The sequence below is a fragment of the Bubalus bubalis genome, chromosome 19 (genome assembly GCF_019923935.1).
Source record: "Bubalus bubalis isolate 160015118507 breed Murrah chromosome 19, NDDB_SH_1, whole genome shotgun sequence".
Taxonomy (NCBI): domain Eukaryota; kingdom Metazoa; phylum Chordata; class Mammalia; order Artiodactyla; family Bovidae; genus Bubalus; species Bubalus bubalis.
The window spans coordinates 4,190,794-4,334,056 of record NC_059175.1 but is presented as its reverse complement, the minus strand read 5'-3'; the positions used below and the strand labels follow the sequence as shown (position 1 = coordinate 4,334,056).

General features: G+C 50.3%; 1 protein-coding gene across 2 annotated transcripts; it reads right to left on the bottom strand.

Moving 5' to 3' along the window:
- Nucleotides 1–79,282: 79,282 nt before the first annotated feature.
- On the bottom strand, nt 79,283–125,014 carry NEURL1B (neuralized E3 ubiquitin protein ligase 1B). 2 transcript variants are annotated; one of them, XM_006058697.4, is made up of 5 exons: nt 124,799–125,014; nt 102,513–103,058; nt 86,389–87,108; nt 83,959–84,084; nt 79,283–83,656 (listed from the first exon to the last, which is right to left on the bottom strand). In XM_006058697.4, exons 1-5 carry the CDS (start codon nt 124,827–124,829, stop codon nt 83,412–83,414), a joined length of 1,668 nt encoding a protein of 555 aa, XP_006058759.1. In that variant the 5' UTR covers nt 124,830–125,014; the 3' UTR covers nt 79,283–83,411. The 2 variants fall into 2 exon arrangements, with proteins under 2 accessions (XP_006058759.1, XP_044788312.1); XM_044932377.2 differs by lacking the exon at nt 86,389–87,108.
- Between the last annotated feature and the right edge of the window lie 18,249 nt (nt 125,015–143,263).

Genomic DNA, 143,263 nt, shown 5'->3' with positions numbered 1-143,263 from the left:
GAAGGGTTCTGACAAAACGTGGCCCACTGAAGAAGGAGACAGCACCCGCTCCAGTGTTCTCGCCTGGAGAATCCAGGGACTGAATGAAGGCAGAAGGAGAAGGGGGTGGGAGAGGATGAGATGGTTAGATAGCATCGCCAACTCCGTGGACATGAATCTGAGCAAACTTCGGCAGAGTCCACGGGGTCTCGAAGAGTCGGACACGACTGAGCGACTTCACTTTCACTTTTCACTTTCATGCATTGGAGAAGGAAATGGCAACCCACTCCAGTGTTCTTGCCTGGAGAATCCCAGGGACGGGGGAGCCTGGTGGGCTGCCATCTATGGGGTCACACAGAATCAGACACGACTGAAGCGACATAGCAGCAGCAGCAGCAGCCTGGATGGAGACCAGAAATCCTAGTCACTAGTCCACCATGTGGAGAAGGCAATGGCATCCCACTCCAGTACTCTTGCCTGGAGAATCCCAGGGACAGGGGAGCCTGGTGGGCTGCCGACTATAGGGGCGCACAGAGTTGGACACGACTGAAGCAACTTAGCAGCAGCAGCAGCAGTGGTAAACAACCCACCTGCCAGTGCAGGAGACGTCAGAGACACGGGTGTGATCCCTGGGTTGGGACAATTTCTTGGAGGAGAAAATGGCAACCCACTCCAGTATTCTCGCCTGGAGAATCCCTTGAACAGAGGAGCCTGGCAGGCTATGGTCCATAAGGCTGCAAAGAGTCAGACATGACTGAAGTGACTTAGCACACAGCACCAGGAGGCAATGGAGGATAGCGGAGTCTGGTGTGTTACAGTGCACGGAGTCTTAGAGTCAGACACAACTTATCAACTGAACAACAGTAACAACAACAATGTCATTTATGATTATACAGTATGTAGCTCTTTCAAACTGACTTCTTTCACTTACTACTGCTGCTGCTAAGTCGCTTAGGTTGTGTCCGACTCTTAGCGACCCCATGGACTGCAGCCCACCAGGCTCCTCCTTCCATGGGGTGTTCCAGGCAAGAGTACTGGAGTGGGGCGCCATTGCCTTCTCTGTTCACTTACTAATACACATTTAAATTTTCTGCATGTCTTTTCATGGTTTAATAGCTGAATCATATTCCACTGTCTTATGTATGACCATTTATTTATCCTTTCGTCTACTCAAGGACATCTTGGTTGCTTCCAAGTTTTGGCAATTATGAATACATAATTATAGATATAATTCATAAATAAGTATTATAAATAATCATGAATAAAGCTGCTCTGGGTTTCATGGACATAGGCATTCAGCTTCTTTAGGTGTGTAACAAGGAGAATGACTGCTGGATGGTGTTGAAAGAGTGTGTGTAGTTTTCTAAGAAACTGACAAATTGTCTTCCAAAGTGGCTGCACCCATTGCTGTCCCACCAGCAATGAATGAGAGTTCCTGTTGCTTCACATCCTTGCCAGCTTTTGCTATTGTTACTGTTTTGGATTTTGGCCATTTTAATGGGTGTGTAGTGGTACTTTTGTTTTTGTTTTTAATTAACTATGGTTCATGTACAGTATTACATAAGTTACAGGTGTACAATACAGTGAATCACAATTTTTAGAGGTTATACTCCCTTTACGGTTATTTAAAAATATTGACTATATTCCCTGTGTTGTACAATATATCCTTGTATCTTATTTTGATATCTTGTTTTAACTTGTGATTCCCTAGTGACATATGTTGGGTATCTTTCCATATGCTTATTTGCCATACTTATATCTTCTTTGGTAAGCTGTCTGTTCATATCTTTTGCTCATTAAAAAAAAAAAATCAGGTTGTGGGAGTTCCCTGGTGGTTCAGTGGACAGGATCCTACATCTCCACTATAAGGGGGCCCAGGTTCTAACCCTGGTCAGGGAACTAAGATCCCACGTGTCAGGCAGCACGATAAAAAAAAAAAGAAAAAATCAGGTTGTTTTCTTACCATTGAGTTTTAAGATGTTTGTATGTGTATTTTGGATAACAGTCGTTTATCTCCCAGCCTGTGGCTTGTCTTCTCTTTCTCTGAAATCTGGTGGGGTTTTTTGCATGTGAGAAAACTCTATTCTATATTCCTGTTGTTTATAATAGTGGTTATTATACTGGACTTCTCTTGCTGCTGCTGCTGCTGCTAAGTCGCTTCAGTCGCGTCCGACTCTGTGCAACCCCATAGACAGCAGCCCACCAGGCTCCCGTCTCTGGGATTCTCCAGGCGAGAACACTGGAGTGGGTTGCCATTTCCTTCTCCAATGCATGAAAGTGAAAAGTGAAAGTGAAGTTGCTCAGTCGTGTCCAACGCTTAGCAATCCCATGGACTGCAGCCTACCAGGCTCCTCCGTCCATGGGATTTTCCAGGCAAGAGTACTGGAGTGGGGTGCCATTGCCTTCTCTGGGACTTTTCCTGCACCTGACCCTAACTCTGACTAATGCCTGAAGTCATACTTCTGCTTAGAACCTTGCAGTGACTTCCAATCATACCCAGAATAAAAGCCCAGCTCTTTCCCTGGCTTCCATGGACTCAGTTAGCCTGGTGCCTGGCAGAACAGTTAAAAGAGAGGCCCCTGAAGCCAGTGTTCAAACTCTGTCATCTTGGGGAAGTTGTTTACCCTTTTGGTGCCATCTGTATAATGGATTAATAATAGGAATACTTCCTCAAGTTGTGGGGCTCAGCGAGTTCCTATGTAACATGGTGTCTGGCACATGACGAGTGCCCCATACGTATTGCTACTGGCACAGCCCCTCTTCCCCACACCACCTCCACTTTCTTTCTGAATCTCTTCTATTTTCTTTGATTTACGTCAATAAACAGATTGTGTTTTCCCACTGCAGAACATTTGTACCCTTCCCTCTACCTGGAACTCGAACCCGCACACCCAACACACACTCATACCCACACTCACACACCCACACACACACTCACCTGCAGTCACGCACCCACACAGACTCAAACACACACACACATCCACACTCAAATACATATGCTCTCACACACATACTCACACTCACATGCATTCACAAACACTCACACATTCACACACACCACAGCACACTCTCCTTTGTAAGGCTGGTTTCTCCCTTTCTCAGAGAGGTCCTGCCTGAATACCTTCACACCAGAGGCCCCTCCCTCCACTTCCACACCCCTGCACCTTGCTACCTGACTACAGACCACTCCCGGCAATTCATATCAGGCGGCGAGATGCACCAGGCAGGCCCAGGCCTAGCTTCTGGTCTAGAGTGACAGTGTATATTTCTGCTCCTGTCTCTGCACTGTAAACCCTCATCATTCGCTGGGCAGGGCCCTTATCAATCTCTTTCACAGTTGCACTCCCAGCCCTAGACCAGGTCTGGAATATAGTAGGTGCTCAAGAAATATGGGGGAAGTGAATGAATGCACGAGTGGGAAGGACCACAGGTTGTCTGAAACCCCTGTCAGTGGGAGCTGAGTGTGAGTGAGGGGCAAGGACCTGGCCTGGCCAGAGCAGGAATGGGGTGGGGATGCCTGAGTGGAATTCAGCTTCCTTCCTCGGCGTTCACTTGGGGCTTGTCGAATCCTGGCAGGCCGCTCTCTTTCCTCTGCTTTTCCACAGGACGAGGATGTGGCCTCCACTCCATAGAGGGCTGCTTGCGGAACACATTCCTTCTTCTACTTCTGCTTTCCTCCCAGAAAGAAGGCAGACAGGCCAGGGTGGGGTTTGGGCAACAGCACAGACAGCACCCAGAGTGAAAGCCCACCTATTTCCGTGCCTTCCATGGACTCAGTCTGGTCTGCTGAGGTGCTGTGGAGGCCTGGCGTGCTGCGGTCCATGGGGTCGTGAAGAGTTGGACACGACTGGGTGACTGAACAACAACAAACAACAGGGAGCACGGAGACGTCACTTTGCCGACAAAGGCTCATCTAGCCAAAGTCACGGTTTTCCAGTAGTCATGTATGGGTGTGAGAGTTGGACCATAAAGAAGTCTGAGTGCTGAAGAATTGATGCTTTTGAATCGTGGTGCTGGAGAAAACTCTTGAGAGTCTCTTGGACAGCAAGGAGAGCAAATCAGCCCATCCTAAAGGAAATCAATCCTGAATGTTCACTGGAAGGACTGTTGCTGAAGCTGAAGCTCAATACTTTGGCCACCTGATGGGAAGAGCTGACTCACTGGGAAGGACCCTGATGCCAGGAAAGACTGAAGGCAGGAGAAGGCGATGGCAGAGGACAAGATGGTTAGATGGTATCACAGATTCAATGGACATGAGTTTGAGCAAGCCAGGGAGATAATGAAGGACAGGGAAGCCTGGTGTGCTGCAGTCCATGAGGTCGCAAAGAGTCGGACACAACACAGCGACTGAACAACAACACAGGGAGCACAGGCTGTGTCTGCTCCAGCACGCGGCGGTGCCCCAGGAGTGCCGACCCCAGGCCTGGCCCCTCTCCGGGCAGAGCGCCTTTCTGCCCCTCTCCCGCCTCACACCAGGACTGTGAGCCTCAGGCTGGGAGACTCGGCCAGGACCTGCTGCCCCTATAACTGCCCCCAGCCACCCTCTCTCTGTCGGTCTTGGACTTCACTGATGTGAAGGGAGGGAGGGAGGGGGCAGATATGAGATCTTGGGAATTGTAGGTATTGACTAGCTTGAAAATGCATATTCATCCTTTTTTTTATTCTTCTTTTTTTAACCCTGGGTACCAATAGCAAAAAGTGAATATCTTCTTAGCATTTGCAAGGTGAAGGGGTTGCAGAGGAATCGAGGCAAAGGTATTAAAGATTTGGAAACAGAGCTTTAATTAAGAAGGCAGAGACAACTGAGCAATTGGAAACAGATACTAGAAACTAGAAACTAGATACTTGGTGTGTGCGAGCGTGTCACTGTTTTGCAGGTGCTGAACTGCGCATGGGGTAGGTGGTCAGGGAGGGGCCCTGTGTCCTTGCTGTGTCCTTGCTTGTGTGACACCGCGGAGGCCCTTGTGTGGCGGTCCAGGTGTCAACTCGGGCAATGCACCGTCTGTCTGGATGGAGCTGAAGGACACGCCATGGGGTAGAGGAACGATCATCTCTGGGTGGCAGGCCAGAGTGGTCCTGACCTGACAGCTGGCCTGGGGAAGCTGAGGGGGAGCCAGGCTTTTCTGTGTCCGCTGCCCTTGGTCGGCAGGACTAGCAGAGCTCATGGTCATTTAAGGTGCTGGCTGGGTCAGACAGCTGGCTGGGTGGCAGGCCACCCGGGGCCAAGATGGTGCAAGCCTTCCAGGGGGCCATGGGAGCTATTTTTAGTGGCCTGGGCTGATTCCCAAAGGCTGCTGACTATTTCTGGCATCAGAAGATTGCCCTGAAGGATGTGGAAAATTTTTATGTTGAGAATGTCTGGTTTCCCTTTGGCTATGCAAGGGCAGAGGATGGAGACCAGGACAAAGGGCTTGAGGCCTGAGGGCTTCTGGGAAAATTCACCTGCAGCGAGAGCACGGAACGGCTGTCCTCCACCTTTTGGAGACCAGCATGGACTGTTAAAAACGCCAGCGTCATGATGGGTGACCATCCCTGCTGGCTTACCTAAGGTATCCTGGTTTTAGCATTGGCCACTGGGACAGTCAGTCGCCTGAGTTGCATTTCAGCCCCATTTAGCTCCAGAAATGAATTAATACGAATGAAAAGGAACCACCTGTGTCACCTTCCAGAATGTTCACCATTATCCTACCCAGTAGGCACTGCTGTTGTCTCCATTTCACATGGAGAAGGAAATGGCAACCCACTCCAGTATTCTTGCCTGGAAAATCCCATGGACAGAAGAGCCTGGAGGGCTACAGTCCATGGAGTGGCAAAGAGTCGGACACAACTGAGGGCCTGAGCACGGCATTTTACACGAGGAAACTGAGGCACTGAGGGGTGAAGCAAACTTGCCCACTGCAGAACAGCGAGCTGAGTTAATGGTGCCAAGATCTAGATTCTGCTGTTCTGGGGCCACAGTACCCCAGTTATGCCAGGAAAAAGGATGACTTTGGACATAAGAAAACCCAGGTTCAGTCACTTCCTAGCCAAACACTCAACCTGGGAAAAAGAGTATCTATTTGGTAAGGCTGTCACGAGGATCGAGGAGCGCCACTGCAGGAAGCCTGACCTCTGTAGGGGCTCAGGACGTGACGGCTCCTTTCCCCACTGCTTGTCCCTTTTGAGGTGGCAAGACCTGGTCACGTAAATCCGCTGTCTCAGTGGTCCCACGGACGCCGCTGCTGGCTGCACCGCGGGGCACCTGGGCACCGAGGCCTCCTGCCAGGCCCTCCTCTCTCCTGCTCCCTCCTCAGCAGTGAAGTGGGGAAAACGTGCCCTGTAGGTAAAAAAACACGGAGGCCAGCCCTGAGCCCTGGTTCTGCCCTTTTGCCCTGGGCATCCTAGCTGCCTCTGGCCTCCACTTTGCTCAGCTGTTCAATGGGTGACTGAGCCCACCGCCGTGGGGGCAGGAAGTTTCAGGGAGATCGCGGGCATCTGGTCCCCGATCCCCAGACTTCCCAGAAGCCCCCTCCCAGGGCAGGTGGGGAGCAGGGCAGCGGCCGCAGGGCGCTGGGACGCGGCTGGAGGTGCGGACGTGCGTGCAGCCGGGCCGGGTGGGGCAGCAAAGGAATGCGGGGGCCCGAGACGTGCTGTTCCTTCCGCAGGCCTCACGTCAGCGCCGGCAGGAAGGGCCCCACAGGCCACCCTCTCCCGGCTGGGGAAGTGGTTGAACAATAGGGCCTCCCGGAGGGATAGTGCTGGGAGTGTGTGTGTGTGTGTGCACACTGGGGTGTATGTGTACACTGGGGTGTGTGTGTATGTGTGTGTATCCTGAAGGGGGAAAGCTGGGAGAACAGGGCCTTGTGTGTGTATGTGTGTGTGTGTGTGTGTGCACACTGGGTTGTGTGTGTACACCAGGCTGTGTGTGTACCTGTGTGTTTCCTGAAGGGGGAATGCTGGGAGAAAGACCAGGGACCCGTACTGGGTTTCTCTGGAGATCAGACCCCTGCTGTACTATCTCAGGGAATTCCCACAGCAGGCATGCAGAGGGTCATCCACCGCAAACCGGGTTTGTGCATGGCTAAAGGAAGGCCGTGCACAAATGCATTGCATGTGCACATGGGCTTCCCTGGTGGCTCAGACAGTAAAGAATTTGCCTGCAATGTGGGAGACCTGGGTTCAATCCCTGGGTTGGGAAGATCCCCTGGAGGAGGGAAAGGCAACCTACTCCAGCATTCTTGCCTGGAGAATTCCAAGGACACTACAGTCCATCAGGTCGCAAAGAGTCAGACAGGACTGAGTGACACATTTTCACTTTCGAGGGAAGGCCTGCTGGCTTCTGCCATCTTCCAGCAGTGGGGTTTGGGATGGAGGCTGGGTGAGGGGTGGGAGGAGGCCGAAAAATCCTGCTGCATGCCTGGTTCTGCAGTTCATGGAAAGTTGGCCTTAACGGGAGGGCTGAGCACACAGGCCAGGACAGGTCTGTAGTAGACCAGCACCCCATTTTATAGGTGGGACATCAGAGGTTCAGAGAGATGTGCCTGCCAGCACACATTTATTGTACCAAAAGGGATTTAAGCTGCTAAAGAAAGAGAAAGCACCTTTCTGTTTAGAGAAATAGAAACTTGCTTTAAGCTTTAAACTGGCTATGCCTGCTTTAAAATGTAGCAAAAATGATCAAATTAGACACTCATCACCGTGTCACCCCGAATGGATGAATTGGCAGCTACGGCTGCTCACAGCACAAAAAGGCAGTGTGACCTCCTGATGCAAAACACGCGGCACCCAGGAAGTAGTCTCGCCCTGAACTCAAACCTGAATTTGATCAGATCCCTAGATCTGAACAATTTACAGGAACTACAAGGGACAGACGGAGAAGGCAGTGGCACCCCACTCCCGTACTCTTGCCTGGAAAATCCCATGGATGGAGCCTGGTAGGCTGCAGTCCATGGGGTCTCAAAGAGTCGGACACGATTGAGTGACTTCACTTTCACTTTCATGCATTGGAGAAGGAAATGGCAACCCACTTCCGTGTTCTTGCCTGGAGAATCCCAGGGACGGGGGAGCCTGGTGGGCTGCCGTCTATGGGTTCACACAGAATCAGACACCACTGAAGCGACTTAGCAGCAGCAGCAACAGGGGACAGAGGAACATGATAAGTGGCACCTTGAAGATGCAGTCAGCCAACTTCAGATGTGGGCAGCTCTGTAGATACACAGATGGTTTCTTCTGTAGATAAATTGCAAGGAGAGAGACGGAGGGAGGGAGAGGAATAATAAGCATGAAAGTAGTAATAAATGGAGAGGAAATCAGTAGAGTACAGGAGATTTGGAACCATAGCAACCAATCGTCAGGTGCACATATCATTTGGGATTCTGACCTGAACAAATTATAAAACAAACAAACAAAACCCCCAAACAGATGAGAGCCATTTGAGAAATAAGAAACCTGACTGGAGGCTAGTGATCTGTTTTGAACCAATGACCCTAGATGGCATTGTTGAGATCAAGCAGCTTTGAGATCCCTGACTCAGGGTGAAATGGGAACTGCCCTGGGTCACTGCTTCCCCGCTGGGCACCCCTGGCAGATAGGCACTCACTGGAGTTTGCAGAAGGAGGGAGAGAGGAAGGAGTAGGGAGAGATCATTTCCTCTCTCCTGTCCTTGGCACTCAGGGTCATCTTTTTAAAGGGCATGCATCTTGGAGGTAACCAGGATCTGACCTTTCTGTTCTGTCTGCCCAGAACCCAGAGTTTAAAATTAGACCCTTTGAGCCAGAGGCTACTGTGATCCTGCTCCCTGGGATCTGGTGTAAGCAACAAGCTCCAATTGCTAGGACCTAGAACTCATGCCCAAATTAGGGGTGGCCCTCAATGGTGACATCCCACACCTGGGAGGACAGCCCTGCTGAAATCCAGCAGTGGCCCTCAGTCCTGGAGCACAGCAGTAGGCCCTGGGACGTGAGAACAGAAATCCGGTCTCTTCCCCTGATCGTCCTTCCATTTTAAAGATGGGGAAATGGGGTCACTATGAGCCTTGCACAAGGTCGAAGAACATCATTATTATTATTATTAATTCATACATATCAGCCTCAAAACCTTATTTAAATTGGTTTGCTTTCATTTTAAAAGTTCATGTCCATGGCAAAATATTATAAGTATCCACTAATCTGATTAGTAATAAGTGACTTCTTTACGCACCTACCCGTGGTCTCCTGATTCCCCATTTCAGGAATTGCATTGTCAGTTTCTCAGAGACCATCTGGTTGGCGTTTCTCAGTGGGGTTTCCTTAATGGCTCACAGGATCATTGTGCGTAAGGAATTAGTTTTTTTCCTCTGCATCCTGAGTGGTACTAGTGATGAACAATCCTAGAGTGAACCGAGGATGTTTCCTCATGTCATTTTCCATGTTCTGTGTCAGATCCTGAGCCCCGGCTGAGTCATTAAACATACTGTTCCATACCTTTCTTTTTCCCTTGCTTTATCTCAGAAATGGCATATTGTTAGTAAGCAGAGAGCTGCCTCTTTGCTATGGCTATGTGGCACCCATGGTATAGATGCATGTAACTCACTAATCTATCTCTTCTGATGGGCATGGAGTTCAGTTCCGGCCTTTTGCCCCTATACGTGAAGCGTTGGTGTATAGTCTAATGCACACATATGAGGGAATCTGTGAAAGAAATTCCCAGAGGAACAAGGCCTTACTGATTTGTTTAAAACTGGTCCTAGTGACCAGTTTGGAACAGAAAGGCTTTATATTCAGTCTGGGAGGAACTCGGCCTGGACGTGCAAACAGTCTGGAAGTTTGAGGAGCAGGGCAAGAATTCCAGATGTCCAAGGAAGGGAAGGAACGGCAGTCCCGTGAAGTGGGTATTTCTGTTTCACTGCAGAAGCTCAAAGAGGTTGGGTCATTTGCCCAGGGGCACACGGTGAATAAGTGGCAAAACTGGGATTTGAACTCAAGTGAGTGAATCCAAAGCCTGTGCCCTTTCTGTTCCACTATCTGATGGGCTGCCCCTGTTTCCAGGACGGCTAGGAGCCCGGCTGGCATGTTGCCTGCCTTGGAGGGTATCACTCACATCATGTCTGCTTGCTTGGCATCCCTGGCCTGGGGCAGTGCACACTCTGTGAGACTGGGATGCCCGTGCTCTCTCTACTTTCAACAGCATCACTAAACACAATTGCTGCCTTCAAGAATGTGGGATGGCAAGCCAGCTGATTCATAAATTCTTTCACGTGTTCATTTAGCTATTGGTAGACACTAATGACATCAAAGCTGAGAGGAGAGGCTGTTTTCTACCTTCAGGAGCTCTCAGTCATTGCGATTTAGAAGCACCTTATGATGAAAGAGGAGGAATGGACTGAACCTGTTGGGCTGAGGATCAGGGAAGCTTTCTTGGAGGAGAAGGAGGCAGTTGACTGGGCCCTGAAGTATGAGTAGGAGTTTGCTAGGTGGGAAAGGAGTAAAGGAGGCATCAAGGGTAGAGGAAGGGGATTTCAGCCAAGGGAACAGTCAGCAGAAGGCCCAGGTTTGAGATAAGCAGGCCAGTCAGGAACTGCAAGTTCTTGGGTACAGGGAGTGTCAGAGGAAGTGGGGAGCAGGTTGGGGGCCCTTGAAGGGGATTGAAACCCACAGACAAACACACATGTTTGTGCAGTGGACAAAGAAGGGACCCTGGAGTCCCTGACTTGGCTTTAACTCCTGATCCTCACTGTATGACCTTGGGCAAACCCCTTCCCAACTCGGCGCCCGGTCTGCTTGTTGAGGGAGCGGAAGGCTTGAGGGAAGGTTCATCAAGGGGGTCCTGGTTAGGGCTGTGTGCCGAGCCCTGAGCACACGGGTCACTAAGCCATTCCTCTGCACTGTGTATGCATTTCATTTACCGTGACCTTCCCTCCTGGGGTCAGTCCCAGCCAGTCAACCTGGGAACTCCTGGGGTGTGGATTGGGGCATGGTGGGGCAAGAGAAAGATAGGCTTGCTCAGCTGGTCTGGGTACTGGCTGGGCTGGGCTGGGCATGCAGACAGCTGGGAAACTCCTTCTGACCATCCTTGGGATAGTTCAGCTAGATACTGTTTGTTTGGCCTATACTGTGTGAAACAGTATTCTAAGTACTTCTTACATATGTAGTTCTCATAACAACCTCATGAGGTTGGGTTGTTATTATCCCCACTTCACTGAAGAGGAAACTGAGGCTCAGAGAGGGTAAGTAACCAGCTCAAGACCACAGAGCCAACAAGCAGAGTAGACAGGGCCTGTTGAATGTTTGAGTCTCCAGTCCTAACTTACATGACACTGTTTCTCAAACCAGCATGAGATGATTTGAGCTAGTACTTGGATTAGCTTTTTAATTCAGTAACCAAGTATTTATTTTAGAGTGTGTTAGAAAAGAAATAACTAGTGTATCAAACTCATATGTTTCTGGTGAACTATTAGTCTTGTAATTTCACTAATCATCGTTAGTTTTAAGACTATATTCACTTGTTCATTTCAAACCATTTAATGGTTGTGTTTTTGTGTTAATTATGTTAATGGGTATTAGAAAGAAAAATGGAAGTCATGCATTAGACTCGTGATTTTTGGAAGTGATATTACTTCCTTTTAAAAAACAAGTAAAGATAGCAATTAATTTAAAGGAAATTTTCAAGTAAAAACAGGAAAGGTATAGGAAAAAAACTACCGCAGTGATACTAGAATAAGAGTGGGATGGGGCCCTGGTGGCTTCCTGGAGACAGTGGACGAAGTCGAGGGCAGAGGGAGCCTGACCCCTAAGGTACTGAAGCCTGGCCCCAGGTTTCCCCTTACCCACCGCCTGTCTGGTCCTCTCTTGTGAATCCCTCCAATGGCTTCCCGTTGCATTTAAAGATAACAAACTCTTCCCCAAGGTGCAGAAGGCCCTATATAATCCAGCCTGTACCAACCTATTTTCTGCCCTTCCTCACTGGCTGAGAGTTCTGATCATGGTGGACTCATTGCCATTACTGCCTCAGGGCCTTTGCACGTCCGTCCTTCCAGTGAATATTCTGGGTTGACTTCCTTTAGGACTGACTGGTTTGCTCTCCGAGCAATCCAAGGGACTCTCAAGAATCTTCTCTAGCACCACAATTTGAAGGCATCAGTTCTTCGATGCTCAGCCTTCTTTATGGTCCAACTCTCATATCCGTACATGACTCCTGGAAAAACCATAGCTTTGACTATATGGATCTCTGTAGGCAAAGTGATATCTCTGCTTTTTAATACACTGTCTAGGTCTGTCATGGCTTTTCATCCAAGGAGCAAACATCTTTAAATTTCATGATTGCTTTCCTCTGCTTAGACCAGTCTTTTTCTAGATCTTCATATACACACTTCTTTATCACACTTCTCCCCAGAGAAGCTGCTTGCTACCACTCCCCCCACAACTAGATGTAGTGACTTCTAAGTTCCACCATCACCTCATGCTGGCTTATGAACAGCACTTCTAACACCATCTAGATTTTTTTTTCTTAAAAAAAAAAAACACTGTATTTTGTGTTGTTTCACTAGAGCAAGAGTTCTGTCTTGTCATCGATGAGTCCCCAGATTCGTGTCTGGCACATAGTAGGTGCTCAGGAAATACTTGCTGGGCACATACATGTGTGAGTGGTCGCCAAGCGGGCTGGAGAATGGGTTTAATTAAGCTCGTGCTGCCTCATCTGGGAGGCAAGCTTCTCCAGAAACAGCTGAGAGGTTTGAGGTCCTCCAGATGAGCAGTCCAGGCAGCTGAAACCAAAAATACAGATGGGATTAGTCACCCTCAGAGCCTGGTAACGCTGGCCCCAAACTCACTCCTCATCCAAACACATCACAACACTGCGGGCCCCTGCGTCGTCAGGGCCCCAGGTGGCAGTTCTGGCATTTGAGAGCTGGTGGCAGCTGAGCAGTGTGGGCACGGGGGAGGGGGGGCTGGGGAGGGGTGCGGAGCACACTAGGTCAAGGGCCACGGACCGGGTTGCCTGGCCCGGGGACAGAGCGATGGGGGAAGGCAGAGAGCTTCTGAGCACAAAGCTTGAGAAAACACGCCTTGAAAAATGAACTCAAAGCTGTTGAAAAAGAAAAATTCCACTCCTAAACCAAAGCAGACCACTTGGCTGTGAAATCCATCCCCACAACACTTTGCCTGCTTGAAAGAGGAAATTCTCTGCTTTCTTTCTTTTTTTGCTTTTATAACAGCTTTATTGAAATATAATTCACATGTATAATTCACCCATTTAAAATATACAATTCAGCGGATTTGGGTATATTCAGAATTTTTCCAGCCTTACCACAATCTCTTTCAGAACATTTTTATCACTCCCAAAAAGAACCCCTTTTCATGGCCCCATGTCATGGCCAGTACTAAGAACCATGAATCTGCTTCACTAGGCAACCATGATTCTACTTTTGTTTCTATAGATTCATCTCTCTGGACACTTACTATAAATGGAATTATATGGGATCTTCTGTGACTGGCTTCTTTCATGTAGCACAAGTGTTCCCAGGTCCATCCATGTTATAGGATGTATTAGTACTTCATTGTTTTTTATACGGCCAAATAATGTTCCATGGTATGGATAAGCCACGTTTACTTTATTCGCTCGTTGGTTTATGGACATCTGGGGTGTTTCCATTTGGGGAGTATAATGAATGGTGCTGCTGTGCACATTCAACAAGCTTTACGTAGACATATGTTTTCGTTTCCCTTGGGTATCTATCTAGGAGTGGATCTACTTTCTTCTAAAAGGAAAAAATATCCCCCAAGTCAGCATATGTGTAGGGAGAGTGGATTTAAAATATCGCTTGTAGCTGTGACAGAGCACGTGAGCTTCATGAGTGTGGGGGATACAACTGTGCCAGGCACATACTAGAAGCTAGTGAACACTTTGGAATGCATGTTCAAAGACGTACTCATTCTGATATCCTCAGGGACAGCAGGGCCCGGGGTGGAAATGCAGCAAAAATGGATCTCTATCCGTCCGTTCATTCCTTTGTTCTTTCAATGAATACAGTGGGGCAGAGCAGTTCATTCAGCGTCACTTGATTTAATCAACTGTTGAGCGTCTCTTGCACAACGCTGGAGAAGTCCTTACCCCTGTGCGTGAGGAACTCAGTCGAGATGGGAAAACAGACCAGCCACCCACACCGTGACACAGGAAGGGAAACAGGACACTTTCCGACCCCTCTCATTTTTGATGTTTCCTTTTGGAGCCAACAATGCTTCCCCTAAGTTCTTGGGTTGGGGTTCCTCTTGTCCCCAGGGCAGAAGCCGCAGTGGGGAAAGAAGCTGCATCTTGAGGCAGAGCTGCGTCCGCCCTTAAGGATCCATCCTTGGTGCCCTTATACCTTTTGTCTGACATCAAGGACCTACCTTAACTCGTTTACAGAGTCAATCTCATCTTGTCTGTTGCCTTTTTCTGACTGTTGACCTGTTTCTGCTGGACTCCTGAGAGGAGCCTAAGCTGCATGGGCACCCTGGCTTCAGAGCTGTGCAAAGACAGTCCTTGTCTATGGATCTGCAAGACTGATGGGCAGGACACAGGGTCCACAAGCAGCCCAGCAGGACAAGGGGACTTAGATGGGGACACAGGTGTTGGAGCTGCCGCTGGGGATCCTGTCTGAAAACATACAACCTTCTGTGTTTTATTGACTTGTCGGACACATTCTTACATCAGTTCCTGGTACACTTAGAGCTTCCGTGTGTATCTTTTTTTAAAAGGAGATAATGATTTGTTCATTCGTGAACATTTATTGAGTACCTACTATGTACAAGCCCTCAGAGGGACAGAAAGACAAGTAAAACTGTCCCTTGAATCTTGAATGCCTCAGAGTCCAGCAAGAGATAAAGACAAGTAAACCACAGGGAGCCCTGAGTATCTACTATACTGGGAGATATACAGGAGATACAGTATTTTATTCTATCTCACATGTAATTTTCTCATTTAGAATATATTATTGCTACCACATTTATCATATATTATTTTAGTCACATATCTTAAATATATTCTGTTCTTATCTGGTTTATATGTTAATTATTTATATTATCTTTGCTTTAAATGTTATAATTTTGCATCTCTTCTCAAAATATATTTTATAGCTTTTTACTGTATCTCTGGGTTTCATCTTTTTAACAATTTGATCTTTTTAAAAAGATGCTTTCTCCTTGTGATTTTAATGATGATGTATTTTCAATGGAAAAAAATTTAGAAAATATAGAAGAAATAAATACATAAATAAAAATAGCTCAAAAAGGAGGGGATCTTGTATATGTATAGCTGATTCACTTTGCTGTATAGCAGAAACTAGCACAAATTTGTAAAGCCACTATACTCCAATAAAAATTGATTAAAAGAATAGCTCCTAATCTCTTACCATCCAAAGACAGAAATTGACTCCCCCTACTGTCTTTCCTTCTAGTCTTTCTTCTAGGCAGTATGCAATGTTACATATATTCTTATTAAGACTCATGGTATTTAATTTTAATGATACTGGTAGATGATGCAGATGTCTCAGAGGATGAAGCAACTTCCATTCCCAAAGAAGGTCTTGCTTTTCTTCTTCTCTGGATTGCCAGTCACCCTATTCTGGCTACTAAATTGAGCCGCCCCAGGCATAAGCAGCCAGCATGGCAGTTCATGGCAGTGAGGGTTTCTGGAAGGCCTGGGACTAGAGTTCTGAGGCTGTGCTCAAAGCTGGGGAGTCAGCCTGGCTCCAGAGCCCAAGCCCTTGTTTACCTTGGGGTGGGGGTGGAGGTGAGGGGAGAGTGGTTGGGGGAGTGTGTCAGCTCCCCCCCGCCCCCCCCCCCACCCGAACAGCAAAGGTTCTAAATAAGGCCCTGGAATCTGCTGTGTCAAGAGACAGCTGGGAATCCGTGTGGCCCTGTGTCCTCTGCACCAGCCCCAGCGGGACATGTGTTGGGCAGGGGGCACTGGGAAGCCAAGAGCCACCACCCAACATTTGGCCATTCTCAGAGAATGGTGCATGACAGACATGGAATATTGAACCCAGGCTTGGAAGTGGAAGTTCCGGTTCTCTTTGTTGACTGTTGGTAGCCAGTTTTCACAGAGCTAGAAAAGAAAGAACACCCACTGGCGGTTTGGGGCTGTGGACGGCCTCATAGGACCCTTGTGATGGTGCTAGGAGGTGGGTGTCTCTGCCCCCTTTACAGCGAGGTGGAAACTGAGGCTGGGAGAGGTAGGGGAGCTGTTTGAGGTTACCCTAAAACAGGCACTGTCGACGCCTATGCTCCCCTGCCCCTAACCCAGGCATCTGGGGCCATGTCCGGGCTCTATTCTCTCCAGGGGCTGAGCCCTCTGCAGGGCGAATTTCCCGGCCTGGGCCCCCACCTCGCTCCCCTCCTCCCTCCATCCCTGTGCGGGCAGGAAATACAGGCTCCACGTCTCTGCTTCTCAGCAGCCCCCAGCCTCGGCCTTCACATATAAATATTTATCTAGTGAATTAAACACAGAGAGAGGAGCCTGCAGATAAACCCAGACTGGAGAATAATCCTCCACTCAGGTTCTCCTGGAGGTCTCTACGTGCATAGCTGCACAGTGACATGTGTGTGGAGGAGGGGGTGGCGTGGAGTGGGGTGGCGTGGGGAAGTGGTGATAGAAGAGTCAGGTAATGGAGGGCAGTGGCTTCACACCCAGACTCTGGAGCCAGGCTGCCTGCGTCTGAATCCCAGCTGTGTGATCTTGGACAAGCGACCACCCTCTCTGTGCCTATTTCCTCCTCTAAGAAACAGTGCCGTGGCCAATGGTCTGCACCTCCTAATTCATGCAACGGCACGGGCAACAGAGTCAGCACGGTGCCGAACACATAGTAAAAGCTTTTATTTCAGTTTTGAGAATATTTATTTATGTATTTGGCTGCACCGAGTCTTACTTGCGGCATGTGAACTCTTAGTTACAGCATGTGGGATCTAGTTCCCTGACCAGGGATGGGACCCGGGCCGCCTGCACTGGGACCCTGGAGTCTCAGCCACTGGACCACCAAGGAAGTCCCAGTAAAAGCTTTTAGAGTGAAACAAGATATTGGAGAAACTGAGTCAAGATTCCGAAATGAAGTAACTTAACAAGAGAGAGGCTACTTGCACCAGGAAGCTCCCCAGAGGAGATAACATCTAGAATGTTCTGGAATTCTGCCTGAAACCCACTAGTGGCTCCTCTGCTGTCCTCAGGACCAACGCAGAGCGAGTTTGTTTATTGTTTCCATGGCTCCCAAGGCTCCACGCTGTCTGGAACCCAAACTAACCTCCTGATTTTGCCCCCACAAACACACTCCTCTTGCATCTTCCCCATCCCATTCCCCTCCCCTCAGCAGCGGCTCTGCCTGCAGCCCCAGAGCTGTTTTTGACTTGGCCTCCCCTCTCTCATACCCTGTCCCTCTAACAGGTATTCTGAAACTGTTGCAGGAGGGAGGACCCCTTCCAGGGCCTGAGAGTGTGGGTCATCCGAGGAGATGCACGTGCTGACAAAGCAAGAGACTTCATTGCTTTGAAGGGAAGGGGCCTCTCTGGGTGGGGAGAGGGTGAGAGGACCCAGGAGGCCTGCTCTGCCACGTGGCTCAGCCTCGGGTTCTATGTGACGGGCTTAGTTTCTGAGTTGTCTCTGGCCAATCACTCCAACTCGGGGTCCTTCCCGGTGGCAAGTGCATCCTTAAGCCAAGATGGGTCCCAGCAAGGTGGGTTCTGGGAGATTGGTGGGACACATGAACTGGTGTCTCCTTCCGACCTTTGCCGACTCCCTCCGGTTGGTGGTATCTTGTTAGTTCTGCGTTCCTTACCAAGACCTCCTGTCATTAAGATGGCTCATGCCAGTGGCTGCCATCTGGCCTGGCCAGGGCCGTTCAGGCAGTGTTGCCCCTGAGAAAACCAACCACCTCTCCCGAGGGCCACCAGCGCTGGCCCCTCAGGCCTGACCCGGGTCCCGCCCGGATGCAGCAGGAGCCTCCTTCTGCCCGATGTCTGCTTCCACCGTTGACCCATGGGCGGCCAGAAAGCCTTTGAAGGCCCAGCCCCCATGCTGCTGTCTTTGCATTCCGCTCCCTGGAGCTTCTTGGCATGTGGAAGAAAACCCCAGATCCTCCTGCAGCTCAGCAACCCCTGGACCCCAAGGCGCAGCTCTCTGCCTCTGCTCCCGTGCCTCTCACTGTGGAACCACACAGCCTCCTTGCTGTCTCCCTCGCAGCCTGTGGGCTGCCCTTCCCTCCCCTGAGGTGTGTCTTTCTCAGTCTCCTGTGTTCCCCTCCAGGTCTCCGCCCAAATACCACTTCCATGGGGCCTCCCCCGACCCCCGGCTTCAGTGCCCCCAACTCTCTCCACACGTACACCCTTATCTCCTCTTCATCTCTTTCCTGCCTGCATTTTTCTTCAAAGTGCTCATCATCTCTACCTGAAGTTATATTACAGGGTAATTTTATTTATAAAATGTAAAAATCAATTTTACAACCCTCTCTCAAACACACAAAGCCCTGGGAGAGCATGAATGTTTCCCGAGGGAAGGAGGGCAGGGAGAGGGGATGCAGGCAGGCAGGAGGGAGGGAGGAAATAGAGCTTGTCTGATCTGATCCCATCCAGCTGGGAGGACACAGGAAGGAGGGGAGAGGTGAACCCCAGGTGCAAGGGTATTTGGGGGCTGGCTGGTCTGGCTCGCAAGGCACTGTGGAATATGAGGCTAGGGAAGACTTTAGGACAGAATTTATGGAGTTTGAAATACCTGGAAAGGGAACCAAGGAACAGAATTCAGTACTGACCCTAAAATGTCTTCCTTTTCACTGGAAGGCAAGTTACCATCTGGAAAAGACAATGAGGATCGAATCGTATAAAGCATATTCCAGCCTTGGTTTGAGCTGCTCTCCTGACGGTCCCTCGGCTCAGCAGCTGGGGAGGGTGTGGACGCGGGGTCTGGGGCCAAGGAGGAACTCGGGGCGGCGTCACACCCTCTGGAATGCTGTGGCAGCTATGAAGTCGCTCCAGATTTGCACAGTTCCCGTCAGAACATGAAACCAGAGGGAAAAACCCCACGAGGTCCAGACCGATCAGCACAGATCTTAGCAACAGCACAACAAGCTGGAGTCAGCCCACTTCCACAGCCGAGGTGCTTTCCGCCAGGCCCAGGGCTTGGGGACTCGCTGCCTCTGTGGGCCGGGGGCCCAAAGGCTCACTCCGTGGCCATGGGAGGTGGGGGTGTCGTGGAGCTGGGCTGGAGCCGGGATCACGAGGGCTCCAGGAAAGGCTTCAGATCCCGGCATTCCCCGTGCGCTCTGGGGTCTGAGGATGGAATGCGATGGGTGGCCCCTCGGGCACCCTGGTTCACCCTGCTATTTGAGGGGCTCACCCCGTGCACACCCTTGCCAGAAGTTGGCAAGGCGAGAGGGGACTTCAGAGTTTCAGAAACATCCAGAAGATCCCCGCATTTCTCAGTGAGTCACAGCCTCCTGTCTTCACCATCACAGCTGGATGAGGAGGAGCTTGGCCAGCTCCTGACCCAGTTTCTCAGACCTCCTCCTGCCTCCCATGCTACTGTGATTGTATCAGAAAGTAGCTCAAGCATTCGGCAAAGTTCAGAAAACCATATTGCAATCAAGCACCCCCTCACTCCTATTTAACCCTTAACCATCTGCCTTATTTGCTTCATTTTCTCTCCTAAAAAATAAGGTACATAAGGGCAGTGTGAGCATGGCCATGGTAGGCGGTGGTGAGGGGCCCCCAGGCCTGTCTAGGGAGATAAGCAGACCAGCAGATCATCCATCCTGCTGATGAGAGGGTGTCTAGCCGATGCCTGAAGACAGGATGGCACAGAGTGCTCAGGAAATAGTGGTTTTCCTGATAATATGGCATCTTACCCACCTACGGCCTCTGAGGTGGGCAGTCTGTAAATAGGGCTCAGGGTCACTCAGCCAGGAAGGGGACTGAACTGTGAGCCTTGTTGGGAGCTGAGAGAGGACAGCCACTAGTCCCCCAGGGCCATCCCTTCCTGAGGGTGCAGGGTGGAGTCCCTCCAAGAGGGGCTGATGGCAAGAACCTGCCAGAGAACAGGGAAATGAGGGAAGTGCCTGGATTTTCTTGAAGCAGCCATTCGGGGACTTCAAGGCAGGGTCAGGGCTTTCTTCAGGGAAGGGGGTCTCATCAGGAGATGCCCTCTGCAGCAGCTACAGCCCAGCCTGGCTGAACCTGCTCACGGCCTTGATGCCATGGCAAGGAGCTGGGGCAGACTCATTGCAGCTGGGGGTCCACAGGTGGAGTGGGTGAGAGGGTCCGGAGCCCAGGGACACAGCGACACCCACACCTGTTGGCTTGAGTCATGGATTTGGTAACTGTGACATTCACCGAGGACCGAGCACCCTGTCCTGCCCTCCGAGAGCCCATCTCTGGCCCCCTCTCAGAGCCAAGGAGGGGGGGAGGCCACTCGGAAGCCCTGAGCCCCCAGGGTGGGGTTCCTGCCCCAGCACGGAATGGCTGTGTGGGCTGTGCTGGCCATCTCTGCCCACCGAGTCTCAGGGCTTCATCATCTTTGAGCTGCAAGGATCAAGCGACCAGCATGGCAGCCCTTCTTCCAGCAAATACTCAGGCAGTCCACACTGCTGTGCTGTTCTAAAGCAGCAGCTCTCAGCACGGGACGCCGTACCGCCAGCAGCCCCTGGGAACTGGTTGGAAATGAAAATTCCCAGGCCCCACCCCAGACCTAGGAAATCAGAAGCTCGGGGGTGGGGCCCAGTTGTCTAAGAAGCCCTCTGGTGCCCACGCATGCTTGGGCACCACTCTTTCAGGGCATTGACCTGATTGTGTCACTCTCAAGCTCTGCATCTTTCCATGCCTCCCCATGGCCTTCTGGATAAGGTTCAAGGGCTCTAACCAGCATCTGAAGCCCTTCCCTGGTGGCCTGACTGATGTGAGGTGCCAGACCTGTTTCCCCGGTCAGATGAGAGACTGTGGAGGGGCCATGCCTGTGACTCAGGCCTCCATCTGGTGTGCCCTGCCCCAGCCAGGCTGGCTGACCTCGCAGAGGGCAGGAGAGGATGGTGGCATGTGTTGATCGCATGCGTGGCTCTGAGTGGTGGTCTGACGTTCGGAGGTTGGCGGTCATACGTGAACCCGGCCAACTGCTGCACAGTTTGGAGCCTCAGTGACCTCTTCTATCAAATGAACTTAATAATAAAGTGGCTGCATAGGTTACTGTCAGGATCAAATATGGGCAAAGCGCTCAGTCTAGTGCCTGGAAAAATAGCAAAAGCCTTAGGGTATCAGCGGTTCACAATCCCTTATTCCAAATTGCTGGGGTTAGAGGTTTCAGAACTCTGAGCTTTTCAGATTAAAAAAAAGGGAAATATACCTTGTATTTACACAACACATCCAGTGGGAGGGTTCTTCTAGAAACAAACACACTGATGTTTCTACACCAAAATGTATGGATCCGCAAAGAAAGTGCAAATAGTGAAGACAATCTGTAAATAGCCTCCTATCAGTTCAGATCACTCCAAAGCCGTTGGGCTTTCCCAGAAGATGATGGCGAGCCATGGAAGGATTTAGAGCCGAGAGGTGACACAGGTTGATGCTCTGAAACAGCAGTGCCCACACAGGAGTGAGCCTCAGAATCCCCTAAGTGGCTCGGTGAATGCAGATCCCTGGCTCCCCACACACAGTCACGCTGGCTTCGTGGCCGCCGGTGAGGAAGGCATGGTTACTCTCCCATTTTTACAGAACGCTGAGGCCAGGGAGAGGAAATCACTGCCCAGGGCCTCACATGCTGGCCGCAGTGATAGGCCTGTGGCTGGGAGAAGACGCAGGCTCTGGGACTCAGACTGGCTCTGCCATTTCTTGGTTGTGTCACCTGGGCTCGCTGAGCCCAAGTTTCCCCATCTGCAAGTCAGGATTGGCAGTCCTTCTTTGCGGGGTGGAGGGAGGGCGTGCTGAGATAAAGGGGTGCTGGACTCCTGGTGGGCGCTCAGGAGGAGCAGGTCTGCTCTCTGCTGGGGTGTCGGGCTGAGCCCCAGAATCCCCCAGGCCCCACCGCTGGCCCATGCCCCAGCGCACTTGGGCCTGGGCTCCACAATGAGGAGGAGCCCTTCCAGCCCGTGTTACCCAAATATTGCCAAGACCTGGTGGGGTGTCTCCACGGTGACGGCACCCTGAGTGGGATGGAGGTGAGGAAACCACCCGTGTGCCCGGCTCCCAGGTGCTGTCCCTATGCCTAGGGCACTGCAGGAAGCAGGCTGGCTCACACAGGCTGGCACAGCCAGTGCCATCCCAGTGAAACTACAAGGGCAGCTAGGCCTGGGCGATGAGCCTTCTGGGAAATTCAGCAATTTGGGAAGCCCAGATCTGGGTGCTCCAACGCTAGGAAGTGCTGGTCACTCAGTTGTGTCTGACTCTTTACAACCCTATAGACTATTGGCTCCTCTGTCCAAGGAGTTCTCCAGGCAGGAATACTGGAGTGGGTTGCCATTCCCATCTCCAGGGCCAATCCTAGAAGGCATCACATTTCCAACCCAGGCACTGATTATCGATCTCTTTTTTTAGAAAACTCTTTCATCATAAAGTTCAATGTTTGCTGAACACCACAGAAGGTTAGGGAGTGCAGAGTCTCCGAAGCCAGAGGCCAGGATTCAAATTCCAGCCCAGGCCGGGAGCTCAGGAAGGTTACCTCCTCACTGCACCTTCCTTTCCTCATTTTTAAAGGAGTTGGCACGTCCATCCTTCCAGGGGCTCCGATCCAAACTTCAGAGACAGACTTGACTCTTCTCTCCCCCTCACCCCCACATCTGACCATCGGGGAATCCGGTTGACTCTATCTTCAGATTTACTTGGAATCCAATCATATCTCCCTCCCCACCCCAACTCTGCTCAGAGGCAGCACTGTTCGTTGCTTCCCTGCTCTTTCTGCGTCCACACGGGCTCCAGACAGCTTATTTCCAGTGCCCTTCGCATGCTTCCCCGTCTCAATCAGTGGGAAAACTCAAGGTCTCGATGGCCCACTGGCCCTGCCATATGGCCTCCCCACACCTCGAAGGCTTGTCTCTTGCCACCCTCCCTTTGCTCAGTCTGCAGACACCAAGGAATTCCCCCGGCTGTTCTCTCCGGCTAGAATGTTCTTTCCCAGATGCGAGCCTGCCTCGCTTTCTGACCTTCCTCCAGTCCCTGCTTAAATGTCATCTGACTCCAACATTTAAAGGACAGCCCCCATCCACCCAAGCCTTCGCTTTCCCCCTGCTTGCTTTATTTTCCCACGTGGCTCTAATCACTGTTCAATAACCCTGAATTTTACTTTAATATAAGCATGTATGTGCCCAGTTGCTTCAGTTGTGTCTGATTCTGTGCGACCCTATGGACTGCATGCAGCTTGCTGGGCTCCCCCGTCCATGGGGATTCTCCAGGCACGAATACTGGAGTGGGTTCTTGTGCCCTCCTTCAGTATTTAATTAAACATTCATATATTTAACCATATATTATATATAAAACTCTACATTATGTTATATATAAAAATATTTCTTTATTTGGCTCACCAAGTCTGAGTTGCAGCCTGAGACCTCTGGCCCTCGTTGCGGTACACAGGAGATTTATTCGCAGCATGCCAACTCTCGGTTTTGGCATGTGGGATCCAGTTTCTTGACCTAGGATTGAATCCGGGCCCCCTGCATTGGGAGCATGGAGCTTTAGCCACTGGACCATCAGGGAGGTCCCATAATCCTATATTTTATTTTAGTAGCCCAGAATGTAACCTGCAGAGGGCAGGGAATTTTGTGAGATCTGTTCTTTGCTGTGTCCCCAGCACCTAGAACAGCATGGTCCACAATAAATACATAACTATTTCACCTGATGCAAAGAGCTGACTCACTGGAAAAGACCCTGATGCTGGGAAAGATTGAAGGCAGGAGGAGAAGGGGACAACAGAGGATGAGATGGCTGGATGGCATCACCAACTCAATGGACATGAGTTTGAGTGAACTCTGGGAGTTGGTGATGGACAGGGAGGACCAGCATGCTGCAGTCCACAGGGTCTCAAAGAGTCAGACACGACTGAGCAACTGAACAACAAATTCTCTGAATGAATGAATGAATGACTAGTGCCTACTATGAGCTTGTTGTGAGGATTAAATGAGTTAGTGCAAAGCACTCAGAACACACAGAGCTCTTGGGAAGCTCAACATAGGTTTGTTACTGCCATCGGGCTGGGGTGTACAGAGATGTCTGGAGCACAGCGATGGGAGAGGCTGGTTCTGCCCCTGCCAGGAGGATGTCCTGAACAAAACTCAGCTCAGGCAGACCCCTGGGGCTGAGAAACGGCCCGGTACCCTGGGATGCTGAGCAGCCAGGTGAGCTGGGCTGGGGTGGAGGATCAGGAAGCACCTGGAATGCCAGGTGAGGGGCAGTGCTCACTCCGGGGGCAGTGGGGACTTCAGGATGGCTCTGCGTCGGTGTGAGGGTTGGGGCGGGGATTGGGGAAAAGGGTTAATGACTCCGAGAACCAGGGCCTGTGCCTTTCGAGGTCTTAACAGGGAGGATTATGACCTTGAACTGGAAGCTTTGTTGCAGCAGCAGGGGACTGAGGACCTGTCCTAAAGAAACAGTTTCTATTCCAGCCCTGCCATGGCTGAGAGGAGCCCTTCTAGTGAGCAGGAGGGCCCCACAGGGACCCTCCCCATCCTGTGCCGTGCCCAGGGTTGGGGAAGGGCGTTGCCCATCTCTGGCAGTGTCCCAGCAGAATTCCCAGGACAGTGGGGAGAAAGAAAGGGGCAGCCGGACTGTGCGGCCCCCTGATCGGTAAGACGGGCTCAGGTGGATCCTCGGTGAGGGGCAGTGAGGTGGGCTCTGCAGGCTGGAGGCTTCCGGGGAGGGTCTCTTCATTAACCCTCCAGCACGTGCTCAGCAAGCACCCACCGTGGGCCGGGTGCTGGGTGTGCGGTGGGACACAGCCCAGGCAGGGTCCCTGCCCTCCTGGGGCGGACAGTCCAGGGTAGGAGGCAGGAAACTCACCAAGGAGGAAACAATTACAAATATGAGAAGTTCTGTGAACCAAACATGCCTTCCGTGGCAGAGGCCATTGCATCGCGGGGGATCGGGGGAAGGCCTCTCACAGAGGAGGACATTTGAGCCAATATCTGAAGGCTTAGCTGGGGGTCTTCATGCAAACAGTGAGGGGAAGAGCGTGGTGGGCAGAAGCCACAGTGGGAGCCTGGCTCAGAGCCCGCTCCCAGTCTTGAGCTGTTCAGCATGATGCTGGGTTTTCCAGGGCTGGTCACAATCAGCATTTGGGAAATCCACTTAAAAAAAAATTGTTTTACTTTAAAATTTATTTGTTTATTTGGCTATGCCGGGCGTTTGTCGCAGCACATGGAATCTTTAGCTGTGGCGTGTGGAGTCTAGTCCCCTGACCAGAGGGCAAACCTGAGCCCCCTGCACTGGGATCACAGAGTCTTAACTGCTGGGCCACCAGGGAAGTTCTGGGAACCCACCTTTAAGAGCAAAACTATTCTGCGAATTCCCTGGTGCTCCAGTGCTTAGGAATTGCCATTTTCACCGCTGAGCACCTGGGTTTGAGAAGGTAAGGGAATTTCAGAAAAACACGTATCTCTGTTTCATCGACTACGCTAAAGCCGTTGACTGTGTGGATCATGACAAAGTGTGGAAAGCTCTTAAAGCAATGGGAATACCAGACCATCTTGCCTGTCTGCTGAGAAACCTGTATGTGGACCAAGAAGGAAGAGTCAGAACCAAGTATGGAACAACTGACCGGCTCAAGATCAAGAAAGGAGTACAGCAGGGCTGCCTGCCGCCACCCTGTTTGTTTAGCACATACGCTGAGCACATCATGAGAAATGCTGGGCTGGATGAGCTACAAGCTGGACTCAAGACACGCAGGAGATACGCCAACAACCTCAGGTATGCGGATGATACCACTCTAACGGCAGAAAGCGAAGAGGAACTATAGAACCTCTTGATGAGGGTAAAGGAGCAGAGTGAAAGAGCTGGCTTAAGACTAAGTATTAGAAAAACTAAGATCATGGCATCCGGCCCCATTACTCCATGGCAAATAGAAGAGGAAAAGGTGGAAGTAGTGACAGAATTCCTCTTCTTGGGCTCCAAAATCACTGCGGACAGCGACTGCAGCCATGAAATCAGAAAACGATTGTTTCTTGTCAGGAAAGCGATGACAGACCTAGCCAGTGTGTTGAAAGGAGACGTTACTCTTCCAGCAAAGGTCTGTACTGTCAAGGCTGTGGTCTTCCCGCGGTCGCGGTCACGGACAGTTGTGAGAGCTGGACCATAAAGAAGGTACAACGCCAAAGAGCTGATGCCTTTAACTGTGGTGCTGGAGAGACTCCTGAGAGTTGCTTGGCACCCAAGAGATCGAAGCAGCCAATCCTAAGGGAGATCAACCCTGACTATTCACTGGAAGAACTGATGCTGGAGCGCTGGAGAAGACTCCTGAGAGTCCCTTGGCACCCAAGAGATCGAAGCAGTCAATCTTAAGGGAGATCAACCCTGACTATTCACTGGAAGAACTGATGCTGGAGCTGAAACTCCAGTATTTTGGTAATCTGATGTGAACAGATGACTCATTGGAAAAGTCCCTGATGCTGGGAAAGATTGAGGGCAGAAGGAGAAGAGGGCGTCAGAGGATGAGATGGCTGGACAGCCTCAAGGATGCAATGAACATGAACTTGGGCGGACTCTGGGAGATGGTGAGGGGCAGGGAAGACTGGTGTGCTGCAGTCCATGGGGTCGCAAAGAGTCGGACATGACTGGGTGACTGAAAACAGCAGCAGAGAACTGAAAAGTGAAAGTGTGAGTCGCCCAGTGGTGTCCGACTCTACGTGATCCCATGGGCTGTGGCCTGCCACGCCTCTCTGTCCATGGGATTTTCCAGGCAAGAATACTGGAGTAGGTTGCCATTTCCTCCTCCAGGGGGTCTTCCCGACCCAGGGATTGGACCTGAGTCTCCTGAATTGTGGATATATTCTTTACCGTCTGAGCCACCAGGGTCAGGGAACTAAGATTTCACAAACCATGAAGCATAGCCAAGAAAAAAAAAAGCAAAACTTCCCTAAGGGAAGTCAATATCAGCCTTACTATGATCTCCCCTGCTCTTCAAAAATAAAAAAATTTTAAGATCATCTTTCCCACTCTAGGATAAGAAAAAAGAGTTTGGTAAAGTAAAGATTTGAAAGTAAGAGAAGTGGAGTCAGGACTTTTCCTTTTGGAGGTGGGAACAACCCTAACACAGAACAGAAGGGTGATGAATTAAAGTATTTCATTCTTTCAAGTATTTATTGAGTACTTACTGCATGCCAGGCCTTGTTCTAGAGACTGTATAGCTGTGAACAGGATGAAGTCCCCACCTTCACGAAGTTTACTGTCTACCAAGAGAGGCAGTGAACAAGCAAGCAAGTAAAAGTATCATTTCAGAAGTGAAACAGCGCCTGCTATGAAGGAAATAAGGTCCGGGTAGAACAGCTCATGGGCTTCCCTGGTGGCTCAGATGGTAAACAATCTGCCTGCAATGCAGGAGACCCGGGTTCAATCCCTGGGTGGGGAAGATCCCCTGGAGAAGGGAATGGCAGCCCACTCCAGTATTCTTGCCTGGAGAATTCCATGGACAGAGGAGCCTGGCGGGCTACAGTCCATGGACTCCCAAAGAGTCGGACACACCTGAGTGACTAACACTTTCACTTTCGCATTTTAGGACTGGGGTTGGGGTTCAGGAAGGGCCTCCCTCAGAGGATGCAATTGGAGCTGAATCAAGTGAGGAAGGAAGACTGAGAGGATATGAGGTAAAACATACCAGACAGCGCAAAGGTCCTGGGGCTGGGGGACTGTTTTAATTGGCTTGAGGAGCAGCAAGCAGGCCAGCGTGGCTGCAGTGATGTGTGGGAGCTGAGTGGGAGGGGGGTGGTAGGGTAGAGAAGTGCTGAGAGCTGGTTCGGGCAGGGCTGTCAGAGGCCTTGAAATTTGATAATGCCATCTTCAGGCCTCTGGAACTGCCACAGATGGTCCTGAAAGGCTGGATTCAAGTCCATGTTCTCAGACATGGACCACATGAGATGCCAGTTCCGTGCAGCGGCTGTGGTCCCACACCCCACCATCCCTTCCTCTTCTTTCTTGTCCAAGCCTCTCCTTCTGGAATGTTCCATTAGTCCAGTTTGAGGAGGCAATGGGGGCTGCAGGAGTGAAGGGCTGTAGCCAGGGAGTTTGCTGTCTTTAGGGGGTTGCAGCTGGAGGCCTGAGGTCCTCCCTTCTTGGGCATGGCTCTTCTTGCCCCGTTCAATATACTGGCTGCAACAGCTTCCTTTCCCTGCTGCCTGCTCCAGATCCCCCCTTGCCTGGCCCCATCAAAAGTCCTGACACTCCACGCTGGGCCCACTGGCAACTCCAGTCCACGTGCTGGTCCCTGCCCAGCCTTGGCTCAGACAACTTCCTGCTTCTCTGTGAGCACCCCGCCTGCCGCCGACCCTCCGTGCTTAGGGTCTGGGCTTCCATGCTCTGCTTCACCTCAGCTGACTCTTGGCTCTGGCCTCCTTAGCTGGTGGCACGCATGCCCAATCTGATGGCCAATCAATGGATTCCCAAACAGAAGATGGTGTTGTGAATTTGCCCAGGTTGACACATGATCACTGTGGCTAGGTCCTCTGTGGGGCAGTGAAGATGAAAGAGATACCTGCCACCAAGGAGCTCACAAGCAACAGGGACCATGGAGCTCTAACAACTCGGCCAGAGGAGTAAATGCCCCTCCCTCTACACCCCCCCGAGCCCCCGTGGCTCACCTGGTAAAGAACCGCCTGCCATGGCAGGAGACACAATAATGTGGGTTCCATCCCTGGCTCAGGAAGATCCCCTGGAGGAGGGCATGGCCACCCACTCCAGTGTTCTTGCCTGGAGAATCCCATGGACAGAGGAGCCAGGCAGGCTACTGTCCAAACGGCCGCAAAGAGTTGGACATGACTGAGGGATTAAGCACACACACTCTACACTGCCCGCAGCCCCCATGGCCACTTTCTTTTACCAAAGACTGTTGTATCCGGCTCTACAAGAATTTAGTCATTCATTCTCCACTTTCACCACACCCTGAAAGGAGTTCTGGGCAGAGATCAGGAATTCTCTGTGCTCTGGAGAAACTGGCAGAACAGGCCTTTACATAGTTAGATATTTTCAGGAGAAAATGTTATGAACCCAATTTCTTGCATCTCTCCATACTTAGGAAAGTACTAAAATCATTAACTGGGCTATCTATTCCTTGAGACTAGCAGCACCCCTACTGAGAGATTTGCATGATTACATGTATCCCTTCTCCAAAATCGAATACCTGCTCACCTGCCCCTGCCTCCCTCACCTTGGAGCAGGTCCTCAGAACTATCTGAAAGTTGGTCTCCTGGACTATGGTCCACAGTGAGTCTCCAGCATTGTTCATTTTTATTTCAGCCAACACTTTGACATGTGGTCTGTTGCTTTAAACATTTTTATTTGGGAAATGTTCAAATCCGTAAAGTGGTAAGAATGGATCAATAAACGCCTCTCGGCTCTTCACCTGGAGCAGCGGTTCTCAGTCGGGGGTGGTTTTGCCTTTCAGGGAACAGGTCTAGAAGCACTATCTGGAGATATTTTTGCTTGTTACTGGCACCCAGTGGGTAAAGGCCAAGGATGCTGCTCAACACTGCTACAATGCTACTACATATGTAGTATGTTATGACTGCCCCTCTCAACAAGGTTTTTATCACAAGGAAAAAAAATTTAACTGTGTGAGGTGACGGAGGGTAAGATGGTTGTCAGCTTCTCTAGTGCCCGTATACATGGTAAAGAATCTGCATGCAATGTGGGAGACCAGTTTTGTTCCCTGGGTCTGGAAGATCTCTTGGAGAAGGGAATGGCTATCCACTCCACTATTCTTATCTGAAAAATCCCATGGACTGAGGAGCCTGGTGGGCTATAGTTCACGGGGTCGCAAGGAGTCAGAGATGACTGAGCGAATGTTTCCGTTTCATACACACACACACACACACACACCAGAGAGACGGAGGGGGTTCCCTCTAGGACAAAGTACTAAATCTCATGGCATTTGGGTGGTTGACCTCTAATCAACCTAGAGATTACATCACTAATGTCCAGCCAACTCTTAAAACCAAATGATGAAATTGCCGTGTGAAACTCTTAAAAAAACAAAAAGAAAGAATTTTCTGGTTGATGATGTCGATAAGGACAAATTTAAGGGCTTCCCCGGTGGTCCAGCTGTTAAGAATCCACCTGCCAATGATCCCACACGCCACAGCTACTGATGCCTGCAGCCCCTAGAGCCCACGCTCCATAAGAGAAACCACCGCAGTGAGAAGCCGGCACACAGCAACAAGACCCAGCACAGCCAAGAGTAAACAGATCTTTAAAAAAATGGTTAAGATGAGAGACTCCCCGTCTACAAAATAAGGACAAGGTTGAGAAATCCTGCTCTAAATCAACCAATTCATGTGCTTTCATCTCTTTTGCTCTATGAATCTGTATACCTTCTCCCCCCACCCCTCCTTCCTCGCTTAACCCTTTCAAAGTACGTTGTAGCCGTCATGACTTTTTACCCCTACACGCTTCCTTACCCCCCGCATAATCACAACAATCATTTGACACACACGATTATCTTATATACAGTTTATATTCAGATGTTGCCAATTGTCCCAGGAATACTCCTGATAGCATTTCTTTTTCCCACCTGCAGCCCAGCCCAGGATGAGGTCTGTATTCTGTATCCTGCCTCTTTTCTGTCCTTCAATCTGAAACATTTAGTCCCTCCGTCCTCTGCGCCTTTCATGGCCTTGACATTTCTGCCAAGCCCAGGGCCATGACTGAGCAGAGCGTCCTTGTCCTGTGGTGTTGGTCTGTCAGCTTGTTTGCTCAGGACCCGGCCCGGGCCCGCACCTTGGCAGGGCTTCCCCAGCATTGCTGCGCAGCCCTCCGCGCGGTACATCAGGAGGCACGTGAGGTCCAATGGTCCCAAATGAGCTCTGGGCTAAGGTGGGCTCTGCCAGATTTCTCTGCAACAAAGGTCCACTTTTCTCTTGTAGGATTAGCAAGTAATACAGAGGCTGAGCTTTGAGACTGTGTATATACCCTGCCCACCCCGCACAAGCTTCCCCCCACTGATGACTCTTACTTAAATCAGTTTATGGATCCAAATGGTTTTCTAATTCCATCATTCCTTGATGATTCTGCCCTGATGACTCTCCAGCATCCACTGATGACAAAGGAATTAGTTTTTTTTTTTTTTACTACAAATGGTTGTCAAATGATGTTATGAACCCATCATTTCCTCTTCATTCATTAGTTGGCATTCTTCTCCAAGGACGAGCTTCCCTCAAACCCCCTCCCTCTGCCCCCATTTCCTTCCTCCCTCTTTCCTTTCCCTTTTCCTTTCTTTCTTTTTTCTTTATTTTATATTTATCAGGGGGAATTTGTGGGTTCTTTTTTTAATTCAGCATGGTACAATCCATTGCCATCATTATTCAATGCTCGATTGTCCCCTCCAAGTCAATACTTAAATTGTTCCACAGTTGGCAACAGGGATCTCCTGGAGCTGGCTCCTGTGTCCTTTTGATGTATCACTCTTTGGTCACTTCCTTATTTTCTGCCAAAACCTGCTGTTTCAGGCTCATCTTGTATTTTTCTTGTTCCCAAACTTGGGATTGTCCATTTTCCCAGATGGCCCTGGTTCCTTGTATTGGGAATGATATTAAAAACCAAGATCTGGTGGGCTCATTTTTATTAGAGTGTCATTGATCCCAATCCTTTGAGCAGACAGAGCTGGAAATCAACATTCATTTGCCTTTAAATACATTTACAGGGGATCAAACCAGTCAATCCTAAAGGAAATCAACCCTGAATATTCACTGGAAAGACTAATGCTGAAGCTGAAGCTCCAATACTTTGGTCACCTGATGCGAAGAGCTGACTCAGTGGAAAAGACCCTGATGCTGGGAAAGACTGAGGGCAGGAGCAGAAGCGGGAGACAGAGGATAAGATGGTTGGATGGCATCACTGACTCAATGGACATGAGTTTGAGCAAACGCTGGGAGACAGTTAAGGACAGGGAAGCCTGGCGTGCTGCAGTGCATGGGGTTGCAAAGAGCTGGACATGACTGAGAGAGAGGAAAACAATAACAACATTTACACCATGAGGTCATACTTTCCCCTCAAATTCCAGTTCAACACCACAGGAATTTTCTCCCTCCCATCTTTGTATGTCCCTTGCTGAAAACCCTGACTTCCAAAAACATCAATGTGTTTGCTCATGGGCTCAGTGCTTCAATAACCACAACGCAGTTTCAGACCTGGTGAGCCACAGCCAACCTATTGTATAAAGCTTGGTCTTTCCTTCCACTTCTGTTGCCTTTAGTTCAAGGGCAGCACGGTGTTTTGGCTGTGTTAAGAGGTGTCTTGGATTTGTTCTTTTTTCCTTCTCTGTGGTCTTAAGATTCCACAATGATAGATCAATTTGCTATACAGTTAGATTAATTTGATTTTATTTGTTTAATTTTAGAATTTCACCCATTCTTCCGCTTCCTCTCTGGCTCTGTCTCCTACAGTTTCAGACAGTCTTCTGAGCTAAAAATGCCAGGGTGGTGCTGGCGATGCTGCTGCGAGCTCCTTCTGCTCCAGGTTCCCGAAGTACGGGCTGCACCCTACCGGCTCGAGCAGAGACCATTTTCCAGACTTGGCATGAAATAACAGTAGACCACACCACGAGAAATCCGTTTTTTTTCCAATTCCCCTTCCATCAGCGGATTATTTCAGAAAGCTTCAGGCTGGTGCTACTGTGGCTTTAATGCCTCTTTAGCGATTGCTGATCTGTGTAACAAAGAAAGAGGCTTCAGGCATAGAACCTGAAGAAGGCGATACTGTCTAGACAGAAGACAAGACATTGTTTTATCTGTTTGTTTCTTAGAGCCAGGTTGCCTGGCTTCCGATGGTAACCTTGCTGCTTCCCAGCTGTGACATTGGGTGGGGTTCTGTGCCTCAGTTCCCCCATCTCTGTACCTGAGACATAATGGGGCCTCATCCTAAGGTTGCCCTGGGGCTGAACGAGTTAACGGGAGTTGACAGCGATGTGCCTAGCAGAGTACCTGGCACATGGTAAGCACCAGTTCTATTCATTTTTGTGAAAACTTTTCGTTGATGGGAAGTGATTCTAGCTTCCGTTCAGGATAGTGATGCAGCATTTCCTTTTAAGATTCATTTGGTTCAGTGAGCCAATTAAAAACAAAGATTAAGGTTAAAAACAATGGTCTGTAGATTTAGCAAAAATCATCAAAGCCCTATGGTATGAGGTGTGGCCCCTTCCCTGCGGGTTTCCTTGCTGCCCAAACTTTTCAATACAATAATGTAGAGGAAAGAACGCCACGGCTCTTCCTCTTGCCCTTCCTCGCCCTCCTTCCCCGTTCTCCGTCTTGCCCTCCTCCCCTCTCTCTCATCCTTACTCCTGCCCTGACTTGCTCCTTCCTGTCCTTCCCTCCCTCCTTCCAGCCAGGAGCTGTGCCAGCTACGGCAGCTCCAGAGGTAAGTCGTGATGCCCATCCTCTTGCAATTCACAGTCTAGTCGGAGAGGCAGACTAGCAAGCAGCTGATTGCTGCTCTACGATAATTGCACTGACATCAGAGCTCAGCATAGCATGTGACTGGAGCGGAGAGCACTGGGCTTGCCTCACCCAGCCTAGCTGTGGGTGGGTGGGTCACAGATGGTGGCTGAAGGCAAAGCTACACCTTAAAGACCATGTAGGAACTAGTGGGGTGAAGAAGACCGGGAAGGTGGCCCTGACACAGAGCTTGGCCTGTGTAAAGGAGTTCATCCTTTGAGAGCGCGCACTGTGTTTGTTCAGGAAAACGTAAACACTCAGGTTGGCGGAGTGCGGGGAGCTGAAGCAGGAAGCTGGAGGGGTCTACACGGGTCAGCGATGAAGGAGCTAGAAGGTCAAGTCCAGAGCTAGGGTTTCATCCTGTAGCACTGGAGAGCTGAGGAGTTCAGAGAATAGCAGGACATGGTCACAGTGCATTTGGGAAGATTATCTGGGTGCTGGGCCAGCTTGGGGGGCAGGCCTGGAGACTGCATGTGGGAACGCTCTTAAGCCTGGCCCCACATCTGAGCTACCTGTGTGTCCGGCTCCCACAAAAGAGAGGCCAGGTGCATTCTCAGCAAGGACCAGACCGCCTTCATCTGGCACCCTGGGCTAACCCAGCTCTGCCATCCTCTGATTGGGCGGTCCTGAACAACTCACTTCCCCTTCAGGAGCCTCAGTGTCTTCATCTGCATGATGGGCAGAATCTCACCTTCTCAGGGACCACAGTGACGCTCAGTCATGGCACCACAAGCGAGAGTCCTTTGTGCCTGTACAAGACTGTGTCCATGCATGGGGTGGGTATTTGTGCTCAGTTTCCAAACTCCCATAGCGCCTGAGTCAAAGCCTGACATGCTTCATTGCTGCCAGCCCCGGTACTCCACCCACTCCTGTCCTTTCCAGGAGATGCTCCAGGTCACGTCTTGGGGTTCACGCATCATAACTCTGTGCACACAAGAGCTTGCCAGCACCCGGTGATGGCCTGCCCCCAGCGCTGACACCTGCTCCTGAATCCAGATGGTCCCATCTGGAGGACCGCTTACTTGGCTCCCTGCTGCCATCTATGCTCTGACCTCCTTCCTGGGAGTCAGGGGTACAACACATGCTCAAATAGTTTTTCATCCACCCATTCATCCATTTGTCCACCCATCCATTCATTCATCCATTTATCCACCTTCATTCAGCCTCATCCATCCATCCGTTTGTTCATCTCCATTCCGCCTCATCCATCCATCCATTTATCCACCTTCATTCAGCCTCCATCCATTCATCCATTTATCCACCTTCATTCAGCCTCCATCCATTCATCCATTTGTTCATCTTCATTCAGCCTCATCCATTCATTCGTTTGTTCATCTCAATTCAGCCTCATCCATCCATCCATTCATCCATTTGTTCATCTCCATTCTGCCTCATCCATCCATTTGTTCATCTCCATTCCGCCTCATCCATCCATCCATTTATCCACCTTCATTCTGCCTCATCCATCTGCCCACTTTCACGGAGCCTGCTCTCTGAGTCAGGTGCAGTGCTAAGCTTTGAGGAAGGAGGGATGAGTGAGATGGACTCGTGTCTGCTTTCACACATGGTGCCTTTGTTCAGGAAAACATGTGTGTCAGGGTGGTGGAGTCCAGAGCACAGGGTTTAGGGGGTTGAGAAATGAGGCTGGAGAGGTCTGACTATTCTTAGGGAATAGTCAGATGGGGGCGATGACTGGACAGAGGTGAACTAGAGCATCTTAGACTGTCACAGTGTTAGGAAGGAAGAAAAGAGGGCCCAGCCATCCAGGGAGAGATGATGGGATGTGCTGGAATACTGGCAGTGGGGGAGAGAGGGGACCTCCTGGTTGTATGGACTGGACAAGCTGATGGGCAGGATCAAAAGATCCTAGAGGAGCGGCAGCCAGGGTACCTGTAGGGTCTGAGGAAGAATGGCCTCCAGGGGGCTCTGAGGCTTCAGGGACACAGGGAATCCCCTGCCTCAATGAGGAAGACCCAGGTTCAAGTCTTGGGTCTGCTACTCCCTGACTATGGCCTCAAGGAAATGACCTCTCCTCTTGGATACTCAGTTTCACCATCTCTAGGATGGGCATCACAATGGTACTGTCCTCTGGAGTAAGGATGACGATGGACTCAACATCAAGCAGCCCAGCAGGGTGTCTGGTACCCAGAGGTGCTAAATACGTGTTAAATTTGCCCTCCTTTCTCTCTTCCTTCTCACCAGTGGCCCCTGAGGTTTCCAGAAGCCCCGAAGACCCTGCCTTGGCGGTGGCTCCTCCTTCAGTTTCCGCATCTGTAAAGTGGCTGAGACCGGGCCTGGCAGCTGGAGACTGCTGTCAGTGTCTGAGGCGGTGGTGGTTGCCGCAGCCTTGCAGACCCCCTTGCAGTCTGGCTGAGCCTGGCATTTTGGGCCCCTTGTCTGTTGCTGACCTCACAGTTACCTGTTGCCTCTTCCCCAATATGTGATGGACTTGAGTGCTTCAGAGCCTTCCCACAGGCTGTTTGCTCTGGCAGGCTCACCCTTCCCCCAGCTGCCCACCGCCCTCCTTACCTCTCTGCTTGGGCGCTGAATCCCATCACTTGGTTTTATTCTTTTCCTGATACTTGCCAGGATCTGGAAGGATCTTTCTTGTTTCTTCAGTTTATCTGTTTATTTTGTGTCTCTCTGTTAGTTTGGAGGTTCCAGAAGGCACAGGCTTCGTCTGGCTCCCTGCTGCATTCTCAGCTCATAGTACAGAGCATGTAGTAGGTACATGGTACGTATTTGTTGAGAGAAGGAAGAAAGGAAGGGAAGGAGGAAGGAATAGAAGAGATGAAGGAGAGAAGAGGGTAGTGGAGGCTGGGGAGCCCCAAACCTCCTCTGCTTCTCTCCACCGTCCTTCAGATTTCAGTGATGGTTTTCACCTGAACTTTCTTTCTTCCTTGTTTTTTTTTTTTTCAAACTATCTTCTTGTGGTATGAACACTTAAGATGACACTTAAGTCAGACCAAGAAAGACAAATAACGTATGATACCACTTATATGTGGAATCTAAAAAAGGATACTAATGAACTTATTTATGAAACAGACATAGACTTGCAAATTTAGAAAGGGGCTGGGGGAGGGGGATGCATTGGGAGTATGGGACCAACACATACAAATGATACACAAAACAGATAATCAGCAAGAACTCACGGTGCAGCACAGGGAGCCTCCTCAATAACCTGTAATAACCTCGAAAGGAAACAGGAGTGAGATGGTTGGATGGCATCACCAACTCAATGGATACGCGTTTGAGCAAACTCCAGGAGCCAGTGAAGGGCAGGGAAGCCTGGTGAGCTGCAGTCCGTGGGTCCCAAAGAGTCAGACATCAGTGGGCAACTGAACAACGCAATATGGGAAAAGACTCTGAAAAAGAAGAGATATATGTATAAGTAATGCATTTTGCTTATACAAGTAATTCATAGAACAACAGACTGGTTCCAAATAGGAAAAGGAGTACGTCAAGGCTGTATATTGTCACCCTGCTTATTTAACTTCTATGCAGAGTACATCATGAGAAACGCTGGGCTGGAAGAAGCACAAGCTGGAATCAAGATTGCCGGGAGAAATATCAATAACCTCAGATATGCAGATGACACCACCCTTATGGCAGAAAGTGAAGAGGAACTTTAAAAGCCTCTTGATGAAAGTGAAAGTGGAGAGTGAAAAAGTTGACTTAAAGCTCAACATTCAGAAAACGAAGATCATGGCATCCGGTCCCACCACTTCATGGGAAATAGATGGGGAAACAGTGGAAACAGTGTCAGACTTTATTTTTTGGGGCTCCAAAATCACTGCAGATGGTGACTGCAGCCATGAAATTAAAAGACACTTACTTCTTGGAAGAAAAGTTATGACCAACCTAGACAGAATATTCAAAGGCAGAGACATTACTTTGCCAACAAAGGTCCATCTAGTCAAGGCTATGGTTTTTCCAGTGGTCATGTATGGATGTGAGAGTTGGACTGTGAAGAAAGCTGAGTGCTGAAGAATTGATGCTTTTGAAGTGTGGTGTTGGAGAAGACTCTTGAGAGTCCCTTGGACTGCAAGGAGATCCAACCAGTCCATTCTGAAGGAGATCAGCCCTGGGATTTCTTTGGGAGGAATGATGCTAAAGCTGAAACTCCAGTACTTTGGCCACCTCATGCGAAGAGTTGACTCATTGGAAAAGACTCTGATGCTGGGAGGGATTGGGGCCAGGAGGAGAAGGGGACAACAGAGGATGAGATGGCTGGATGGCATCACTGACTCGATGGATGTGAGTCTCAGTGAACTCTGGGAGTTGGTGATGGACAGGGAGGCCTGGCGTGCTGCAATTCATGGGGTTGCAAAGAGTCAGACATGACTGAGCGACTGAACTGAACTGAAAAGAATACACTGTTAATCAACTATACTCCAATATAGAAAAAAATTTGAAACAAAACAAAACAAAACAAAACACTTGAGATCTACTGTCCTCAGAGATTTTGAAGTGCACAATGCACTAAGCAGTGTCAGCTGCACACAAAGGCTGTACACAGACCCCTAGAACTCACTCATCCTGAAACGTGGTATGCTGCTGCTACTGCTAAGTCCCTTCAGTCGTGTCTGACTCTGTGCGACCCCATAGACAGCAGCTCATCAGGGTAGATACCTTGATTAGCAACTCTTCTTGCCCTGGCCCTCAGGCCCTGGCACCCACCCTTCTACTCTCTGTTTCTGAGAATCTGACTCCTCTAAGGACCTCATGAAAGTGGACTCATGCAGTATTTGTCCTCCTGTGGTTGGCTTATTTCACTTGGCACAGTGTCTTCCAGGTTCATCCATGTTGTTGCAAATTGCAAGATTTCCTTCTTCCCCAAGGCTGAGTGAGGCCTCACTGTATGTGCGCACCACATCTTCTTTCTCCACTCTTCTGTCCGTGGACCCCGAGGTTGCTTCCACACCTTGGCTACTGAGAATACTGCTACAGTGATCACCAGACTAAACATTTCTGCAAAGCAAAGGACACAATGAACTGAACGAGAAGGCATCCTACAGAATGGGAGAGAATGTTTACAAACCACTGATCTGATAAAGGATATATCTGAAAGACATAAGAAACTTCTAGAACTCAAAGTAGTAATCCAGTTTAAAAATGGGCTAAGGAATTGAATGCACATTACTCCAAAGAAGACTTACAAATGGCCAACTGGTATAGGAAAAGATGCTCGATATCACTAAATCATCAAAACCTCACACCTGTCAGGAAGGCTATTATTAACAAAACAAACCAAATGAAAAAAGAAAACACGTGCTGGTGAGAATGAGCAGAAACGGGAACCTTTGTGCATTGTTTGTAGGAATGCAAAATGGTGTAGCTATTGTTGAAAACCAGACTGAGAAACGCTGGGCTGGATGAAGCACAAGCTGGAATCAAGATTGCCGGGAGAAATATCAACAACCTCAGATATGCAGATGATACCACTCTAATGGCAGAAAGCAAAGAAAAACTAAAGAGTCTCTTGATGAAGGTGAAAGAGCAGAGTGAAAAAGCTTTCAACATTCAAAAAACTAAGATCATGGCATCTGGTCCCATCACTTCATGGGAAATAGATGGGGAAACAGTGGAAACAGTGACAGATTTTATTTTTGGGGGGCTCCAAAATCACTGCAGATGGTGACTGCAGCCATGAAATTAAAAGACACTTGCTCCTTGGAAGAAAAGCTACGACTAACCTAGACAGCATGTTAAAAAGGAGAGACATTACTTTGCCAACAAAGGTCCATCTGATCAAAGTTATGGTTTTTCTAGTGGTCATGTATGGATGTGAGAGTTGGACCATAAAGAAAGCTGAGCACCAAAGAACTGATGCTTTTGAACTGGAGAAGATTCTTGAGAGCCCCTTGGACAGTAAGGAGAACCAACCAGTCCATCCTAAAGGAAATCAGTCCTGAATATTCATTGGAAGGACTGATGCTGAAGCTGAAACCCCAATAATCCTTTGGCCACCTGATGAGAAGAGCTGACTCATTTGAAAAGACCCTGATGCTGGGAGGGATTGAGGGCAGGAGGAGAAGGGGACGACAGAGGATGAGATGGCTGGATGGCATCACCGACTCAATGGACATGAGTTTGAATAAACTCTGGGTGTTGGTGATGGACAAGGAGGCCTGGCGTGCTGCAGTCCATGGGGTTGCAAAGAGGTGGACACGACTAAGCGACTGAACTGAACTAAACTCAACTGTTGAAAACAGTATGAAGAGGCCTCAAGAAATTAAAAATAGGGACTTGCCTGACAGTCCAGACTCCTTGCTTCCGATGCAGGGGGCACGGGTTCAATTTCTGGTCCGGGAACCAAGATCCCACATGCCACAGGCATGGCAAAAAAAAAAAAAGAGAGGGAAGAAATTAAAAATAGAATTACCACATGATCCTACCATCCCACTTTTGGGTATATGTGCAGAATTGAAACCAAGCTTTCTTTCGAAGTGGTCAGTACTCTCCTTCCCAACCTATCCACTGGCCAGAAGTCCCTGCCCTTCCCTCTATTCCCACTGCCCCTGGGCCTGGGTGCTCAGGAATCACCTGCTGATGGGATTAAACAGTCCTGAACAGTCAGAGAGCTGTCGCTCACCAGGGATTTCAATTAATAAGGAGTCTCTGCCGCCACCTACTGGGCATCTGGGGAAAGGGCTTCACAGTCACCCAGTGAGCTCCTCCTGTTGTCTGGACTCTAATGAAAATGTACCAAGAGCAGGATCAACAGCTATGATTTTATCAAATGACCACTCCATGTCAGACATTGCACCAGGTACTTTCAAAACATCATGTCTTAATATCCAACAATCTTTAAATGAGGCTGGTGTTATGTTGATGTATTCATACAGAAAAAGAAAGACTCAGAGAAAGGAAAGGAAAAATGGTCAGCTAGTAACGGCCAAGTCTGGACTCTGTCCCAGGTTCCCTGGCCCTACGGTGGGGCTGAGCAGTGTCCTGGAGAAAGGCAGAGAGGCCGTGTGAGGGTGGGCAGGCAAGGCAGAAGAACAGAGTGGAGGGCGGTAGAAGGTTCTGGAAACTACTCCTTGTGCCCTTCCCAGGGAAGCTCACTCCCTGGTTTCTCATGCTGTCCCAAGACCTTGCTCTGAGCCCTCCTCAGACATCCACCCAGTGCTCCTGGGCATGCAGTCTTTCACTCCCACCACATGGGGGTGGAGAGCCTAAGGCCCTGTGCTCCAGGGAGCGTGGGGCAGGGGTGAGCCAGCTGCTCAGGGAGATATGGGTGATCACCCTGGAGAAGGGTGGGCAGACCTGCACACAGGTTTGGATGGTCCGGGCCACCTCCTCACATTCTGGGGGCCTGCAGGTCGGGCTGTCTGAATGGGTGGGAGACCCTCTGTGGGGCAGATTGCCCAGCGTGCTCTGGGATGATGGCCGTGCCATGGTCAAAGGGGCGTGTTGCTGATGTCGGGGATACACAGCGCTCTTTCTCTGGCTCTGCCACTGTCTAACTCTGTGAACTTGGGCAACTTCTTTCACCTCTCGGAGCCTCACTTTGCTGTGGCTTTTGTTTAGTCAGTAAGTCGTGTCTGACTCTTTGCAACCCCATGGACTATATGTAGCCCCATCAGGCTCCTCTGTCCATGGGATTTCCCAGGCAAGAATACTGCAGTGGGTTGACTTTTCCTTCTCCAGGGGATCTTCCTGACCCAGGATTGAACCCACATCTCCTGCACTGCAGGCAGGAGACCCCAGTTCAGTTCCTGGTTTGGGAAGTTCCCCTGGAGAAGGGATAGGCTACCCACTCCAGTATTCTTGGGCTTCCCTGGTGGCTCAGATGGTCTCCCACAGTGCAGGATACCTGGGTTTGATCCCTAGTTTGGGAAGATCCCCTGGAGGAAGGCATGGCAACCCACTCCAGTATTCTTGTCTGGAGAATCCTCATGGACAGAGGAGCCTGGTCATGGAGTCGTAAAGACTCGGACACGACTGGGCGACTAAGCACAACTCAGCTCCTGAGTTGGCAGGCAGGTTCTTTACCACTGAGCCACCAGGGAAGCTTCAGTTTACCCTTTTGTAAAATGGAAGCAATCCCAGTCTCTATCTCTTAGGACTAAATTTGGAATCGATTGAAAACACATAAATCTCTGAGGGCATGGCAAGTGCTTGATAGATGATATTATGAAGGACCCCCACAGATGGACACATATCAGCCATGCCTCACTGCCTTTGCACGACTGAGAAGAGGTATATTATGCCTCTGCAGAGCTGGGGAAACTGAGTCACTGGGCCAGGAAGTGCCTGGGTCAGGCTTCAGCCTGAGTCACGGCCTGATGCTGGGAAAACTCCCTTGCAGCCACCTCCAGAAATGCTTTGGGCCACAGTCTGCTGGCTTCAAGGCCTCCTTTCCTACCCCCACCATCAGCCAGGTCAGGCTTCAGCCAGGAGACTTCAGTCTCCAAGTCATGTCCAACTCTCTGCAACCCCATGGACTGCAACATGCCAGTCTTCCCTGACCTTCACCATCTCCCCGAGTTTGCTCAAACTCATGTCCAGTGAGTCCATGATGCCATCCAACCATCTCATCCTCTGTCGCCCTCTTCTTCTCCTGCCCTCAATCTTTCCCAGCATCAAGGTCCTTTCCAATGAGTTGGTTCTTCTCATCAGGAGGCCAAAGTACTGGAGCTTCAACTTCAGCATCAATCCTTCCAGGTCAGGCTGGGTCCCCTAATATGTGTCCGAGGAGTGAAAGAGGCTTTGGAATGGACACTTATAGACCCTTATAGCTAGGGAATCTGAGCCTGAGAGGAGGAGGTGATTTCCTTGCACCATGCAGCCGTGTGGGGGTAGGACCCTGACTTGCCTACAGAGGCGTCCATCAGAAAAAACCCTGTTCTTGTGGCTGGACTCCCTCTGGGCTGGCTCACATCTCCAGTGCAGCCATGGGATCAAAGGCGAAGCTGCAGGAAGCCCTTCCCATCCCGACTTCCCTAGAACTAGGACACGCTTTGACGTCAGCACATCCACATTCCTGCCCTCCAGCCCCAGGGTGGGGGCACTGATTTCCTCCCACCAGCCTTGGCATCACAAACAGGAAGCTGGGTCATGTGGGTGGATCGGGCCAGGGCACAGGGAGGAAAGGGGTGGGAGTCCAATCTAGGCATCGGCTCCCAGCCTGGCACCCAAGGAGGGCCAGGGAGGCCTGTCACACTGTGTCCTCCGGGCCACACTGTTCCTCAGGCACTCACAAGGGCCTTCAGTGACTTCGTCCTTTTTGGTCTTCACAAACTCCTGCATTCATTGATTATGACTCTTTCCTTGTTGTTCAGATACTAAGTCATGTTTGATTCATGGTAACCCCATGGTTATGCCAGCCTTCCCTGTCCTTCACCATCTCCCAGAGTTTGCTCAAATTCATGTCCATTGAGTTGGTGATACCATCCAACTATCCCGTCCTCTGTCTTCCCTTTCTCCTCCCACTTTGAGTCTTTCCCAGCATCAGGGTCTTTTCCAAAGAGTCAGGTCTTTGCATCAGGTGGCCAAAGTGTTTGAGCTTCAGTTTCAGCATCAGTCTTTCCAGTGAATATTCAGGGTTGACTTCCTTTAGGATTAACTGGTTGGATCTTGAAGTCCAAGGGCCCAGTGAAGCCACTGACATGAGTGAGGGAGGGCTGTGGAGAACAACTTTCAGTTTTACCTCCTTCAATAAAGTGGCCTTTCTGAACGAAAACATAAAAAGTCTTCTCTGGCACCACAATTTAAAAGCATAAATTTTCCAGCACTGAGCCTTCCTTATGGTCCAACTCTCATATCCATACATGACTACTGGAAAAACCATAGCTTTGACTAGACAGACCTTTGTTGGTAAAGTGATGTCTCTTGTTTTTAATATGCTGTCTAGGCTGGTCATAGTTTCTCTTCCAAGGAGCCAATGTCTTTTAATTCTGTGGCTGCAATGATTTTGGAACCCAAGAAAATAAAATCTGTCACTGTTTCCACTTTTCCCCCATCTATTTGCCATGAAGTGACGGCGTCAGATGCCATGATCTTAGTTTTTTGAATGTTGAGCTTTAAGCCAACTTTTTCACTCTCTCACCTTCATTAAGAGGCTCTTTAGTTTTTCTTCGCTTTCTGCCATCAGAGTGGTATCATCTACATATCTGTGGTTGTTGATATTTCTCCCAAAAACCTTGATTCCAGCTTTTGCTTCATCCAACCCAGCATCTCACATGATATACTCTGCATAAAATGACGGTTTTTACTGATGAAGAGTAATGGCCACCCTGGGTTCAGCACTTACTCTGGCCTTGTACTTTATGTCTCTCACTTAATTCTCATAATCCTCTTATTTTCATTTAACAGATGAGGAAACTAAGGCATTGGCAGGGTGAGTTAAGTGGGTCTGCAGTAGTGGGGAGTGGGCAGGGCAGGCATGTGGACCCTGGGTGTGTGGCCTGGAGCTGGTCCCAGGAGCCCTGGTGGATGCAGCCTCCTCCCTGTCTCAGCCTCTGCCAGCACCACGCTGGAAAATGCAAATCTGATGGTGTGTCTCCTGGGCTAATCCCTTTCATGGCTCCCCTTTACCCCAGGGACAAAAATCCATGCTGGGAGGATGACATGCTGCCGTTGCCTCCTGCTGCCCCGCTGCCCCAGCCAGCTTTGCTGCTTTGAGGTCCGGAGCCACCCTTGGTACACTGAAACTGCTCTCTCATTTTCACCACGACTGCATTTTATACAGGAGGAGTCCGCAGATGGAAGAGGAGATGGAGTGTCGGTCATATCACAGCACCAGTGAGGGGCAGAGGCCTGGCGGGTCCGAAACCTTCCATGCCAGAGGTCCCAGGCCACAGGACAGAGAAATGACCTGGGGCCTCTTCCCAAGGCAGCTTCCTGGGCCCAAGCTGCGAATGCAGGGCAGGGGCAAGGCAGTCGTGCCTAGCGATTTCCCTGGGGCATCTGAGCACCTCCTTCCCAGCCCTCCACAGCCCCCAGGGCTGTCGGAGTGGTCCCAGTGGTCACAGAAGCTGCAAGACCTGCTGCGGGGTGGGGGGGGGGGGGTTTCCAGCTGGTGGGTCCTGCCCCCCCAGGGTTCCTGGCAGCCAGGCGCTGCCTGGACTTCCTGCTCCTCTCTCCTGGGGTCCCAAAGCGGCCCCTCCACGCTTCCTTCCTCAGGGTCCTTCCCTCCCTTCAAAGGAGGGAACAAAACAAGGTAGATAAACAAAGCAGGTTTGTTGCCCACGCCTGAGGCCAGGCTGCTGCAGCCTGGAGGTCTCACCCTGGAGGGCATTCAGACCCTGATTGCCAGGCCCAGCCCCAGTCTCTGATCAGGAGTTCCAGGTGGGACCTCAAAACATGCATTTTTGCTTGTTTATTTTTGGCCTTTTGTGTGTGTGTGTGAAGCCGTCTCATTTTCTCCATAATTCCTTCAACTCAAAGTACAAATTCTCCAGATTCCTAAAAGGGGAACTTTAGGCTTATTGTGTGAGCCCCTAGTGGCTCAGACAGTAAAGAGTCTGCCCACAGTGCGGAAGACCGGGGTTTGATCCCTGTGTCTGGAAGATCCTCTGGAGAAGGAAATGGCAACCCACTCCAGTATTCTTGCCTGGAGAATCCCATGGTCATGGGATCGCAAAGAGTCGGGGGCTTATTGTGTACCTTTAGCCACACCTCATCACTGATTTTATGGAGGAAGAATATTATCCCTATGGCACAGAGGGAAGTCACTGTGGGTCATTCAAGGTTAACCTTAATATAGGACTTTCAGTTCAGTTCAGTCGCTCAGTCGTGTCCAACTCTTTGCAACCCCATGAATCGCAGCACTCCAGGCCTCCCTGTCTATCACCAACTCCCAGAGTTTACCCAAACTCATGTCCATCGAGTTGGTGATGCCATCCAGCCATCTCATCCTCTGTCGTCCCCTTCTCCTCCTGCCCCCAATCCCTCCCAGCATCAGGGTCTTTTCCAATGAGTCAACTCTTCGCATGAGGTGGCCAAAGGATTGGAGTTTCAGCTTCAGCATCTTCCAATGAACACCCAGAACTGATCTCCTTTAGGATGTACTGGTTGGATCTCCTTGCAGTCCAAGGGACTCTCAAGAGTCTTCTCCAACACCACAGTTCAAAAGCATCAATTCTTCAGTGCTCAGCTTTCTTCACAATCCAACTCTCACATCCATACATGACCACTGGAAAAACCATAGCCTTGACTAGACAGACCTTTGTTGGCAAAGTAATGTCTCTGCTTTTTAATATGCTGTCTAGGTTGGTCATAACTTTTCTTCCAAGGAGTAAGGGTCTTTTAATTTCATGGCTGCAATCACCATCTGCAGTGATTTTGGAGCCCCAAAGTAAAGTCTGACACTGTTTCCAATGTTTCCCCATCTATTTCCCATGAAGTGATGGAACCAGATGCCATGATCTTCGTTTTCTGAATGTTGAGTTTTAAGCCAACCTTTTCACTCTTCTCCTTCACTTTCATCAAGAGGCTTTTGAGTTCCTCTTCACTTTCTGCCATAAGGGTGGTGTCATCTGCATATCTGAGGTTATTGATATTTCTCCCGGCAATCTTGATTCCAGCTTGTGCTTCTTTCAGCCCAGCATTTCTCAGGCTAGGTTAAAAATCTCATTTGGGAAAGGGGACAGAGGATCTGAATAGAAATTTTTTTCCAATAAAAACATACAGACAGCCAATAGGCACATGAAAAGATGTTCAACATTACTAATTAGTAGGAAAATGGTAATAAAAAGTACAATGAAGCACCACTTCATGACTATGAACGGCTGTCATCAAAAAGGCAAGCAACAGTAAGTGCTGGAGAGAATGTGAAGAAAAGGAAACCCTCCTATAAGTTGGTGGGAATGAAAATTGGTGCAGCCACCATGGAAAACAGTGTGGAGATTCCTCATAAAGCTAAACATAAAACTACCATATGATCCAGCAATTCCACTTCTGGGTGTCCATCTGAAGAGTAGGAAAACCCTGCTTCAAAAAGATACATGCATTCTCACATTCACAGCAGCATTGTTTCCAATAACCAAATATGGAAATAACCTGAATGCCCATTGATAGATGAATAGTTCAAGAAGTGTGTGTACACAACATAATATTATTTCATCATAAAAAGAGGAAATCTTGCTATTTGGAGTAATGTGGATGGACCTTGTGGGTATTATGCTAAGTAATATGTCAGATGGAGGAACACAAACACAAATACAAATCAAAAGAAATAAAATAAGCAAGCCAAGCCAAACAAAGAGTCCCTTGGACGGCAAGGAGACCAAACCAGTCTCTAAAGGAAATCAGTCCTAAAGGAAATCAATATTCATTGGAAGGACTGATGCTGAAGCTGAAATTCCAATCCTTTGGCCACCTGATGCGAAGAACTGACTCATTTGAAAAGACCCTGATGCTGGGAAAGACTGAAGGCAGGAGGAGAAGGGGATGACAGAGGATGGGATGGTTGGATGGCATCATTGACTCGATGCACATGAGTCTGAGCAAGCTCCAAGAGTTGGTGATGGATGGGGAAGCCTGGCGTGCTGCAGTCCATGGGGTCGCAAGGAGTCGGACACGACTGAGCGACTGAACTGCACTGAACTGAACTGAAACCAAACACCTAGAGAGAACAGAGCAGTAGTTACCAGAGGGGAAGGGGGAGAGGGCTGAGGGCAAAGTGAGTGAATGCTGGAAAGTACATTTTTGGTGACAAGTATGCTGTAGTGTATACAGAAGCTGAACTAGGATGTTGTACACGTGAACCTTATATAATCGTGTCAACTACAAATTGGCACTTACCAAGAGCATCACCAATGACTGATCAACAAAGGTATTTGTCATCTTCCTCTATGGAGAATGAACAGCTGTAGCTGTTGACCTTCAACAGCCCCTGAGGGAGTTCAGGGCGGAGTGAGGCAGTCTGCTCCAGGGAATCTGGTGGGACAGGTCTTTAGATAGTTGGATGTTTTTAGGAACAGATTTTATGATATCCATCCAAAGATCATGGCATCTAGTCCTACCACTTCATGGCAAATAGATGGGGAAACAGTGGAAACAGAGGCAGACTATTTTGGGGGGCTCCAAAATCACTGCAGATGGTGACTGCAGCCATGAAATTAAAAGATGCTTCCTCCTTGGAAGAAAAGTTATGACCAACCTAGACAGCATATTGAAAAGCAGAGACATTACTTTGCCAACAAAGGTCTGTCTAGTCGAGGCTATGGTTTTTCCAGTGGTCATGTATGGATGTGAGAGTTGGACTATAAAGAAAGCTGCGTGCTGAAGAATTGATACTTTTGAACTGTGATGTTAGAGAAGACTCTTGAGAGTCCCTTGGACTGCAAGGAGATCCAGCCAGTCCATTCTAAAGGAGATCAGTCCTGAATGTTCATTGGAAGGACTGATGCTGAAGCTGAAACTCCAATCTTTTGGCCACCTGATGTGAAGAATTGACTCATTTGAAAAGACCCTGATGCTGGGAAAGATTGAAGGCAGGAGGAGAAGGGGATGACAGAGGATGAGATGGCTGGATGGCATCACTGACTCAATGGACATGAGTCTGAGTAAACTCCGGGAGTTGGTGATAGACAGGGAGACCTGGTGTGCTGTGGTCCATGGGGTCCCAAGGAGTCCAACAAGACTGAGCAACTGAACTGAACTGATCCTTGCATCTCCTCATATCTAGAGAAGCACTAAATCCCTTCACAGTGACATCAGATCCTAACAAAAAACCTTTTGTAAAATGAGTACTTCACGGTATTGACCTCCCCTTTCACCAAAACCGTATGACCTTCCCCCACTGCCGCTTTGGAGCAGTCTCTCAGAGCTGAGGTGCTGCCTCCCAGGCAGCAGTCCTCATTTTGCCCCAAATAAAACTTAACTTGCAACTCTCAAGTTATGCATCTTTTTTAGTTGGCAAATGTTATTAACCAATGTTAGAGAAAAAAATAATAATAATTCACTTGGTATCATGCTGTATCTCAGAAGACCTATATGATTGCTATTTGTTGACTTAAAAAATATTCACAGTCTAAAAGTTGAGAGTTATGTTTTATCCAGTGTGAATTTTGAGGACTTCAAGTCCAGAGACAGCATCTCAAGTCACCCTGAGAGAACTACTCTGGAGGAGGCGAGGGGAGGAGCCAAGTTATATAGAAGTTTTGCAACAAAGGGCAGGTAGTCTGAACATCAAAAGATTAGTGTTGAATAAAACCAGATATCCCAAGTTAAGGAGTTTAGAGCTTTTCTATATATGGGAAATGCAAGAGTCTGGGCTCACTGAAATCATTCTTTTCATATGCATCTCCGCTCCCCTGGGCCAGTATCCTGCTGTTCACGTCCTGAGCGCCCCTGGGGAGTGGCTTGCAGTTCTGATGGCTGTCGGATATTCTTCTCCCACCTGAGTGTCCTTAGGGCTCAGGAGCTCATTTTGAGGCAAGTGCTCAGTCTTTGTGACCCCATGGACGGTAGCCTGCCATTCCTCTGTATGTGGAATTTTCCAGGCAAGAACAGGAGCTCACACTAGAGGGCTGATGACCGTGACATCCTTGTTTACTGATTGGGCAGGAAACACTCCATTTTTCACTAGCAATCACTGAGCATATCCTTAAGACAGTTTGGGAAGATGGATAGTCCCGGGGGTGCTGTATGGCTGTGGTCATAGGGTGTGGATTTCTAACATGTGCTCCGGCCATGCAGCTGGCCATGCGGCATTCTCACTTTGAGAAGAGCTCGTGTACAAGAGGCCTGCTGGAGGGGTGGTCAGCTGGCAGGCAGGGGGTGAGCAGGGGCTCACCACACCTCACCAGGTACAGCTGTGCCTGATTCCTTTCCCATCAAGAGCAAGGAATGACGATAGGTACATCTTCGAGTCTGAGTGACACGTAAGAGGAATGGTGATTCCTTTTCCATCAAGAGCAAGGAAGGACGATAGGTACATCTTCAAGTCTGAGTGACACGTAAGAGGAAGGGGCCAGGATTGTTCCCAGGTGGTGCAGTGGTTTGCCTTGGAAACGAACAGAGATCATTCTGTCGTTTTTGAGATTACATCCAAGTACTGCATTTCGGACCCTTTTGTTGACCATGATGGCTACTCCATTTCTTCTGAGGGATTCCTGCCTGCAGTAGTAGATATAATGGTCACCTGAGTTAAATTCACCCATTCCAGTCCATTTCAGTTCGCTGATTCCTAGAATGTCGACATTCACTCTTGCCATCTCTTGTTTGACCACTTCCAATTTGGCTTGATTCATGGACCTGACATTCCAGGTTCCTATCAATATTGCTCTTTACAGCATCGGACCTTGCTTCTATCACCAGTCACATCCACAGCTGGGTATTCTTTTTGCTTTGGCTCCATCCCTTCATTCTTTCTGGAGTTATTTCTCCACTGATCTCCAGGAGCATATTGGGCACCTACTGACCTGGGGAGTTTCTCTTTCAGTATCCTATCATTTTGCCTTTTCATACTGTTCATGGGGTTCTCAAGGCAAGAATACTGAAGTGGTTTGCCATTCCCTTCTCCAGTGGACCACATTCTGCAGTACTTGGATGCAATCTCAAAAACAACAGAATGATCTCTGTCCATTTCCAAGGCAAGCCATTCAATATCACAGTAATCCAAGTCTATGCCCCAACCAGTAACGCTGAAGAAGCTGAAGTTGAACGGTTCTATGAAGCCCTACAAGGCCTTTTAGAACTAACACCCAAAAGAGATGTCCTTTTCATTATAGGGGACTGGAATGCAAAAGTAGGAAGTCAAGAAACACCTGGAGTAACAGGCAAATTTGGCCTTGGAATATGGAATGAAGCAAGGCAAAGACTAATAGAGTTTTGCCAAGAAAATGCACTGGTCATAACAAACACCCTCTTCCAACAACACAAGAGAAGACTCTACACATGGACATCACCAGATGGTCAACACCGAAATCAGATTGATTATATTCTTTGCAGCCAAAGATGGAGAAGCTCTATACAGTCATCAAAAACAAGACCAGGAGCTGACTGTGGCTCAGACCATGAACTCCTTATTGCCAAATTCAGACTGAAATTGAAGAAAGTAGGGAAAACCACTAGACCATTCAGGTATGACCTAAATCAAATCCCTTATGATTATACAGTGGAAGTGAGAAATAGATTTAAGGGCCTAGATCTGATAGATAGAGTGCCTGATGAGCTATGGAATGAGGTTCATGACATTGTACAGGAGACAGGGATCAAGACCATCCCCATGGAAAAGAAATGCAAAAAAGCAAAATGGCTGTCTGGGGAGGCCTTACAAATAGCTGTGAAAAGAAGAGAAACAAAAAGCAAAGGAGAAAAGGAAAGATATTAACATCTGAATGCAGAGTTCCAAAGAATAGCAAGAAGAGATAAGAAAGCCTTCTTTAGCCATCAATGCAAAGAAATAGAGGAAAACAACAGAATGGGAAAGACTAGAGATCTCTTCAAGAAAATCAGAGATACCAAAGGAACATTTCATGCAAAGATGGGCTCGATAAAGGACAGAAACGGTATGGACCTAACAGAAGCAGAAGATATTAAGAAGAGATGGCAAGAATACACAGAAGAACTGTACAGAAAAGAGCTTCATGACCCAGATAATCATGATGGTGTGATCACTGACCTAGAGCCAGACATCCTGGAACGTGAAGTCAAGTGGGCCTTAGAAAGCATCACTATGAACAAAGCTAGTGGAGGTGATGGAATTCCAGTTGAGCTATTTCAAATCCTGAAAGATGATGCTGTGAAAGTGCTGCTCTCAATATGCCAGCACATTTGGAAAACTCAGCAGTGGCCACAGGACTGGAAAAGGTCAGTTTTCATTCCAATCCCAAGGAAAGGCAATGCCAAAGAATGCTCAAACTACCACACAATTGCACTCATCTCACACGCTAGTAAAGTAATGCTCAAAATTCTCCAAGCCAGGCTTCAGCAATATGTGAACCGTGAACTTCCTGATGTTCAAGCGGGTTTTAGAAAAGGCAGAGAAACCAGAGATCAAATTGCCAACATCTGCTGGATCATGGAAAAAGCAAGAGAGTTCCAGAAAAACATCTATTTCTGCTTTATTGACTATGCCAAAGCCTTTGACTGTGTGGATCACAATAAACTGTGGAAAATTCTGAAAGAGATGGGAATACTAGACCACCTGATCTGCCTCTTGAGAAATTTGTATGCAGGTCAGGAAGCAACAGTTAGAACTGGCCATGGAACAACAGACTGGTTCCAAATAGGAAAAGGAGTACGTCAAGGCTGTATATTGTCACCCTGTTTATTTAACTTATATGCAGAGTACATCATGAGAAACGCTGGACTGGAAGAAACACAAGCTGGAATCAAGATTGCTGGGAGAAATATCAATAACCTCAGATATGCAGATGACACCACCCTTATGGCAGAAAGTGAAGAGGAACTCAAAAGCCTCTTGATGAAAGTGAAAGAGGAGAGTGAAAAAGTTGGCTTAAAGCTCAACATTCAGAAAACGAAGATCATGGCATCCGGTCCCATCACTTCATGCGAAATAGATGGGGAAACAGTGGAAACAGTGTCAGACTTGATTTTTCTGGGCTCCAAAATCACTGCAGATGGTGACTGCAGCCACGAAATTAAAAGACGCTTACTCCTTGGAAGGAAAGTTATGACCAACCTAGATAGCATATTCAAAAGCAGAGACATTACTTTGCCAACAAAGGTCCATCTAGTCAAGGCTATGGTTTTTCCTGTGGTCATGTATGGATGTGAGAGTTGGACTGTGAAGAAGGCTGAGCGCTGAAGAATTGATGCTTTTGAAGTGTGGTGTTGGAGAAGACTCTTGAGAGTCCCTTGGACTGCAAGGAGATCCAACCAGTCCATTCTGAAGGAGATCAGCCCTGGGATTTCTTTGGGAGGAATGATGCTAAAGCTGAAACTCCAGTACTTTGGCCACCTCATGCGAAGAAGAGTTGACTCATTGGAGAAGATTCTGATGCTGGGAGGGACTGGGGGCAAGAGGAGAAGGGGACGACAGAGGATGAGATGGCTGGATGGCATCACTGACTTGATGGACGTGAGTCTCAGTGAACTCCAGGAGTTGGTGAGGGACAGGGAGGCCTGGAGTGCTGCAATTCATGGGGTCGCAAAGGGTCGGAAACGAGTGAACGACTGATCTGATCTGATCTGATCTGGTGCAGTGGTAAAGAATCCGCCTGCCACTCCAGGAGTCGCTGGAGATGAACGTTCGGTCCCTGGGTCAGGAAGATCCCCTTGGAGTAGGAAATGGCTACCCACTCCAGTGTTCTTGCTTGGAAAGCTTCTTGCCGGGAGGAGCCTGCTGGGCTGCAGTCTATGGGGCCGGGAAGAAAGAGTTGGACAGGACTGAGTACGCACACATTCATTTTTCTTGTCCACTCAGTAGTCCTTTTTCAGGCTGGCCCCTTCCACAGATGTTTTGGGGCAAATACATCTGTTTTCCGCCTTGAGGCCCTTAGGCGCTGGTTTCCACAAGGACAGCGAGGACTTCTGCCATCACCCTGAGGTCTGTGAGAGGGAAGTACCAGATCCGTGGGGCAGGCACGGCTGGTTCTCCAACTCCACTTGACAGATCGGGACACCGGGGCTGAACGCCCACTGCTCACACCGCGGGGAAGCGGCAGAGAAGGGAGTCAAGCCGGGTCTGAGTTTCCTGCTGCCCCGAGTGCTTCTGCGGCAGGCCACCGTTCTCCCCGCGGAAGGAAGCGGTCCCGGGCCGCGGGGGGACGGCGCCCTCTAGTGGTCCGCGTGCAAAAGCGAGACCGCCTGGCAGCCACTCTCGGCCAGCGTTCTTTCCTTTCTTCTTCCCTGCCTACCACAGACACTTCCCGAGCGCCTACTGCGTGCTCGCCGGGACACGCTAGGACTAACAGAGACACGGTGGCTGCTTTGGCCGCAGTTACAGTCCATCTGGGAGAACAGAAGTTACATACCCAAGCGGATGCATTCGGTTGGCCAAAGAGGTCGTCTGGGTTTTTACACGGAATGGTACTGGAAACATCGAACCAACTTTTGGCCAACTCAGTTTGGGCTTCCCTTGTGGCTCAGCTGGTAAAGAATCCGCCTGCAATGCAGGAGACCTGGATTGGGAAGATCCCCTGGAGAAGGGAAAGGCTATCCATTCCAGTATTCTGGCCTGGAGAATTCCATGGACTGTATAGTCCATGGGGTTGCCAAGAGTCGGACACGACTGAGCGACTTTCACTTTCACTGTCATAGAAATACAGCTTGTATTAAAAATTCATGGAGGAACCATTCCAGGTGTATGAGCCTATGCCTGAGGCGCTGGCCTGTGGCTGGGTCAGCCAAGGCCTCTCTGGGATGAGAGGTTTGTTGTTCAGTCATGAAGTTGTGTCAGACTCTCTGGGACCCCATGGACTGCAGCACGCCAGGCTTCCCTGACCTTCACTGTCTCCTGAACCTTGCTCAAACTCATGTCCATTGAACTGGTGATGTCATCCAGCCATCTCATCCTCTTCTCCTGCCCTCAAATCTTTCCCAGCATCAGGCTCTTTCCCAATGAGTGGGTTCTTCACATCAGGTGGCCAAAGTATTGAGAAGCTTGACTAGGAGTTAAGTGGGAGAAGGGGGCAGAGGGGGAGTAAGCATCAGTGGGGAGATTTGGGCAGAAGACACAACACGTGTGAAGGCTCTGAGCTGGGGATGCCTGGGGAGCCGTGGGCTGGAGAAGTCCAGCCAAGCCGGGCAGCTGGAGGAGAGCTGGGGCGGTGGGCAGTGAATCTCAAAGAGCTTTCTGAGCCCCGGCCAGCAGGTCTCTTGGGTGCTAGGGACATTAGCATGGTGTCAAGATTAAAGGTGTGTGGGCTGTGGCTCCAAGTTGCCCGAGTCTGAATCCTCTCTCTGCTTTTGCCAGCCAGGTGGCCCTTGGCAGGTTGCTGATGCTCTCTGTGCCGCCGTCTCCTCCCTCTCGTGATTGGGATGAGCACGCAGCCCTCACAGGGCTCCTGGGAGGGGCAGGGGCGTGTGTGCAGGGGACGCGCCTGGAGCAGTGCAGGGCTCGTGAGTGCTGGCCGGGCCTGTCAGAGTTGTCGCTGTCACGGGAGGGTCCTGGGGTGGCATGGCGGGGTCAGACGCTCAGTGGGGGCTCCAGCCTCTGATGAAGATGGCTCGTAGGGGGTAGAAGCAGGGAGACGAGGGAGAGGGGGCTGTGGCAGCCCTCCCGAAGGGGGATGATGGCCACGTGAGCTGGGAGGCTCTGGGGGAGGACGGCTGCTGCTGCTGCTGCTGCTAAGTCGCTTCAGTCGTGTCCGACTCTGTGCGACCCCCATAGACGGCAGCCCACCAGGCTCCCCCGTCCCCGGGATTCTCCAGGCAAGAACACTGGAGTGGGTTGCCATTTCCTTCTCCAATGCAGGAAAGTGAAAAGTGAAAGTGAAGTCGCTCAGTCGTGTCCGACTCCTAGGGACCCCATGGACTGCAGCCCACCAGGCTCCTCCATCCATGGGATTTTCCAGGCAAGAGTACTGGAGTGGGGTGCCATTGCCTTCTCCAGGGCGGGGGTGGGGAGGACTAGACAAGACAAACTGCCAGGGTACTTAGGAAGTGAGGTCAACCCCGCTTGGTTGACGGATTGGAGATGGGTGTGGAGGGTGTCAACTTGAAAACAGAAACAGCCTAAAAGTTGTGAATTGTTTTACTCAGGGGGAATTTTTAGGACTGCAGGCCCGGGAGACATCATCTCAGGCGACCCTGAGGAACTGTTCCGAGAAGGTGTGGGGAGGAGTCAGGTTACTTAGGAGCTTCTCAACAAGAGCAGGTAGTCTGAACGTCAGATTATTTGTTAATTCAAGTTACGGAATTTAGCGCTTTTCTGTGTATGGGAGGATGCAAGCGTCTGGGCTCACTGAAATCATTCCTTTCATATGCATTTCAGCTATCTGGGGCCAGTATCCTGTGTTTTTCGCATCCTGAGTTCCTCTGGACTCCCTGTAGGGTGTGGCTGCAGCCTGACTGATCACAGGGCTTCTCCTTCCTGACTGCCCTGGAGGACTGGAATCGCTGATGACTCTGACATTCTTGTTTATTGATCTGGCAGGAAATATTCCGATTCTCAAGGGTGAAAGAGAAAGGGTCCAACATGATTCCTGTGATCTGGGACTTCACAACTGGCTAGAATAGGAGATGAGGCCCAGGGAGTTGCTGTTTGATTGATTGATAGATTGAGTCATGGGGAGGGTGCTGGACCATCCAGGGTCAGATTGTGGTTCCTGAGCGTGGACCAGAGGAGCTGGCCAGGACATGGTGTCTGCAGGGTCCAGAGCTCGGAGAGTTGCCCCGGCTAGAAAAGGTTTCAGGATCACCCTAAGAAGGGCCCTTATTAAAGCTGGGGTGAGGATGTGGGGTGGGGTGCCCACCCCACCCCACAGTGGCTGGCCATACAGGAACAGATGGAAAGGGCCCTGGGGCTAGAGTCTCTGAATCTGTCAGCCCCTGGCCCGGAAAGGTGCATTTGTCTGCTGGACTCAAGTTCTCCTCCCTCCGTGGTACCGCTTGGCCTCAGTCCACTGTGGGCTTTCCTCCTGTTTCTTTTAGATGCTGCTCCCCTGACACCCCTGCCATCGCGTGGTCATCCCGGTAACGTTTGCTTCCTCGCCTGGCCCTCTGGTTCCAGGCCCTTCCTCTGTGTGCCCTGGTCAGCTGACACCCCTGGCAACTCTACATGCTTTTCATCCTTCCAGCCCCCAACCCCTTTCCCCGCAGAGGCCTCTTCCCTGAGGTCTCTCAAATGGGAGTGTTTGTTTTTTAATTTATTTTTGGCTACACTGGTCTCTGTTGTTGTGTGTGGGCTTTCTCTAGCTGCAGCGAGCGTGGGCTACACCCTCGTTGTGGAGCTCAGGCTGCTCACCGCGGGGCCTTCTCCTGTTGTGGAGCTTGGGTTCTAAGCATATGAGCTCAGGAGTTTCAGGCTTAGTTGCTCCACGACAGGTGGAATCTTCCTGGACCAGGGACTGAAGGCCTGTCCCCTGCATTGGCAGGCAGCGTCTTAACCCCTGGACCAACAGGGAAGTCCAATGGGAGTGGTTTGATTTTGTAAATCTCACGGATCTTGGGGTAAGTCAGCAGAGTGGATGTCTTCCTTGATTCCTCGAGCCTCTTCAAGGTCTTCTATTTCCTTGCAAAACGCCTGGCTCATTTGAGGTCTCGGTGTTCAGCCGCCTCCCCCTGTCCCTTTGCATCAGCATCCTGGCCTCAGCGTCCTGGACCAACCTTCCATCCCACCCCTTCTCTGAAACTTCGTGGAGAGCTTCACACCCTAGCGTCTTCCTGTTCACCTGGAGCCTCGCCATCTGCTGGCCACCGGGCCAGTCCAGCGCCTTGGCCGTTCCTCCTCCTCCCTGTGTCCCTGGATTTGACATTTCTTTCAGTTCTGTCAACTTTTATCTTATGTATCACGTCATTAAGAGCGTGAGGACCTGAAACTATTAAGCTTCCTAATAGACTGAACCTTTAATCATTATGAAACCACTCTCTCTCTCTCATAATCTTTGTGTTAAAGTCTACTTTTGGGGGATATTAGTACATCTACACTTCTGACTCTTGTTTGCATGATGCTTCTCTTTCCATATTTTTATTTTCTATATTTCTTAACCTTACTTTTTTTTTTTTTTTTTTTTTTTGATGGGGACCATTTTAAAGCCTTTACTGAATTTCTTATGGTATTGCTTCTCTTTTTTTCACATTTTGATTTTTTGGCTGTGAAGCACGTGGGATCTCAGCTCCTCAACCAGAGATCAAACCGACACCCCCTGCATTTGGAAGGCAAAGTCTTAACCACTGGACTGCCCGGTAAGTCTCATCTTAGCCTATCTGATATTCTTTGTGTTGATTGTAATACTTGAGCTATTTTCATTAAAGTAATCATAACAAGTAACATAAACACTTTGAGTTTATGTTGCCACAGTAGTACGTGGTTTTCATTTTTTCCACCTATTCTATGTTTCTTCTTTTTGTTTGTTTTTGCCTTTGTTTTCTAGGGCAGCCATGACTAAGTGCCACAGACTGAATGGTTTAAAACAATAGAGATCTATTTTCTCAGAGTTCAGGAAGCCTTCTGAAAAAGCAGGGTGTCATCAGCATCATTGTTTCCTGCGGGAGGCGCTAAAGGAGGCCCCCCCTTCCAGCATGCCTCTCTCCTAGCTTCCGGTAATGGCCAGCAAGCCTTGGCACCGCTTGACTTGTAAACGTCTTTCCAATCTGCCTTCGTGCTTATCTGGTGCTTTTCTGGGTCTCCGTGTCTTTATGTTGTTGTTGTTGTTTTGCAGCCGCTAAGCTGTGTCTGACTCTTTGTGACCCCATGGACTGCAGCATGCCCGGCTCCTCTGTCCTTCACCATCTCCTGGGGTTTGCTCAGATTCCTGTCCAGTGAACTGGCTGGTGATGCTATCTAACCATCTCATCCTCTGCTGCTCCCTTCACCTTTTGCTTTCAATCATTTCCAGCATCAAGGTCTTTTCCAGTTTCTTGGTTCTTTGCATCAGGTGGCCAAAGCATTGGAGCTTCAGCTTCAACAGCAGTCCTTCCAATGAATTTTAAGGGCTGATTTCCTTTAGGACTGACTGGTTTGCTACATGGTCATCTTCTTATAAAGACATCAGTCTTATTGGATTAAGGGCCCATTCTACTCCAGTCTGTCTTACCTACTAATTGCATCAGCAAAGACTATTTTCAAACAAAGTCAAACTCTGAGCCACTGAGAGTTAGACTCAACATATTATTTTTGGAGGGCATAATAATCTTCTCTTGAATTAAATATTTTTGGGGAGGGAGCTGATGCAGGGTGTAGCATGTTGGATCTCAATTCACCAACCAAGGATCGAACCTGTACCCCCTGCATCGGAAGAGCATAATCTTAACCACTGGACCACCAGGGAAGTCCCCTGAATTAAATACTTTTTATTACTCCATTGTGTGTCTGATAATCTCTTAGTTACATATTTTATTACTATGTTTTTGGTGATTATCATAATGATTGCAATATGTACCATACTTAATCAAGTCTAATATTAATTAGTGTTTTTGCCATCTTGGACAGTGCAAAGACTTTGGAGCTCTCTAACTGCATTTTCTGTCATACTTTGTATACTATTGTTGTCAGATATATCTTAACTCTACATATATTAAAAATTCCATGAAACATCATTCTTGTTTTATATAACCAATCTTTATTTACATAAAGCCTATAATTACCTTTTCCATGTATTTTTTTCTTCCTCTGATACTTCTATCTGAACTTATCTTCTTTCTGCCTGAAGAAATTCCTTTAATAATTCCTTCACTTGAGGTGGGGGCACTTGCCTGGCTGCCCAGTGGTTAAAACTCTGTGTTTCCACTGCAGGGGGCATGGGTTCAATCCTTGGTCAGGGAACTAAGATCCTGCATGCTGCAAAGCATGGCCAAAAAAGGGGGGGAAATCTTTTACTGGGGGTCTACTGGTGACAAATTAGTAGTTTAGTCTCCTCTCCAAAGTTTTGTCTTCATTTTGGAAGGTAATATCCATAGCACGTCAAATCCCAAGTTGCAGCTTTTTTTTTTTTTTTAATTTTATTTTATTTTTAAACTTTACATAACTGTATTCGTTTTACCAAATATCAAAATGAATCCGCCACAGGTAAACATGTGTTCCCCATCCTGAACCCTCCTCCCTCCTCCCTCCCCATTCCATCCCTCTGGGTCGTCCCAGTCCACCAGCCCCAAGCAGCCCCAAGTTGCAGCTTTTTAAAAACAGTTCATCTCTCTTAAGACATTTCATTGTCTTCTATTTCTATCTTGACTCTTGAGAAGTTAGCTGTCAATTGAATATTCTTTGGAAACAAACATATCTTTCTTCCCTCTCATTACTTAATGAGTCCGTCTTTGATTTTCAGTCATTTTTCTGTGACTTGCCTCAGTGAGTTTGTATTTGTTTTGCTTGGAGGTTCTTGGCATTTCTTGAAACTTTGGCTTGAGGTCTTTCATAATGCCTGTAAAGTTTCAGCTACTATTTCTCTGAAAATTGCTTCCACTAACCCCAGGTATTCAATATGAATGTGACTGAATTTGGAGGGAAGGCCTTTAAAGAAGACATTAAGGGAAAACGAAATCAGTAAATGAAGATTCTGTCTTATAGGAGCTCCCAGGAAGTTTCCAAGACAACTACTGTGCATAGGCAAGAATGAGGCCGGCACATAGCAGCTGCTCGGCAAATGGTTATTGGACAAGTGATTGAAGGCAGCAAAGAAGTAGGGGGGATGTGAAAAATCACTCTGAAGGGCAAAGTTACGGATTTCCCTGGTGGTCCAGTGGTTAAGAATCTGCCTTCCAATGCAGGGGACACAGGTTCGATCCCTGGTCAGGGAACTAGGGTCCCACGTGCCACGGGGAAGCAACGCCTGTGTGCCACAGCTGCTGAGCCCATGTGCCCCAACTGGAGAAGCCACGTGCTACACCACAAGATCCCTCATGCTGCAACTAAGACCCAATGCATCCAAAAACAAAGCAGAAAAGAGAAGAAAGGTAAAGTCAGATTTGTACTTCAAGAGTTAAAGCAAAATAAATTCTAGATGATTCAATTATCTAAATGTTGTTGTTGCTAAGTCGCATCAGTCATGTCCGACTCTGTGTGACCCCATAGACGGCAGCCCACCAGGCTCCCCCGTCCCTGGGATTCTCCAGGCAAGAACACTGGAGTGGGTTGCCATTTCCTTCTCCAATGCGTGAAAGTGAAAAGTGAAAGTGAAGTCACTCAGTCATGTCCAACTCTTTGTGATCCCATGGACTGCAGCCCACCAGGCTCCTCCATCCATGGGATTTTCCAGGCAAGAGTACTGGAGTGGGGTGCCATCGCCTTACAGTATAAATGTACTAGAAGATAATGTAGGTGATATTTACATAATTTTTGAGTTGGAAAGCTAAAGCTTCACACCAAAGGCAAAAAACATAAAGGAAAAGATTGATAGCTTTGACTACATCAATTAGATTTTTTTCTTCTATTAAAAACCACCAAAAAGGTTTTTAATTCAAAGTCAAATAATCAAGGAGAAGCGTTTTCAACATATACAACCAGCAAAGGACTGTTATTTTACTAGCATTCTTACCTAACCAATAACACTTTGCCAAAAAATCCCCAAAGGATAAGGAAAAGCAATTCATGATAAGAGTGCCCATACTCAAATAATAAAATGTGTGTGCTCACCAATAAGGAAATAACAGCATATTGCAACAGTATTGAAATGCCATATATTTAAAGATCTAATTAATCAAAGATGAAAAATAAATACTCAGAGTTACTGAGGTTACGAGGAAGTGGATATTCCCATAGGGCTGCTGAAGTTGTAAACTGTTTCAGTCTTTTCAGAAAGCATTTTGGCAGCACAGATCCAATGACTTAGATCTTTACATACTTTTTGACCGAACAATTCCTCTTCAAGGAACTTATCCTGTGGAAGCGGTTGTGAGATGAGTGAAAGGCTTCAAGGACCTACATGACAGTGCTGTTAATAATGGAAAAATTGCATAAAATCAAAATGCTCATTTACAGGGAATGATGAATACATCATCTAATCAGTGGAATCAAGTGAAATAGTTAGACTTGATGATAAAGACATTCAGTAGTGATTTTGACAATGCGAATACAGGGCATGGGAGCCTGAGGAGCGGTTGCCATAGAAACCACCGCTCACTTGGGGTCATAGGAGTTGAGCAGGATGAGACGTCCCCTCTGACCCAGACCCTCAGGAGGACCCCTCCCACCTCAGCCATCCCAGACCTTCCCTCAGCCCTGTCCCGCCCTGTTCAGCCCCTCAGCTGACCCGACCCTGTCCATCTGCCCTCTTCCCCCTCCAGCTTCCTCCCTTCCTCCCCACCCCATACAGTAAGCAAACCAACCCTCTCTCCCATTTACACACACCTACACACATCCACACTCACAGGCCTTCCCATACACGCACCTTCACCCCACACTCACCACCCACACATTCTCACACACACACACACACACACTTTCACTACACGCCCCCCCACACACTCACACTGGATACATCCACACTCACCCTCTCACACTCATACGTGTTCACTTTCACATTCATCCAGACTCCACACCCCTACCCCCACACAAATATACACCCATGCTCACATATACACACTCATCCATGAACATTGATTCACACACATTCACCCCCTGATGCTCACACAAGCATCTGTCCTCACACACACACTCACACCTGACACCATCCACCCTTGACACATTCACATGCATGCTTACCACCCACGATCACTCGCTCACATTCACTGACACATGCAGACACGTGAACTCACGCACTCACCGCGCCCTGCCGCATCTCCTGTTCTCTCTGAGGCCCGCGAGCCTGCCTCTGCGCCCAGCTGGCTGCCAGCTGCTCTGAGTGGTCCCTTCCCTCCTGCCTGCCGGGCGGTACCCTCCAGGCACCTCAGGTGGAAGAAGCTTCCGCCGCACGCCAGTGGTGCCCAGGAGCCCGGGGGTGGATTCATACACTCCTGACTCCTCCTCCATGGAGACTCTGCCACCTGACCCTGTCATCCTCTCCTGCCTCAGGGTTGCCTTCGCCAGTCCCCTGGACGCCCCTAATTCACAATGACTGAGGTCACTTGAAGGGACTCTGATGCTCATGGGAGTGGGTGACCCTTCCAGACCCCAGGCTCTGCATGCCCACCCCCTCCAACTCCGGTGACCTTCCCATCCCTGCACCTCAGCCACCTGCAGCCCTGGACTCCGGTTTCAGAAACCGCGTCTCCATTGATCCCTCAAGTCCAAATGCCCAGCTCCCGGACACCAGCTTATGCACCCAAGAACCCCTGTCTGTTCTCACTCTCACCCTCCCCATTGCTTCTTCCTCCTCCCCCAGCTTAGATTTCAGGGCCCATCATTAACTCACTTATAAACGTCCCCTCCTCTCCAGCTTGCTTGCCTGGCAAAACCCTGACCCTGATGAACCCAACACTTGGCTTCTGCAGACCCATCCCTGAGCAGCGGATCAGTCCCAATGCCCAGCTCACTGAGCCCACTTTCAGTTCAGCTTTATGATCCAAGCAGTCAGGAGGTCCCTCCCTGCTACACCACCGTGGTTCTGTAGAAGGTTCCCTGTCTCCATCCCCAAAGCACAGTTTTCCTGGGTCTCTTTCCTCAAAGCCCTGACATCTCCCACACTCTCAGCTGGTGACCTCAGCTCGTTTCGCAGAGTAACAGATGTCTCTGGGGGCAGACCTCACACTGCCACCATCACACCTCCCACCTTCTTGCACCTGACCCACAGCGGCAAAAGTTCTCCCCACCATCCCCACCACACCTTTTGGGTTCTAAATCCCCTCCATCTTTTTCAGGAGACTTATTTGGCTTCATGTTTCCTCAGCACCACAGATGCCTTCTTGAACTGGTCCCCACCAGCATGCAGCCATGCCAGGGCAGGGATGCACAAACCCCAGCTCCAGGGCCGAGCTTGGTCTGCTAACTGCACTTGTAAATAAGGTTTTATTGGCATAGTCGACCTATCTGTTCGGTACATCAATGGCTGCTCCTGCACTAGAGCAGCCGAGTTTAAAGCTGTGACAGAGGCCTGATGGCCTGTCATGCTGAAAACTTCTGCCCTCTGGCCCTTCATGGGCCCAGGTCGCCCGCCTCTGTGCCACAGCACTGGCTGTGCTTCGGTGGCACAATCACACGAGGCCGCTTCTGGGCATGAAAGGCTGGTTTCTGTTGTCACCTTGAGGGGCTCTACTGGCCTGCACTGGGAGGAGCCAAGGACGTTAGCATTTGGCGGTGCACAGACTAGTCCTGGGTCACAAAAAACCCTCAACTGCCGATCTCTCCTCTGATTAAAACAAATCAATCCATCCCACAGTCAACACTTCAGACACCATATGTGCCCAGCTTCTCCATTTCTCTACTCACCTTTACAACCAAACTTGCAGAAAGACTGGTTGCACGGTTTCATCTTCCCTTCCCCGGTCACTTTCCACGACACTGTCATCAGACGTCTGTGTCCACCATCCATAGAAATCGTTCTTCCCAAGTTCCCTAGGCCCATCCCCACATTGCTAAGCTACTGGCCCTTCCCTGTTCTCACCATCAGAACCTTCTAGCAGCCTTGTGGCAGTTCACGTCTCTCCTTGAGAAGTTCCGCTCAGCTCAGGACACCACACCTTCCTGGTTCTCCACTGGCTGCTGCTCTCAGATCTTGGGGATTCCCCAAGTGTGGTGCTGAGCTCCCTCTTTCTCTCCAGCTGAGCCCATACAATCTCATGATTTTAAGCACCTTCTGTTTATATTTCAAATCTAGACTGTTGCCCCAGCTCTGGCTGGATTCATACATCCATCTGCCTGGGCCACACCTCCTCCTGAATGTGTCACAGACAGCTCATAATGTATAGGCTCCCCGCTAAAACTTGCCCTCTCAGCCCACACTTACCAGCACCACCTTCAACACAACTGCTCCAGTTGGAAACTTAGGAGTCATTCTTGATTCCCTCCTTCTATCTATCCTGATAGATTTCCCCAATCTATCAGCACATTCTGTTACACACCCTCCCCCTGTCCATTTGTGTCTGCTGGCCCCAAGTCCCCTGAGTGCAGACCACCTGCCTCCCCTGGACCCCTGAGGGAGCCCCGCACCTCTGTCTGCCTGGCTCTTCCTCAGATCAGGTCACTGTCAAGAGTCCTCTTCCCAGACTGACTGAACACCTATCATGAGCCAGGTGCCAGGGGAACAAAGTGAATGAGATAGACTCTCTCTGCTTCCCTCACCTTCAACAGGGTGAGGGAGAGAGAGTGAACGGACGAAATGTGATAAATGCTATGGAAATAGACAAAAATCCACATAGCGTGGTCATGAGGGGTATTCAGAGTAAATGATGTTCAGGCTGAAACTTTGAGTTGGCAAAGCCTTGTGGGCCCCCTCTAAGGGGCTTTGGGCTTTCTAGGAGACTCTTGAAGGATTTTAAGCAGAGGAATTATATAATCTGGTTTATGTTTTAAGAAAAATCCTTCCAACTGCTGTGTGGACAGTGAATCTTGTGGGGCGAGGTTAGAGGAGGTGGAAGGCACTCGTGGACCAGGCCGTGTGCATGGCTCTCAGCCGCAGCACGGAGATCAACCAGCTGGATCCACGCAGATGGGGTGGGTAGGGTGGGGTCAGGTGGGTGGCTCCCCCGGGGAAGGCTGAGGCTGTTTCCAACATAAACGGAAAGAAGCCTGGCCTGGGAAATAGGGTCAGAGCTGCCCACGTCAGGGACCAAGGGAAGTACATCAGAGGTAGCATTCTGCAGATGAAGAGTGTGAGAAAAGGGCCTTCTGCAGCTGGGATATATGGGGGCTCAAGAAAACTGGGAAAGACTGAGGGCAGGAGATGGGGGCGACAGGGGATGAGATGGTTGCATGGCATCACCGATTCAGTGGACATGAATCTGAGCAAGCTCCAGGAGATGGTGAAGGAGAGGGAAGCCTGGTGTGCTGCAGTCCATGGGGTCGAAAAGAGTCAGACACGACTGAGCGACTGAGCAACAGCAAGAAAACTTTACTGAATGGAAAGCTAACACAGATCTAAAACATGAAGGGCTGTGCAGACCAGGAAAGAGAATCTTTTCTTCTCTTCTGCTGATTTGGGAGGAGAGTGAGGGAAGGGGTGAGAGCTCTCTGCGGTGGTTCCTCAAGGATGTCTTGCCTACAGAGCTGTGGCCCACCTGGCCCAGCCTGAGAAAACTGCTGTGAGATCAAGACCAGAGTCCAATAAACAGAAAAAGCAGTGTCAACGCACTGCGATTCCTCCACTTGTATCTCCCAGGCACCATCGAAAGGACTAACTTCCTGCCTTTCTCTCCCACCCATAGTGCTCCCGCCCTGTCTCCCAAATTCCACCGTCCTCCCTGCATGCCTCTGGTGCTTCCCTGACTCTGCCTTTCTGCGGAGAATCTTCCCAGAAAGGAGGCAGGGGAAAAGTGGGATGCATTGAGCTGGTAGGAGGCAAGAAAGTTTCAGAAAGCGTTCCCAGAGGAGCCACGGTGCCCCAGGCATGGCCTGACCTCCCCCAGGCCAGCCTTCCTCTCCTGCCAGGCAGTCTTTTGTTAGAGTGAAGAAGCGTCTGTGGGGCGCCTACCAGGAGCTGGGTGCTGTTCTGAGCATCCTGGGGAAAAGATGAACTACAGGGGCTTCCCTGGTAGTCCAGTGGTTAAGAATACGCCTGCCAACGCAGGGGACACAGGTTCTATCCCTGGTCTGGGAGGATCCCACGTACCAAGGAGCAACTAACCCCGTGAGCCACAACTACTGAGCCTGAGCGCCTGGAGCCTGTGCTCTGCCGCGAGAGAAGCTGCTGCAGTGAGAAGCCTGCTCGCCACATCTGGGAAAAGAGTTACCCCTGCTCGCACAGCTACAGAGAGCCCACCCGCAGCCACGGAGAGTCAGTGCAGTCAAAAATACACAAATTAAATGCTTAAAGAAATGAACTAGATATTTCCCCTGCCCTTGAGAAGCTAAGGGTTTACTGAAGGTGATAGAGAAGTAAGAAAATTACCGCAGATCAACCCAACCCGCTGGTGTGGGAGTAAGGGTGGGATCTGCCGGGAAAGGGTTTCTGAAGGAGATCAGATGGAAACTGTGAGGTTTGAATGGAGAGCAGGTGAGTAGGCGTGATCCAGGCAAACCATGTGTGTGTGTGTGTGAGAGAGACAGAGTGTGTGTGTGTGTGTGAGACAGAAAGAGTGTGTGTGTGTTTGTGTGTGTGTGTGAGAGAGAGACTGTGTGTGTGTATGTGTGTGAGAGAGAGAGACTGTGTGTGTGTGTGTGAGTATATGTACTTGGTATGTGGGCGGGGGAACATTCCAGACAGACCGAGAAGCATGTGGACAATGGGAATGACTCTCACTCCATTAAGCCAGGCATGCATGAACTTCATTTTTATTTCGAGACCCCATTCCGCTGGGGTTCTCTCTCTTCCCGCAGGGTCACGGCCAGGCTCCAGGGGTTTGTGCCATGCCAAGATGTTGCTGGGGAGTAGGCGTGGGACACAGAGCCAATTCTCAACTCCAGCTGCCCATATGGCAGCAGAAGAGTCCTAGGCCATCTGCATATACTGCATCCTTGCGCCCTGGCTGCTCCCTGCCCTGTGGGAGGGAGGAGAGAGAGACCCCAGGTACGGGAGGGAAGTGCGGGGCTCAGGGAGACTCTGGTAATATTTAAGAAGTAGGAGCCCTCTGCATTTGTAAGGCAGTGTACTCTGGCTAGTGCATAGCAAAGTGGAGGCTGGTGGGGGTGGAGGAACAAGGGGAGGTGGACCCCACACATCCTCTGTCCTTCATCCATGAAGAAGGGGGCGGCCTGGACTCGACAGCTGTCACTGCTCTCTCCAGAGGACGTGGGTGGGCTTTTCGAGGCCACCTGGGGTCTCACAACCTCACTCTAACCAAATCATGCAATAAGAGGTCTTCTAGGTTCTTTGGGGGCTCTCATGTATCTATCCTGTCATCGGAGAAACTGAGGGTAACAGGTGCCGATGACTCGTCCACCTCTCACCCCCAACCCAGGGCACCAGGTCTTCCCTGGCAGACAAGTAGGGAATGATACACAGCCCTGGAGAAGGAGACTCCCGCTTCTGATTTAATTGAACTTACCTTCTTAGCATTAACTGGGCAATTTGCAATTTAACAAGGAAACCACAACTCTGGGGAGAGGCTTAACAAGTGAATTAGAGCTTAAGTGTTTGCTGTTCTATGTGAAGTAGAAAACAAAAGTGAAGGGAAAATAAAAGGGACTATTTAAAAAATATTCAAAAGCTATCTTCAAAAGTGGAGTATATCACCCTCTCCTAACTGGTTCCTATGTTATATCTTTGATGGTGTTGTTTGTTTTTTGGCCATACCACATGGCTTGCGGGAGTCTCTGACCAGGAACCGAACCTGGGGCACAGCAGTGAAAGCACCAAATCCTAACCGGTAGACCACCGGGGACCCCTGGTTTTGTTTGTTTGTTACTGGCCCGGTGAGCCACCAAGGCTGGAAGGAAGCTGCCTCGGGGCCTCCACACGGACGTTTCTTCTGCCTGGAAACCCTCCCTCCTCTTCTGTACCTGGAAACCACCTGAGCCCCTTCAAGATGCTCCTCAAGAGTTCCCTCCTCCTGGAAGCCTCCCCTACCGTCTCAGCTGTGATGAGCACCCCCACATTCTCCTGGGCTTACCCCAGCTGTGGCGCGGGCCGCTCTTGCACCGTCTGCTTCCGCATCTGTCCCTGCCCTCTGATGGTGAGGCTGGTGCGGACAGGGTCTGTGTGTATGGACGTATCAGCCTGCTCACAGGGCAGCACTTTGCCCACTGTCTCCTCCTGCCAGTTCTCTTCGTAGTCCTTCCTTGCCTTAAATAACTGTAATAGTAGTTTTCTTGTTCTAATGGTGTTGTAGTATTCCTGATAGAACTTTTTTTTTGTTTTTACATGCAGAGAAGCAAAAGAAAATCAAACCACTCAGGGCACCACCATCATCTCTCCATCAAGTTAATCACTGTTCACATTTTGGCATACTTCTTCCAGCTTTTTTTCTGTGTCCATCATTCGTGTTTATTTTAATGTTGTCAATTTGTTTATAGGGTCTGTATTTTCCCCTTTTAATAGCTCATCAATATTCTTCTGTTAAATGTGCTCCAATGAGGTGGACTCGCAGGAATTGAGCTGTGATGCGGGGTAGAGGAGCTCTGAGCGGAAGCTGGGAGGGTGTGGCCCTGGGGGGTCAGGACTGCCGTGTGCAGAGGCGGTCACGGACGCACCCGGTCCAGCCTCACCTGTGGGTTTCCACTCCACACCTGGCCATCAGTACCATGCACTGCTTCCATAACGCAGGCTGCTCGTGCTGGGATTTCTCCACTTCCACCCAAAAGATGGTTGCGTTTACTGGCTCATAGCTTGTTACAAACCTACACAGACTTCCTGACTGGCTTATCTCACTTAGCATTAGGGCTCGAGGGTTTTTCTTGTCTTCCTTGTCTGCCTTTAATATGCCTGACACAGGGCTGCGTGTGGGTTAAGCGGAGCCAATCAGACCAGTGGCCCGAGGTGGGGACCAGAGCTGGGAGCCGTGTCCCACCCTCCCAGCACTGTGGGGTCTGGGAAGGATCCCGTCCTGGCCCCAGCCCGAGTCCACTGCCACTGTGTCCGCCACCTCAGTTCTAGCCCGATCCCGGACTCAGATGGAACCTCAGCACACCCTGTTACCCTAACATGCCTCTCCTCAAGCTTACGCAGATCCGCCGTGCCGTTTGTAGAAGCCTGGATTCCCGGGTCACCTGGGGACATCTGAACACTGTTGGGGGTGGGGTGGGGGGCAGTCGAGCCCACCCAGCATGTGGACCTTGACTTTAATTTCTGCCACCTTGTGCCAAAGCCACTAGAGGGCAACAGTACTCCATCGTCTAGAAAGAAGCCTCCGCTCCCTCTCAAGGAGGAGCCAAGAAAGCCCCCTTCTCTGGAGCCGGGGACTTCCAGGTCACTGCCTAATGGTGGGAATGGGGAAAGGTGATCCCAGGAGAGGGCGCCCCCACCCAGCATCACAAGGCCACCCTCCAAGGGCTAATCCCTGGCCCTTGGCCCACCCTTCTGTCTGTCCCTCCTGGAGCCCTGTCTTCAGTCTGTCCAGGAGCCTCCTGGTAGGGGAGTCGTGGGAACCTCTTGGAGGAAGAGAGGCTGGTTGGAGCAGAAGGAAAATGTCTCTGGGGACCTTTGCCCCGCCTTGGACGGCTCCTTAAACAGCTGCCCGCAGCCTCTGTGCTCACACCACTCTTGCTGACCCCACTTGCTCGGTCTGATCCTCTCTGCTTGCCAACTGCTGTCCACCCTCCATGGCCCAGCTCTTGGGCGACCTCCCCAGGGAAGCCTCCCCCAGCACTGGCGCCTCTGAGAACAAGCCTGGGAGTAGGGAGTAGGGCCGACAGCAAGGCTGGGCTGGAAGAGATGGCCCTGCAGGTGGCTCCAGACAGCCTTGGGACCACCTGTTGGGGGACAGAGGCTTGAGGGAGACCTGGATTGTTCAGAATTATAGAGAAGATTCCTTTTCTTCTGGAGGTGGGGATGACCCTAGCAAAGGGAGCAGCGAATCTGAGGGTAGATGGGGACCACCAGAGCATCTCCCCGGCACCTCCCTGCATTCCTGCCCTGTGGTGGCATTGGGCATCCTCCCCCGGAACCTGTCTCCATGGCTCCACGGTGGGGCAGGTCCCCCTTAGGGGATGCCAAAGGGGATGCAGGCCAGTGCCGATTTGAGGATGGCCCCGGGGGCGGGCAGCTCCCCGCTCAGCTCAGTCAGTGGGGGAGGCCTGGCCCTTCCCACGCCCTTCCTGGAATGCAGGGTTGCTCCGGGGAATTGAACGAAAGTGTGACTTTCCCTCTGGAGTCTGAGGTCAGTCAGCCTCCCAGGCCTGGGCCAGCATTCTTGACAGGGAGCCAAAACAAGCCAGGGGCAAGGGGCTGGGGCCAGCCCAGAGGCCTGGGAGCCCCCGCCACCTGATCGCCCCTCACTCTCATTCCTTGTGGGTAGGAGGTGGGCTACTGCCAGAAATTCCACGCTGCGGGAGGGAGATGTTGAAACCAGCGTTCTGCTGTTTGGGAGCCCTGGGCTGGTCACCTGCAGAGGCTTCCAGCGGTGTCCTGAGCGCACTCCTTGAGGGGGTACAGGCCCAGAGGGAGGTCCAGGGGACTGCAGGGGGCAGAGGTGGATCCCCGCCAGGCTGTGACAGGGAGAGGGGAGTGGCGTGGTGGGCCTACAGTCCTGGTAGAAACAGTGACCACCACAATGAGCGCCGCCGACGTGCCAGCCACTTCCTGACACAGAGCGTCCTGATCATCCACGGGGTCTGACACCCTTCCCTCAAGGATGCGGAGGCTCAGAGAGGGCCCGTAACTTGCTCCACAGCAGAGGCAGGACAGGACCTTCAGGCCTGTCTCCCAAGCCTGCGTTCTCATCCCCAGACGCCCACCCCATGCTAGACTTCATCACACTGGATCCACCTGCTCGGAACTGAGAAGCCAGGGTGTAGCCCCCTCAAAGGGCTTCCCTGGTGACTCAGACGGTAAAGAATCTGCCTGCATCACAGGAGACCTGGGTTTGATCCCTGGGTCAGGAAGATCCCCTGGAGAAGGGAATAGCTACCCACTCAAGTATTCTTGCCTGGGAAATCCCATGGACAGAGGAGCCTGGCAGGCTACAGTCCACGGGGGTCACAAAGAGTCCGACAGGACGGAGCGACTGACGCTTTCACACCAGCTTGTTCAGGACCTGGGGAGTGAGTGCTTCTACAGCCCCACCTAGAGGCAGTGAAGCGAGGCGCAGAGAAGGCGCCTCCCACTCTCATCCACGCAGACTCCAGATGAACGGCACCCCCTGGAGGCATCTTGGGGAGACCAAAGTACCCCAGCTTGTTTTCTGAGTGCGGCCATGACCTCCGGCCTGTCTGGCTGACTCCTGAGTAGTTCCCCCAGACTCCTCAAAGGATGGCTGAAGTCTTTCCCTAGAAAGGGAGAGAGGCAAGAGGGGAGTCTGAGGCTCTGAATTCAGAGAGAAAGGTTTAGACCTGGGCAGGTCATAGCCAGGAGGGGCAGGGGCTGAGAAAGTGGGACCAGCCTGCTCAGAGCACTCTGTTGCAGCTGCCCCAGGGGCTTCTGGAAGCTTCTCCTGGGTGCATTTAACAGCCAAGATGGGGCTTGGTTCCCATAGCTGGATGCCTGGAAAGTTCATGTTTTCCACATCTCTGTGTGGGAGCCAAGATCAGCTTCCAAGAGCCAGGAGACGAGCCTGAAGAGAGAGGCAAAGATTTTCTGTCCCTGGAATTGGACTAGTGGACATTATGTAAGTTAAGGGCCCAGCTTGACACAGCTTTTCTCTCTCCTTCCCCTTCTAGGTGCTGAGTCTGGTTCCCTCCCCTCCACTTCTCTTCCGTGCCCCCCTCTCTCACTTTTCCTTCTCTCTCTTCTCTTTCCCCTTCTTCTCTTCCTCCGCACCCACCTCCCCTCCCCACACATAATTTACTCACAGACAAGCTGTGATGCCATGGAAGGAGCCAGACTTGATTCCTATCCTGGGCTCCACAGCTCACAAGTTGTGTGATTCAGGCAGAGCATTGTACTCTCTGAGCCTCTCTTTCCTTGTCTGTAAAATGGGACCATAATACTTCCCTGAATGGCTGTTTGTAGGTCAATGAAAACACAGGTGCATAGGTTTCAGGCCCACTCGCCCTTGAAAAATCACTAAATTTAGATTCTGGGAAATCATTACTAAAAGAAAGTGAAGAAATTCTTTTGTTTTTGAGAGGCCATAGACCATGGGAAAAAGTTACTTAAGCTCTCTGAGTCCTGGTTTTCTCTCCATTTGTTTTAGTTGTTATAGTTGTTAAGTCATGTCCAACTCTTTCGCGACCCCATGGACTGTAGCCCACCAGGCTCCTCTGTCCTTGGAATTTCCCAGGAATATCAGAGTGGGTTGCCATTTCCTTCTCCAGGGGATCTTCCCAATGCAGGGATTGAGCTGCTGTCTCCTGTACTGGGGGGCAGGTTCTTTACCACTAGCACCACCTGGGAAGCCCTACCACATAGTAAGTAGTCATTAAGTGATTTGCTATTATCATTGATTGTTGTCATGCAGGAACCCAGGGAACGAGGGAAAAAGAAATCTCCATGTATATAATGTGGCAAAACTCCTCTGAGGCCAGCTGCATCAGGGATGCTCGGGGTCAGGGCGTGGGCTTTGTCTGCTGAAGCATTAGACAAGAATATGATGTGACTGGGTGTGTGGTTCAGCTTGAACTTCCAGGAAAAAGAAGGATGCTTAGTGCAATTATCACCAAATGGTCTAGAGCCTTTGTGATTGGATTTGATCCAAGAGCCTCAGAACTGCACTGGTCTGGAATGTGTCTGGTTTGGGGCTTCCTTCCCTTTCCGGATTGGTTGATTCTTGAGGGAAAAGGCCATGTCATGCCTAGTTTTGTATCAGGTGTGGGTACGTGACAGAGATTGGTTCAGGGGATTAAGCTTTTCACCGAAGTGGTCAATGGAAATACAGACAGCCCTGAAACTTTTCCTGAAACTTTTTGAAAGAGTACTAAGCTGGCATGATATGAGCTAGGAGCTACTGGAGGATTTCTTTGTTACCACAAAGGGAGAGCCTGCCTGAGTGTGATGTCAGCCAAGAGGACAGCAGAACAGAGACGGGGGCAGATATCCAATAACATCATGTGAACACCCGGATCCAGCCGTTCCTGAAGCTAGAACGACTTGTTTAGTTGTGTGAGTTGTTTCTTAGGTTAGGTTTTTTCCGGAGTTGGGTTTCAGTCTCTTATAACCAAAAGAACCAAGATAGTCTTTTTTTCCCCCCCAGTTTCCTTAAAAAAAATCTTGATTATTAGATGGCATCCATGAAAATATCTCCTGGCCCAGTACAAGTGACATAGGAGGAGAGAAAGATGCCCATGTTCTGGGCAGACTCTGTCGTCGAGACCTACAGGATAGGTGCACACTGTACCTCTGAAAGATTTGGCCTTTACTCTGGAGCAGGCATTTGTTGTTGTCGCCAAGTCATGTCCAGCTCTTTGCGACCTCAGGGACTGCAGCCTGCCAGTCTCCTCTACCCTCTGCAGGAGCAGGCATACCTGGGGCCTAATACTACTTATACCTTGGAGGGGGTCTGGTTTCCTCCCTGTCAGTTAAGGAGACAAATATGTTTGTGAAGATTCATTGAGAGAATATGTGCAAATCATGATTTCTTCTGTTTAATAAATCCTGGTTCATTTCTCTTTTGCCCCTAAAATTCAATGTCACCAAGCTAGGCTGTTCTAACAAGTCAGGAGGAACATGCCTGGGCAGTAATCTCACTTCCCCCTTTGCCCCACGCCTGATAGCACTGCAAAGTCCCACCCCAGAAATCTGGACCCTAAAGCCTGTCCTGGAGGAAGCCCAACCAAACTGGTCAGCCTGGCCTGGCCTCACCTAGAAACTTACAGGGCCTTATCTCTACCCTGACTAAATTTGGATCTCAAATGCAGACAATCAGCCTGGGAATTTCTGATGAACTGCAGCAAGGGCCAGTTGTTCCTGTTGGTTTTTGCAGAGTAGAGAGGTAATTTTTCCTCATAAGAAGTTTAAAAGCAATAATTGGTTATTAAAGAAAAGTTGGAAAACATAATGGGAAAAAAGTTACCAATAATGCCATCACCCAGATACACCCCCATGGGCATTTTGCTTCTTTTCTTTTGGTCATTCCAATGCTTGGTCAGATTTTGAGGCTATTGGTCATTAATTTTTTCAAACATCCATGAGATCAGAATGTATGTGCAACATTGTTTTTTGTTTGTTTGTTTTCGCTTTGTCTTTTGAATTTTTATTGAGGTGTAGTTGATTTACAATGTTGTATTAGTTTCAGGTATAAAGCAAAGTGAGTTAGTTATACATACACATATATCCAGTCTTTTTTAAAATTCTTTTCCCATGTAGGCCATTACAGAGTATTGAGTAGAGTTTGCTGTGCTACACAGCAGGTTATTATTTGTCACCTATTTGGCACATAGTAGTGTTTATATGTGGAGAAGGCAATGGCAAGCCATTCCAGTACTCTTGCCTGGAAAATCCCATGGATGGAGGAGCCTGGTAGGCTGCATTCCATGGGGTCGCTACGAGTCGGACGTGACTGAGCGACTTCACTTTCACTTTTCACTTTCACGCAATGGAGAAGGAAATAGCAACCCACTCCAGTGTTCTTGCCTGGAGAATCCCAGGGACGGGGGAGCCTGGTGGACTTCTGTCTATGGGGTCGCACAGAGTCGGACATGACTGATGCGACTTAGCAGCAGCAGTAGCAGCAGCAGTGTTTATATGGGGCTTTCCAGGTAGCTCAGCTGATAAAGAACCTGCCTGCAATGCAGGAGACCCCAGTTCAATTCCTGGGTTGGGAAGATCTGCTGGAGAAAGGCATGGCAACCCATTCCAGTATTCTTGACTGGAGAATCCCCATGAACAGAGGAGCCTGGCAGGCTACAGTCCATGGGGTTGCAAAGTCAGACATGACTGAGTGACTAAGCACACCACATCACAGTGTGTATATGCCAGTCCCAATCTCCCAATTTATCCCACCCTCCTCTCCTTATCCCCTGGTAATCATAAGCTTGTTTTCTACATCCATGACTGTACTTCTGTTTTGTAAATAAGTTCATTTGTACCCCCCTCCTTTTTTAGATTCCACATATAAGCAATATCACATGATATTTGTCTTTCTCTGTCTGACTTACTATCACTCAATATGTTAATCTCTAGGTCTATCCATGTTGTTGCAAATGGCTTATTTCATTTTTTCTAATGGCTGAGTAATATCCCATTGTATATATGTAACACATCTTTATCCATTCCTCTGTTGATGGACATTTAGGTTGCTTCCATGTCCTGGCTGTTGTAAATAGTGCTGCAATTGGGATGCATGCATGCTTTTGAATTATGGCTTTCTCTGGGTATATGCCCAGGATTGGGATTGCGGGGTCATATGGTAGTTCTATCTTCAGTTTTTAAAAGAATTTCTGTACTTTTCTCCATAGTGGCTGTACCAATTTACATTCCTACCAACAGTGTAGGAGGATTCCCTTTTCTCTACACCATCTCCAGCATTTATTGTTTGTAGATCTTTTGATGATGGCCATTTTGCCCAGTGTGAGGTGATATCTCACTGTAGGTTTGATTAGCATTTCTCTAATAATTAATGATGCTGAGCATCTTTTCATGTGTTTTTGGGCCATCTGTATGTCTTCTTTGGAGAAATATCTATTTAGATATTCCCCCATTTTTTGTTGGGTTGTTTTTGTATGTGCAGTTTTATATCTTGATTTCCCCAGTATATTTTAATATAAACATGTTCCTGTGTTATAAACTGTTTGCTGAGTTCCAGATGCTGTGCCTAGCACATCACTTGAATGAGCTCAGTAATACTCACATTCATCCTAAAACCAGGAGCTCTTATTATTCTTGCTTTGCAGGTGAGGAAACTGAGACACAAAAAGGTTAAGTGTCTGGCCCAATGTCGTGGCGAGGACCTGGCTGTCCAGCTTCACAGTCCATATTATTACCTGGGGATGTATCTGTATCATGTTTTATTCAACAGTCTTTAAACATCTGTTGTTCCTCCCTGCCCAGCTTTCCTTCTTCATTGCTCCAATTTTCCCCACCCCCAACTCTTAATTTAACAGGTGTGGCTATGGGGTGGAGGTGAGTGCATGTCTGACCAGTTAGAGCCCTGGATCTCCCTGGCTTCCATGATTGGCTAAGGAAGGGACACATGATGCACTTTGGTCCACTTGGGGATTTCCTCAAAGGCAGGATGTAGCCTGGACCTGCTGTCGGCTGTCTCGTGGAGCTTCCTGGGAACAGGGGACAGAAGAGAGCAGAGGTAAAAGGGGACAGGCCACGTCCTGTCGCAGCTTTTCAGATTTCAGGTCAAAAGGCACCCAAAGTGAGTTCTTGGGTTTTGATATGGGAAATCTCAGTAACCTGAGCCTTTTAATCTCCCCAAAGCCAGTTCCAGCTGGGTTTCTTTTTTTTTTAAGAATAGTAAAAGATGTTTATCAGTTTTCACAATCAACAGTCAGACAAAAAGTAAAAGATAACTACAATTGCAAGCCATAATGGAAACATGATTAACCTAACAATATAAATTACAATCTGGGGGGTTAAGGAGACTGATGTGGTAAGTGGAAGTGCATACATGAACACGTTCTCATCCACCCAGCCAGTCCAGTCTATGTCTTCCAGTTGATGCACTTAATCCATTTACATTTAAGGTAATTATTGATATGTATGATCCTATTACCATTTTCTTAATTGCTTTGCATTTACTTTTTGTAGGTTTTTTCCTTCTCTTGCATTTCCTGCCTAGAGTGGTTCCTTTAGCATTTGTTGTGAAACTGGTTTAGTGGTGCTGAATTCTCCTAACTTTTGCTTATCTGTAAAGATTTTGATTTTTCTGTCAAATCTGAACAAGATTTTTGCTGAGTAGAGTATTCTTGGTTGTAGGTTCTTCCCTTTTATCATTTTAAATATATCATGCCATTCCTTTCTGGCTTTTAGAGTTTCTGTTGAGAAATCAGCTGATAATCTTATAGGAGTTCCCTTGTATGTTATCTGTTGTTTTTCCCTTGTTGCTTTTGATACTTTATTTTTGTCTTTAATTTTTGTTAGTTTGATTAGTATGTGTCTCAGTGTGTTCTTCCTTAGTTTATCCTGCCTGGGACTCTGCACTTCCAGGACTTGGTTGACTATTTCCTTTCCCAAGTTGCTGCTAAGTCGCTTCAGTCGTGTCCGACTCTGTGCGACCACATAGACAGCAGCTAACCAGGCTCCCCCGTCCTTGGGATTTTCCAGGCAAGAGTACTGGAGTGGGGTGCCATTGCCTTCTCCGTTTACCACGTTAGGGAAGTTTTCAGCTACCATCTCTTCAAATATTTTCTCAGGTCCTTTCTCTCTTCTTCCGAGACCTCTATAATGCAAATGTTTGTGTTTAATGTTGTCTTAGGCTGTCTTCATTTCTTTTCATTCTTTTCTCCCTATTCTGTTCTGCTGCAGTGATTTCCACTGTTCTGTCCGCCAAGTCATTTATTCATGCTTCTGCCTCAGTTTTTCTGCTCTGGATTCCTTCTGGTGTATTATCCATCTCTGGTTGTTCTTTAGTTCTTGCATCTTCTCCATCCTTTTTCCAAGATCCTGGATCATCTTCACTATCATTATTCTGAATTGTTTTTCTGGAAGGTTGCTTATCTCCACTTCATTTAGTTGTTTTTCTGGGGTTTTATCTTATCTCTTCCTCTGGGGACACAATCCTCTTCATTTTCATTTTGATTAATTTTCTGTGATATAGTTTTCATTCTGGCAGCTACAGGATTGTGGTTCTTCTTGCTCGTTCTGTCTGCCCTCTGGTGGATGAGGCTTGTGTAAGCTTCCTGATGGGAGAGACTAACGATGGGAAAAACTGGGTCTTGCTCTGGTGGACAGGGCAGGCCTCAGTAAACTGTAACACAATTGTCTGTTGATGAGTGGAGCTCTGCTCCCTCCCTGTTAGTTGTTTGGTGTGAGGCAACCCAGCCCTGGAGTCTATAGGCTCTATGGTAGGGTTAATGGTGACCTCCAAGAGGGCTCATGCCAAGGGGCACCTCCCAGGACTGCTGCTGCCAGTGTCCCAGTCCCCACAGCAAGCCAGTGCCACTGTCAACCCATGCCTCCACAGGAGAGCCTCCGACATTAGCAGGTGGGTCTGGCTCAGTGTCTTATGGGATCACTGCTCCTTTCCCCTGGGTCCTGGCGTGCGCAAGACTTAGTGTCAAGACTGGAGTCTGTGCAAGTCCTATGGTCAAGCCCCACTGGCCTGCAAAGTCAGGTTCCCTGGGGATTCCTATTACCTTTGCTGGATCCCCAAGCTGGGAAGCCTGCTGTGGGGCTCAGAACCTTCACAACACTGGAAGGACCTCTTTGGTAGAACTGTCCTCCATTTTGCGGTTGCCCACCTAGTGGAATTTGATTTTATTATGATTGTGTCCCTCCTACTGTCTCACTGCGGCTTCTCCTTTGTCTTTGTATGTGGGGTATGTTTTTTTGGTGGGTCCCAGCATCCTCCTGTCAATTGTCCAACAGCTAGCTGTGATTTTGGTGCTCTCACAGGAGGAGGTGAGTGCATGTCCTTCTACTCCACCATCTTGAACTAGTCTTCATGCCAGCTGGGTTTCTGTCACTTGCATCCAAGATCTCTGGCAAGAACAGTTGGTTGGTTCTCTGTATTTGCACGCTCTGCATCTGTGAATTCAACCAGCCTCAGATGGAAAGTGTTTGAAACAAAAATTTCAGAAATTTCCCAAAAGCAGAACTTGAATTTGTTGCACGGGCAGCATTTAAATAGCATATGTGTTGTGTTAGGTATTGTAAGTACTCCAGAGATGATTTAAAGTATACAGAGGGTGTGCATAGGTGAAATGCAAATACTACACTATTCTATATAAGTGATCTGGGCATCTGTGGATATTCCAAGGTGGGGTGGTGGTGGTCCTGGAGCCAATCCTGTGAGCAAAGAATAATGAGGGACAACTATAAACCCTAGTTTTTGGTCATTAGGGTTGTTTCTAGTTTTTCATTATTGTAAATAATGCTGTAATGACCATCCTTAAATATGGAGCTTATCCTCAATAAGAATTAATTCCTGAGGATATTTTCTTAGGAGTTACTAAGCAAAAGGTTTGAATATGCTCAGGGTTCTATAGACATTTTGCAAATTATTTTCTCAAGGCGGGCAATGATTTGTATCCCTCACCTCCACTTCCCGACAATGTAGGAGCTGTGATTTTTAAAAACAGTCCTGAAGAGACTTTCTTTTTTAACAAGCCAAAGTTGTATTTGTTTTTTTTTTAAACAGGAAAATTATGTTAATATAAAACAAATAAAAACAGACAAATCGAAACACACAACACGCAGAAGCACAACACGCAGGACCAGCGCAAACCCTTCCCAACCCAATGCCCTCAGGCTTTGAAACCTTTATTTAGACCCCCAAAGATTAGTCTGTGTTGGAGAGGTCACAGTATTGAATCAGAAAAATAAGAGAAACACATTTTTTAAAAGGTCTGTACACAGGTAGTGGAGGGGTGGGGTGGGGAACATACACTTCTTCACGCCAACATCAAACACACGAGGCAGAAGCTTCAGTGATCACCACAGATCTCTAGAACACCACCATGTATGCTAGTCCCTGGCCCACTTTTTTAAAGTTGCTCTTAAAGAGGGTTTAAAGTGCGCAGACACTTTCATAAGGCACGGACAGATTGTTGTACAAGTCATTTCGTTAGAAAGACGGTGAGACAAGTAGACACGGAGAGAGGCCCCGTGTTCCTGAGCCACAGCCTCTCTGCCAGAGCCAGGGCAGAGACCAGACTGAGCGGCGGAAGGAGACTGCCTCTCATTTGCCAACTCTGTACATTCCTATTCTGGAAATGACTGCGGGTTCCCTGGCCACTTGGGGATTGATCTCCAGCCACCAGTCCCAAGGCCTGAAAGTAGAAGGTAGCTCTCTCCCCACGTCTCCCTCCCTGGCAAGGCCTGAGGGCGATCATTAGTTGGTGGGGCCCTGAACGGTTCTGCCAAAGGCCATTTCAGCAGCAGTTTGCTGCCTATAAGGTGCCTGGCATTCCTAATGCAGAGAAGGGTTTTTGAAGTGTGCAGGGGTCTCTGGGTCTGGAAAGCAGTTGTGTACTGACCAAGATAGACCCCCGAGGCAACAGAAGGGCCAAGAGAGCCCTCAAACTCTGCCCCAAATGTCTCATGATGTCCTTCCTCTGATGTCAGAGCTGGGCTCCTGTCCCTCGGTTGGTCCTCCTTGTACTCCTCAGGCAGTAGATGCTCAGCACATGTTCACTGAATGACTGTGTGCACGTGTCATGATGTTTTACCAAATCCTTGAACACTCATAACCAGATCTCTGGACTACTCAGGAAACCTTTAATGAGTACCTACTATGTGCCATCACAGGACCCAGCGCTGGACGGGCCAAATACACGTCTACAAATCTGTCCACCTCCTGCTCTGCGCCACGAGCTGCCCGCAGGCTTGTCTTTAGACCCAGTTTCTGTCCCTGTGTCCAGAACACAGGCCATGCTGACCAGGAGTTGTGGATGGCTGAAGAAGTCTTGCTACACTTTGGGGAGCAGTGCCCCAGGTAGCTAAATCCCAGAAGACTCCCAGGCTGAGAACAGGCTAGACAAAGGCGTTTGTCTTGACTCGGAAACAGCCAGATTTCTCTGGTGGCACCAGATCACAACAAAGAGGGCATCTTCCAGTCTCCCCTCCCCACCCCCAGGGGGCCCTGTTTAAGAGGGTGGTGGTCACAGGGCCCAGGAAGGTGAATGGGACAAGGCTCTCCCCCAGGGTGCCCCAGATGGGTGCCCACATGTAATAGGAAGAGGCCAGGAGAAGGTGGCAGTGGGCAGATGAGCCTGAAAGAAAGGACATGAGTCTTCCCAGGCTTCGGGTGGCAAAGAGGCGTCAGTCTGGGGCTGGAACCCTCACACAGGGGCATGTGCCCGGCTCTCTCCAGGGGCTGCCCAGGTAAGCTTCAAGGAAGAAAACTCAAGCGATTTCTTGAGCTTTCTGGACCTGGGGAGAGGCAGTGGAGAGCGTGGGGTTCGGCACCAGGCACCACTGGGCTTGAAGCCCAGTCCTGCCACCTCCTGCTTCACTTCGCGGACCTCAGTTTTCTCACCTGCCAAATGGGGTAATAGCAGATTCCACTGATTCTAAAGAACACAGCTTTTCTACATAACATGTCTGAATAAAATGAATTGTATAGCTGTGGCACCTTACAGTTAAAATTGGCAGTGTTTTTCCCTTAGTGGCACACAGAATGGTGTATTTTATAATTGGTGGTGTCTTCAATATAGTACGAAGACGTGCCTCGCAGGGTTGATGTGGGGACGCACCTCTGCAGCGCCGTGCAGGGCACACAGGGCTGCCAGATAAAGGAGCATGGTTCCTGTCCCTTTACTCCTGCCCCTTCTCCAGACAGAACCTAGGGGGCAGTGTGGGCAGCTTCTCTGCAGTGCTGAATAAATCAGTTTAGAGGAAATGTCTAAACTGGAAATGTCTGGTTTTGAGCAGATAAACACCCCTTTAATTCCTCTTGGAAATGGGGATGCTACTAATAGCGGCTGCAGAGCGAATTCCACAGGCCATGAGCTCCCCCTTCCAGGCGACAAGCCACCAGGCACACGTCCTGGTCTGCCCTGGGTCCAGGCCCCAGGTCCCGGACTCCTGGCCGTGGCTGCACTGAGCCCGGCTGGAACCTGAGGTGACAGGAGAGAGGCGCTGGCTGCAGAGACCTCCAGGGCTGTGACTATGGATCGGTCCAGCCAGGGGGGCTGCTTCCTGGAGAACACCAGCCCGGGCGGTGATGAGCCCTCTCTCCTGGGGCCTGTGTGTGGCTTTGCCCACACCCAACACGAGGGGGAAAAGAATTCAGCTGGCTGCTGAGCAATGCCTAGGTTTGCAGACGCTTAATCTGGCAAATGGTGAGGTGTCAGTTGCTCCCCTGAAGGTTCTGCTGTGAAGTTAAAATCTGGATGTAGTTCCCAAGTTCACGAGGGAAAAAAAAAACAAAAACCAATCAGGGATTCCTGCAGGGGCAAGAGGAGGGTTTCTGAGGCTGAGAGCAGGTCCGAATACCAGGTGAAGAAGCAGATAGTCCAAGACCCGGAGCACCACAAGGGCATGGACTGACTGGCCTTAGGAGACTTGATCTACAGAAGGGGCCTCTAGACACCCAGCAAAATGTGTCATATGAATGCAAAAACTCTGAACGTCCTCCTTTGCTTGTCTTCCTCAATAGATGAACAGATTAGGAACTGGACTAAAAATACCTGTTCTTCACAAGGTGTCTTGGGCTTTGTAGAATGTTGTGCTGGTCCTCCCAAGAGCTCCGGAGTGGGCAGGTACTAGGTTTCTTCTTAGACAGATCGGGAAGTGAGAAACAGAGAGGCTCGGGGCCCTCCCTAAAGATACAGCACAAGACAGGGAAGGTGGGGCCCAGAACTGGGGCCCAGATGGGAACTGCAGGCCGGCCAACTCGTCAACCCAGGCGTGGTCTGGGAGTCTGCAGAGACGGGCCTGGGCAGGGGTGAGCGGGTAATGGAGGGGAAGCAGGGCCGGGGGCTAGAAAATGCCCAGCAAATTGCTCTTGGGAGGGGGAGAGTCACAAGGTCAGCATTTTCAGCGAGTGTCTCAGTTCCTAGCTAACATCCTAATAATCAGTTAACATCTCAGCAATCAGCAGGGGAAGATGAGCTGAGAATCAGATCAAAGATGGTGGCAAAGCCACGCTTCCTCCCTCTACTTGGCAGCAGGTCACCTTGGTGATGCTCACAGCTGCTGGCGAGTGCCAGGCCTAGCATTTCAGCAGAAAATGTGGAGAGCTGAGGAGTGGCCCTTTCCAACCCCAGGGGGCTCACTGGTATCTAGGATTCTTTCCCTCCCCCAGGAAAAGGGGAACTGCTGTTTTATTTTCCTGCAGATGGTGAGGGTGGTACAGACTGAAAGCATTTGTGGGTGGAGTCAAGGGGTGTAGCACTTACTATTAGGTGGTCTGGGGGTGGAAGGGTGACAAGGCTTTAGAGGGGACACCACCCAGAGCTCTGGCCCCAGCACCCCTCAAAACTGCTCTCTGAGACTGAGAGACTGAGTTAGATACTAAAAAAGCAAATTGTTCTTTTAGGTTCTCCACCCACCTTCCCCCCGCACCGCCCCCCCCAGAAGTTGCCGCTTTGGAGCTGTAAACAATGAGCTATTTTTTCCTCGCCTTAGAAAATCTGAGTGTCCCTTTCCTATACCATCCGTGGGAGTTCTGTTTAGGTGCGGGTTCCGTATATTCAAAACCAGCTGACGTCATAGCCCCAGAAAGTGAACAGCTTCTTGTCCCACTGCCGTCTGGGCTCCAGATTGCACATTCCTTAGTGTTAAATAACCTCCCAGAGCCAGGATCCCTGGATAAATACCAATGGGTTTCTCTCAGTCATTCTCAGCCCGCCCCCTCTCGCACTCACACTCAACCAACCCCAGCAGAAGGCATGGCACACGGGACAGTCTCCCAGCTGAGACCACCGGGGGACGGCCTTTTGGGGGCACAGCACTCTCAGGCCAGAAGCAACCCTCACTTGAACTCGGGCCCCCGGGGGCCTCATCTCCATGACTGTCACGCCGTGCCCACCACTGCAGGGTGGCGGGCGAGATGGCAGTGCCATTGGGCTCCCTGGTGGCCATGGTGGTTGCCTGGCCCAGGGGGTGGGCTTCAGAAAGCTGACCTTGCTCTGGTCAAGGCCCGTGGGCGGGCCAGGCTACGGCCTGTAGGTCTTAATGACGTCCTTGATGGGCCGCCGGCAGATGGGGCAGCAGGCCCGGGCCTGCCTCTTGAGCCGCAGGCCACAGCCGTGGCACAGACACATGTGTCCGCATGTGTAGATGACCGTGTCCACCTCGCCGTCGAAGCACACGGTGCACTCGCTGCTCTTGCTGCCCACCAGCTCCGGCGGGGAGGACACGGGCGACACTGGTGGGCTCAGCGGGGAGCTGGGTGCCGTCACTGCAGAGAGGGAGAACAGGCAGACCTCAACTCGCGGTTCCCAGGTGGGGTCTGCTGGGCAACCCCACGAGGGCAGAGCTTCTGTGCCAGAACCCATGGGGGGCAACTCTGGGAGACACGGAGTTCAGTTCTTTTTCTGGGTTTTGCCCCTTTTCCTACGCTCCTACCCCCAAGCAGCAAGCATGGTTGTCACCCTTTGGAATGCCACATCCAGATGTTTCTCCTCCCTCCAGGAAAGGATGCGGGGGTTGGGGCAAGGTCAGCCCATCTCCCTGCACCCCCGAGGGTCCACACGTCCTTACCCAGGGATGACTCAGATGCCGAGGAGGACTGGTTGACACTGAAGGCCATGTCGGAGTCGCTGTCGTCCTGGGAGCCGCTGAGGGACCCTGACGGGGATGTGGTCGCAGGGCTGGACTGCAGGGTTCCTGAGACCAAAGAGAATCCATCAGGGACATGGGAGGTGGGCTCTGCTCTGCTAGCCCCTGGCTCTTTACTGCTTTGCACCTTCACTTCCTCATGGATCTAATGGAGAACAAGAGCTACTGCGTAGGATTCTGCTGAAAATTGATGGCATCGTACAAGTGGGGTAGACATTTGGTCTGTGTCTGCCTGACCTCCATTCCTGTTTCAGAAACACCACTGGAATTTTGTTGGAGGTACTACTTCACCCTCATGCACATGATCCAGGCCAAGCCAATAAGAAAGAACTTCTACCCTTGGTCTCAATGGTGGTTCAAGGAAAGTGGAAGTGAAAGTCGCTCAGTCGTGTCTGAATCTTTGCGACCCCATGGACTATAGCCTGCCAGGCTTCTCTGTCCGTGGAATTCTCCAGGTCAGAATACTGGAGTGAGTTGCCGTTCCCTTCTCTAGGGAATCTTCCCAACCCAGGGATTGAACCAGGTCTCCTGCATTACATGTGGATTCTTTACCATCTGAGCCACCAGGAAAGCCCAGGAATACTGGAGTGGGTAGCCTATCCCTTCTCCAGATCTTCCTGACCTGGGGACTGAACCGGGGTCTCCAGCATTGCAGGTGGATTCTTTACCAGTGAAGGGCGCATAACTCAAGCGAGGCCTGCAAGCCCAAATTCTGTGATTTTCACTAGCACCACTAGGAAAGAAGGGACCCATTCCATCGAGAGAAAAGCCTGGTGCTGTAGGGTGTGCCTGAGAGGGAAGGCAACATAGAGGAAAGTAGAGCTTTGAGATGGAAAGAGAAGTAGAATCCTGATGACATACTTTCAGCACCTAGATCCAGCTGTCCCTGAATCCATCCAATACACTCCCAGGCTTCTAAGGTATGTGGGTACTCCCCAAATTCCTTTTGCTTATGGCACTGTGAGTGGGGTTTTGTTACTTGCAACTACAAGACTCCTGACTAGTGTTCAATGTGGATGGGTTTTCTTCCCCGAATTGTTGGTTCAGGAAATGATCGTTATTTCTGATGTGAAGAGACACGCCCCGTTCTGTGCCCTACTAGAGGATTGATGGACAGATTACAGCACCAGAGCTGCTGTCAGATAGGGATCAGGAGGGCAAGTCTCTGGCCTCCAAATGCTGTTCTATCGTCTCCTCCTGACCACTCAAAGGCTCATCCTGGTTCTCCTAGGGGAGCTGGGGAGAGGGAGAAGGACTCTAGGCTTAGTTCTTGCAAAGCCCCAGTGGGAACTCGGGCAACTTATTTCAGGCTGAAATGATGACTGTATTTGATGATCCCTTAAACAAACCCCAAACCAACCAAATGACAACCACTGCCACCCTGTTCCTCTGTCCTCGGTTAAACAGCAAGTCACTGTCATTACTAATGCTACTTACTAAACACACTGCATGTGGCAGGCACCTGCTAAAAGCATTGTATGCACCTGATCATTTCATCCTCACAAACGCACGATGCAGGTCATCGCTCCCTTTCTACACTGAAGGCATCTTCATGGATAATGATACTAGTTTTACAGGGCTATCAGGAGGATAAAACGGAATGATGTGACATATGAAGCGTTCATTATTTCTGTCATTGTTTGGACTTTCTAAAACTTGAAAACAGAGCTATGCTCTCTGGAAGCCTTCCCTGATCACCAGCCCGGCTCCACCAAGCTGGAGCAAAGAGAAGCCCCTCTGCTGTAGCGAACAGAGAATGTGCAAATCTCCATTTGGGTGCCAGAGAGGATGTGAGGAGGTCCAAGGTCTGTATTCAGTCCTCTGCCCTGCCCATCTTGGGAGCTCACGGACTGGCCCATAGCTGGAGGCGGGGTGCACTCCGTGTTTATGTGTGGCATGAATGAATGCACAACTCAATCTCAAAACGTGGTGGGTCCAGCCGGCAACCTATTTTCTGTAGATGATGTTATTCTCATTTTCCTCTTTTAAATGTAGCTGTATTTTCTTTATCTCTGGCATGTAACATACTCTATATAATATGAAAATATGCATATAATAAAGCATAATAATGGGGGAAAAAATCGTCAGGTCCTAACACCAGCGGGTTACTTGGGTTGGTATGGACAGGGTGTGGTCCAGGGATGAGCATCCCCGGGGCCCTGGTTAAAATGCATCTTCTGGGGACCCACCCCCACTGAATCGGAAACTCTAAGTGGAGGCCAGACGGTTCTGCTGCGCGCTCAAGTCTGGGGGACTGCTGCCTGGGCTTCAGCGGCTGCAGCAGCGGCTACCTATCCAGAGGCGCCGGGTTTCCGGGGGCGAGTCCCGCGCACGCGCAGTCGGGGGACTCACCGAGGAGGCGCAGCTGGCCGGCGGCGCCGCCGCGCACGGCGAAGAAAGCCCAGAGCGCCTGCGTGGTGTCGACACACAGCAGGCGGCCGCGCGGGCGCCCGTTGACGCCCAGGAGCACGTCGCCGCCGGGCCGCAGCGTGAAGCTGAGCGCGTCGCCGCCGCTCGGCACGGGTCCGGCGCGCGCCACCACCCAGTACTCCTTGCGGTCGATGAGCGCGTCGGGGTCCGCGGGCAGCTCAGCAGGCCGGAGCCCTCCCGGGTCGCACGACGTGATGCCGAAGGCCAGCGCACCGGGCGCCGCCAGCCCCGGGCGGCCCACTTCCACGAAGAGGCTCTCCCCGGGCCGCAGTGGGCGCTCGGAGAAGACGAGGGTGCGGCCGCCGTCGGGGCGCGGCGCGCAGGCCACCTTGCGGTCGAGCGACAGGCTCACGTCGGGCCCGCGCGTCGCGTGGAAGCGCAGGTCGGCCTCGAGCAGCGCCGGCGACGACGAGGGCCGCTGGCGCTCGCGGGGCCCGCACGGGATGGCTGCGGCCGCGTGGTCGGCGGGGGCCGGGCCTGGGGCGCGGCTCAGGGCTAGGTGGCCCAGCTTGGCCACCACCTGGTTGTTCTCGAGCTCGTTGTTGTCGAAGTTGGCCGCGTCGTGGCTGCTGGGCGGCAGGCAGGCGCTGAAGCGGGCCTGGCCGAGGCGCGCGGGCGTCAGCGTGTCGGCGAACCCGCTTTCTGCGCGAGGAGGGCAGAAGAAGGGTGGTGAGCACGACCCCGCAGAGCAGGCCGTGACCTCCCCGCGCCCCACCTCGCCCGGCCCGCCAGTTTCCTTTCCTGATTCCTTCCTGAGCTTATTTAAGATCTCCCGGTGCGTAGAACTGAATTAAGCATCGCCCCGAGAGCACACTGGCATAATCGTATCTTTGGGATTGTCCGACCAGGCCCTTCCTCCCTTTTTCCTTCTCTTACTCGCATCCCTCCATCCTTTCCTCTCCCTCCTTTCTCTCTTCTACTTTGCCCCTTCTTCCTCCTCCCTCCCCTCGCCCCCCTCCCCCCTGAAGATTTTGAAGATTTAAAGGGCGTTTAAAAATCATTACTGTCTGTCTCCCCAACGAGTACATAAGCTCCAAGGGAAGGAGCAAACCCTTGAGTTTGTGGCCTTACTCTGACAGGGTGTTACTTTACGCTCCTTTTCACAGATTCTCATTTAGTCTTCATGCTGTCTCTGAGGTGTGTACCGTTACCACCTACCATTCATTCAGCAAAGAAGGGAGCTGAGACACAGGGGCTAGGGAACATGACCAAGGTCGCCCAGCAACTAGGTGACAAAGTCAGGACTGGACCCCGGGGCTGTCGGGTTCCGTGCTGCCTCTCAAAGGCCTGTCCTCCTCACTGCTGTGTCTGCAGCAGGGAGCACGGTACCTGGGTGCTATTCGAACTTTTAATGTGTAAGGTTTCTGCAAGAAAGGGACTCATTCTATAGAACAGGACACCACGGGGGAGTTTTTTTAAAAGTCACAGTCATGAAAATATTTTTTGAGTAACTTAGTAATATGAAAAAATGCTCTTGATCTATATTAAGTAAAAAAGCTAATAAAAATAGTGTTTGTCATTCAGGTAATACAGGTCTTCATGCTTTGGTAGATTACTTGTTGATCATCTCCCCACCTACACCGGGAGTCCCTGGAGGGCAGCGTCTGTGACATTCTGTTTACCACCAAGTCTCAGGGCTTAGCAGAGTGCTTGGCAGATAGCTTTCATTATTATGTAGTATATTAGATGAGTAAGTGAATGAGGTCTCTAGAAGAGTCTGACTGCCGGTCAGTAAGAGATATCAGGGAAAGAAAGAATTATTTTGAAATTGTTTTTGTGATAAAAATATTCTTGTTAACAAGTAAATGAAGCAAGAAAAAGTGTTTTCTCAAACTTTTAAAACTGGCCCACTCCAGCTAAGATTTTCTTAGCATTCTGTCATTTATATCATGGGAAAAAATATTTCTTTCTCTTTAGTTTTTCAAATATTAAATCATAACAGTAAACATGATTTTCAAAAAGCACGCCCGAACCCCTGGTGAGAGCCTCATACGTTATTCCCTACCCTGACTCCCTCCATCACCAACTCAGTGGCCATGAGTTAGAGCAAACTCTGGGAGATGGTGAAGGACAGGAAGGCCCAGTCTGCTGCAGTCCACGGGGTCACAAGGAGTCAGACATGACTGAGGGACTGAACAACTCCTCCATGTACAGGGCAGGCCATCCAAGTTCTGATGCTGGTTCACAGGCCTGTCTGGTTGGCCTACTGGTGTTCTACCTTGGTTTTGTTTTTTAAAATTTTTGAAAAAAATAAATGCATACAGTTGATTATAGAAAACATACCTAATCATTGGTTCTTACCCAGATTTCACAGTTATCATTCATGACCAATCTTGTTTCATTGATGCCCCCATCATTCTCCCTCCTGTTATTATTTTGAAGCAAATCCTAGACATGCCATTTTATCTTTACAAATTTCAGCATGTCTGTGTCAAATTTAAAGACTTCTTGTCAATATTGTGTGTGAGAATATGCTTTTTTCCCCAGTTTGTCTGAATGAAGATCCAAATAAAATCCACTCATTGTCATTGGTCTCTTTTAAGCTATGGATGTCTCTTCTTTGTCCCCCTTCTGTTGGTTTGTTAAATAAATCAACACTTGGTCTTTAACAAAAAAATTTTTTTTTAAATTAGTGGCCAAGACTTGTGAGTTAGGATATTTCACTTTAAACTGGATTTTCAGCCTCTTTTGGAAAATCAGTTCTGGTAACGCAAGGGTCTGGATCCCAGCACGTCACCAGTGGGTGAAAGCTTGCTCCCTTTTCCCACGACCCTGAGCTGGCCCCTTCGCCCATCTCAGCTACTTACTTGGGCTCTGTGGACGTATGAGTTTGTCTTGTGTTAGAGGATGCTTCCCCGTAACATGAAGGAAGAAGAACGATTTCACTTTGGTCCTTAGAAGTATATATGTGTGTGTGTGTGTCTCTGTCTATACTACTATATGTGCAGAGGAAATCAAGGTCTAGAAAACATAAAATGTTAATGGTTATTATTTCTCAGGTAAGGTTATGAGGGTGGGTAAGGTTATGAGGAATTATCTTCAGATTTTTCTGTATTTTTCAACTTTTCTGCAGTAAACATGGATACTACAAAGTTTTATCAAAACCCCTGATATTTTTAAAAATCAAGTTTTCAATTAATATTTAACAATGTGGGAAAATGCCTTGATACTGAACAACAAAGAATACTAAACTGTATGATTTGGTTCTAATTATGTGGGAAATGTGTGCATGGGATGCACAGGAAGGAACAAAATACATAGAGATTTGAGGGTGATTGTCTCTGGGTAGAAATTTGCTTCTTAAGAGTTTTCAGATTTTCTCATTTTTCATTAATGAACAGATACTGATTTTCTGGGGCTTCCCTAGGAGCTGGTGGTAAAAAAAAAAATCCACCTGTTAATGTAGGAGACATGGGTTCCATCCCTGGGTTGGGGAGATCCCCTGGAGAAGGAATTGGCAACCCATTCCAGTATTCTTGCCTGGGGAATCCCATGGACAGAGGATTGCAACTGTGGGCTACAGTCGCAAAAGAGTCAGACATGACTTAGCGACTCAACAAAACAAGTGATTATGTAATCAGAAAAAAAAAATGAGTAGACTAACACAAGCACTTTTTTTTTTTGAAGAAGCATTTAAGACAAGTGGATGTTTCTGGGACCCTCTTGGTGTAATGCATTTTCCCAGGGTTCCCTGCCTACCACAGTCATCCTGTGAGGCCATGCCCAGAGCTCTTCTTCCTTGCCCCTAAGAGCTCCACGGAAGAGCCCGTACTTCAGCAGAGCACCCTAATCAGGATCACGGCCTGGAGATGGCTACACTGAGGTTCAAGTCTTGGCTTCAGCCCTTCCTGACTGCGTAACTGTAGGTTAGTCACTTCAGCTCTTGGAATCTCAACTTTCTCAGCTTAAAATGGAATAATGGGGGGCCTTGTTCACCGAAACTTGGTCTCCCCATGTCGCGCTCTCTTTCAAATTCTGGCTGAGTCTCCATCTGGAGTGCGGAACCCGCCATGCTTGCTAATTATGCCTGGGCTTCTAGGATCTGACCGGGAAGGCCTCAGCGTCTCCTCTCCTTTGGAAGAATGGAAGGACGCCTGCAGCCTACAGTACATCATGTGAAACGCCAGGCTGGATGAAGCACAAGCTGGAATCAAATTTGCGGGAACAATATCAATAACCTCAGATAGGCAGATGACACCACCCTTATGGCAGAAATGAAGAACTAAAGAGCCTCTTGATGAAAGTGAAAGGGGACAGTGAAAAAGTTGGCTTAAAGCTCAACATTCAAAAAATGAAGATCGTGGCATCTGGTCCCATCACTTCATGGCAAATAGATGGGGAAACAATGGAAACAGTGAGCGACTTGATTTTCTTGGCTCCAAAATCACTGCAGATGGTGACTGCAGTCATGAAATTAAAAGATGCTTGCTCCTTGGAAGAAAAGCTATGACCAGCCTAGACAACATATTAAAAAAGAGACATTACTTTGCTGACAAAGATATGTCTGGTTAAAGCTATGGTTTTTCCAGTAGTCATGTATGGAAGTGAGCGTTGGACTATAAAGAAAGCTGAGCAATGGAGAATTGATGCTTTTAAACTGTGGTGTTGGAGAAGACTCTTGAGAGTCCCTTGGACTGCAAGGAGATCAAACCAGTCAATCCTAAAAGAAATCAACTCTGAATATTCATTGGAAGGACTGATGCTGAAGCTGAAACTCCAATACTTTGGCCACCTGATGCGAAGAACTGACTCATTGGAAAAGCTCCTGATGCTGGGAAAGATTGAAGGCGGGAAGAGAAGGGGACGACAGAGGATAACATAGTTGGATGGCCTCATTGACACGATGGACATGAGTTTGAGCAAGCTCTGGGAGTTGGTGATGGACAGGGAGGCCTGGTGTGCTGCAGTCCATGGGGTTGCAATGAATCGGACACGACTGAGCAACTGAACTGAACTGAAGGCTGATTTATGTTGATGTTTTGGAGAAACCGACACAATACTGTAAAGCAATTATCCTTCAATTAAAAATAGATAAAAAAAATTTTAATAGCATTATCTTCTAATCAAAATTTATTTAAGCAATTAGAACAATAAAATAAAGTGGTATTTAAAAAAAAAAAATGGAATAATGGTGATACCTGCCCTCCACAGTCCTACCCATGGTGTTACAGAGATTAAATTAGATGCTTTTGTAGAGTCTAGCACAGCATGGCACAGAGTAAGTGCTCAAAAGATGTTAATTATCATTATTCCTTCAACATTTATTAACAAAATGTATAGAGTGCTTGCCATGTGCCAAGCAGTGTGCTGGACCCTGGGCGAAGAGAACAAGCGGGCACGGAGCTCCCATTCCAGTGGGAAGGACAGACGGTAATGAAGCATCTGACAGAAAACTAACTCTTCTTCCAAACTGTGGTGAGTGCCACCAGCACAGGTGAGAGCTGCCATCTCACGATGCTCTGAAAAATGGGAACATGCCAGTAGGGGACTTCGGAGACTCCGAGAGGCAAGGTGAGTTACTCCAAGTCCCGCAGCCAGGCAGTGACAGAACTGGTATTCTCTGAGTGTATCAAAGGTCAGAAGTGGGGCCTGAGAATGGGTCAGAACAGCCCTCTTGGAGCCAAGACACAAAGGCTGCGGGAATGGTGGCTGGGGGTGGAGCCTGAGCATTCCAGAAGAACAGCATGTGTGAAGTCGGAGGCAGTGCAAGCTTGGTCTGCTTTCCAGGCTAGTATTAGAGCATGTGAGACCACTTCACCTCGGACCTGGCCCCCAGTAGTCCCTCAGAAAGGCTGGGTCTCCTTGCTTTATACAGGGAGCTCTGTCCCCATCAGGCATCCCTGAGTGAGACAGGCCCAGAATGGCAGAGTGCTGGTTTACGCCTGACACTTGAGAGGCTACCTATCAAAGATTCTCCGGAGAAATCAGACAGGTGGCTCCAGGCAGAAAGAAATCCAGCCACATCAAGAGACCACCAAGGAAGCTTATCAAAACTGCCTGGCTCTAACCTGTGACTCGACTCCAGATGTGCTCTCTGGACCTGGTGAAAGTACATACAGCCATTTACTTAAGCATCAGTCAGAAGCAACTCCATGCATTCATTATCCTTAGCGGTCCTTACCACTGTCCCATGCAAGCACATTTCACAGTGGGAGGACACTGAGGCTTTGCGAGGTAGAATGTAACTGAAGGTCACCTAGCCAGGTTTGACAGAAATGGGATTCCATCTCAGGCTGTGACTCGTAAGCCAGGCTCCTTATGACTAGCAATACTGCCCCCCAGATGTAGCTATCCTTGTTGTTCTTTGAGCTGCCCAGCGCGGGGACTCAGTCCCAGGCCAGGTGGAGCTGTTGTCCCCAAGGGACCCGATTTCCCTGAGGAAGCATCCAACAGGCACCCCTTTCCTCCACGATCACCCACCAAGCACCGCCACACAGCAGCAGTCCCAGGTGGGGCACGTGGAGGCTGGATTAGCTAGGATGGTGCCCTGACTTCCCATTCTCTCTAGGCCACCTCCAGGCCTGCTGCTGGTCTGCGATGGAGTTCAGTTCCTCCCCTTCTGCCTGGCTTTCTCAGGTCAACCATGTCTGGGCCTGGCAGTAAAGCAGAATTTATGCCACGAGAGAAACTATCTTTGTGTGAAGATGAAAATGAGGACTGAAGAACCGGAGACAAGGGCCCACCCCTCAGTCACTTCGGTGTCTCAGAAGGGCTGCTCTGGGATGTGTCCTGGAGGCAGACGTGACAGAACAGTGACAGAAGGGGTGCTGGATGAGAAATCAAGCATGACTCTTGAAGTTTGGACTGATGAACCAAGTGGGTGGTGCCATCCACTGTGACGGCTGTCTGAATGTGTTCTGTGTGGGAAGCCTCTTCAGACGCCAGGAGGAGATGTGAGTAGGCAGGGCAAGTCTGGAGTTCAAGGGCGGCATTAGGGCTGGGAATATGGATTTGGGAGCCAGCAGCTTAGACATGGGATTCAAGGGCCATATCATCTGGAGAAAGGGGAGATAAAAAGAAATACTTTGCTGACAAAGGTCCGTCTAGTCAAGGCTATGGTTTTTCCAGTAGTCATGTATGGATGTGAGAGTTGGACTATAAAGAAAGCTAAGTGCCAAAGAATTGATGCTTTTGAACTGTGGTGTTGCAGAAGACTCTTGAGAGTCCCCTGGACTGCAAGGAGATCCAACCAGTGCATCCTAAAGGAAATCAGTCCTGAATGTTCATTGGAAGGACTGATGTTGAAGCTGAAATTCCAATACTTTGGCCACCTGATGCGAAGAGCTGACTAATTGGAAAAGACCCTGATGCTGGGAAAGACTGAAGGTGGGAGGAAAAGGGGATGACAGAGGATGAGAAGATTGGATGGCATCACCAACTCAATGGACATGAGTGTGAGCAAGCTCCGGCAGTTGGTGATGGACAGGGAGGCCTGGCATGCTCTGTCCATGGGGTTGCAAAGAGTCTGACATTACTGAGCAACTGAGCTGAACTGAAATAGAAATGGCCTTGCCTCAGTTGTTAAATTGGAGAAGGAAATGGCAACCCACTCCAGTGTTCTTACCTGGAGAATCCTAGGGATGGGGGAGCCTGGTAGGCTGCCATCTATGGGGTCACACAGAGTCGGACATGACTGAAGCGACTTAGCAGTTGTTAAATTGTACGGTTGTGTATGCACCTTTCTCCACACATATTTAAGTAAGATGACGCTTTAATAGTGAGAAGGAAAGAGAATGAAGAGGGCCTAGGACAGAATCCTGGGACTTTCAGCATGTGGAGCCAGGCAGGGAGGAGCCAGCAAGTGGGCCACGGAGGAGAGGCCCAGGAGGTGGGAGAGGTCACCTGGGGCAGGAGCAAGGCCTGATGAGAGAATGGGGACGACCGCTCTGGGCTTGGCAGCACGAGGCTGAAGCCCACTGAGCAGCGGGGACGGCTCCGCTGCAGCCAGATTTTGGTACGTGAGGGAGACATTTCATAAAATGGGAGTGAGAAGGGTTTCTGGTGGTCCACAAGCACTGGCTGCCCGTGTGTTACTGTGGCGGCTGGGAACACCTCTCCTGCCTCGCCACCCTGCTTCTGCCCCAGGCCTCCAGAGCTCCTGGTTCTCCTGCCACCTCCTGGGCCTCTCCTCCGTCGCCCACTTGCTGGCTCCTCCCTGCTTGGCTACGGCACTTGGGGCAGGAACGAGGCCTGGTGAGAGAATGGGGACAACCGCTCTGGGCTTGGCAGCACCTGAGGGTGCCACAGCCAGGAGAAGACAAAGTTGAAGGGCTAACGCTGACTGAGATAGGGGCATGGGGTGAGTCAGGCCAGATCGGATCACTGATGACTACGTGGGTAACTGGTAGAGATCAAGTGTTGAACCTCCTCAGTATCCATCCATTGCTGCACATACGAGAAAGCCTTGGGACTATAAGCAGCTGTTTTTGGTTTAACTTCAAGAGAAAGCCTTGTTGGCAGAACCTAAAAATTACCAGCTGGTACCTGCCCCACTGTTTGAATGGACGATACACCAGGCTACGGACCCACCATTTCTTGTGTCCCTCAGCTCCTAAGCAGGTTCAGTTTTACCCACGACTGCAGTCCTGTGCCAGTGCAGAAACAGCAGAAACTGTCTGGAAGCACTGCGATACGCAGCGTAGAACAAACATAGTCAAAGAGGGCTTTGGGCTTATCTCTTCCCCAGTTCTTAAATTGCTAGCTATACTTTCTATTGTTTGAATAGTAATTATGAGAAATCAGAGGGTGGTGTAAAGGTGATAATGTTTCATTTCCTTTGGGGTCTACTCATACTGTTTTGTACAATGTTAAAGAAAGTTGCTATTTGTGTCTTTTTAATTTCACATTCAACATTTTTTTTAAAAATTAAATTTCACTGGGCTGAGCTGAAGCAGGGATCGGGAGGGGGTGGTATAGACAACACCTTTAAGAAAGTTTCACTCTGAAGGAGGGCAGAGAAATGGTAGTAGCCAGTGGAAGAGATTGTCAAGGGCACTTTCTTTAAAGATGGGAGCTACCTGTGTGTGCTCATGGGGATGGTTCTGTGGAGAGGGAGCGGGAGGCTGGAGAAAGGGACAAATAACCAGAGAATGTCCCTGAACAGGCAGAGGGGACAGAAGCAGAGCTCCTTCCACCATGGGCACAGGAGGGCAGGCAGCAGGCAGGGGCTGGGGACTGAGACGGAGTGAGGATGTCGGGCACTGAGCCTGCGCTTTTCTGCATGCCGCCTAGCTGCTGACCAAAGGCGGCTGGACAGGTCGACAGACAGACCTCGGCTGGTCCCTGGCAGTGCTGGCTGTGGCCTCAGTTTCCCCTTGCAGTGTGGGGAGCCCCACCCCCCGCCTCCCAGGCCTGTGGGGAGGACGGATGGCAGAGCTGTAGAAAGAGTAACCATGTGCCTCGCGCTGCACCCACAGTGGGCCTTCAGGGCCCCTAGTAGGACATAGCCACAGAGCGGCGATCCCACTCCTGAAGGGGAAAGAAGCCTTCAGGCCAGCCTGCCAGGCGGAGGCCTGACTGTGGGGGCGGGGCTGGGCACTGGGCTGGGCTGTTTGTAAAGGAAACAGTAACTACCCAAGCCCATTGCTCTGAGTGGGTCCCCATCAGGCTCTGGATGAAGCCAGCGGCAGCCACTACCGCCAGCCTGATGCTGGTGCTCACAGGTCTCACACCAAGGCACCTTTCTGAGTCCCTGGCCACACCCTATCACCCCCCACAGCCACTGGTGAGGTGGCAGGTCCCTACCCCTCTCTGGGCCTCAGTTTCCTCATCTGCAGCATGGAGTGATGCACTCAGACCAGCAGGTCATGATTTAGATCGACAAGTTTGTCTTTATCACATAATTTGTTCATAACCCTAATGAACAGATACTGACTCTGGAACCACCAACCATTAGGTGACCTTGGCCAAGTTATCCATCCATGCTGGGTGTGTGGATGGGGACAAAACTGTTTCCTGTCTCATGGGGTTCTTGTGAGGACTGGAGGACATCACCAGGTAAAGCCCTCAGCATGCTGCCTGGGCTGAGTAGGTCCAGTAAGTTAACAGAAGGGCTCAAGGCTTTCAAGGTCGGTGAATGACTCTTATAAAGCCTTTGGAGAGCTGCTGTTACTGGCTTCTGGCATCCAGTCCTTGCTTCTTCCGGTCTCAGCACCAGCTTTTCTTTGAGGGAACTTCTCCCCGCTCCGTTTCCACTCAGTACCTTGAGCAGGGAGCCTTAACTTGGCCAGTCCTTCTAGCTCATCCCTCTGGCCACAGAGATCAGTGAGTCCAGATATTGAGATAGCAGCAGATTTCCTGCTAGACTTAAGTTCACGAGACATGGAACTGGAGATACTGGTGGCCTTGCCCCCACCCCAAAGGGAAAGCCTGCTGGAGGATGACACAAAGTCAGGAAAAGGGGTAGAGGCAGGCCAATGTTCTGGGTGCTATTCCTCGGGCCCCTGCATTGAGCCAGGCTAACAAGCAGCTGCTTCCTAGAATTTGCAGTCCATGAGACATTAATTCCCTTTATTTTTGCTTGAGTGAGCTTAAACCAGTTTCCATGTCTTGAAAGCAAAGGTTTCTGAAGCACAGTCTGTGATGCCATTGCTTGGGCTGGTGTCCCATGTTCAGTCTGACCAGCATTCTGCCACTGGGCAGCGGCCCTGACGTGGCCCGTTCCCCAGCTGCCCGGAAGAGGGACAGGGCTGCCTCAGGACAGCATGAGGCCTCCACTCCAGAACTCGGGGAAAGCGCTTCTTCAGAGAAAAAGGGGCCAGGAGAGGGGGGACAGGTGTGTATGACTTGGCTGAACCTTCCTCTCCTGGGTCCCTGCTCAACTCAGCAGAAAGTAATTTGCTCTTTCTCTTTCGTCCAGAGGAACATCCAGGGAAATCACAGGCTCTCGGGATGAACCACTCCAGGCTCCATTAAGCCCATCCTGATCAGTGCCCCAGAGAATGTAACCCCAGCAGCCACAGGGCAGCCCTGGGGAAGATTGTATCCAGTAATGTTGTCTGCATGGGGGCAACCCAGGTATCTATCAGTTAGGAAACATGGAACCAGACAGACACTGATAAATCTTAAAATGGGGCAAGTGAAAAAAGGAAAACAGAGTAAGATCTTTAGCATGATACCATCCACCTATGCATGCTAAACATACAAAATAGCTCTATGTATTTTAAAAAAATACATGCTCAAGGACTTATGCCAAACATCAAGAGTGGTGCTTATCTGGGCAGGGGAAAGCGTGAGTGGGAGTCAGGACTGGAGATGAAGCAGAAAAGTCAAAACAAGAGAAGGAGCTTGTGTGATGCTGCCATGCCCTGAACTAGAGGTCTGAGGAACTCAGCTCGGTACCAGAAAGGGAGGAGGAACAGGAGCTCGTGCAGAGAGGATCATTGTGATCACAGTCCTGGCTGCACCTGGGGATCACCCCAGGAGCCATAAGAAACCTGGATGCCCGGAGCCAACCCGTAGGTTCTGATCTAATTGGCCTGGGTGCAGCCTGGGAAGTGGAGTTTTGAGAGCCACGATTCCCCCTACCCCCCACCCCCACAGGTGACCTCAATGTGCAGCCAAGGCTGAGACCCACCAAACTAAAGGGAGATGCATCTGGCCTCTAATCCTGGTTCTGTCACTCTCAAACCAATATACTTCCCTTCTCCAAGCCCTCAATTGTTTATCTAGAAGGGCCTAAGTTATTTCCTCCGCCAGGGGATCTTCCTGACCCAGGGATCAAACTCATGTCTCCTGTGTCTCCTGCATTGCAGGTGGATTCTTTACCCACTGAGCCATCAAGGAAGTCTTTCTAACATAAATCCACAGTGATGAGAGAACAGACGCTATGATTTCAGTACTTTTAGACCATGAAATTATTGTACTTTTTGTCCAATGTCTCCTAGTTTACAGTCTATGGGAACCTGAATAGAATTTGTATCCTACTGTTGTGTGAAAAATGTATAAATCCTAATTATGTTGAATTGGTTCATGGTGCTTTTCAGGTCTACTATACCCTTCTACTTTTCTGTATATTCATTCTATTAATTTTTGAGAGCTTTATACAGAAATTGCAACTAAAAATCTTAATTTATCTACCTAAAAAATAATTGTAATATATAGTGGAACTATAAAAATAAATAAAAAGGGGCTAAGTCACCCTGTCTTGAGGAAAGACTGAACGTCACAAGAGGGGGTACCCCAGGGTCCGGCCACAGAGAGGTGGTGCTCTCTGCTGCAGTTGGACCCCCGTGCAGGAGGCTGGGCTGAAAGCACAATTCCAGCATGTGAAAGAAGCAGGCAAGGACTATGGATCCCTTTTTATTCCTGAGACTAAATTTTGGCTCAAGATCCAGGGTGAATACAGTGCACCCCCATTCCATTAGATGAGAAGGACACTTCCCAGGTGAGGGCTGCCAGATAAAGTATAGGAAGCAAAGTTACATTTGAATTTCAGATAAACAACAAATTCTTCTCTACCGAGTTTTCTGTAATAAACTATATGGGGAAAGAATCTGAAAAAGGATGGATATATGTATAACTGAATCACTTTGCTGTACACTTGTTGTAAATCAACTATACTCCAATACAAAATAAAAATTAAAAAACCAAATTCTAAGTATGCCCCAAATATTGCATGGGATATACTTCAGGAAATTATTCATCGTTTTTCTGAAATTCAAGTGTAACTGGGCATCCTAAACCTGACAGCCTTACCCAGAGGCTGCTGTAGCTTGTTGGCATTGAGGCTCTATCCAGTGGGACCCGAGAGGTGAGGGAGGGACAGACGGACGGTCCTACACTTGAGTCATGTCTGACTCTTTGTGACCCCACGGACACATGGACCCCGCCACGGACCACACGGACCCCGCCAGGCTCCTCTGTTTATGGGATTGCCCCTGAAAGAAGACTGAAGTGGGTTGCCCCTTCCCTCCCCATGGGATCTCTGGGCCTGGGGTTTGAACCTGTGTCTCCTGCATTGCAGGCAGATTCTTCACTACTAGCGCTGCCTGAGGTGGGGATGAGGGGTCCTTATTCTGGAGTCTCACAGCTAAGACTCTAGAGGAACTGTGTTAACCTTCTTGTTCCTTGTGAGAAAAAGGAGGCCAGAGCCTCCTTTTCTTTATCCAGGCAGTACAGTGGACACCACCCTCAGAAGCCCAGTTCTTCCAGGAATTGGGAGGGAGGGACCCCACTTATGGTGGGATTTCTGTGGTTCTGATGCTGTGCTGGCAACAGCAGAGTACCTACTGCCTGGACTCAAACCATACAGAATCATGACTACTTTGCTTCCTTATTTTTATTATAACTTTTCTTTTTTTTTTTTCTGATTATAAATCATTGTTGATAACTTGGGAGAGGGAAAAAAAGGAAAAAAAAAACCACCCATAACCCCTTCACCCTGATATAACCAATGTCAATTTGCTCTTTCCCTGGACAGAAAACATTTATTGAGCCTCGATCACATGTCAGTAAGTTCTCCATTATCTCATATAACCTTCAGAAAGGAAAATAACTTTATTGCCCTTTCTGCTTGTAAAAGCAATATCAGCCCTTTCCATATATATTAAAAAGATAACTCAGAGAGGTGTAAAGAAGGAAGTGAGATTCACCTATGCTCCTTTCCCCCGTGGATGGCATTCTTTCCGATCTCATCTTCCCTTCCGCATGTCATTGTGAACATTGTCCCATGACACCAGTGCTGGGTGCCCTGCATCAGCCCTCCATCACGGGCACCACTGGCAGATTAGAAAACGGAGGCTCCCATCTGCCCCCTGATGCTGGTGCTCCACGGGCCCTCTCCTTTCCTCCAGGGGCGTGAGGTGCTGGAGAGGCTCGGTAAAGGCAGGGAGGTGAGAGTCCATGACTCCTCACAGGTCTGTTCAGTTCATTAAGTCATCAGTAGAGGCTGCTTCCAATTTGTATTTTTTAAAAAAAATCCTAATCCACTTGTGCTGATTATGGAGTGGCTATGATTTCTCGGCTGGTACCGAGACTTGGGCTGTCTGAAGGAGCAGGTGAATAAGGCCCGATTGTTTCCCAGCTCCATAGGAATAAAGAGCTTCAAAAAAGAGTGGTCTAGAGCGGGGTCTAGACAGGGGGTCTAGAGGAGGTTTTTAGAAACCTGCATTTCCTGCGGGTAAAAAACCAGAACCTTCCATGGAAAAGAGCATGGGGGAACATGGTTAAAATGCGCGAGTAAGGCCCCAGCTTGGAGGATGGGTAGCTATTTATACTTTGGTCTGCCTAAGCCTGGATTTCAGACATGTGCCTCAGCGCCTGTGCAGATGGGCAGAGACTCTCATTTCTTAGCTATTACTTCTTGAGCACCTTCCATGTGCCAGGCGTCATGCGGTGTCCCTTTCATACACCATCTCATGTCCCGTGCCAACACTCCCATGAGGTAGGTACTATCATGAACTCATTTTACAGATGAAGAAACCGAGGCACAGAGAGGTTTGGTCACCTGGCCAAGGCCACACAGCTGGCAAGTGGAGAGCCAGGGGTGGAGCAGAGATCCACGTGACTCCCACCCCTCTGCTCCTAGCTGCTCAGTGCTGCTGCCTTTCTTCTTCTGGGGAGTTGGGGGCCCGAATGCATGCATCTCCCCTCCCTGCCCAGTGGTGGTGTGGGCAGTGGCGGGGGCAGCAAGGAGCCCAGGGCCAGGGTTTTCCCTCAAGATGCAGGGCTGAAAGACCAGAAACCGCCCAGACATTCAGATATACAAACTGTACTCCATCCAAATCAAGGCATACTCCTGGGCAATGAAAAAGGAACACATTTCTGATACAGTAACAACATGGATGAATCTCAAAGATCTTGTGCTGAGATTAAGGGGCCAGACACTAATGCATATACTGCATGGTTCCATTTATGTGATGTTCAGGTAGTGGTGCAATAGTCTATGGTGAAAAATCGGAACAGTGGCTGCCCTGGTGGGGAGGGGGCTGCCTTAAAGGGGCAGGCAGCAACTTGGCTTATGGTATACAGTGTATAACTCCATCAAAACTCAAACTTTAGATCTGTGCATTCATTGCAGGTAAATACATACAGGGCTGTGTCCCCTGAGAAACCTGCTCTCCTTTTTCTCCCCCAGAAGTGGAGGCTGGGCTGCTCACGTGCAACCGGAGTTCGAGAGCTAATGCCACAAAGAGAAAGCAGGCCAAGAGCTGGGGGGAGGATGGGAGTGGCAGCTTAATGGGTGTGGATTTCTCTTTGCAGTGATGAAAATGTTTTGGAACTAAACAGAGGTGATGGTTGCCAAAACTGTATGATGAATGCCACAAAACTGGACACTTTACTTTTGTGTTAAGGGAATTTTACCTCAATTTTTAAAGAACTTTGAAAAGAGAGAGAAATAGGGTCTTAAGAGCAACAGACTTGTATCCCGTGAGTTCTCACCACCAGGACTTCAGCATTAGTCACTCCTCCTTTGTTGGAGCCAGGGCCACACTTACCTGCCTGCATCCCCAGTGGACCCTGAGCCCTTTAACCATGGACCTTGATATGATACCTACTGTCCACTGCCTGGGCAGTGTAGGGACTAGAAGATTAGGTCATGGGTTTGATTGCTGAGTGAGGACGTGGATTGTGAGTGAATGAATGAGCAAATGCATAAACAGATATGTGAATGAGTGAATATATGAATGAGTGAGCAAAAGAATAAAAGCTTGCATGAATGAATGAATGAGCAAGTGAACAAGGGAGTGAAGGAACACACCCAGGAACGGATGAAAGAACGAGTGAGCAAGTGAGGACACAGCGAGTGAAGGAGCAAGTGGAGGGGCCTGGACCTGACCGTGGACTCTGGGCCACACCCGTGTGGATTCCCATCCAGGTTTTGCAAGGCAAAGCGTTTAATCACTCCGGGCCTCAGTCTTCTCATCGGTAAAACGGGGATGGTGGGTTGTTGCCAAAGATAAATGAATGGAAATGTGTAAACTGCTTAGAAGACGCCTGGCAAAGGGAGCCCTGGGTATTCGTGAATGTTAAAGAAACACACCCTCATGCGCACCTGGTCCCGGTGGGGCCACCCTATCTCCCTTCCAGTGGGGACCACGACCTACCGAGGAGCTGCACCTCGTCGGTGATGCCGTAGACGTCGATGAGCGCCCAGAGCGGGCCGCCCACCGCCACGCCGCAGTGGAAGAGCACGGGCTCGCCGTCGTTGACGCTGTAGAAGACACGGCCGTGGCGGTCCGCCCAGTAGGCCAGCACCGTGTCGCGCAGCGCCAGGTTCTCCGGCAGCGCCTTGGCCCAGTAGCCGGGCCGCGTGACCAGGTCGGGACAGGCGTACTTGGGGATGTCCTGGGCACTCATGAGCGACGGGTCGTGTGCTGTGAAGCCGAAGCGCAGCGCCCCGCTCCAGCCCGGGCGCACGGCCACCAGGCGCAGCCGCACCTGCTCGTACAGCCGGATGGGCCGCTGCGTGAACGTGACCCCGTTGCAGAAGCTGTTGCGCCGCGTGGCTCGGCGCGAGTGGCCGTCTAGCCGCACGTTCTTGCCCTTGGCCTGCGCGTGGAAGCGCGGCGCTTCGCCCAGCACCGGGCGCCGCTCCGGGCCGGGGCCGCAGCAAGGCCGGGTGGCCAGGAGGCGCGCCGGCGGGCTGGACTCTGCGGGAAGAGACAAACAGGAGGGTTAGGCCCCCTGGCGACATTGTGGCCCCGATTTGTCTTTAATCATGTCGTTTTTAAATTCCATCTTAGTTTGACCTGTAATTGCAAGTTTCAGTCACTCCAAACTGCCCAAGACTGCTACAGCAAACTCACTCTGCCCACTTCACAGATGAGCGAAGAGCAAGGGTTAGCCTGTCTGTGTCCGTCCAGTGAAGCACTGTTCAGAGCCGTTTCACTCGCAGACAGGCCAAACCAGTGAGCTTGTCACGACAGCCAGCGTGGGGCCAACTGACTTTTCTGTCTCCATCAAAACCCTCCACATCTAGAAAGAGTGTGAAAGTTGCTCAGTCGTGCCGGACTCTTTGGGACCCCATGGACTATACAGTCCATGGAATTCGCCAGGCCAGAATATGGAGTGGGTAACTGTTCCCTTCTCCAGGGAATTTTCCCAACCCAGGGATTGAACCCAAGTCTCCCATATTGCAGGTGGATTCTTTACCAGCTGAGCCACTAGGGAAGCCACTTCGAGAGGCTTCCTCCAAAAGCCACTTCTGGATTGCAAAGTCCCTCTCAAGGCTACGGCAGCCTTGGATTCTTGAGGAGTAGTGGAAGGTGTTTGGCTGCTTTTCTCTGTGTAATTTTTATTAAAAAGGCAACTTGGGGGCCCTCTTGGGATCCCCAGTACAGCCTGGAATCTCAGTTCTCTGGCACTTTCTGGTTGTGCGACACACAGCAGACCCAATCTCTCTAGCGTGTTTCCTTGCCCGTAAAATGGGAACATCAGCTTAACTCACACAGCTGCTAAAAGATCATGTGGGTGAGTTCCTAGAAGACGGCCTGGCACAAAGCATGTGTTTAATAGGCAACTAATAACACGAGTATAATACTGAGTTCCAAAGGACACCCGAGCCAGAATTCTGACTTCTCCTCCCCTTTACCCACAGAAGAGGAAGGCATTCTTTATAAGCAAGGCTGGCTTTTCTAGAACATACACCTTTAATAATTCATTTCTATGGGGATTGTGCCCTGAAGGCCCTGGAGAAACTTGGGACAGTCTCCTTACAAAGGATCTGGTCGCTGGCCACAAACCGGGCTGACCCGGTCTGGAGGTGGGGGCAGCTCCTGGGAGGCTCCGGTAGCCTGGGAGGTAGCCAGGTGGGCGATAACTGCACAAGTCTCTGGTGCTCGCTCACAACAGCAGCTGAGAACAATTTTCAAGGCGAAGGCTCACAACGCACAGGCAGCCCCTGGCACACAACGGTCTGCAGAATGGCGACCATGGGGAATGAGAGCCCACTCCAGGATCACTCTTCCCACACCAGCCCTCGGGCTCCACTAACACAGAGGTTCTGGGGAGTGAGGACAGGAGAAAATGAAGAGGGACAGGCAATGAGAATGCAGGCACGCCACGGCCCCCAGGCTTGGGGGGACGGAGGCCCCGGTCACCGAGGCAGGGGTTCCTGCTGGAGGCCCTGCTGCAGACGCAAGCCACCGACCCACGGAAGACAAATAACAAGCAGGAAAGCCAAGAGGAAATAAGGAAAAATAACCCTTGAGGCTTCAGTCATTCATCCACTCGGCAGGTGTTTAGCGAGCACCCAGGAAGTGCCAGGTGCCATGTTGGGCACCACTCAGCAGGTGTTTAGCGAGCACCCAGGAAGTGCCAGGTGCCATGTTGGCACTGGAAACGCAGCTGTCACCAAGACTGATACGGTTCCCACTTGGACGGCGCTGTGGTTCCAGTGGGCAAAGTAAGACAATAAACAAATCATACCTGATGGGAGGCAGTCAAAGGAGGGGGAAGAAAGCAGTGCTATGCCAGACAGGAGTTTTCAGGGAGGGCCTCTCTGATAAGTGACTTTTTGTTTCTACTTTTTCGGTCATACCTTGCAGCATGTGGGATCCCACTTTCCTGACCTGGGGTGGGACCCGTGGCCCTGCAATGGAAGTGTGGAGTTTTAACCACTGGATCACCATGGAAGTCCTTCTGATGAGTGACTTGAGCAGACCCAAAGGTGAAGGTATTTGGGGGAAGAGCATTCCAGGCAGGGGTAACACCAAGTCAAGGCCCTGAGGTGGGAATGTGCTCGTGTGGGTGGAATGGTGTCAGTGGGTTTGGTGTGGAAGGAAGTGACCAGAGCTGGAAATTCCAGCAGAGCTGCAATGGTGGGGAGTGGGGGGTGGGCTGGGAGAGACCCTCTGGTTGTGGTCTGTTTTTTCTTTCACCATTTCACTCTGAGATGGGACATTATTGGCGATTTAGAGCATGGCACCCCACTCCAGTGCTCTTGCCTGGAAAATCCCATGGACGGAGGAGCCTGGTAGGCTGCAGTCCATTGGGTTGCTAGGAGTCCGACTCGACTAAGCAACTTCACTTTCACTTTTCACTTTCATGCAGTAGAGAAGGAAATGGCAACCCACTCCAGTGTTCTTGCCAGGAGAATCCCAGCCATGGGGGAGCCTGGTGGGCTGCCGTCTATGGGGTTGCACAGGGTCGGACACGACTGAAGTGACTTAGCAGCAGCCGCAGAGCAAAGAAATGGTAGTAAAGTTCAGGCCACAGGGTGGAGAGTAGACTGTTGGTGGGCGGCGGGAGGGTGGGGTGGAGTCTGGGCAAGGAAGCTAGAGGCTAGGACAAGGCTGAGGGATTCCTCCAGGGTGGAGATGATGGTGCCTCAAATTTGGGGCGGGGAGCTGTGAGTAAAGGTGGTGAGAAGGGGTCTGATTCTGGATATGTTTTGAAGGTAGTAGAGATTTGGAGGTTTTAGTTTTTCATGAGAGAAATAAAAAACATTCAACACACAGTCTGCCCTCTGTGTTTTCCGGCTCTGTGTCACTGAAGTCAACCAACCACGGATTGAAAATATTCAGGGGAAACAGATTCCAGAAAATTCCAAAAATCAAAACTTGAATTTGCTGTGAACCGGAAACTACTTACATAGCATTTGCATTGTATTTACAACTATTTACATAGCATTTACATTGTATTAGGTATTATAAGTAATCTAGAGATGATTTAAAGTATAAGGAAGGATGCGTGTAGGTTATATGCAAATACGACACCATTTTACATAAGTGACTTGGGCATCAGAGTTGGGGTATCTGTGGGGGGTCCTGGAACTAATCCTCCTGCCCCCAGGATACTGAAGAATGACCGTATTTGCTTTGGATGTTTAAGCTGTATACAATAAATACAGCTTAAACTATATTTTAAAAGTACACAAAATTTTTAAAAAGGCGTCTTGGTTCTATGACAGATACCAGAAGTGGCAAGGAAAGGCTGGGCCATACCTAGCATGGACCCTGGAAAGCAGGGGCGTGTCTATTTCATCTGTGATTCCAGTGCCCAGCAAAGGCCTGGCACACATCAGGTACTTGATAAATGCCAGCTGCTGCCTTTATTATAGTTAGAGCAGACTTTGGAGAGCATCTCCTTGAATAAGTCCATTTTGCAGATGAAAAAAATGGGTCCACAGAGGGAGAAGGAACCCGCCCAATCTCAGGGTCACTAAGGGCCTGGGCAGGAACCCCTCCCTGGGTTCTTCTGGCCGACTACCCCTGACACAGGGAGGCAGAATGTCAGCGGTCACTCCCACCCAAGGAGGGTAAGGAGAGCCCTGGGCGGGGGTGGGGGGGTGCTGGCCACGCACCACCTCCCACAGGCCCTGGGCCATCATGAAAGAGGTCCAGGTTCTGCAGCGCTCATGGCAGGGCAGCCCTGTGGGCACATGCTGCCCCTCCCTCCTCCTCCACAGGGAGGAGAGATCTAGCTTCTCTCCAACTAGTGGGTTGATCTCACCCCAACTCAGAAACTGGGGTGTGCCTCAAGCCTGGCCAATCAGATCACTATAAACTTTTCAGGTAGGGGAACCTTCTTTTGCTTATAAGCCAGGTTGAGCTAGGTTTTTGATACTTGCAAACAAAACTGTTCTGACTGACAGTTACCATGCATTCAATAACCTTGTATGGAATACCAGCTTTGGCCTGGCTACTTACCATGCATTTCCTCATTTAATCTTTATAATAACCCTTTGGGTAAGGACGACCATTAACCCCATTATGCAGATTAAGACATGGAGTTTCAGAGAGGTTGAGTTATTTGCCTAAAGTCACACAGCGCGCTTAGCTAAAGGCAGAGCTGTGACTGAAGCCACATTTGTGTGACCTCCATCGGCCTTTTGAGCTATTTTACCATATTCTCTCTGCCCTTTAGGAATCCACAAAAGATAGACAGAATGAGCTGTAGATCCCTGATGTAGAGAGGGAAGCAAGAAGCCACTATTGATTCCTTGTACCCCTAGGTGGGTCTGCTAAGCATTGGACAGGTGTATGAGGGCAGCAGGGAAGATGCTCACTCCATTATTCATGCATCCATCCACCCACCTATCCATCCATGCGTTCATGCGTCCATCCATCCATCCAATCATCTTCCATCTACCTATCCATCCATCCAATCATCTTCCATCTTCCTATCCATCCATCCAATCATCTTCCATCTACCTATCCATCCATCCATCCATCCATCCAATCATCTTCCATCTACCTATCCATCCATCCTTCCATGCATCCATCGTTCATCTTCCTATCCATCCATCTAACCATCCTCCCATCCATCTATCCAACCATCCATCAGTGCATTCATCTATCCATTCATTCATCCATCTGCCCATCATCCATCCATCATCCACCCATCTATCCATCTTTTCTGAGGATATATCTGCTGAAGTGAAGCACTGAGGGAGCAGAGGTGAGGACACAATCCTGCCCTTGTGGAGATCTGAGTCTTTCCGTGGAAGAGAAGACAAACAGGTGAATAGACATGAACATTAGGGACCAATAATAACAATAGAGACCATGTTAGGCATTGGAGATCCCAGATTTAGCCAGGGGCTGGGGGGCAGGGGGTAATGCCTGCAGAGCCAGGTGTTAAGGGAGGAGATGAAATACTCCAGGCAGTAGGGGCAGAGGTTGGGCAAGCTAGACCTGGAAGGAAGGTTTAGTCCTATGGAAGGTGTGGCAGAAAGCGTCTGAGGTTAGGCAGCCACTGCTTTGCATGGGTGAAGGCTGAGGGGTGAGGGTGCGGTCAACGTCATGGGGACCAGATGGGAAGGCCCTGAATGCCTGCCAGGGAGGCTCAGAGTACACAGCATGGGCAGAGGGAGCCACAGGCTTCCAGTAGAGCAGGCCAGCACTGTCTGTTAGGGAAGGTCCCTGAGGCGCAAGGAGGGTGCACACAGGGCCAGGCTGTGGGCCATCTGCAGAACCACAAGGATGAAAGCAAGGGCCCGCTGGACAGGAACACCCGTGGGACAAAAATCAAGCAGCTGGGAGAAATACTGCCCAGTGTGAACCGTCAGGAGAGGCTGCCCAGGATGGTAGAGCCTGTGTTCTCCACGCCCACTGCGGCCTTGTGCCAGCCACCTGACTCTGGATGGCAGCGTCCTCCAGTGTCCAAGAGACCGGACTCTCTCCAAGGTCCCCGCGGCTGGCAGACTCTCCAGGAAACATTAAATAGGACCGCAGATCAAAAGCACCAAAGACCACAGGCCACCCTTATTTGATGATTTTTATCTCAGCTCCCATCATTGTTGTTTTTCTGACCTTATCTCTTCATCAGAGTTTCTTAAGGAAACTGGCTTGGGGACTCTGAGTAGATGTCCCTTCAGAGTGGCCTGGTGATTTCAGTGGATGCTGGAGTCAGGAGAAATGCTGCTTTGTTACTATAAGGGGAAGTTTCCTGCTAAACCAGCTATATGTTAGGATAAAAGGCAGCCAAGAAACCAGGGAAGTTTACGTATTTGTTTAATTTTGATTATAAGATCCAGCTTCCTTCAGGGAGTGAGGGATAAACACTATTTTTCCCCCCTCCTCTGAGGCCAGAGTCCTGATGGGAGATAAAGAAAACCAGAGTGGAAAAGTCTATAAGAGGAAGTGTTATTTACACAAACTGAAACTGCTTAAATTAAAGGAACAACATGAAGCTGTCTTTAAATTGTACACCCGCGTCAGCTTAGGGGAAGCAGCTTCTCCACGAAACAGAAAACTGCGGCATGGACCCCAGGGGGCCCGTCCGGGGATGTCAACAAAAAACCTGAACTTTATTAAGTTACAGCAATAAACACTGCAGCCATCCTAGAGAAAGTTTGGGAAGAAGGAGAAAAATTCCCATCTCCCCACACTCTCACCTTAACTCATAATACATTTTGCATCGTCCCTGACTGGCCCTCATCCACAGGAGCATCACTGGCTCTGCTCTCACTATGCGCCATGTCTGGAGCCGGATGTTTCTGCTATCGTGGTGGCGGTGGTGGTTTAGTCGCTAAGTCGTATCCTACTCTTTGTGACCCCATGAAAGGTAGCCTGTCAGGCTCCTCTGACCACGGGATTTTCCAGGCAAGAATACTGGAGTGGGTTTCCATTTTTTTCTCCAGGGCATCTTTCAGACCCAGGGATCGGACCCACGTCTCCTGCATTGGCTGGTGGATTCTTTACCACTGAGCCACCTGGGAAACCTTTTGATAACATGGTGATGGTGGTTTAGTTGCTAAGTCGTGTCCGACTCTTGCGACCCCATGGACTGTAGCCCGCCAGGCTCCTCTGTCCATGGGATTCTCCAGGCAAGAATACTGGAGTGGGTTGCCATTTCCTTCTCCAGGGGATCTTCCTGATCTAGGGATGGAATCTGGGTCTCCTGCATTGCAGGAAAATCCTTTACCAGCTGAGCTACAAAGGAAGCCTTTTGATAACATGGTTGTAGTTAATTCTCAAAACAAATCTTCACCTACAGGATTCTCATCTGCATTTTCCAGGAGAAAACACTTCCTGCAGATCTAAGGGGCAGCATTGAGATGTGAACCCAGCTCGGTCTGACCCCAAACCAGTGCTCTTTCCTCTTGCCTGACTTTCTTCCATTTGTAGTGTGGAAGTACTAAGCATGAAGTAGTACTGAGTACCCTTTCTAATTTCCTTGCAATCAGAGAACACAGTTAATTCTGCTTCCTGCCTTTTCTAACTCAACATTACATAAAAAGCATTTTCCACACATGGCTCCCAAGCATTCACTGTGCTGTTTCATGGCTGCAGAATATTCCACTGAGAGCCAAAAGGCCCCCCACTGTTCCCCTCCTGGGGATCACTTCAGCTGTTCCCCCAAATGGCTGGGTCTGTGAGCACAGAGTTTCCTGGCTGCTGGTACCAGGACCAGATTCAGATGGACCCCTTCTCACTGGTGAGAAAACCTTCTGCCAGGAAGGGGCCCCAGCCCACGCCAGGGACCAGACCTTTCCCCCCAAGCAAGGCCGAGTCCCAGCTGGCCTCATGGGGGTGCTGCCTCTGGCCGGTGAGCCCCCTTGCCCTCTGGCCAGGAACTGGGTCCTGGGACTCCAAGAACAAGGCAGGGGGAGGAGACTTCTCTGCAATGGGAACCAAGGGGAGATCTCTGCATTCAGTCCCTTCCTATGGGTAGGAGGGAGGGCATCGTCCTGGCCCACCCCTCAGAATTAACCAAAGGCTGGTCCAGCCTGCCAAGAACAGAGGGGCGGGGCTTTCCAACATCCAGTCACGGAAGCAATGCCCCAACTCAAAAGTGTAGGAGCAGAGGTCTTCCCTGGCGGTCTAGTGGTTGAGACTCTGCATTTCACAGCAAGGCTCGCAGCTTCGATGCCCAGTTGGGGGAAGTTCTGCACACCATGGGGTATGGCCAATAAAAAAAAACAAAAATTGTATGAGCAGAGATGTGGGGGCTAGAGGGTGAGTGGCTGTGGCAGTTAAGGAGAAAGGGGCTCTGTTTGGGAAAAACGAGTGTTGGCACTGCCAACCTTGGGCTAGCTGTTCCGGAAGGCAGGGGGACAGCAGAGCTGTTCCTTGAGCCGGTCCTTCAGGGTGGCTCTGCAGTTTACTCGCGTGTGCTTTAGAACAGCCTTCATGGGCTCTGGGTTTGAGCCCCTGCTTTGCTGCTCACTAGCCTGAGGGGCCTTTGGGCAAGTCACCACCTGTTGACGGTGTGTGAACACAGACCCGTCCCCTCCCCCACCCCCAGGCTGCCCAGGCTCAGGGAGGGGCGGTGAAAACACAGAAAGCGCCCAGCGGGAGTCCCAGCGCACCACAGACGTGCACTGAACATTCATTCCCTCCCTTATGGGCAACATCGGGGTCCGACCCTTGGGCAAGCCCCTCACGCCATCTCTCCCACACTTTTATCTCCTAAATCTCAATTTGAGAAGTGGTTAAAAAGAGCACAGGCTTAGAGTCAGACAGACAAGGGTTCAAATTCTGATTTTTGTCATTTTGCAGCTGTGTGATCTTGAGGTACATGCTTACCTTCTCCGCGCCCCTAACCGGACCTAGAAAACTGGTAAGAGTCACCTCCACCCTGCATGATTGCTGTGAGGACAAATGAGGCCAGCTAGTCAGACATGACACAGAGTAGCTGTTCAGTTAACCCTGGCTTCCTCCCTTTAGCTACCTTTTGTTGTTCCTTTACGGAGAAAAGGTTTACTCCTGGGTCAGAGATGGCTGTCTGTGGGTCTGGAGAATACATCCTGCAATGTTTCTCCCTTGGAGGGCTGGAAACCTTGGCCAGGAAAGGCCTCTTGAAAACCCCAGGGTCACTTTCCCTGTGTCCAAGGACAGAGGCCTATTTTTAAGCCACCCCAGCAGCATCCCAAACGTGCACTGTACCACCCTCTGAATGATGCCGCTCATCGCCCCAACCCAGCCTTTCCTTTGATCTAAAAAGAGTCCAAGGAGATGGCATTTACCACCAGGAGGATGGCAGGAAGCACAGCTCTGGCTTCTCTGGATGCCGAGCTGACGGCCTCCAGCGTGCTGGCATTCAGCAGATGGCATTCTGGCTGAGACTTTCAGCAGATTCCACTCCACCGGGAAAGGGAATTGCCAACCCTGAGGACAGTCTATCCTGCCCCCTCCCTCTCCCCAGAGGATGTAACTAGGCTTTTACTGAGCCCTGGGTACACACCCGCATGGCCCTCTGTGTGTAGAGCTGACAGTCTTACAACCCTTCAGGGGGAGACTGCACTGCCTTCACTTTCCAGATGAGGAGACCGAGGCAGCAGAGCCGGGCAGTGGCAGGAGGGGCCCCTCCCCGCCCCCCCCCTCCAAGATGGCCGGGGCCTTGCTAGGGTGGTGAAAGCTGTGCCAGGCTCTCTCCCTGTGACACGCCCACACACCACTCACACAGTTTGATGGACAATGTCCGGGGCTCCCGAACCCACACACATCTGACCTCAGACTGTGGACCTTCAGTAAGAAGTCTCTGGCTCAAGTGACAGTGGGAGGAAGCAGCACGGTGCATGTGTGTGTGTGTGTGTGTGTGTGCACACACGTGTGCACACACTCTAAAGAGGAAAAGGCAAGGCCGGTATTGGCAGGCTTTCTGTCACCCAAAGCAGGGCAGGGATGTCGGTCTCCTTCAGCAACAGAACACCTTTTCTATTGGTGGGTTTGAAAGTGGGTTAGAAAGAAAACAACCACGCCTCCCTCACCTCTGCCAAAAAGAGCAGTGACATGCACCCAGGAGACAGACGCCAGCCTAATGGGACTTTGTTCTCTGTTTCCGAGGCCTGGTCGGCAGCACTCGGGGGTGGAAAGGGGCCAGCCCACACTGGGAACCACCACCCGGCTCCTCCCCGCTCCTATTCTTTGCAAACAGAGTCCAGTCAGTACAGTGCAGCGAGGAGGCCCTGGAGTGGGGCTGGAGGTCATGCGGCACTGCTCGTTGGGAGAAAAGGCTGCTCCTTCCAGGTCTAAGTGGCAGCCCTCTTGGCTCAAGTGGGCTCTGATGCACTGAGTTCCCAGGGGGTGAGGTCATCCCCACCCCCCACCCCCAAGTCTGGTCAGCAGAGTTGGGATTCCCAAGCTGGCTCTGACCCTCTTCTGGGCCCCTCGGTTGAGGTCTCTTCTTGATAAAGGGGCCCGGGAAACTCCAACTTCAGAAGCGCCGGCTCGCAGGGTCAGGGCCCCCTGCTGTGGAGGATGGTGGGGGGATGCACCCTCATTCTTTCTCGAGGACATCACTTCCTCCTGCATCTGACATTTACAAAGCATCTGCTCCAGGCCAGGGCTGTGCTGGCTGCAGGCGCACACGCGCTGACGACTCACAGGCAGAGCTGAGACCAGTGCGGGGTGGACACAGACACCACGATTTCATGAGGGGGTCAGCACCGAGGGCTGCAGCCAAGCTTCTCAGGGGGCCACTCTGGGGGGTGACAAACGGTAGGGAACTGTGTTTCAGGCTGAGGGAACAGTACAGAAAAAGGCCTGGAGGAGAGAACAAGCTGAGTGCCCTTGGGGAAGGGCAGGGAACAGAGTGTAGAAGGCAGAAGGGAGGGTGGAGAGGGAGTCAAGGGCTCTATCACAAAGGGCCTTAAAGGCTGAGCAGAGGAGGTTAAGGTCCTCAAGAAGCCTGGGGGCCTCTGAAGGGCTGGAAGCAAGGAAGGAATCCCCGAGGATCCATCTCTCTGAAGAATGAGATTCAAGTCCTGGGTCTTCCCATAGAAACTGTCCTTTCCTCTCTTCCCTGCCTATCAGAAGGACCTGGCAGGGCGGGAATGGGAAAACCAGGCCAGGTTTCAAACACTGCTTCCAACGGCTGGCACAGTCCTGCCCTCGGCACCTGCTTCTCCTCCAGGCAGCTTCTGGCAGCCGCCTGCTGATAGGCCAGCTGATTGGCCAGTAGGCTCCTTCTCTTTACCCTGAGGGCAGCCACTCCCCCAGCCTGGGTGGGGCCCAGAAGCCTGACTGTTCACTCCTAGCCTCAGCCCTAGGGGAGCCTGCAGGGACCCGGTCCCAACTTTGAAACAGCGGATCCACTGGCCCTACTTTTCAGGATCAAATGCAGCTGGAAACTCTCCTAGAACTTCACTGCTCTGGCTTCTGGAGCTGAGGAAATGCTCTTCATAAGCAACAGGGCTGGATAGCATTTGCTGGCCCTGAGGGGTGGGAGCCTACCCCCGCGGCTCCCCCAGTGTATACCAAGGGTGAACCATGCTGCCCATTCATTTATGGCCCCACCCTGCCAAGTGGCTTCCTCAAGAGGAAACTGAAGCCCAGAGAGGCAGACATCGCGGCCAGAGGCCACCCAGACTGTGAGGGCAGTGTCTGTCTTTGAATCTGGTCCTGTCTGACCCTGGAAGTTTCATCCTTCCTGTTTTATGCCTCATTCCCCCACAAGGTTTCTCACTTATCCCCTGAACTGCAAGGAAAAAGAAAAAAGGCTATGTATAAGAGACAAAGGTGGAGTGAGGCCTGCCTTGGTCTCGGGGGTGGGGGGGTGTAGGCAGGGGTGGTGTTGCTTGTCATCAATCAGCCTGCTTTGAGCAACTCAAAGGTCAGGGGATGGCAGAACTTGGGATGAAAAATCAGCAGCATCTAAAAAAAGAAAGCAGATTATAGCAGGGGGTGGAGCCCCAGTGCCTAATGGCCCCAAGGTCAGAAAAGGGGATTGGAGGTGGGCATGATCAGAGAGGGACACCCCCAGGGGCCATGTAGAGCCCAGGGCTGGTCCTCTGCCCACCAGATGTCCTATGATCCTCCTGACAGCGCTGAAGGAGGTGACTGCTACCAGACCTACTGCTGCTGAGGAAGGAAGGCTCAAAGAGGCTGGGAGAGCGGCCCAGGCCACCGGGCCAGGAAGCGGTACAGTCAGTGTCAGAACACACGCCATCGGGGCGCCCACGGCTAGGAAGAGGACGCTCTGGGTGCTTCGGGCAAAGGGTAGACGTTATCCCTACAGGGAAGGAACAGCACAGTGCGTGGGCCCTCAGCTAAGGCTGAGTCCTTCCCTGCCATGTTTGGCTCTGAGGCCCGCAGAGGAGCACCTCAAGAGCACCCCTCCCACTCTCCTCCTTTCTCCAAAGATCCAGGTTTCTCTTGCCTCTGCCCCAGACCCATCAGGCTGGCCTTTCTGCAAATACCCGAGGGCTCCAAGTCAGTGAGTGTAGGCTGAGGATGCCTGAAGGAGTCTGCAAGGCCCTCTGCCCTCTGACCAAAGGGGTAAAGGGCAAATGTTGGAAATACACACTCGGGAGTCCTGATAAGAATCTCCATTTCATACATCCTCAGTGCTGATGATCCTAGAGTTGCTGGCTCCCTGGGGCCTCTCTACATCCCCATGACCCTGTTTCTCAGATGAGAACATAGGTCCAGGTGGGGATCTATGGGGAGGGGTTGGCCCAGGGTCATGGTGCAGGCAGACAGCTGGATCAGGATTTGACTCAGATCTGAATCCAAAGCCATGCCCGCTCTTGACACTATGTGGCGTCGCCTCCCTAGCCAGCCAGGGAGTACTTTTGGACTCGTCACAGGGCCTTGAGAGTGTGACCCCGCACTATTGGGTCCTCCTGCTCCTCTCTGCTTCACCAGCTTCAGGAGCACAGATTCCTTGCCTTCAGTGAATTTGAAGTCCACTTATGGAGTCCCCATCTTATATCGGCTCAGACTTCTCATGGAGTCTCCTATTTATTCCTCATCAAACTCCCATGAGGGAGGCACCATCATTCTCCCCACCCTAAAGATGGGAAAGCAAGGTTCAGAGACGGGGAGTGACTTGCCAGGGTCACACAGCTTAGATATAGAACTGAGATTTGAACACAAGACTGCCTCCAAAACCAGTGCTCTTTCTACCCCCTCTCTTAGGGATTCCAGCCGAAGACCCCATCTGCAATCTCTCTGTGACCCTTTGTAAGGCTCTGGGCCTCAGTGTTCTGATCTGTCAGATGGGAGGTGGGACGTGGTGATTCCGAGCATTCTCTAGTCCTGGGAACAGAGTCCCTGAGAGACCTGTCTGCAGGGATGAAGGTCCACACCATCCCCAGAGATAGGGAAATTCCGCTGTTCCGTGCTCTGCCCTTGAAGCACCCACAGTCTTAAGGGGAAGAGAATGTCTTCTGGGGGTAAGGATCTGCCCCTGTGGGGTGGAAAGTTACCAAGCAAACCCGGCTTGGAGACCCAGGGCACGCGGGTGCCCACCCATCTCATAAATCCATCATCCTTGGGGAAAAGGAAAGAAAATGTGTGTCTGTGGGACATAATTATGATATAAACAATGCGTAATGTTGAGGACATAAACAGAACACACATGTTAATGGCTGTGGGCATTCTGCCAACTGCCCGTGCTGCCCCGACTCTCCCACCCCACCCATACCCCCGAATGGCTTACTCATTAAAGAACTTTCTCCCCTCTGTCCAGCATGAGACGGGAGGCTGCCCTGAGTCCCAGTAAAAAGGAGAATGAAAGGGAAGGGATGAGAGTGAGCTGGGACTGACATCCAAGAATGGCTGCTACTCAGAAGTACCTGCTGCTAAGTGTGGGAAAGTGCTGAGGCCTGGAGGTCACGGGGGAAGGTATAGACCCAGAAGGGGGAAGGTTGCTCCATCTTTCTGTGCCCCAGCTTCCTGATCTATAAAATGGGCCTAAAACCTCCCAATATGCAGAACTGGCAGGGGGATCATATAAGCGAGAGATTATGAAGGGCCCTCCATGTGTTCAGCAGATGAGCACTGGGGAGCACTTCCTATAAGACCCCAGGGTCAAAAGGCACCTTCGCGGACAATTTATCCCAGACCCGTCTCCTGCTCCAGTTGTGTCTGCCACGTCCATGTCAAGCCCCAGTCGGGCCTGACGCCAGTGCTGCTCCAGCAAAGGACAATTCCCCCCTGCCCTACTGCCAGACAGCCTCCACAGTTAGAAAGTTCTTCCTTTGACTGAGCTGGGATCTCACTGATGTCCACACATGTCTGGTCGTGTCTGTGCTTGGTCCATAGTGCCCTTCCCTATCAGTCTGCTCCCCTGCCTCATGGATCTGAGACATGTAGGATATGAGAGACAACTACAGAAGTTGAAGAGCAACTAAAAAGAAAACTGCCAGACAAATACAAATGTTCACAGTTTCAACACTCCAAAGGCTTCCAGGGCAGATGTGAAATGCCCCCACCTGACCCCCTGTCCCGACCCGGCAGTCATCCATCCAGCATCAACACCCCTTCCTTCTCATCGGAATCGCACTGGACTATGTGTGCTGTGTGCCCTTAGGCAAGTCACTTTCCCTCTCTGTTCTCCCAACAGTTATATGGGGCTTAAAGCAGTAGCTGTCTCACAGGGCTTGTCCTGAGGGCTCGATGCAGGTGCCTGCTGAGAATAGTGTCTGGCATAGACTGGCTGAGTGATACGAGCTGGTGGTTATTCTTCTTCTTTTGTGTCTGTCTCCCTTGGGAGTGCCGGGCTCAGCAGGGAGCAGGGGCTGGCTTGCTTAGTGACTACACAATCATAGCAGGTGCCCCCCTGAGCATTCACTATCTGTCAGACACTTTGCAGGCCTGAGACGTAACATCATTATCTCCTCTCTGCAGAAAAGGGAATCAAAGCAAAGAGAGGTCAAAGCGTTTGTCTGGAGAATAAAACTCAGACCCAGGGATGGGGGCACCCAGCCCATGCTGCCACCGGCTCTTCCAATGGTAACAGCACAGCATGGGGACAGGGCTCTCCTGGCCTGCAGGAGAGCCGGGTGCGGGGTGACGAAGTGCCCTTGCTCGGGCCACATGCCTTTGCTGAGGGACTGGCAGGGGCTGCCTGTGGCTCTGAGCCCCGTCAGTGGGAAGGATGCGGGTGGCAGTGGGGCTGGGGGTGACCAAGCACAGGCCAGCCTTTATCAGGCTGATGGGGCAGGAGGAAGCGGTGCAGAGCTCCAGTTCACCCCGTCTCCTCCAGAGCAAGATTCCCAGAGGCCACCTCCACCTTAGGAGTTAGTCTCCAGGCCGGGGGTGAGGCGGGTGGGGCTGGGGGCTGGGCCTTTCTATAGGCAGTTTCACTCTGGCTGCTGGGCACAGAGGTGCTTCACCTCCCCAGGACAGAGAAAGTAAGAAAGTGTGCCTGTGGGAAGGACAGCCTGTGGGGACGGGGGTTCAGGAGCCCAGGATGAGGACAAGAGGCCCCGGGGGCAGCGTCCCACAGTGATGGGGAAGGGGCTTTGGGGTCAGGAAGGCTTCGGATAAGTTCTGCTCTGCTACTTCCTTGCCACCTAGGCCGTGGCAGTTCTCAGGATCCTTCTGAGCTCAGTGTCCTCATCTGTGAAGTGGGAGCCAACGTCTGGAAGACGTGTCCTGATGGTTTAAAGGGGATGAAACAGAGAAAGGGCCCGGCACGGGGCAGGCGTGCTGCAGTCCTGACCATTTGGCTACACCCCCAGGTGGGTGCTCACAGCCTACAGCACGTTGGCTCCCTTCCTCTTCCCTCTCTGCTTTAAGCTCCTGCCACACACCTGGCCTCTGGGCTTCTATTTTCAGCCCTCATAGAGCACCACCAAGTACAGAGAGCCCTTTGGTCCAAAAGAGGAGAGAGCTGACTCTTTCTGTCCATGGAGAAGATTAAACAGTCTGTTCTGAGCAGCCTTTGTGGCCCAGCCCAGCAGACACAGAGCTTCATCCCAGTGGGCAGTGTGGCATCTGAGAAGCTGAGTCTCCTGACTGCAGGCCAGAAACCCCTCTTCCTCTGACCTGATCTTCACCCACCACTCTGACTTCATATTGCCACCCCCACTTGCACTGGGATCCCCAGAACTCTGCATCTCCCCCTCTACACGCCCTGTTCTCCCTCCCCTTGGGCCTTTGCACATCTAATCCTCTGCCTTGAGCAGCCTTTTCCATTCCGTTGTGGCTAACTTCTCTGCTTTCTGGTCTCAGCTGGACAGCACCTCCTCCAGGAAGCCTTCCCTGCGCTCCCCTCCCCGACTTATCATAACTGCCCTGTCCTTGCTAGTCTCTCCCACTAGACTTGGCGGTCTGGGGGGCCAATGCAAACTGCAAAGTGCAACCTGCCATGCAGATTCATCTCATCAGAAATGAGATGTTTTGGACAGGGCTCAAGGAACCTTGGGGAGCTGCTGTCCGTGCTATGAAAGGGAGGCCTCCCAACCCAGCCCTTTGACTCGAGCCTTGTGGTCACCTGGGGCAGGGTTTTCAAGGCAGGAAGTGACGGGCACTTGTCAGTCACCCCCCTCTAGGGACCCCAGGAACGGGCCTGAGGGCTCTCCTTTCCATGCAGGCAACAATAACCACGACAGTGGCCGCCCTGGGCATTATGCTGAAGCCTCTGCCTGCTCTATGCCGTTTAACGCTCACCCCGCCCACTGTGAGGGAGCTGTGCACCCTCACTTCAACTGAGGAAACTGAAGCACAGAGGGGAGTCCTTGCCCACCATCACTGCCCTAGGAAATGGTCACACTGAGATGGACCCAGGCAGTCTGACGACGAGGTGCGTCTAGACCAGGACACCAGGCCTCCCACTGCTGCCGGCCACTGACCATGCTCATCACAGCCCTTAACCGCTGCCACCCCAGAGAGAAACGCATTTGTACTGAAAGATGCAACATACACACGCACACCGGAAGCAAAAATTTCGGAGAAAAGAATGCTTCCTGCCTGAACACACTCGATATTTTACTTTTTATCCTAGTCTAGGTAACTAAAGGGCTTCCCTGGTGGCTCAGTGGTAATGAATCTGCCAGCAAATGCAGGAGACCCTGGGTTTGATCCAGGAAATGGCAACCCACTCCAGTATTCTTGCCTGGAGGATCCCATGGACGGAGGAGCCTGGTGGGCTACAGTCCGTGGGGTCGCAAAGAGTGGGACACGACTGAGCGACTAACACTGTCACTTTCATGTCGTTAAAGGTTTTTTAAAAGCTGGTCTCACACGATCCACAGTAGACCACTTGATCTGGTGGCCAGGCCTTGTTTAGGTGTCAGCCCCTCCCTCTCTGAGGCACAGGCTGACGGCACCTCGTGCTCTGCAGTGATATAACCAACCACCTGACTGTTTTACTAGAGCATTCCATCCTTCTTCCACCAGTGGCCAGTTCCCGGGGGAGGGGAGCTGCCAGCGGCTGTCCATTTATTCATTCCAGGGCTAGTACACAAGATGTGCCCAACAGATGTCAGATAAATGAACGAAGATGCACACTCGGGAAAATGCAGAGCAGAGCGCACCCCAGGGTCACCCCAGCCTGGGTGCATAGCACTTAAGCAGAGATAAGGGTGGCTTTAGGGCAACTGAGCCACAGAAGACCCTGAAGGCAGACAGAAAAAGAAGACATTTGAGTCGGGGAAGGCAGACATGCAGTGGGACTTTCCTTCTGATGTCGCCTCCTCCAGGAAGCCTTCCTTACCCCCATCACCCCAGGGCTCCCTCCTTTCCTGCCAGGGGAGACAGAGAGGAAAGGAAAAGAAGTGGGATCAGAAAGAGGGTAAAAACAGAGGGAGGCCTTAGTTCCTTTTGGCTCCAGATTCTCCACAGCAACTTCTCCACGTTTCCTATGCATCAGACAGACTGTCCCTCTTTCTCAATTCCACGGATGAGTAAGTCTGCTGCTCCACTCTACCCTGCCCCGCCCCCAGCATCCTCGCAGGCCATCACCGAGGAGCCTTGACTGGTCAGGGTCCCTAACCATGTGCTGACAGCCTGGCAGGTTTCAGGGCTGTCGGAGGAACCACTGTCACTTCGAGAGGCTCAGGCTCAGGCCTCAGATGGAGGGCTACAAAAGTGATTCTTCAAGACCTGTGGGAGGGAGGCAGATGGGGCCAGACAAGGCAGGCAGGCCCAACCGAACTTCGTACTGTGACTGGGTAAGGGAGGAAGAGAGGTGCAGAGAGAGAGGGACGGCACTGGTTGGGTGATCCGTGCAGCCGCCAGGATGGGAGAAAGGCTGCTGTCCTCCTAGAGCTGAGACAGTCCAGGTCTAGGGAGAAAAGTGGCTGCTGGGTCCTTGGAGCATTGGCTCCCTTTGCCAGAGGGCCGAAGACCCAGGAGGCCTAACACCCACACGGCTCTGGATCCACGTCAAATAAAGAGAGAGGCTGGGCAGGGAGGGCCCTAGAGTGGCCCTGGAGCAGCAGGTGCTTCTGGTCTGGACGCAGCATCTGCAGATTGACTGTCCGGGTTAGGAAGACTGGCTCTCCCCCTTATACTGGTATGCCTTTATCCTTTATGTCTCCAATCCTCCATCTGCCTCCCTGTAAGATGGGGATAAATATAGACCCTCTAAAGGGCGTTTGGAGGATCTGAAATAGGTGATGTGGGTAAAGCCCCTGACTCAGGGCACAGAGCGGGTTGAGCATGCTTCCCATACTCCGGAGCTTCGGGACACCGCTCACTGACGTAACACTAGAGAGGGCTGTTGACTTGGTCGAGCATGGACTGGCTTAATGATTAAACCCAACCAGCAGTTTGAATTCAGCCTCTTCTCCAACCAGAACTACCAGTGAGTCCCAGAGTGAGCCCCAGGGGTGCATGGAGGGAAGGGACTGAAATGGGCTGGTGGGAGAAGGGGGAGAGTGCCTCCCACCCTCCCTCCCTGTGGAATTCTGCTCTCCCCTCCCCTGCCCTGTGTACACTTCTCATTTTTTTCCCTTGCAAAACCCAGATTAAGGCTAAAGGAGTGCAGGAAAAAAAAAAAAAAAAAGGCCATGTGGTGGTATTAAAAGAGAGGCCTGGGTCTGCTGAGCCCAGCTTTGCCACTGCCTAACTGTGTGAGTTGGGGCAGGTGTCGCAACCTCTCTGGGCCTCAGTCTCCTCATCTGTGAAGTGGAAGAGAATGACAACTTATTTTGCAGGACTGAACTGAAACTAGAAAGGGAATGGGTAATGCACACAGTAAGAGCATAGCAAACCTGAGTTCCCATGCCGACCCTTAATGCTTGTTTATAGGGCATTGCAAGGGACCACAACGGTGCTGCCCCTCAGTCGATCACAAAAGACATTCCTTTTGGGGGGGCATTTCCTTATCACATGGAATAGCACAGCAGGTGTACTCTGGGGCACTCAATAAATGGTATCTGAACCATCAGTTTGGGAGACTACTGCATGTCATGGGAAGACTGCAGGACTTTGGAGCTAAATAAACCTGGATTTCAATCCTGGTTCTGCCAATTGGATAAGCCATGTGAAGGGGAATGAGTCATTTTACCTCTCTGAGCCTTGGTTTCCTTATCTGTAAGATGGAGATGATAATGCCCACTTTACAGGGCTGTTGCGAGAACTCAGTTCATTCATTCATTCAACAAATATTTACTGAACATCTATTATGTCCTACCCACTGCTGCAGATGCTGAATATATGGCAGTGAACAAAATAGGCAAAATCCCCCTGGGGGAGACAGGCGATAAACAGCTAACTACACAGCCCATGTAGCACGTGGTGATCCACGCTAAGGAAAAACCCAAAGCAGGGGAGGGAGTGGGGAGTGCTGGGGGCAGGGGCAATGACAAGAGCTGCCTGGAGCAGACACCATGTGGAGGTCTGGGGGAAGAATGTTCGAGGCAGAGGGAACGGCAAGTGCAGGAGCTTTAAGGAGAAGTGTGCTTGGCATGTAAATAAAGCCACATATGCAGGAAGCCTGGCATGGAATCCAGGTGCTCAGCAAATGCCAGCTCTCTATTTCAAGTCCCATAGAAGGAACACCACGCATGTGTCCTTTTCCTGAGAATGAAAGCGCAAGGATTTCTACAGGGCAATGCTGAGCCAAGGGCTCTTTCCACCTAAGATGCAGGCAACATGTGAGCTCCACCACCAGCTTTGGGGCCCCACTGAGCCCGGCTCTGCACTGGGCAACCAGGGATATAAGATGATCAAGATGTGGTCTCTGTCCTCAGGTAGCCCCAAAGAGAGTCATGGAGGCGGGTGATGACAAAGCAAAGTGGTCCGATGAACATGCAGAGACAAGAAGGTATTGGGGTGGCAGAGTAACAGATGGGATTGGGTGTGGGTGGTCAGGGAAGGCTTCCTGGAGGAGGTGACGACTGAGCTGGGTTTTGAAAGATAGACTAGACAGTAAAAGGATATTCTGGGTGTGGAGAGCATCAGGTACTGAGCACAGAGGTGTAGAAAACGGCACCGCGCGTGTGAGAAACTAAGTACAGGCAGGTCAGAAAACAACACATGGTTCTTCGTGTTCTTGGCACCTGCAGCCTGATGTGGTGCAGGAATTCCAGTTTTAAACGCAGTGCAGGCTTCAGTCCCAGTGGAGTCTGAATTTTTCACGCTTAGCTACTGCTGTGAGTAACCAACCTTAACCCCAGGTTCCCAGCCCCGGGGTGACCCAGTCCACAGAGAGAGGGCTGAGTGGGATGGAGACTTCATAAATATCCAGCTATATTTAGCCTGCCTGGCAGGCGTCTGTCCCTTCATCTACCCCAAAGCCGACCCACAGGTGGCAGAATGGCTTTTTTTTTACTAGAAGAGCATAAATGTTTCTTAATTAAGAAATCTCACAAAGGGGGCTCGTATCTTTGTGGCTGGGAGGACATCTGCTGTTCTATTTGCCAACATCCCGGGACACCTCCAAACTGGGAGGGTGGGTTCTCTCCATCCCTATTAGGGCCACAGCCCTGGCCATAGGGGGCGTGGCCACACTCGGGTCAGAAGACCTGGATTTGAATCCCACCTCTGTCACTGACTAGCTGGTGACCCTCTGCTGGCAACTTCACCTCCCAGAGAATTGGTGAATTCTGTGTGCATTGGCCTGAAAGCTACCCAGGGGCTTATAAGCAGAAGGAGAGGCTCCTCTTCTATAAGCCAGCTTTGGGAATGCAGGACTCAGCACCATGCATTTCAGTCCCTCCCAGAGGAAGAAACAATTATTTTTTATATATAATTATTTTTGGATATAGCTGTAGAGCAGAGATGGGGTGATACCTTCCTTTCCTCCTAAAACCTCACATATGTGACCCTCACCTTCTGCCCAGGATGCTACAAATGCCCAGCCTTAAGGCAGAATAAAGACTTATTCTAAAGATTTGGGGGCGGGGAGAAGGGTAGGCAGACAGACACAGATCCCAATCTCAACGCGGCCCCCCCAACACCAGCAACGTGACCTTGGGTGTGTCATTTCCCCTCCACAGAGCCTCAATTTCTTCAATATAAAACTGGGATACACATCTTTACCGCGAAGCTTCTTTGCATGCTGGGCACTGAGCCTCCAAGCCTCTGAGCAGCGCTGATTTATTCCTACAGTTACCTGGTATTTTCTAGCAAAGCCTTCTCTAGCCCACGCCCACCTCTTCCCAGCTCTGAATCCCCCTACTGTGGCCCTGAAAATTCTGGGGTTGTATTAATTAGAGGGCGATGCGCTCAGCGGCGGCGACTGCGAGGGGTCTAGAGAGCCCCCAGCTGAGCGGACACCAGAGGGGGGCGCAGCCGGGGTGCGCGTGGGAACGTGGCCAAACCAAGCAGCATGTGCCGCGGGGGCGCTGAGCGGCTGGTAACTGAGGTACGCCTGCGAGCACCCCCCGCCCCCGACTCTCAGCCGCTGCAGTCCCGGCACAACCGGCGGCTTCTGGCCGTCGGAAGCTCTGAGAAGCCTGGCTTCATTCACGCCCCGGAGCGCCCCGGGCTCCTTCATCAGCGCCCCCGGGCTGGAACAAAGGCAAAGCGGGGCGCGCAGCATCGCCCCAACGGCCCCTTCGCGCATCTAACCAAAGCCGGGAGAAGGAGCACGGGGGTCCCCAAGGTAACCAGGACGCGGTACCCGCCCTCCCGGAGCGCAAAGCCCAGCCGCTCCGCGCGCGCTAAGCCGGGAGTCGGGAGGCACTGGAGACTCTAGCCCACTGCGCCCGCCGAGCGCGCTAAGGGGAGTGGGGGTGGGGTGGCTCTCCGGAAGTCACCCAGAGGGTCCCCCGAGGAGAGGAGAACCCCAGCGCCTGCCTCTCGGGCAGGGCTTCCCGGCGTACCTGGAAGGGTCCTGTGCACCGTGTTGCCCATCGCTGCGTCGGGGCGCGGCGTTGGCGGTGGCGCCGGCGCCCTCGGGACGCAGGGAGGCTAATTACGTGCTGGGCCGGGGACCCGGGCCGGGGTCTGGCTCCGGGGCATCGCGGCTGCACCGGCGAGCCGGCGGGCTAGAGCTGGGGCGGGTGCTGAGAGGGAAGCGGCGGCAGCAGGAGGAGGTGGAGCCACAGGCCCGGGCCCGCCGGCTCCGCCCCCGCCTCCCGCCGCCTCCAACCACGCCGGGAGGGGCGGGACCGCGGCCGCCGCATCTTTTGAAAGTTTGCTCCGGGAGGCGGGAGGGGAACCGCCGAGCATCCCGCTCTCGCCGCTCCCGCGCCCGGGTCAGGAAGGCGCGCTGGGCAGTTGGGTGCCCTTGAGGGTGTCAGGCTCGTCAGCCAGCTGGCCTTTCAGTCATTAATTCCAACGTTTTGAGAAGGCTTAATGTATGCCAGGCTCTGGGCCACAGGGGGCCAGCCCCTCGCCCGCAGAGCTTCTGTGCGGGGGTGGGGGCGTGGGAAGGGTCTGGAACGAAAACACCCCCCACAAGGTCACCTTGGACAGTGTAAAAAGCTTAAAAACAGTCCAACCGGGGTGACGGGTAGGGGTGGGACCTTGCACTCACAAGTGGGGAAAACCTAGGCAGGGTCCAAAGATTGGGAGGAGGGAACCTATAAATCATTAATTAAAATATGTATTGAGCACACCCTAGGTGCCATGCGCTGTGCTGGGCACTGCAGATACAGACAATGCATGCTAGTGGTGAAGACAGCAATAACAAACAATTAGGATCAGATAATACAACAATCAAAGCCAGGACGGAAATAAAACAGGACTGAGGGGGTGACTGTGGGGCTTAGGGAGAACCTGGGAGCAAGGCCAGTTCCATCTGAGGAGCAGCAAAGAACCAGCACAGGAAGAGCTGGGGCAGCGTCCCCAGCAGAGAGAGTGACAGGCGTTCCCCATTCATTCATTCACCCCACCTCCCCAGTAGGGGAACCCAGATCACACTCAGCAGGGCATGAAGCCTGCTAGCCCCTGGCCTCACAGGACAGGGCTCCATTTTTCAGATAAAAACATTGAGGCTTGGGAGGTGCAATGACTTGCCCAAGAAAAGCTAATTTCAACCCAGGTTTTTTCCAACTCTATTTTCCATGCTCTTGTTTCCCTTGTGACTTTATGAAATATGTTATTACCCCCACTTCTCAGACAGGCAGATTGAGCCTCAGAGAGTGGAGAACAGGTGCCTCAAATTTCCGAGTAAAGCTGACTGGAGCTGTGTGAATGAAAGGTGGGTATCTGGGAGAGACACCTCCCTTCCACCAAGTTCAGTTTCTCTGGTGCCTTCTACCTGGAGTGCCTGGTCCATCCCAAAGGGTTTTTGTTCTTCAAGGTCAGCTGAAAGCCTCCACCTCTGGGAAGACGTCTCTATTCCCCACCACCCCTGATTTATCACACATGCTTGAACATAGGTTGTCTGGTGTCTGAGCTACTGATTTCTCATATTTTGGGTGCTCTGTCAGTCATTTCTTTTTTTAAAAAAAAAGAAACATGAGGTCCTGTTTGGGAAAGGTACATTAGTTTCATATACCCTCAGTCCATGTGAGTTTGGGATGCATACAGAGGTCAGTATTATTATAAAAGGAGCCTAGAAAAGTTTGCTCATATAAAACAGTGCAATGCAAACAGTATTTTGTGACTACAAGTGTCCCAAAGGGAAGGTCACAAAGGGAGGGTGTTGTCAACAGGCCTTTTAAAGGTCACTTTCAGAGCACTCATATAAGTGGCAGTGTTGTGCTAATAAAAAATGCACGCCTGCAAATGAAGCCCCAACTGTCCAAATGCTCTGCAGATGGTACCTGCAGAGGGAGCAGTGTCCTGTGGTCACCTGACATGTGGATCCAAAAGAGCCGTGTTTAACGTCTTGGTCCCTGTGGTTAAGGTGTGCTCTGGAAAACCAAGAAGTCCTCCCCCGCCTCCCACCAGGTGATGGTGACACTGGTGTGTAAGCCACATGCAAAGAACGAGAACCCAAGTAGTTTCTTGAAATTTAGACTAAAGCATTCTTTCCAAATTAGTATTTTATATAAAGATGATTTAAAATATTTCTCTCTCAGTAAGGTCTTCCCTGGTGGTTCAGTGGCAAAGAATTTGCCTGCCAGACAGGAGACACGGGTTTGATCCCTGGGTCAGGAAGAACCCCTGGAAGAGGAAATCACAACCATTCCAATATTCTTGCCTGGAGAATCCCATGGACAGAGGAGCCTGGTGAGCTACAGTCCATGGGGTCCCAAAGAGTCAGACATGACTGAGCGACTAAACAACAACAGTCTCTCAATAAGGAAATAAATATTACAAATGGACTTCTGACTATCTCACCCCCACCCCTTAAAGTTTACATTGTTCACCTTTATTGTGCATCTTTTATTGGGAGAATAGAGATTGCCCTTAACTTTCACTTGGGTTACCAAATAGTCACGCATATACAATAGTTGCTCACCTCCTCTGAGGTCCCTCTGCACTTTGTCTTTTCTGTTAATTACATCTTCAGGGCAAGTGGTTGTACCTGTTACCCTTCCACCCTCTCTAGTGGCAGATGAGAAGCGTCCTGTGGGCAGGACCCGGGACATATTCACTTATGAATCCCCAGTGCCCACAGTAAGAGTAGCATACACATTTGAACAAACTGACTGCAGAGAGGCATTGCTGTGAAGTGGGAGGGGAAAGGAAAGAAAGATGGAAGAAGGGAGGGAGGAAGGGATGGAAGAAGGAAGGGTAGAAAAGAGTTGTGAAGGAATGAATTTGGTTGATAGTAGCCCTGAACTGGGGTGTGATCAATAGTGATATGTGCAGGGAGAAACAAAATAGGGATGCATCAACAGAGGTATAGTCCATAGAACGAAGGAGGAGCTTGTTGTTCCAGTGCATGATTAGACCTTTCTGGGAGAAGTTGCTTTGGTTACAGGCACCACACTTGAGAAGGAAGACAAAGCTGCTTCACAAAAGTGGGTCAGGTGGCTTTGGTGGAGAGGGAGATCCCAGTCACCCAGGAGGTGTGTAAACAGAAGCAGGGGATGCGGAGCATCCTTGGGCTAGGACAGCAGCCTCTAGTCATAACCTCTCCTGGCTTTGACTTTCACACAGCCCCCTCCCCCTTAGCCACATCCAGAATCGAAGAGCCAATACTGCCCTCCCTCGGCACCAGGACCCATGCTTGGGTTGCAGGGGCCCCTGGGTGGGGCTGCTTCTCCTGAGTGTGCAGTGTGCTGGCACAGCCTCCCACGGCAGTGGGTAGAGGGAGGGCCTTGGCTGTGCTCCCTGGCATTGCTTCTTCTGGGCATGCCCTCGCAGATCCTGCCTCAGGCATAGCAGGCAGTCAGGTGCACCGAGCTGGTGGGAGTTTTGTCCAGTGTAGACTCCTGGATAAAAGACCCCTTCTTTCAGGGAACCCAAGGGCCTTTGCACAGGCTCCTCCTTGCAGCTCAAGAACACTCAAACCACAAAGCTTGGTTTTCAAATTGTTCCAGGAAACCTCTACTTTTCAGCAAACCCTGATCATCAAACCCTCGATTTCCAAATCCAGTGGTCTTCACCCACAAAAGCAATATCTTTTTCAGCTCCTGGTTACTAAGTGCCAGCCATGCAGCGGGTATCAGGCTGGACCCTCTGAGTGCTCCTCCTCACAGCCTAGCATTAACGTAATTCCTGTCTGACAGGAGAGGAAAGTGAAGCGCAGTGTGAGGAAGGAACTTCCGAGTTCACCCTGCCAGGAGGAGCAGAACCTCAAGGCTTCTAGCTCTCTGCTTATGCAGAGGAGGAAACTGGCCTTGGAACAACAAAGCCACTCGTCCAGGGTGGCACAGCAGTGAGCAGAGGGGCCATGTGTCTTGAGTTCTAGCTCCTATACCTTCATCCACACCTTGCTGCCCTCAAAGAGCGAATCATGTTTGTGAGCCACTGAATCTGGCCACAGTTTGTGCAGCAGCCGAGACCAAAAGGGGAAGAAGCCCTGGCATGTGGCTTTTTCTTGTCCTGTTCTCTTGCAGTGAGTACTTGGTGCCAGCATCATTTCCAAAGGGGAGCTCATCGCTGATACACAGGAGGGCTGAATGGACAGACCCTTCCTCCAGAGTCTCCCTGAAGACACACCGACAGCGTTCAGATGGATGAGTCCCATATTGGCCATCTGAAAAGGCCACGCACTGACATTTTCCTGAAATTCAATGGAGGCAGCTCTGCCACAGACTGGGGCCATACATGTCCTGGACTCAGCTTTCTCATAACATACAGACGGAGCTTAGATGCTCTGAGACACACGGTCATGATGGCCATGGAATGGAAGCCTGAGGCAGGGGCTGAATTTAAATCAATTTATGATCCCAGTAACCTGCATTCACTGTGTAATTACAATGCTAATCACGACGCAGTAATAGCTAATAACATTTATTGAGTGTGGTATGCTGGTTCAAGTCCTTTAGATGCTTTAAGCTCACAATGACCCTAGGAAGTAGTGTTACTAGTGTGCCCATTTTATGGATGGAGAAACCAAATCCTAGAGACTGTAGGTAGCTTGCTGTAGCCACACAGGCAGAGGACAATCTGACCGACCATGTTAGGTTCTGATTTATTTAATCCTCACAATAACCCTATAAGTGAGAAAAGGAGTTAAAGGTTAAGGAGCTGTTTTGTATTTTTGCCTTTTAAAATCTTCCTCTCCTCCAGCAGGGTTAGGGGCCCTTATCATACCTATTCTATAAGGTATGCTGGGAGGCTCAGAGAGGTGCAGAAACTTGTCCAAACCACACAGCCAAGACAGGAGGACCTGGACAGGAGCCCAGCCTGCTCTGATCTCAGAGTCTGTGTGTTTCTCCTGTTGACCCCTCGGGTGGCTGAGAGCTTGCAAAGAGCCCAGCCTGGAGTAACCTGAGGGCTGGCCTGTGCTGACCCATCCCGGGCCCAGTGCACAGCTTGCCCCGGACTGTGAGAGCCCACTCTCTGCTACTACCCTCCCAGAGCTGTAGAGACCGCACCAGGGGGACCTGGATTTTTAAAGAAAAGTTGGAATGTGGAAAGGGCCAACCCTAGCTACGCTACTTCCTTCCCTTGAACCTTGCTGGCTGTGTGTCTCTGTACAGTTACTTTACCTCTCTGAACATCGGTTGCCTCATCTGTAAAATGCGGATGATAATTAATAATGCCTACCTGATAGCTGCTGTAAACTTCCAATGAGATTATGATTGCAAAGTGTGTGGCACAGAATACGTGCTCAAGTGCTGAATGAATGCATGGGTTGATGAATCAATAGGTAAACCCCAGGGATGGGGGTTGGATCTCATCCAGAGAGGTTGAGGTGCTGGCTGAGGGCTCGGGCCCTGGGTTCATAGCCTGACTTCCCTCCTGCCTAGCTGTGTGGCTTTGAGCGTGTTACTCAGCTTCTCTGTGCCTTACTCCCCTCATGGATAAAACAGGCTAGTAAAAGGACTAGCCTCATTGCATTGTTTTGAGGATTAAATGAGGTAATACATGTCAAGTGCTCAGAACAGTGCCTGGCACGTGGCAAATATGCAATGAAACTCAGTCACTGTAGAGAATTTCGGGGAGAATGGCTACATGTACATGTATGACTGAGTCCCTTCGCTGTTCACCTGAGACTATCACATGGGGACATGACGGGGTCCAGTGGAGGAAGCCTTGGACACTGTGGTGTCTCCTCTCTTGCCAGGGCTCCTCAGGGCTGGGTCAGAGCTGCCAGTTTTGTGGCTCCTGAGCAGGAGGTTGGAGGGCTTGTGCCAACCTGGGGCCCCGTGGTGCCACTTCAGACCATGTGAGGTGTGGGTTATGCCTGGCAGGCCTGAGACCAGTGGCTTCCTGCCACCCCCAGCTGGCCCTGCCCTGGCCAGAGCATCACAGGGATCACTCTGGGAGACTCTGGGGCCTTGTGGGCTGCAGCAGGGAGCTGAGTGGGGACCCCAGGTTGGCAGGGATCTGGGGCAGACTGGGGTCCAGGGCAGCTGGGGTGTGCGTGTCTCCGTGTGCAAGGTCCTGTTGTCCAGAGGGCTGGGCCAGGCACCATGGATGTGTTCCAGTGCGCTCTGGGCTGCGGGGGCAAGCAAGGTCTTCCTCCAGCTCTGATGGGGGATGCTGCAGGGAGAAAAAGTCCAGCTCTGGGTCCCTGGCTGGGTGCCCGCTAGGCACCAGCTGAGGACCAGCCCGCTACTGCCCAGCCGAGGGTCCTGGAGTGTGTCCCATGCCGACTCTGAGCCTCAAGTTCCTTATCTGTAGAATGGGGACAATTGTTCCTAGCACGAGAATGAAATGAGAAGCAGCCTGGGAAGAGGCTGGCTCAGAGTGGATGCTTAGTTCAGACAAGCTGCGGCTAGAATTACCGCGAGTTTGAAGTAAGATCCAGTGAGGAGCACACTTTTGCTCCAAACCACAATCTATGGTGTAAAGCGCGATTGGGCTGCATTTCTTTCCAGGAGCCCAGTGAAGCTGGTAACGGCCAGGGAACAGAGGCGGATCTTGGTGGGGCAAGTTGGGGGAGTGGGGGATGGGAGGGTGAGACCAGGAACCACAACAGCACAGCAGGAACCCCGAGGCCAGGTTGGCTTGTTCAAAACTCCCGCATTGTCTTTGCTTGGCTGTGTGTGATGTCTGGCAAGCGACTTCTTTATTAAGCCTCAGATTTTTCCTCTGAAAAGGGAGGCGGGCCAGGGTCTGTTGCTGCTGTTGTTCCATCGCTAAGTCATGTCCAACTCTTTGCGACCCCATAGGCTGCAGTATGCCAGGCTCCTCTGCCCTTCACTATCTCCCGGAGTTTGCTCAAAGTCAGGCCCGTTGAGTCGATGATGCTATCCAACCATCTCATCCTCTGGCACCCTCTTCTCCTTTTTCCTTCAACCTTTCCCAGCATCAGGGTCTTTGCCAGTGAGTCGACTCTTCGCATCAGGTGGCCAAAGTATTGGAGGTTCAGCTTCAGCATCAGTCCTTCTGATTGGGAAGAGCGCATGAGGTCAGCGTTCCTTCTGTGGCTCCAGAACCTGGTGTGGAGACTGGTTCAGAGCAGTCCCCTCCTCTCTGGCAGCCATTGTAACCATCTCAGGAGGAGAAAGGCTGGGGCCTCAGCCTGCTCTCCAGGCTGACGGACTAGACTCCTTATCCCACAGGCGTTGTTGGGGCAGTGTCGCCCCCTAGCTGTCTGGGGAGAGTCAGTCAGTGCAGGCAGGATGGGAGGAGCTGGGACTGAGCCAGCAGGGGGCGAGGCGGGGCATCGGGGAGGCGGCCCCAGAGCTGGTGCGATGAATGGGCTGCAGAAGCCCAGCACTGGGGAGCAGGTTCCAGCTCATCGAGACATTTCCCTCATGGCCTCTTTGCCCATTTCCCCGATGAAGAAACTGAAGCTAGGAGAAGGCAAGGAGGTGCCTGTGTCACACAGCTGGATGCAGCGGACTCATGCCTGTCGTGGGGCATGTGACTCACCTCTCACCTGCAGAAGGAAGAGGTTCTTCAGGCCAAGAGGAAGGAGACCAGGAGAGGAGGTGTGGGTGTCTCAAAGAGCCCACTTTATCTCCCATCCTCCCGGAGTGGTTAAGAGTGGGAGCCCAGGAGGCAGAGGGCTGCGGTTCGAATCCCAGCTTGGGCACTCACTGCCTGTGACCTTGGTCTAGCCACACAACCTCATTGTGCCTCAGGTTCTGTATCTGTGTGTGTGCGCTAAGTTGCTTCAGTTGTGTCTGATTCTTTGTGACACTATGGACTGTAGCCCATCAGGCTCCTCTGTTCATGGGACTCTCCAGGCAAGAATATTGGAGTGGGTTGCCATGCCCTCCTCCAGGGGATCTTCCTGACCCAGGGATCGAGACTGCGGTTCCTATGTCTTGTGCATTGGCAGGTGGGTTGTTTATCACTAGTGCCTCCTGGGAAGCCTCTGTATCTATGAAATGAGACACACGATAGAAGCTCCTTGAGAGGGTTGTGAGGAGAGAAGGAGCTGATGGACCTGAAGCATTTACATGGGCGTCAGGAAATAACTCTTAAGAAACGCGTGACCTACAGACAACCATGGTTACAGGTTCTAACTTCTGCTTTGATAGGCCTCATAAGCTTCTTTTTTTAAATGTACTTTATTTATTTATTTTGGTTGTGCGGGTCTTAATTGCGGCCCAGGGATTTTTGGCTGCAGCATGAGAACTCTTAGGTGCAGCACGTGGAATCTAGTTCCCTGACCAGGACTCAAACGTGGACCCCCCGCATTGGGAACATGGAGTGTTAGCCACTAGACCACCAGGCAAGCCCTGCCTCATAAGCTTCTGTTTGCAATTTTTTGGTCTGAAATCCACATGTAAGTGTCTTTCTTGAGGATGTAATGCCAAATGGATGGGGACTAAGCTAAGAAATGCCGAGAGATCCTCAGTACACACTGTGCACACCAGCGTGAATTCACTAACACCTCCTACCACAGATAAGGGTTAGTAAACAGGTGTCACTCTCAGAACCTTACAGAGCTCCTGGCCGTGATGTTTTCAAAGAGTCTGGAGTCAAAGGAGAGAAAATTTACGTTTTAATGTCAAATGAGAAAGGCTGAACACAGAACTATTAACTCAGAATGACGACAAGTTTATAAAAGCAAAATAAGCAAATACACAATGTGTATAAAAACAAGGTGAAAGGAAATGCATCAAAATATGCCAAGTCATTTTCGCTGAGTGATAAGGCATATGGGCTTTGTTTTCATTCTCTATCTGTTGGCAGTGTTAAAAAATTTTCTATTTATTTATTCATTTTTTGGCTGCGTGGCACATGGGATCTTAGATCCCCAACCAGGGATCAAACCCAGGCCCCCGGTATTTGGAGTATGTAGTCTTAACCACTGGGCCACCAGGGATGTCCCTGTTGGTAAGTTTTAAATGTTCTGTATTGAGCACGCATAAAATTTTTCTAATGGGAAAGAACTCAATAGACTACTTTTCAAAGATAGCATCTTATCTGGAAGCTGAACCACTGCCTGACCCATCCTTAGCATGTTGGGATGGGTTATCAGTTTTTTCAAGCAATGGGACAGGAGTGTGGGGGTAGTGCTTAGTTCACATGTATCTACTATGTCCCAGATCTGGGTCAGCTTCCAGGTGTGCAGCGTGTACACGGGAGGTGGGTCTGGGGTGGGGGGAGGCTAGACACAGCTCAAAGACACCTTGACACCAAGCTGGCAGGGGGTACAAAGAAAACATTCTGGGGACATTGCTGTTGTCACGATTTTGCCATAGCCAAATGTTGCCTGTGTTACCACTCACTTCAGAGTTGTTGTTTTTTTTTTTAATTGGTTCACCTATTTCAGAAAACTGTAAACAGTATTGAGAGGAATCCAAAAACTAAGTGGAAGGTATATCATATTCAGGAGTTGAAAGATACGACATTTTAAAGAAATCAATTCTCTGCAAACTGACTTATACATACATGCATACAACCTAATCAAAATCCTAACAAGGATATGTGTGTGTATGTACCTTAAAAAACAGGTTGTAAAAATCCATGTGGAAATACAAAGGGTAAATGATAGCCCTTTTTAAAAATAGAGAGCAAAGTAAAAGGATTCGGTTTGCTGGACCCCAATACCCATCATAAAGCGGAGTAAGACATGTGGTGTTTGTACAAGGAGAGACAAATAGACCAATGGAATCGAGACAGATGCCAGACATAAATCGACTTATGTTCTGTGACATTACCAAGCAGCGGGGGAAGGGACAATCTTTTCAATGGCTTGTGCTAGGCCAACTGGATACCTGCATAAGAAGAAAACTTCATCCCTACTCTATTCACTATCACACTATTCAAACATCAACTTCAGAGCACTTGTAGATGCGCATGTTAAAGGCAAAACAGAAAACTTCTAAAAAGCAACATAAGAAAATATCTTCATAACCTCAAAGTGGCTAAAATACACTTTAATAAGACATAGAAAGTGCTAACCATTAAAATGGATTGATAAAATTGACTGAATTAAAAGTTAATATTCTTTTTATCAAAAGATATTAGTGAGAAAATTAAAAGGCAAGTTACAGAGTGAGAAAAAATACATCGTACACTACAACCAACAAAGGACTTGCTCGTTTCCAGAATAAATACAACTACAAACTGAAATGAAGAAGACCAATAACTCAATATAGCCAGCTTGTTTCATCGAGCTTTGCTTTTTCGTTCTTCATAGATACTAAGTGTTTTACAGTTTGAAGGTTTATGGGACCCTTGTGTTGAGAAAATCTATCAACACCATTTTTCCAGCAACACAGCTTCCACTGATGTCTGTGTCACATTTAGGTAATTCTCACAATATTTCACACTTTTTCTTTATGGTGACCTGTGATCAGGGGTCTTTCTTGTTACTCTTGTTATCGTTTTGGAGTGCCATGAACTGCTACCACTACAAGACAGAGAACTGTTGTGTGTTCTGATGCTCCACTGACCGGCTGGTCCCATCTCTCTTCCTCTCCTCGGGTCTCTCTATTCCCTGAGACACAATCGTATTGAAATTGGGCCAGTTTAATGACCCTACAACAACCTCTAAGCATTCAAGTGAAAGGAATAGTCATGTGCCTCTCACTTTAAATCAAAAGCTAGAAACGATTACGATTAGTGAGGAAGGCATGCCAAAAGCTAAGATAGACCAAAAGCTAGGCCTCCTGTGCCAGACAGTTAGCCAAGCTGTGAACGCAAAGGAAAAGTTCTTGAAGGAAGTTAAAAGTGCTATTCCAGTGAACACATGAATGATTAGAAAGCTGAACAGCCTTGCTGCCAATAAGGAGAATGTTTTAGAGGTCTAGATAGAAGATGAAACCAGCCACAACCTTCCCTTAAGGCAGAGCATAATCCAGAACAAGACCCTAACTCTCTTCAGTTCTCTGAAAGCTGACACAGGGGAGGAAGCTGCAGAAGAAAAGTTTGAGGGTAGCAGAGTTTAGCTCATGACATTTAAGGAAAGAAACTGTCTCTATAACATAAAAATGCAAGGTGAAGGAGCAAATGCTGATGTAGAAGCTGCAGCAATTATCCAGATCTAGCTAAGAGAATTCATAATGTGTCTATACCAAACAACACATTTTCAGGGTGGACAAAACAGTCTTTGACTGGAAGAAGAGGTCATCTAAGACTTTCATAGCTAGAGAGGAGAAGTCAAGACCTGGCTTTAAAAACTTCAAAGGACAGGCTGACTCTCTTCTTAATGAGCTAATGCAGCTGGTGACTTTAAGTTGAAGCCAATGCTAATTTACCATTCCAAAAATCTTGCAGCCCTTAAGAACTGTGCCAAATCTACTCCACATGTGCTCTGTGACTATAACAATAAAGCCGGGATGACAGCACGTCTGTTTACAACATGGTTTACTGAATATTTTAAGCCCACTGCTGAGATCTACTGCTCAGAAAAAAAGATTTGTTTAAAAATATTACTGCTCATTGACAATGCATGCACCTGGTCACCCAAAATCTCTGATGGAGAAGAACAACAAGAATAATGTTTTCCTGCCTGCTAATGTAGCATCCATTCTATAGCCCATGCATCAAGGAAGGCTTTGGATATTCAGGTCTTCTTATTTAAGGCTATAGCTACCATAGATAGTGATTCTTTTGATGCATCTGGGCAAGGTCAGTTGAAAACATTCTGGAAAGGGTTCTCCATTCTAGATGTCATTAACAACATTCATGATTCATGGAAAAAGTAAAACTATTATCATTAATAGGAGTTTTTTGAAGAAGTTGATTCCAACCCTCATGGATGACTTTGAGGGGTTCAAGACTTCAGTTGAAGAAGTAACTGCAGATATGGTGGAAACAGCAAGAGAACTAGAATGATTAATAGAAGTGGAGCTGAAGATGAGGCTGAATTGCTGCAATCTCATGATAAAATCTGAATGGATGAGGAGTTGCTTCTTCTGGATGATGAAAGAAAGTGGTTTCCTGAGATGGACTCTTCTGGTGAAGATGCTGTGAAGATGGTTGAAATGACAATGCATGATCTAGACTACAACATAAGCTTGGCTGCTAAAGCAGCAACAGGGCTTGAGAGGATCGATTCTAATTGTGAAAGGTGTTATACCGTGGGTAAAATGCTATCGGACAGCATTGCTTGCTACAGAGAAACCATTCATGAAAGGAAGAGTCAACTGAAGTGGCAAACTTCACTGTTGGCTTATTTTAAGGAATTGCCACAGCGCCCTAACCTTCAGCAGCCACTGCCCTGCTCAGTCGGCAGCCACCAACATGGAGCCAAGACTCTCCACCAACAAAAGGTTTACATCTCCCTGAAGGCTCAGGTGTTGTTAGCATTTTTTATCAATAAAGTATTTTTAAATTAAGGTTTACCATTTTTAGACATAATGCGATTGCATACTTAATAGACTACAGTATAGTGTAAATATAACTTTTGTATGCACTGGGAAACCCAAAATTCATATGACTTGCTTTATTGCAGTACTCTTGCCTGGAAAATCCCATGGACAGAGGAGCCTGGTAGGCTGCAGTCCATGGGGTCACGAAGAGTCGGACACGACTGAGCGACTTCACTTTCACTTTTTACTTTCGTGCATTGGAGAAGGAAATGGCAACTCACTCCAGTGTTCTTGCTTGGAGAATCCCAGGGATGGGGGAAGCCTGGTGGGCTGCTGTCTAGGGGTCCTACAGAGTTGGACACAACTAAAGCGACTTAGCAGTAGCAGCAGCTTTATTGCAATATTCTCTTTTTTAAAAGATTTTTTGATGTGGACTATTTTTACAATCTTTATTGAATTTGTTACAATATTGCTCTTGTTTTATGTTTTGGTTTTTTGGTCACGAGGCATGTGGGATCTTAGTTCCCCAACCAGGGATCGAACCCACACCCCCTCCTTTGGAAGGTGAAGTTTTTAACCACTGAACCACCAGGCAAGTCCCTGCAATCTTCTCTTTATTACAATGATCTGGAACCAGACTTTCAACATCTCTGAGATATGCCTTTATAAAAACAAGAGAAAACCAAGAACTTCACAAGACTATTCCAATTGCCAATAAATATATAAAATAGTACTGAATCTCATCAGTAATCAGGGAAATGAAAAAAATCAAAGTCACAATGGTATAACCATGGCACCCCAGCCAGGCTGGCTAAAATGTAAATTTGTGACAACCGAGAACTGGCAAGGATGTGGAGCAACGGGAACTCTCACACGCTGTCGATGAGACTGCAAAGTGGCGCAGTCACTCTCTGGAAACAGTGTTAAATACTGTTAGAGTTATATACATACACACACCCCATGATCCAGCAGAACCCTCCTATCTACTGACTCAACATACATGTCTATTTATATGAACCTAGAGACCTGTTCATGAGTGTTCCTAGCAGTTTTGTTCAAACAGCCCCAAACTGAGAACAACCCAAACGTCCATCAACAGCAGAATGGTCAACATACTGGGGTGTACTCAGACAATGGAATATCACTCAGTAACGAGAATGAAGTCCAGCCCACATACCAACCTGGAGGACTCAGCCACATAATGTCCTGTGAAAGAAGCCAGGTACTAGTGAGTACGTATGCCATGACTTTATATGATGTAGAGAAACAGGTATGTGTAGGTTATAAAAGTGGACAGAAAAGTAAGACCTGACTATCATAAAACTCAGAGTGTGGGCACCTTTGAACAGGAGGGAGGGGTGCCAATTGGGAGGGACCCAAGGGAGGGGCTTATGGGGAGCTAGAAATGTCCTATTTCTAGACTTGGATGTTTGCTTTCTGATAAATTATTGAGCTGCACACTTCAGTATTGATGTGAGCTTTGCTGCTGCTGCTAAGTCACTTCAGTCGTGTCTGACTCTGTGTAACCCCATAGACAAAAGCCCACCAGGCTCCCCCGTCCCTGGGATTCTCCAGGCAAGAACACTGGAGTGGGTTGCCATTTCCTTCTCCAATGCATGAAAGTGAAAAGTGAAAGGGAAGTCGCTCAGTCGTGTCCGACTCGTAGCGACCCCATGGACTGCAGCCCACCAGGCTCCTCTGTCCATGGGATTTTCCAGGCAAGAGTACTGGAGTGGGGTGCCATTGCCTTCTCCGGATGTGAGCTTTAGTCACACACAATATGGTTTCCTGGTGCCTGTTATATTTCACAACAAAAAGTTTAAAAGAAAAAGTACTTCCAGGGCACGAGAGGGAAGGCCATTTGAAACAATCTCGCTCTGGAGGGAGGACCCTGAGGCAGAAAAGCAAGGTAGTGTCAGTAAGAAACACAGATGGCATCACTGAAGTCGTTTCATCTAGGATGGCTCAGTCGTAAAGACTCCTCTGGCCAACGCAGAAGACGCAGGTTCAGTCCCTGGATCGGGAAGATCCCCTGGAGGAGGAAATGGAAACCCACTCCAGTATTCTTGCCTGGGAAATCCCACGGATAGAGGAGCCTGGCAGGCTGCAATCCTTGGGTCTCAAAGGGTTGGACATCACTCAGCACACAAGTGTCATATGCCTTATCCGTCTTAGAAACAGAATTCACGAGAGAGGGGGCGATGCAGAGGTGTACACTAGCATGTTTACAAACTGGAAAATAAATGCATGTAGATTTCCAACTGAAAGTCAGCCACCCTGGCTGCGGTGTTTGGTAGAGATGGTCAGCTGTCCAATTTTCGAGATGGAGTTTTGGGAAAGATGTACGAGTGGGATCTACAGCTCCAAGGTCAGGGTGAGATTTTACTTAAAGCATCTGTGGGGTACACAGCATGCTGGAAGTTTTGTAACTATTCACTTTTGTGATAAAAACATTAAGGTGACGACTAAAAATAACTTGTGTGTCGTAGGTAGCTTTCAAAGTTCTTTCAGGGGCGATGCGAGCTCCCAGTGTGAAGACCCCTGTCTTGACAGGTGTATGAATAGACAGAGAGGCAAGCCAGGCCCTCCAGGGGAGGAAGAGCATGGGCAGAGGCCTGGAAGGGCAGTTGTGCTGGGAAGGAGCTGGGGGAGGAAGGAGAGTGGGGGTCTGGTCTCTGGGGGAGCCCCGAAGGGTCACTCCTGGGGACCTGCAGGAGGTGAGCAGGAAGAGGCCGAGGGACTGGGGAGGCAGAGCCCCACGGGGCCAGCAGGAAGAAAAGGCGAGGGGCTGGGAGCCTCTAAGGGAAGGGGTGGCCAAGCAGGTGTAGGAGAAAAAAGCAAAGAAAGGGCCTCCCAGGCCGCCTGCTGTGTGTGGCCCCAGCTCTTGAAAAGATCCAACAAAACGGCCCCCTCCCCTTCTCCACTCTTCAAGCTGCTGCCTTGAAAAGACATTGTGCCCACCCCTCTGCCCCCAGCTCCCATGCCCCACTACCACCAGGGTCTCCCAGCAACACTGGTCTTTCCTGGCCAGATGGGGGTAGGGGGTGGCATACGGCAGGGGGAAGTGGAAGGCCATCCAGCCACCTAGCCCTGTACCTGGGGACAGAAACCGCTGGGGGCGACTCTATCCTTAACATCTCTTTTTGGAAAATTGTTCACACACAAGACAGTGGCTATAATTAAAAATTAAAATTTCAAATAATGCCAACATTGGCAGAAAGATCAGAGACATTGTGCTCTCTGTAAGTCTCCACTGCAGCCAGTCTGCTATGTATTCTTGCTACTGCTGCTCAAATTCTCCCCAAAAGAAAACTAGCCAGGTCTTTGGAATCAGTCAGCCAGGATGTACATCCCAACTCGGCAACTGCTGTGTGACCTTGGACAAGTTCTTTACCTCTCTGAGTCATATTTCCTCATCTGCTAAATGGAGCTAGGTTGAGTACCAATTTCAGAATACTGATGCAATGCTCTGGGTCCTCCACAGCTTGAATCTCCACCCCTGTCCCCACCCACCCCTATCCCCACCCCACCCCGACCAAAGTTGAAAGAGGTGGGTATGTCACCATGGGGAGGAGAGTGGAACACTCTGGATACTGTTCCTGGCCCACCCACACTCTCAGAGGGAGCTGAGGCCCCTGCACTAAGGAACACGCATTCTAGTGAACAAGACAGACAAGAAACCAGTGGGATCCATGGAATGAGGGAAAATAAATCAACAGGAAGTGTGGGTGGCCTCTCCAGCCAGGCAGTCAGGGAAGGCCTCTCAGAGGAGGGAAACTTCGAGGGAAGCAGGAGGAAGCCAGGTGGACATCTAAGGAAAGGCACACCAGGCAGAGGGCCTGCAAGGGAGGCGCCAGAAGGCGGCCGGGTGCAAACACTGCCCCTGACACAGGAATCACCGGGAAGGGGCTCAGAAGAACAAAGAACCTTGCTCAAGGCCACCAAGGAGCTGAGTGGCTGAGATAAGAGTTTTCAACCCAGGCATTTCTGACCCCAGGGTCCTTGACCTTGAAGCCTTCCCAGCTGAATGCTGGCTGCCTAGCACCCCTCACCTTATCAAAAGGTCATAGTAGGGGTGTAGGTGGGGGTGCAGGAGGGGTCTTGCTTAGTCAGCCCTGTGGTCCCCTCCTTCTGGCCAGTCCCTCCAGAACCCTGTCCCTCTGGTCTCCGCTGCCCCTGAGCTGGACGCTGGGTGAGGGTTCCAGAACCGCACATCCCTCTGAACGGTCCGGCCACTCTTGGCCACCCTGGCAGAGACTGGGATTCCTGCATGGCCACTGGTGTTTTTGCCACCTTCTAGGACTCGAACAGCTGAGTGCGCACAGCCATCTTTGACTTGGGCTTCCTGCCAGTTGCAGGCCATTCTCTGGCCTCAGGCGCCCTAATTGAGGACTAGGGTCGCTACTCAATATTAATGAGCAAATTAATGAGTGAGGAGGGAGTGACTGAATGAATGAAAGGGATGCGCAAGCAAAGGAGAGTGCTGGCAGGCAGGAGGCTCCAGAGAGGTCAGAGAGGGAAGCCGGTGGGTGGGTGGGGCATGCTACAAAGGGCCTTACTCAGCTGGGCCTCCTTTAACCCCACCCCGAGTCTCCTGTGCCCAACTGTGAAATGGACCCATTATGGACTCTGCGAACAGTGAATGCCTCTGCCTCCTCCTGGCTTAGTTCTGGCCCCTGGCACTGAAGGCCTCTGGCCGCACTTGAACTCACAAACGCAGGAGGGGAGCCGCAGGGATGACAGCCCCTGTTTGCAGTGCACACCCCCAGCCTGAGGGTTGGCACTTCCGGCCTCTCAGCAGCCCTCACAGTGGGTGCTGCATCTGGCATCCCAGCGGAAGGATTCACGGGGGGAGGGGGCGATGTCGGAGTCAGTCCTGGGAGTCCTACTGCGGCACCCGGGAGGCACTCCCCGCCCCCAACCCTCTCCCTCCGCCCCTGGCCCCGAGGGCAGGGCCTCTGTGGCCACAGATCTTTCCCCAGGCGAAGCCCATCCTGACTGGTCTCTATGAATCTCTTCCGACCTTCAGCCCGACTGTGGGGGTGGGAAAGGCGGGGGCGATATTTCAGGACCCATCACATTGCTATTTTTAGGAACCGAGCTGCATGTACCTGTCCCCCATCCCCGCCTCCGCCACCGGGAGCAGAAGCCCAGATAAACATCCGTTCACCCCAAATAATTCCTTAAATAAAGCAGCTACATTTCGGCATCCCCTGTACTGGAAATATATGCTCCTTAGATTTTTAATATCACATGCAGTCTGCATAATTTTAGCCTAAGTGCATCAGCTGTCGACTGTTTTATTATGTGAGTCACTGTTTGGGGTGTGAGGATAATGGGAAGAGACTGGCGGGCTCAGTGGGTGTGGAGCCCCGGTGCTCAGTCCTGGTGGTCTGTGGGAGAGGCCTGGGTTCTCATCCTCCGGGGAAGGGGCAGCAATCACGGTGAGGCCAAGGACCTCCTGAGCTGGGCTTCCCCAGTCCGCTCTGCTCCCAGTAGGCAGAGTCGTCACCCTGCCGCGTGCCCTGGTTGAACCCTCCTGTGGAGTCCCCTCCAGTGGATAAAAGCTCACCTCGGGACCTGCCCACAAGGCCCTCGCTGATCTGGCTCCTGGGGACCTTGCCCAACCACCTGGCATCAGGCTGCCTGTATTCTGCATGCTCTTTAAGTACACTGAGCATCACCTAGCTTCAGGGCCTTTGCGCCTGTGGTTCATCCCACCTGGAACTTTTCCCCCCAGGTTCCAAGTGGCTTCATCTCATCATGCAGGTCTCAGTTCCTGTCCTGTCTTCAGGAAAGTCCCTGAGACCTTGACCGTCTCGACTAATGGGGCTTAATCTTCCTGTCCCTCTTCTCTCAGGATCAGGTTATCTCAGCCTTCTATTTTTTTCAAATTTATGCACTTAAAATTTCTTAATTAATTTATTTTTAATTGAAAGATAATTGCTTTACAATATTGTGTTGGTTTCTGCCACAAATCAGCATGAATCAGTCACAGGTATACATACGTCCCCTCCCTCGTGAGCCTCCCTCCCAGCTCCCACCCCATCCCACCCCTCTAGGCTGTCACAGAGCCCCAGTTTGAGCTCCCTGAGTCACACAGCAAATTGCCAC

What these genes read in the sequence shown, in the direction of transcription:
- NEURL1B (XM_006058697.4), bottom strand. Translation starts at nt 124,829, where the DNA reads ATGGGCAACACGGTGCACAGGACCCTTCCAG. An exon ending in GGTGCACAGGACCCTTCCAG is followed by an intron (nt 103,059 to 124,798) that starts GTACGCCGGGAA and finishes CTCTTCCCGCAG; the next exon opens with AGTCCAGCCCGCCGGCGCGC. An exon ending in CGACGAGGTGCAGCTCCTCG is followed by an intron (nt 87,109 to 102,512) that starts GTAGGTCGTGGT and finishes CTCCTCGCGCAG; the next exon opens with AAAGCGGGTTCGCCGACACG.